At 41.1% G+C, this 144,179-nt stretch overlaps 3 protein-coding genes and 1 long non-coding RNA gene across 8 annotated transcripts in view; 3 read left to right on the forward strand and 1 right to left on the reverse strand.

Moving 5' to 3' along the window:
* The window catches only part of bub1bb (BUB1 mitotic checkpoint serine/threonine kinase Bb), a 12,285-nt gene extending 5,699 nt beyond the window's left edge, over window positions 1–6,586 (forward strand). Inside the window, exons 6-9 of the mRNA XM_061895430.1 lie at window positions 3,045–3,205; window positions 3,316–3,515; window positions 3,595–3,698; window positions 5,185–6,586. Of these exons, the coding sequence (XP_061751414.1) occupies window positions 3,045–3,205; window positions 3,316–3,515; window positions 3,595–3,698; window positions 5,185–5,470 (751 nt within the window). The 3' untranslated portion in view covers window positions 5,471–6,586. The remainder of the gene's footprint in view (window positions 1–3,044; window positions 3,206–3,315; window positions 3,516–3,594; window positions 3,699–5,184) is intronic.
* Window positions 6,587–21,231: 14,645 nt separating this feature from the next.
* LOC133549720 (serine/threonine-protein kinase PAK 6) lies at window positions 21,232–93,928 on the forward strand. 5 transcript variants are annotated; one of them, XM_061895434.1, is made up of 10 exons: window positions 21,232–21,673; window positions 39,449–39,555; window positions 53,810–54,057; window positions 64,846–65,499; window positions 77,330–77,860; window positions 81,146–81,279; window positions 84,195–84,321; window positions 84,398–84,523; window positions 84,602–84,736; window positions 92,701–93,928. In XM_061895434.1, the coding sequence occupies exons 3-10, from the start codon at window positions 53,854–53,856 to the stop codon at window positions 92,866–92,868; spliced, it is 2,079 nt and encodes a 692-aa protein (XP_061751418.1). In that variant the 5' UTR covers window positions 21,232–21,673; window positions 39,449–39,555; window positions 53,810–53,853; the 3' UTR covers window positions 92,869–93,928. The 5 variants fall into 5 exon arrangements, with proteins under 5 accessions (XP_061751418.1, XP_061751417.1, XP_061751419.1 ...); XM_061895433.1 differs by lacking the exon at window positions 39,449–39,555 and having other exon boundaries at window positions 21,233–21,673; XM_061895435.1 differs by lacking the exons at window positions 21,232–21,673; window positions 39,449–39,555 and adding an exon at window positions 40,492–40,586.
* A 46-nt stretch (window positions 93,929–93,974) lies between these two features.
* Window positions 93,975–96,252, reverse strand: LOC133549721 (uncharacterized). Its single transcript, XM_061895438.1, has one exon. The coding sequence runs from the start codon at window positions 96,083–96,085 to the stop codon at window positions 94,538–94,540; it is 1,548 nt and encodes a 515-aa protein (XP_061751422.1). The 5' UTR covers window positions 96,086–96,252; the 3' UTR covers window positions 93,975–94,537.
* Window positions 96,253–117,511: 21,259 nt separating this feature from the next.
* LOC133549722 (uncharacterized) lies at window positions 117,512–123,834 on the forward strand. Its single transcript, XR_009806149.1, has 3 exons — window positions 117,512–117,646; window positions 119,794–119,890; window positions 123,240–123,834. It is a non-coding gene; the product is annotated as an uncharacterized LOC133549722 (long non-coding RNA).
* The last annotated feature ends 20,345 nt before the right edge of the window (window positions 123,835–144,179 follow it).

The raw sequence follows: 144,179 nt of genomic DNA on the forward strand, positions 1-144,179 counted from the left end.
GGCGTGGCGCAGTTGGAGAGTGGACGTGCGCAACCCGAGGGTCCCTGGTTCAATCCCCACCTAGTACCAACCTCGCCACGTCCGTTGTGTCCTTGAGCAAGACACTTCACCCTTGCTCCTGATGGGTGCTGGTTAGCGCCTTGCATGGCAGCTCCCTCCATCAGTGTGTGAATGTGTGTGTGAATGGGTAAATGTGGAAGTAGTGTCAAACAGCTTTGAGTACCTTGAAGGTAGAAAAGCACTATACAAGTACAACCCATTTATCATTTATCAATGCAATAGAATTGATATCTATAATTTATCAACATAAGATTTGTTGTACAGCCGAAAACAAAGCAAGCAAAGGGGCATTTTTCTTTGAGAAAGGCTAAATGTCACAGAATACCCATTGAGAACAGATGCTGCTTGACCACCACGCATATTCAATGAGCAGGAAGTGACATTACTAAAATCCAAGCAATTGACTAGTGATGCACCGAAAATTTGGCCGCTGAAAAAGGACTTTGATCACCGGTGAAAACAGCTCTGCTAAAACCAGATGATGTGATGACGTAAGCAATACGCACATAGAACTGGGCGGTATGGCCTTTTATTAATATCTCGATATTTTTAGGCCATATCACGATACACGATAGATACCTCAATATTTTGCCTTAGCCGTGAATGAACACTTGATGCATGTAATCACAGCAGGATAATGATTCTTTGTGTCTACATTAAAACATTCTTGTTCATACTTCATAAATATATGCTTATTTTAAACTTTGTTGCAGAGAGGGAAACCACAACTAATTAAATTTACCAAAACTGTATTAATTTAACACTGGCACAAACATTCATGTCATTTCCAAAACAGAAAGTGCAAGATTGTCAGAGACATTTTAAAACAAGCTGAGTGCACTTTTGTGTATGATGTCACTAAGATGACATATCAAAACAACACTAAATTAAAGTGCACTTTTTTTACAGAACGCCACTAGAATAGTTTAAAACAAATACAGTGCACTTTAGTGCATGATGCCACACAAAATATTTCAACAAGTGTCAAATAAAAATGAGCTGCATAATAGGAAATCAAATAGTATATGTCCTTCGCTATGTGGTAGGTTCCTGCGGACGTTATCTCCTTCTGTTGTTTACTGTTTGTTTCATACGTCTGGAAATAGTTGCTTTGGCATTTTGTTGGTGTGGCACCCAACGTAGATGTTGACATGCGGACTTTGAAGCAATTTTTATTCTCTAACGGGTGACTTTTCAAATGATGCTACATTAGCAGTGGTGCTACTTTTTGTAGCAACGCTTTTGCCGCATAATTGTTAGACATCATCCCGCTTGAAGCCAAACCACCGCCAGACGATGAACCACGTGCTGTATTTCTTGGGAATGAATTCTTCCTTCATTTGTTACCAGATTCGCACCTTCTCTCTCTCGTATTACCACCTGCACCGCACCGTTAGCATCAATGCTAACGTTACCATGTCGCTACCTCTCTGCTCCGTGGGAGCGTGTGACGTTGCACACGTGACGTATGTAATAAGGTGCCCTTGTTTTAAGTCTCTGTGAGAAGGAGAGACAAGAAAGAGTGGGAAACGCATGCAGTGTAATGCCAGCAGCTAAAAGCAACTGCGTGAGAACGTATACTCTAATATCACAAAATAGTCATTTTCTATATCGCACGGAGACAAACCCGCGATATATTGAGTATATCGCCCAGCCCGACGCACATGATTGTCTGGAGCAAGTAGCATGTTTGTTTTGTGACATACTTTAATATATCCGAGATATGCCCGAGGAAAGCGATCTTTGAAATCTAAGAGGAGTGGCGGCTTTTACGGACGACAGTGTGATGTTAGGCTCTGTGCGGCTCACAGTTTGTTTGGCGTGACAGAAATAGGTCTTTAAACACAAGTACAGTCTACATTAACATCAGAAATAGATGATATATTTGTTGCTGGTCGTTTTTAATAAAGAAAAAGTGACTAAACGGATTGGAGAAATCTCTCGAATTTTTTTTTTGACTAATTACATTGTACACTAACATTTTTTATATATTACATAATCTATCTTACATACAATGTCTTACATAATGTCATTATATAATGTAAGAAATTAACATTAATTAATAAAAACACAGATTCATTTTAAATGTATGTACCGGTATACTTTTTTCCTTCTTAAAGATGATGTATACACCGTTGCAACTTCTGACCCCACTGCCAAAGGTATGATGGCAATCAAGAGGAAACACTGAAGCATCTACTATTGTATTATTTGGGCTACTCGACTGTCTTTTTATCACATAGAGTACATACGTACAGACATTGCCAATTTGTATGCATTTTTTGTTCCCTGTTCCCGGAGCGCATTTTGACCCTTGAATACAATTGTAGGCTTTGCTGCACCCCAGGTACACATTTTAGTTAATTCCTCCGGTTTCCATTTCACACACTGGCTATTCTGTCGTTTCTTCCCCTTGCAAATCCTCTTTTGTAGCATGAAGTGCATCTTCCATAAAAAAATCTAACGTCGCAACGCGTAAAGGCTGTGATTGGCCGGCTTGTAAAACATTATCTCCCGTGTGTCTACAACTCGTTCAGATGCCTTTGTGAACGCCTTCCCCTTTGAATTGGGGTCAACATTTTCAACAAAAATTACTCTTGTTGTATACAGGTGCTGGTTTACATCTGAATCGCAATTCTTATTTATGTTGATTATAAATCCATTCATCAATAAAAAAAATTCTTAATAATTTTCAAACATAAATCTTTTCAGACCACTTCTCTGCTTTCTCGTTTTGCATATATGTCATACATCAGCAGCCAAGAGGAGTTTTTGTAACCCAGAACCTGTTTTGTGAATGTTTTTTTAATAATTATTTTATACCAAATAAAATTGTGACAATGAGTTTGGGAATCGATTCTGAATCAATTGGTCACAAGTAATAATTTACATAATTTTCCACAGCTGGTTACAAGGTTATGTTCACTTTTTGTAGCCACTGTAACCCTTTCCCTGCATCTAATTCCAATGTTCCATTTTTTTAGGATGCTGCAGTCTCGTGTGTCCCGACAGGTGATAAAGAAATTAAGTGAGACTGACAGTGATTATGAGCTCGAACAACCTGGGAGAGTTTCTCTTGCTGAACTCAAAACCAGAGGAAAGAAGGCAGTCGTGCCTAAAAACAGAACTGGACCCGCAATAAAAAGTAAGCAAAATAATGCAAAAATTAATGGCCCCATTTAGACTGTATTGGAATGAAAATTGCAAGCAGTAAAAGGTGATTTAAAATGTTTTTCAATGTTTAAATGTGTGTAGGTGTCTCAAAGGGACTGAGTTTACGTGTCCCAACTGTTGGCGAAAGCAGTAGCCACAGCAGCAATAGTAAGCTGGTGGTCTATGATGAGAACAAGGCGGATGCCGCTCCTTTGGAAACTAAATTTGAGCCTTGGTTGGCTCCCCCTCCTGCTAAGGCAAAAGAAAATGAGAAGGTTGTGGAAAAATGGTGTGATGTGAAGGTATGGTGAATATATATTCTATCAAAATCAATGCCCTGTAATGTCTGCTTATATTTTCTCTTAATTTTCCCATTCTTAGATGCGCCAGAAGTCCAGATTTGGAAACACGATGATGGATCCGCCTCCTACTTTGAAACCCACTTTCCAACCATATGTTGAGGAGTCAGATGAGCTTCCAAAAATGTGAGTAGTTAAACAATAGAATAACTATTGCTTGTATACTGACACATGACTTCTTCCCAGAAGTGAAAATAAAAATAGTGGTGAACCAAGCCACGATGGCAGTTTTGAAACAAGCAGCACGGAAATTATCTAAGTACGCAAGGGGCCTTGATCTTCCTGCCAAAAGCAGATACGAGCAAGACATCAAACTATGCAATGGAATAGATCACTATATTTTATAAAAAAAACAAAATATTTTTTTGAGTAACATCAAAAAATATCTGTTGGGCGCGTTCCCAGACATGTGAAACTATCTTAAGTTAAGTTAAAAAAAAAGTTATAGTACCAAGGATTTTCTCACACACACTAGGTGTGGTGAAATGTGTCCTCTGCATTTGACCCATTCCCTTGTTCACCCTCTGGGAGGTGAGGGGAGCAGTGGGCAGCAGCGGTGGCCGTGCCTGGGAATCATTTTCGGTGAGTTAACCCCCAATTCCAACCCTTGATGCTGAGGGCAAAGCAGGGAGGTAAGACCATGGGTCCCATTTTTTTAGTCTTTGGTACGACTCGGCCGGGGATTGAAATCTTGACCTACCGATCTCAGGGCGGACACCGTAACCACAAGGCCACTGAGCACTTGTGCGTCAGATGTCATTCTACATGAAAAAATAGATGAAAGTTGTAAAAGAATGGAGGTCTACAACTTCTTTGTGTGTGGGTAGGCCAAGGAAATTGGTATCAAAACTCTCCCGGATAAATAATGCTTTGATTTTGCTGGGGTAACTTTGTATTTCATGGTTTAACTTTGCATCAACAGCAATGTTTGTTGTTGCACTGGCCGTTTACGAGTAACATGCTTTTTCCCGTCTTTATCAAAATATAACTAGAGACGTCAACATTGTATATGTGCTGAAAGCTTCATTTATGATTCCTGCCTTTGGTAAAAGCTTAACTTTATTAGGGTTTGCTCACATTTTCTTTCTTTTATTTATATTCGCCGAGTTGGTGCTTTGCGAAACACTCGTAGCAAAAATGTGTTTTACAAAATACAAATAATATCAAGATAATACTTTAAGGGGAACTGCACCGTTGTTTGAATTTTGCCTATCAGATTGCAACCTGACATACCATATTTCCAAGCTGGTAAATGGAGCTTGTTCACATTTTACTGGCTACTTTGACAAGGCATGGCTGGTTTGGACTGTGTATTTAAAACTGCACTGTCAATGTAACTGTCCTATATACATATATGTGGTACAGTATATAGTTTGCAACCTATTTGTAATTTTTAAAAAGAGTGAATAAAATATGGTCTGAAAATTTGCATGATATTTTCAATTGTATGATTGAATATATAACATTTTTCTTTGAGCATCTGTTATTTTGAAATGTGGATCATTATTTAAAAGCAAGTAAAAAAAAAACATATTGAAGTTTTTCTTTGTGACCATTGTGACTAAGCTTTTTCTTTTCTTACTATATGGTGTGCGCGTGACCCCTTGCTCAGGACGCCGTGCAAGATCTACCCGACGGTGAACAACGTTTTATCAGCACGCAAGCCCTGCAGAGAAGACACTCCTCTGAAAAAACTGCTGGAGCACAAACAAAGACAGAAAGAAGCCGAATCGGGCAAAGAGCTGGAAAAGAGCATGTACTGCAAAGAGCTTCTCTTTAGCGGCACCACCGAATTTTCCTTGGAGGAGTTGCGTGCTGAGCTCTACTCCCAGACAAAGAAGAATTCGGAGGCGGGCAGCTGCCCTGACAACCCGCCAAGTGACCCGGCGACAAACTGACAAGGCAAAAGTTTTATTAGGTACACCTTCAAATTCTGATACCGGTATATCAAAAGTCAACATAGTAATTGCTGCTTATCCACTGAAGTTACAAAATACCAAAAAGAAAGCACCGTAATGACTAATATATCTGAAATATTTCACAAGCGACTCACTCGTACTTGATACAAACCAATACAAGCGCTGTATCAGAAATCACAATCAAGCTTAGTTAATTTTTAAAAATATGTTTATTATTTATGGCACCATGGTACTGTGCTCTCTCTTGTAGTTGTTGCCTTTTTCTTTGTTTCTTGCATTGAACAAAGAGAGCATTGTCCACCAAGTTAAATTTTTTGTGTGTTAAACATACTTGGCCAATTAATCTGATTCTTACTCCTGACTTTGTGGCTTGTAGAAGAAGCGTGTTTCTAAAATTGTGCCTGTCTCAAGTAGTTTAATAAATTTACCAAGATTTTAGAAACCTCTCTTGGTATGATGTTGTTTGACAGTTACAATAATAAACATTATAGTTAATCCTCACTGATAGTGTCATTAAATTTTTTAAATATTTTTTTAAACATATACCCTGCGATGAGGTGGCGACTTATCCAGGGTGTAGACCGCCTCCTGCCCGATTGTAGCTGAGATAGGCACCAGCGCCCCCTCCTGCGACCCTAAGGGAATAAGCGGTAGAAAATGGATGGGATGGATACCGGTGTACCTTTTGATGTATCCCATTCACATTTAATATTCACTTGGGTCCTTTTTATGCAGTGCTTCTCATAGTGGGGTGGGTGCCCCTGAATACGGGGACGGGGGTCATGCTTTATCAGTATCATACTTCAAACCCTACTTTTAAAAGCTGTGCACTACAAAACTCTTTGAAGCCATTAATCCTGACCTTGTCATTTAAATAAAAAATAAACAAATTAACCCAAATTGTTCTATTCATTTTTGTTTTGTAGTGTATTAAATAGAGAAGCACTGCTTTAAAGCATAACGTCACTTATACATCACATGTATTTGTTACTATCATGTTACACTAGCTTTTTTCGTAGGAATTAGAAACCTATTAAGTCTCTGTTTTACACACCATTGTCTACTGGAAATGGGAAATAAACTGCAAAAAAGGTGTCCCTAATGTATTGATTTGCTTCAATACCACTTCTACCCTTTAATCCATTAGTGAATTCTTCTTCTGTGCTTTCTTTTCTTTATATGTGTTGTCAAAACAATTCCGGTGTACAAGAAATCAGCTGTGCTCTGACAGCCATCCTCAATAGTGTTAGGGTCTGATATACTAAAGTCTCAAATAACAAGTACTGAATAGTGTGTGCAAGCTAAAACACGTGTGTACTATTAGTGGCCGTATAATTTGGTGATCTACTAAGACTGCTTGCGCAAATGATAAGTGCAGACCACCCTATTTAAATGAAGATTTTGTAATAGTTATTGTCTGTCCCCACAGAGACACTTATTTCTCTACAGTCTCCACACTCATGTTATGCTTCAGCCTGTGGCACTTTGCTGTTGTGAAACATGCAGCATGCAACTACACCATCGGTGGCAGTCTATTACAAGCACTGCTCCAGTGCAATTTATGATGGAACCAACTTTTTAGCATGCTGAAGGTGTATTCTGGGAGACGCTGTCACTATCTTGTGCGCTGGTAAATGAAAATGAATGGAAAATGCATTTTGCCAGAAGTTTTTTTTCATAAGGAAGATTGATTATTTTCAGTGTCTGCTGCCTCCAAATCGGCCCTTGAGTTATTCATCAGCTATAGGATAGAACAGCTGGACAGACCATAATAATTTTATTGCTGAAAGAAATATGTCGATTGTCGACACACGCGTGGATGATTGTTTCCATCATCTTTCTAATTGCACTGATCGCCTCCTTCTGACTGCGGCGTAATCATTGTGCCAGCTAATGTGCTAAATTTAAACGCAACACGGTTTCAGCTTTGATATATCACGTTGCGAGCGCACAATTATTTTAACTTATTCTCCTCCTGGTATCGTTGGTGTTCTACTAATCAGCCGTTTTCGTGACCCCAAGATGCAGGAACTAGGAGAGGGAAGAGAAGGTATGATGAGTTTTATTTCTCAAACAGACAGGAGAAAGCAGTCTTGCATGAAATGTTCCAAACTTGGAGTGTCATCTCCTCAGTGCTCGAGTGAAAACATAAATAGACATGATGATTGGCTGCAGGTGTGGACCAGTTGCCAATCAACAGCAGGTGTGTGAACAAAGTGCTCAGCAGAACAAGGAGGAAGTGGAAAGCAAAATAAGAGCACTGATAAAAAGTAAATACAAAAACAAGAAAAACAACTGAAATTAATTGACAGATCATCACAAAATATTCAGCATCTTTATGACAGGAGACACTTTAAAGGGATTAAGCTCCTTATTTTGCTCATCACAGTCCTTGGCGCAAAGGCTTAATAGATTAGCTTTGCGTGCGGCATTAAGTTTGTAAATCAAAGTGTATTTGTATAGCCCTTAATCTCAAGTGTCTCAAAGGGCTGCACAACCCTCAGTTCAGACCCCACATCAGGGCAAGAAAAACCCCAACCCAATGGTCACAATAATGTGAGAGACCAGTCCATAGTGGGGCCAGCAGGGGAACCTCTTGCATGTAGACATGTCGCGGCAGTGAGACGTCACAGAGTGATACACAAGGAGAGGTCACCCCTGGTCCCGACCTTATGTGATAGTCCAGTCCATTGCGAGGCCAGCAGGGGATCATCTTGAATGGAGACAAGTCAGCAGCGCAGAGACGTCACTAACTGCTGCAAAGAGTAGTGGTCCATCCTGGATCCCGACTTTGAACAGTTAGCGCGTCATCCGTGAAAGGTGATCCATGGTCACGTAATAACCTCTCCACCCAGGAGAGGGGGAAAGAGTAGAAAAGAGAGAAAGCAAATCAACTGGTCCAAAAAATTACAGCCAGAAGCGGCAATTTTTTTCATAACTCTGGCTCCTGCGTGGCACAAACACTGTACGGTTGTTTAGGGCCACAACCACATGATCAGAAAGTCTGACCGGTTCAAGTCAATGTAGAAGCACTTGGTATATATTTTCAACTAGTGACATTTGAATCAAACTCTAGTAATATTAAAGACTATCAAATAATGGTGATACAAAAATGAGCCCCCCCCCCAAAAAAAGGTGAGCACTAAATTTACTAATTAGTCAATACAGGTTTGGACTTAATTCCTTTTTGTGTGTTCTAATTGCTTATTTTAATGAGACTAATGTGAGTCTAATGAAGCGACTTGTATTACATTTAAAGGAATCCCTTTGGCTTAATAAAAATATTGCAGCCATCTGGCTTGATGTTAATCATTGTCCAACAGTGGTTTATCCTGCTGACTAAAGTTGAGCTAATCTACTATTATGAAGCGATCCCCTTTACACACACACATGCAGTTTGCGGTGCAGATGTTGATGTATGGCTTGAGGATAGGTGGTCAGCTCATTAGCAAGTCAAATTCTACGTGTAGGCAGGCTCGCAGACCTGTCAGCCGTCTCCCACCATACAGTTAAGTTAGTGCTGTGTTGCAGAGGCAAGTATGACACGTGGAATACTGCAGAAAAAGTGACTTTAATCACATACTGTAATGGAAATATAACACAGCCAGCCAAGAGCTTCTCAACTGGTGAGTTGCCAAGATGTCTACTTGAAAATGTTTGGCTTTGGGAGCAGAGAGCAGCTGGAATTTGGTGATAAATGTTGAAGTACATGATGCACTGCCATGGTAATAACACACCATGGCCACATTATAATCTATGGCTCGCTTTTTGACAGGACTTATTAAAAGCTCATCCCATGAAAGCAGGCAGGCAGCGACTGCATAGCACTCAAGACAGAAAATCTATAGTGACTTCTTTTACTGTGTGGTGGGAAATAGTGCAAACAGGCCCTCAGAGCACATGCAGCATTTGTCTTGTGCTTTTAAATTGAACGACGGCAGCACTCAGGTCCTGTAGGCAAAGTGCTTTTAACCCACTTTTACCTTGTTTTTACCAAGTTTTCTGCCTTTCACTTTTGGACATGACAAGCGCATGAAGAGAACTTTACCTGGTTAGTTTGCTTAGGAGAGGAAAGAACCCCCGTAAAGGTCTGCAACATAATATTAGTTTTATTTATTGGCTAAGTGTTTTTGAGAGGGTTTGGAGTCTGCTTCTGCCAGGCAAATGCATCAATCAAGAGAATACAAGTCATAGTAAAGATAATGTTTTCTTGGAACACATTGCAAATCCATCAATTTGATCATATACATACACACACACACATATATATATATATATATATATATATATATATATATATATCAATCAATCAATGTTTACTTATATAGCCTTAAATCACTAGTGTCTCAAAGGGCTGCACAAACCACAACACAAACCACTACGACATCCTCGGTAGGCCCACATAAGGGCAAGGAAAACTCACACCCAGTGGGACGTCGGTGACAATGATGACTATGAGAACCTTGGAGAGGAGGAAAGCAATGGATGTCGAGCGGGTCTAACATGATACTGTGAAAGTTCAATCCATAATGGATCCAACACAGTCGCAAGAGTCCAGTCCAAAGCGGATCCAACACAGCAGCGAGAGTCCCGTTCACAGCGGAGCCAGCAGGAAAACATCCCAAGCGGAGGCGGATCAGCAGCGCAGAGATGTCCCCAGCCGATACACAGGCGAGCAGTACATGGCCACCGGATCGGACCGGACCCCCTCCACAAGGGAGAGTGGGACATAGGAGAAAAAGAAAAGAAACGGCAGATCAACTGGTCTAAAAAAGGAGTCTATTTAAAGGCTAGAGTATACAAATGAGTTTTAAGGTGAGACTTAAATGCTTCTACTGAGGTGGCATCTCAAACTTTTACCGGGAGGGCATTCCAGAGTACTGGAGCCTGAAATGAAAACGCTCTATAGCCCGCAGACTTTTTTTGGGCTTTGGGAATCACTAATAAACCGGAGTCCTTTGAACGCAGATTTCTTGCCGGGACATATGGTACAATGCAATCGGCAAGATAGGATGGAGCTAGACCGTGTAGTATTTTATACGTAAGTAGTAAAACCTTAAAGTCACATCTTAAGTGCACACGAAGCCAGTACAGGCGTAATGTGATCAAACTTTCTTGTTCTTGTCAAAAGTCTAGCAGCCGCATTTTGTACCAACTGTAGTCTTTTAATGCTAGACATGGGGAGACCCGAAAATAATACGTTACAGTAGTCGAGGCGAGACGTAACAAACGCATGGATAATGATCTCAGCGTCTTTAGTGGACAGAATGGAGCGAATTTTAGCGATATTACGGAGATGAAAGAAGGCCGTTTTAGTAACGCTTTTAATGTGTGACTGAAAGGAGAGAGTTGGGTCGAAGATAACACCCAGATTCTTTACCGAGTCGCCTTGTTTAATTGTTTGGTTGTCAAATCTTAGATTTGTATTATTAAATTGAGGTCGGTGTCTAGCAGGACCGATAATCAGCATTTCCGTTTTTTTGGCGTTGAGTTGCAAAAAGTTAGCGGACATCCATTGTTTAATTTCATTAAGACACGCCTCCAGCTGACTACAATCCGGCATGTTGGTCAGCTTTAGGGGCATGTAGAGTCGGGTGTCATCAGCATAACAGTGAAAGCTAACACCATATTTGCGTATGATGTCACCTAGCGGCAGCATGTAGATGCTGAAGAGTGCAGGGCCAAGGACCGAACCCTGGGGAACTCCACACGTTACCTTAACGTAGTCCGAGGTCACATTGTTATGGGAGACGCACTGCATCCTATCAGTAAGATAAGAGTTAAACCAAGACAGGGCTAAGTCTGATATACCAATTCGTGTTTTGATACGTTCTAATAAAATATTATGATCGACGGTATCGAAAGCAGCGCTAAGATCGATGAGCAGCAACATAGATGACGAATCAGAATCCATCGTTAGCAATAGATCACTTGTCATTTTTGCGAGGGCTGTCTCCATGAGTGATTTGCCCTGAAACCGGATTGAAAGGTTTCACATAGATTGTTAGACGCTAAGTGTTCATTTAACTGCTCCGCAACAATTTTTTCGAGGATTTTTGAAATAAAGGGAAGGTGAGACACCGGTCGGTAGTTTACCATGAGGTCAGGATCGAGGTTAGGTCTTTTAAGATGAGGATGAATAACCGCTTTTTTGAATATATATATATATTTATATAGATAAATATATATATATACCGTATATTACCAAATAGTACCCCGGGCGTTTATTTCACAAAATCATTTTTGGAGACTGGCGTTTAAAAGAAGCAGGCGGTTATTTGCATAAGGCTTTTATTTATTTTTGCACCTGCCTGCACCAGGCCAATATTTGATTACAATGGTCACTGTCCAGTATTTTTTTTTGTATAAAAAACTTTAAATATAAAAGCTATTGTAAACATGCAAACAAAAAAACAAGACCGTCAAAAGACAAGAGATCAACAAGGCCTCAACATGGCAAGAGTGCAACAATTGTCAAATAGAATACCAATACTGAAAATAAATAAAGTTTTTAAATAAAGCAGCCTACCGGGAAAAATAAAATTATGGTACCAAGTACTCAAGTATAACACCCATCATCAAAACAGAAAAATAATAGTGTCACTTAAATAAAATAAAGGCTACAGTATTCCAATTTTTAAATAAAGCAGCATACAGGAAAAATACAATTATGGTACCAAGTACTCTATAAAACAATCAAAACAATAATACTGCAGCAAACGGAACCCCAAATGCAACTCAAACCCACTCATCATCCTCCTCCTCCTCCTCCCCTTCTTCCTCCTCCCCTTCTTCCTCCTCCTCTTCCTCCCCCTTCTCTCCCTCACCCCCCTCATCCTCCTTTTCCTCTTCAATCACAAGTTCATTGAGGAACTGCTGTGGCGTGGGGCGTGGTTAAGAGGGGAGGATTTGGTTGATTGAAACTTTTATTAGTAGATTGCACACTACAGTACATATTCCGTACAATTGACCCCTAAATGGTAACACCCCAATAAGTTTTTAAACTTGTTTAAATTGGGGTCCACGTTAATCAATTCATGGTACAAATATATACTATCAGCATAATACAGTCATCACATAAGTTAATCATCCCAGCCCTTTGAGACACTAGTGATTTAGGGCTATATAAATAAACATTGATTGATTGATTGATAGTATATATGATCTATGGTGTCTGTTGCCATCTCCTGGTGAATGTTGGCTATATCGTTATGGGGTTGCTTTTTGATTGGCCAACAATTTGCGTGGTGTTGCGCACCTGACGGCAAGTGAGTGAGTCTGTTCGGAAGCCCACAGTAAAGAGACGTAACTTCATCACGTCGCCTGGTTATTGACTCCAACCCAATATATTACAATATATATTGAATTATTTACATTATTTACAATCCGGGGGGTGGGATGAGGAGCTTTGGTTGATATCAGTACTTCAGTCATCAACAATTGCATCAACAGAAATATGGACATTGAAACAGTGTAGGTCTCACTTAGTAGGATATGTACAGCGAACAGGAACATCGTGAGTTCAGATAATATAAGAACAAGTATATACATTAGAAATACATTTGATTAATTACATTAGGTTATTTACAATCCGGGGAGATGGGATGTGAATAGAGGAGGGTATTAAGGTTGAAGTTGCCTGGAGGTACAGTAGATGGCTGTATTGTCCTGTTTAAGAGTGTCACAACAGGAACTGCTGTTGTTGTGTGTTGTTACCGCGCTGGTAGGACGTAAAAGAAAATGCCATACAATAAACCCACATAAGAAATCAAGAACTCGCCCTCGATCATTCTACAGTTATAACGTCATTGGGAAGACACAGGAAAGAGGACGTTAAACCAGGCTGGAGGGGTCGTGGCCTCCAACTCCGCCTGAATTTCGGGACATTTTGGGGAGAAAATTTGTCCCGGGAGGTTTTCTGAAGAGGCGCTGAATTTTGGGAGTCTCCCGGAAAATCCGGGAGGGTTGGCAAGTATGCACAGTCTGTCTGTGTCTGTTTGTCTCTGTGTGTCTTTGGGAAAGTGGGCGTGCTTTAGGCGTAGGCTTGGCTTCAGCTCTCAGCCTGGCACAGTTAATCCCAGCACCCTAATCACTCATCTGCCTGCCATCAACTCATCACCTGCAGCCTACAAATGTTTGGGCTTCACTCGGCGCGATCGCCAGATCGTTTCACCTTGCTACATGTGGTAACGCTTCACGCCAGTTTGTCCTAGAACTCTAGCACCTTTGAAAATCTTGCAAACCTGCTATTTTTTTGTTTTTTGGCTCCTTATCTTACCCCTGTTTTTTCCTCTGCCTTCAGTTCCCTACCTGTTGTGTGTGCCTGCTTCTACCTGTTAGCCGCAGCCTGCTAGCCACAGCCTGCTAGCCACAGCCTGCTAGCCTCAGTGTGCTCTCCTGGACTGCAAAACCAAGGACTACAAGCTCCCTCCTTTCCCTCAGGTTTTATTAATAATAACCCTTGAACTCTAATTCAGCTTGTCTTTTCTGCATTTGGGTCCGCCAGTTTTACTCCCCGTGACAGAACGATCTGTCCATTTCAATGGACACAGCAGATTTTGACCGTGTGAGGGAGGCCCTTACCAATCAAGGACAGCGTTTGGGAAACCATGACCAACTATTACAACTTATTGACCAGATGTCACGCGTTTCCACCCAGCTCACAACTCTCATCAATCAACAAACTCAACCACAACCCAAACCAACTGCACCACCTGCACCCAATGCTGTCCCTGCTGCAGAGCCACACATCGCCCGCCTAATAAGTACTCTGGCAATCCTAGCACCTGTCGTGAATTTTTTAACTCAGATCCAGTTTGCTTTTGAAGCTCAACCCTCTCGTTTTGGCCGTGAGGCAGCCAAAACCACTTACATAGCCAACCTGCTACAGGGACCCCCTTTGAGTTATTTCAATGCTCTTGGTGAGCAAGGGTCCCCTGCAGTCCAGTCCTTTGCTGCACTATCTGCAGAACTGGAGCGGGTCTACGACCACCCCGTACGAGGGCAGCAAGCAGGTCAGCAGTTGTTGCGACTTGGTCAAGGGAAAACCTCAGTAAGAGAATTTGCCTGTGAATTCCGGTCCCTAGCTGTGGAGTCTGGCTGCAATGACCAGGCCCTTCTCACTGCTTTCCAGAATGGCCTTAGTTGGGTCATTGGAAGGGAGATTGCTGTGAGCAGTTGTCCCCAGACGAAGCTATTACAGCAGCTATCAACATCTCTGACCAGATGGCCCAGTGGCAAGCTGACCCCGTTCCTTGCAGGTCATTGGAACCCCCCAGCTTTAGACCTAAGTCGGCCGAGCCCAATTTGCCAATGTGCAAAGCCTCAACCTCCAGTTCCCCTGTTAAGGAGCCCATGCAGGTGGGCCGGGCTCACCTTACACCTGAAGAGCACCTCCGCAGAAGGAGGGTAGGGGCGTGTCTCTATTGTGGTCAACCTGGCCATTTCCTTGCCACCTGTTCTTTGCGGCTGAAAGAGTAGGCTCACCAGTAACAGTGGGGGTTCTGGTGAGCCAAGCTGTCTCCTCCCCTAAGTCCCTATGCCAAATGCAGTTTTCTGCTAGTCTCCGTTGGCATTCTCAGTCCATGTCTCTCCTTGCTCTGGTGGACTCGGGGGCGGATGAGAACTTTTTGGAAGCCGACGTTGCTTCCCAAATGGGCATTACCATCAAGCCACTTTCTTCACCCTTACAAGCCAATTCCCTGACTGGCCGACTCCTTGCCCGTGTCACTCACCGATCCGAACCTGTGCACCTCCTTGTCTTCGGTAATCATCTTGAACAAATCCAATTCCACATAATCTCTTCTTCTCATGCTCCTGTAGTCCTTGGTCAGCCCTGGTTAAGACTTCACAATCCTCACATTGACTGGGCTGCAGCGAAAGTGGTGAGCTGGAGCTCCTACTGTCTCTCCACCTGCCTGCGGTCTACCCGCTCCCCTGCTGAGGACAGTCTCCCCAGTTGTCGCAGAGCCCCCAAACCTGTCCAATGTTCCCTCTGTCTACCATGACTTAGAAGAGGCCTTCAGCAAGCAACACGCACTGTCCCTCCCTCCGCACTGCCCTTATGACTGTGCCATTGACCTGCTTTCAAGAGCTCCCCTGCCTTCCAGTCGGTTATACAATCTGTCACGCCCTCAGAGAGAGGCGATGGAAAAATACATCCATGACTTATTGGCTGCAGGCATTATTCGACCCTCATCTTCCCCACTCGATGCAGGTTTTTTTTCGAGGGTAAGAAAGATGGCCCTCTACGTCCCTGTATAGATTTTCGAGGGTTGAATAATAACACCATTCAAAACAAATACCCACTGCCTTTACTGGCATCTGCCTTTGAACCCCTCCAAGGGGAAACTGTGTTTTCCATGTTAGACCTTCGCAATGCGTACCATTTGATTTGAATCCGAGCTGGTGATGAATGGAAAACAGCCTTTAAGACTCTCCTTGGTCATTTCGAATACTTGGTTATGCCTTTTGGCCTGACTAATGCCCCAGCAATTTTTCAAGCTCTGGTGAACGATGTCCACCGAGACCTGATTAACCGCTCCGTCTTTGTTTATCTGGATGATATCCTGTTTTTTCTCCCACAACCCGGAGGAACATGTGGTTCATGTCAGACAATGTTCTCCAGCGCCTTGTTGAGAACAAGCTCTACAATAAAGCTGAAAAATGTGAGTTCCATGTCAGTCCACAAGGTTTCTCGGTTTCATCATTGAGAGTAGTCAGGTGAAGGCAGACCCTGAAAAGGTACGAGTTGTGGTGGACTGGCCACAACCAACCTCAGTTAAATGTCTCCAGGGGTTTCTTGGCTTTTCAAACTTTTATCGCCGGTTCATCCGGAACTACAGTCAAGTGGTCGCACTCCTCACAAGACTCACATCTCTGTCTGTCCCATTCACTTGGACGGCAGAGGCTGACGTGGCTTTCAAGGAGCTTAAGAGACGTTTTACCACAGCCCCTGTCCTGATTCATCCTGACCCCTCATGCCAGTTCATCCTGGAAGTTGATGCCTCATAGTCTGGAGTGGGGGCTGTACTATCCCAGTGTTCTGCCAAGGACCATAAACTCCATCCATGCGCTTTCTTCTTATATCGGCTAGAACCTGTTGAGCGCAATTATGATGTAGGTAACAGGGAACTGCTGGATGTCAAACTCGCTCTGAAAGAATGGAGACACTGGCTTGAGGGAGCAAAACAAACACCCCTTCATCATCTGGACAGACCATAAAAACCTGACCTACATTCAGTCTGCAAAGCGCCTCAATTCCCGTCAGGCCCGGTGGGCTTTGTTTTTGGTCGATTCCGCTTCACACTGACCTACCGTCCAGGATCCCGCAACATCAAGCCGGATGCCCTGTCATGTCAATTCACTTCGGAGGGTCCCACCAGTCCTGAGCCTATTCTTCCAGTGTCGTGTGTGGTGGCCGCAGTGACTTGGGAGATAGAGTCGGTGGTCCCAAGGGCTCAGCAAGACCAACCAGACCCGGGTAATGATCCTGATAACCGCCTCTTTGTGCCTGATGCTGTACGTTCACAGATTCTTCTGTGGGCACACACTTCCCTATTTGCCTGCCACCCAAGAGTTGGCCGCACCATGACTCTCCTCAAGCGACACTTTTGGTGGCCTACCATGGATGCTGATACCCGTGCCTTCGTGTCTGCCTATACAGTGTGTGCCCGTGGAAAATCCTCCAATCGACCACCTGCCGGCCTACCCCATTCCTTGCCAGTCCCAAGCCGCCCCTGGTCTCAGATTTCCCTGGATTTTGTCACAGGCCTCCCGCCTTCTCAGGGAAATTTGGTTATCCTCACTATAGTGGACAGATTTTCCAAATCAGTGCATTTCGTGGCTCTACCCAAACTTCCCATTTCCCTGGAAACAGCCAAACTCATGATCCAGCATGTGTTCCGTCTTCATGGTATTCCTTCAGATGTGGTCTCTGATAGAGGGCCTCAGTTTACTTCGGAGGTTTGGAAGGCTTTCTGTCGGGCCATTGGAGCCACTGTGAGTCTGACTTCGGGTTATCACCCTCAGTCTAATGGGCAAATGGAACGGGCAAATCAAGACCTACAAGCGGCCCTCCGATGTTTCGTTGCTAAGAATCCCTCCTCTTTGAGCACCCACCTGGTATGGGTTGAGTATGCCCGCAACTCATTACCCTGTGCGGCCACTTGAGTATCACTATTTGAAGTATCCTTAGGTTATCTACCTCCGTTGTTTCCTGCTGAGGAGGATGACAACGCTGTACCTTCAGTCCAGGCTCATATGCGGCGTTGCCGCAAGGTGTGGAAAGATGCTCGTGCTGCCCTCCTCCGCTCTGTGGACCGAAATCGTTTATATGCTGACCGACACCAAAGTCCGGCCCCTGTATACCATCCAGGTCAGCAGGTGTGGCTTTCCTCTAAAGACCTCCCCCTGAAGCTGGACTGCCTTTCACCGCAGTCACCCGGGCAAGCCTGGGGGATCGCCTGGAGGCGTTCCTTTAGGGGGGGGCACTATCACAGTCTGTCTGTCTGTTTGTCTCTGTGTGTCTTTGGGAGAGTGGGCGTGTTTTGGGGATAGGCTTGGCTCCAGCTCTCAGCCTGGCAGAGCTGATCCCAGCACCCTAATCACTCACTCACCTGCCTGCCGTCAACTCATCACCTGCAGCCTACAAATGTTTGGATTTCGCTCTCCGCGATCGCCAGATCGTTTCACCTTGCTACATGTGGTAACGCTTCTCGCCAGTTTCACCTAGAATTCTAGTACCTTTTAAAATTTTGAAAACCTGCTATTTTTGTGTTTTTCGGCTCATCATCTTACCCCTGTTTTTTCCTCTGCCTTCAGTTCCCTACCTGCCGTGTGTGCCTGCCTCAGCCTGCTAGCCTCGGCCTGCTAGCCACAGCCTGCTAGCCTCAGTGTGCTCTCCTGGACTGCAAAGCCAAGGACTACAAGCGCCCTCCTTTCCCTCAGGTTTTATTAATAATAACCCTTGAACTCTAATTCAGCTTGTCTTTTCTGCAATTAGGTCCACCAGTTTTACCCCCTGTGACATCATGCAGAGAAGGAAATAACAATTAAGTCAATTTACCAAAACTGTATTTATTAAAGTTATTATCAGGTGAATTTTCAAATGATGCTACATATTAGCAGTATTGCTACTTTTGGTAGCAACGCCTGTGCCCCACACTTGACAAACTAAAGTTGTCTATTCGACATATTCCCGCTTGAAGCCAAACCACCGCCAGACGATGGACCCCGTGCTGTTTTTCTTGGGAATGAATTCTTCCTTCATTTGTTACCATATTCGCAACTTCTTTCTCTCGTATTACCACTCGACTGGGATGAGAATCAGCACCTCCGAGCCCGCTAGCACCACAGCTAACGTTTGCCACGCTGCTACCTCTCTGCTGGGCGAGGGCGTATACGTATGTGACGTATGACGTGACAGTATGTGACAGGTGTAAGTTTGTGCACTTGCTGTCTGTGAGGAGACACAAGAAGCCACCCCCCCGACCCGAGAGGGACAAGCAGTAAAAAAATGGATGGATATCATCCCAATTCATGTGTGGGATGGATGGATATTATACCAATTGATGTGTAGGTCATTAACAAAAGGTAACAAAATGTAGTTGTATTCGTGTCAACCTATAAATTGTTAGCCATATTTTAAATCTAGCTAACTCAATAGGTTGAACCTTGCTGACCCCACAGTAATCCTTGCTGCTCCAATAAATGAGTGAATTGAAATGCAAAAATATCAGGGCAGCTCTTGCATATGCAGTTTCTAGGCTTTCATATTAATGACATGGAGGTTTAAAGCTACTGTTGTCATTGTAAGCGCCCTCATTCACCCGCAGCTTTAGCCAGGTTATCACCTTTAAAGCTTTCAAATCAATTTATATCACCAGTGCTGATTTATGGAAACATACATTTTAAATTGGGAAAACACTAATCTTTAAATTTACAGTAAAAATATATATAAAATGAAAAATGTTATATATATATATATATATATATATATATATATATATATACACATATATATATATATATATATATATACTGTATATATATATATATTATATATATATATATATATACACACACACATACATATATATATATATATATATATATATATAATATTAATTTTTTCATACAATTAAAGTATTTAATCGTAGGCCCATTGCAAAAGGACTCCAAAGGAGTCCTTTTGCAATGGGCCATGGACCCTAACTGTAGGGAGGCCTAGAGCCTATCCCAACTGCACTCGGGCGGAAGGCGGTGTACACCCTGGACAAATTGCCACCTCATCACAGGGCCAACATAGATAGACATACAATATTCACATTCACATTCAATTTAGTGTGTTGCCAATCAGCCTATCCCTAGATCCATGTTTTTGGAGGAGAGAACCCAAACAGTCCCAGGGGGAACATACAAAGTCCACACAGAAAAACCCTGAGCCCGGGAATCAAACCCAGGACTTTCTTGCTGTCAGGCACGTGCGCTAACCACTTCCTCACCGTGGATTTTAATGCTCTTTGCAGGCAAAACCAAACATTTTTGAAAAGTGACTAACGCACAGGTCTCACTACAAATCATGAAAAAAAGTATTACAATTAAAGAAATCTGCTTATAAAATAACATATTACAAAAAATTGTGCGGTCATATGACCACATTTGTATTCACATTAATCACAATTCTAAATTTGACTAATCATTATTAACCAGAGGTTATTTCTCGTTTGAATGATTTTATCTAACCTAGTAAAACAATATTTGGAGCATGTCCTGTTAAAATAAATTGCGTTATTAAACTGCGTATATACTAGAGTAATGTGATAATCCTTTGTGATTAATCACATAAATTCACTTTTTGACAGTCCTACAAAAAATGTAGTATATACACTGCAAAAACAGCCATACTTCAAATTACTTCAAAAAGAGACACATTTTTGGTAATGGGAAAATCTAAATTAATGGCAATAATTCTTAAAACTACAATAAAATGACTACCTTTTAGCAAACTGTTCTTATTCATTTTTAGATTAACCCAAACATAAATTGAGATAAAATGTACTTAACTTAGGCTAGATTTAAACAAAATGTATGTAGGCAATACAATATTACACGGTTAAGTGTAAGTGAGGCCAGGGGTCATACATCCTTCGCACAGCATGCCTTCCTCATATCCAAACGCCATGTTTTACACATATGCCCCAAATCCTGATCCTGCGTGCGCTGCCAGTAATTTCTGCATGACTTGACCCAAATACATTTTTTTGCCTAGTGCCTCGTCTTATAGCTGCTCTGTAAATTATTCAAGAAATGCTTGTGGTGGAAAAGAGAGGGGAACGTTTTCATTCACGCAATGACCTGGAGATGCATGACTTTTCTTTTGGGTCACATTAAGAAAGTTGCGAGGAAGATGACTGTGCCCCCTCCCTTTTCCTTTTATACCATCTGCCATACCTGACCCCTTCATCCCATGGATAATGCATTTGACGGAACAGCAGCACAGTAGGCAGCACCCTCATGTTCTCATGTCACCCAGATTACGTGTAAAGGAGACAGCGCGGGGAAGGGAGGAGGGGGTTGGCAAACGGATGAAAGGTATCCCAGGTGATGAGGTGTACGGGAGGTCTGCTCTCCTTACAGTCACTGGATACCAGACGTTTAAGAAAACACTCATGCGTTCCATGCGCGCAGACACTTGCATACGCTGCCATTATTTCTTCTAAGGACACTCCAATGAGGCAGTGGGAGGAGGCAGGGAGGAACAGAGAGAAGGAGTGTGTGTCTGAGAGAGCGAGCGAGCTGGAGAAGGAGAGGTAGAGAGGGGGTGGGGATACAAGGACCTGGATGGGGCCGAGATATTGTTTCCTCCTGGATGCTGCTGCCTGGCCCCTTCATGGCTTTTTCTGTCCTTCCTCCAGCGTGTCGACCCCGCACGGACCAGCAGCACTCAGCAGCCATGGTGCCGGGGATAGATCATCCCCAACGAAGAGGCTTTGATATGGCAGAGTGCGCTTGTGCCTGCAGGGAGGAACGCGTCAGGCTTTCCCAGGCAAGCGGCAGCCTGCAGTGAGAGCCAGTCCTCTCATGTCTTCGTGCGTGTGTGCATGAGTGCCGCCAGTGTGTATGTGCCCACTTTCAACCCTTCCTGGAGGAGAGTGGCTCCCCCTGTCACTGGACAGTAAGGTAAGGGGTTTTGTTTTGCATCCAGTGCCTCCCCATGTTCCCTCTCTTGCTATATAACGAAGCTCCATGTCATTGATGAAGACGAGTGTACGCAATTGGTTGGTTGGAAGAGAAGCGGAATAGAGCGGCGGTGAGAATGCAGAGCAGCCAGGGGGTGTTTGACGGTAAAAAGACGGAGATGCAGCTTCACATCCTCCCCCTTTTTTCTGTCGTCTCTTTTGTCAACCTTCATAGGGATCACTCAAGGCAAATACAGAGCGTGTGTGCTCTTTCAAGCTCATGGAAAAATGACTATGTCCTCCACTCTCATGGGAAGATTGAAGAGTACACCTGAGGAATTTATGAGGTCAGGGGTCACAGATGTTCTGTGAAAAGGAGGCTTGGCAATCAGGACACCACACATAATCTGGCTACTTTAATATGCCAGCCTCGTCCTTCAGACGGGATCATTTCATTGTTTAGTGGCTACGCTATGCCTCGACAGTTGTTAGTTTTCTGTGCACTTCCGAGCTGCGCAAGTTTTCATTTGTACTTAATAAGTTACCTTTTCACTTGCAAGTGCTTGCTGTCTCTGCATCTCGGGGTCACCTTGTAAGCAACTATTTATTTGAAATAATCTTTCTTGTAGTTCATCCTTAATATGTTAGCTGACACCAAACTCTTGTAAATAAACCTCATACTGACTTCTACTTGAGGGGATGCACAATGTTTGGCCGAACGATAACCGACACAAACATTCAGAAAAAATTGCAGTTGAAAAACGAATTATACGAAAACCGAGGTCATACTGATGTGTTGTGAGTGAAAGCAATGACTAGAACAGCAAACAAGGGAGGCACTGTTTCAACTATGAACTGTTTGCTTGTGGATTTGACTCTTATAAAACAAAATACACTACATTGCCAAAAGTATTTGGCCACCCATACAAATGATCAGAATCAGGTGTCCTAATCACTTGGTGTATGAAACCACAGGTGTATAAAATTAAGCACTTAGGCATATAGACTGTTTCGACAAACATTTTTGAAAGAATTGGCCGCTCTCAGGAACTCAGTGATTTCCAGCGTGGAACTGTCATAGGATGCCACCTGTGCAACAAATCCAGTCGTGAAATTTTCTCGCTTCTAAATCTTCCAAAATCAAATGTCGGCATTATTATAAGAAAATGGAAGAGTTTGTGAAAAACAGCAACTCACCCACCGAGTGGTAGGCCACGTAAACTGACAGAGAGGGGTCAGCGGATGCTGAAGCGCATAGTGCAAAGACTTTCTGCACAGTCAGTTCCTACTGAGCTTCAAACTTCATGTGCCTCTCCAATTAGCAGAGAGCTTCATGGAATGGATTTCCATGGCTGATCAGCTGCATCTAAGTCATACATCACCAAGACCAATACAAAGAGTTTGATGCAGTGGTGTAAAGCACGTCGCCACCGGACTGTAGAACAGTGGAGACGCCTTGTCTGGAGTGAGGAATCACGCTTTTCCATCTGGCAATCTAATGGACGAGTTTGGGTTTGGAGGTTGCGAGGAGAACGGTACATTTCGCACTGCATTGTGCGGAGTGTGAAATTTGGTGAAGGAAGAATTAGGGTTTGGGGTTGTTTTTCAGGAGTTGGGCTTGGCCGCTTAGGTGCACCGACATCATATTGAACCCTATGGGTTAGGAATTGGTTGGCACTTCAAGTTCATATATCAGTCAAGGCAGGTGGCCAAATACTTTTCAATCCAATCCACTTTATTTATACAGCACATTTAAACAACAATAACGTTTCCAAAGTGCTGCACAGCCATGTTAAAAACAATATTAAAAAAAACAACAATATTATGCTCCACCAATGACTGAATAAAAACAAAAAATAAATAAATATAAAACCAATATAAAAAAACAATATAAAAACAAATATGATTAAAAACTATTTTAAAGGGTAAAATAAATTAAAACAGTAAAATAGAAATCAAAGTGTATAAAAAACACAGAGGACATCAGAGGACAGAGGACCACACAACTCACGTAGTGTTAAAAGCCAAAGAATAAAAGTGGGTCTTAAGACGAGACTTAAAACACGCCACTGTTGAAGCAGTTTGAACATGGAGGGGCAGAGTGTCCCAGAGCTTAGGGCCGACCACAGAGAAGGCCCTGTCTCCCCTGGTCTTAAGTCTGGTCTTGGGCATCACGAGCTGGAACTGGCTCTCGGACCTCAGAGCGCGAGCAGGAATGTAAATTTGGATGAGGTCCGAGATATATTGAGGTGCCAGTCCATGTAAAGATTTAAAAACAAACAGCAATGTTTTAAAATCAATTCTGAAATGAACAGGGAGCCAGTGCAAACTCTGAAGAATTGGGGTTATATGCTGGCGTTTCCTGGCCCCTGTTAAAAGTCGTGCTGCCGCGTTCTGGACTAACTGCAACCGGGAGAGAGCTTTTTGGCTAATGCCAGCATAAAGTGCATTGCAGTAGTCCAGGCGACTTGAAATAAAAGCATGCACGACTTGTTCAAAATGGTTAAAAGATAAAAACGGTTTAACCTTTACTACAGGTCGAAGGTGATAAAAACACGATTTTAAAACGCCATTGACTTTTGGCAATATAGTGTATATGCTGGTTGAAAACATGTTCCACTCTTGAATATCCACTGAAAATCAATGAGGGCAAGCTGTTCTCAAGAAGCGAATGGATTTTAGCTTTAACCAAATTGCTTTTTCATCACAATTGTTCCCCTATTGACAGCCCTGCAACATACTTGCTCGAAACACAACACCTCAAAAGTACCCTGTATGCAATCGTTGATATTGAAAAGCAAAGTGACAAGAGAATCTCCTTTAATTGCACATACCCTCACTCACAGGTGAGTTTCTTCTTCCCTGCAGGCGACATGCAGGCTGACACATACATGGAAGACAACACATACGTGGAGGTGTCACTTGTATCCACACCTGTTATTATAAACGCTTGTGTTATTGTTATATCATGAGTCAGCCCTTGGAAGCAAACGTGCACATTAGCGGCTTCACGTAACCGGCAGTCAGGATTAAAACAGGCAGCCTAAATTAGGACAGCGTGTCGCAAGTCCCCTCGCTGGGTTGGAAAATAGCGCCCGTGACATTGGAAGGTAGAGGAGTGGGTACACATTGATACTGCTGGAGAGCTTGAGCCTGTGTGTCGCCTCTCATGACAAATAGGAATCAAAGCTTTCTTAAGCACATGCAGCCTGCACACAGGCCTGCTGCATCAATAAATTAGACCCAGGAGAGAAGATCTGAACTGGTACCATTTGGTACATTAGCTGACCTTTACTGCATGTGCGAGTCAAAAGGATTTTTCAGGAAATACGTTTGCATTTTACACTCATGTATTTAGCTTGTGTCCACACAAAAACCCGGCGCATGCATCCCCTTTTTCACGGCAAAGATGTAACGTATCTAGAGGGAGAGTAGCGTGGAAAAGTACGATGCTTATACCAACAACGTGCATTTCCACTTTGAATACTTTGGCGACATACAGAGGTGGTCGTTTGGGCTTCCCCAACCTTTGATTTCAACAATGTACAAAGATCGAGGCAAGGACACAAAATTCACCTTTTTCAAATGGATTTAATGTTCATATCAATATTTGTGAGGTCATCTAATAATTATTGTAGGTGATCATTTTGCCACCTTTTGTTTATCCGCAATGTGTTCCTGTGACTCCAACACATGTGCTTGGCCAGTTGGGCGGACAGTAGATTCCGGATGGTTGCGGACTTAGAAGGAATGACCCGACTTTACACAATTTTCAAAGGGAATTTTTTTTCACATTATTATTCTTGTCCTGCTCATGTCTTAGTTTAAGTTTACTAGTAGTCTCCCTATGCTTAAGTGCAGTTTTGTTCCTAGTGTCACTCGACTCTCTTTATTTACATTCTGTTGCTAGGATCCTCATGCACACACCTGTCTGTCATCATGATTAGCGTTTCCGCCTGTTGTAAGGCTAATCATTTCCATTTTTATGCACGCCCTGCCGTGCAGTTAGCACGGTTCCAATCTTCACCCAGTTATGTTTCTGGCTTTGCTTGTTATGTTCTTTGTTAACTTTATACTACATTCCATTTAGTATTTCCCAATTTAGCTATGCTGAATAAACACTTTCCAAACATTTTTCTCAGCGACACAATTCCCTTCATTGTATTTTTGCCTATTTAGATTAAATACTGTACAATGTACAATGACAATAAAGATATATTCTATTCTATTCTATTCTATTCTATTCTATACTTGCCATGCACGCTGATCCTGGGGCCTCTTGCCTTTCCCTTACGCATCTTGAGAACACGATCATCACCACAATGTAACTAACATGTGACAGATTGGAACCCCAAAATGGGTTTCTCGCAAAGGAAGATGGATGGAGGATATTCTTCTTCTTTTCGTGTCTTTGAAACATGTGGTTATATGACAGTTTTTTGTTTCTTTAAACAGTCTTTTGCATTGTCGCCTAACTCTGCGAGATCTTTTATGCTCCACCTTTTTGGTAGCAGAGGACAGACAAGGCAGTGCTGCATTGTGTGGTCCTCTTCTCCGCATTCGCAGGAGGTTGGGCCAGTTTTGTAGCCCCATTTGGCCATAGCAGCTTTTGATTGCCCTGTTTCTGTTCTCAGGCAGTTTAGTGTCTTCCACTGGACCCATGGTGTTTCTGACCCGAGGGGCAGGTCTTCAGAAGGGGGGATTCCCGTGTCAATAGGACATACTTGCCAACCTTGAGACCTTCGATTTCGGGAGGTGGAGGGTGGGGGGGGCATGGTCGGGGGTGGGGCGGGGGGCGTGGTTAAGAGGAGAGTATATTTACAGCCAATTCACTAACTCGAGTATTTCATATATATATATATATATATATATATATATATATGTATATATATATATATATATATATATATATGTATGTATATATATATATATATATATATATATATATATATGTATATGTATATATATATACATATATATATAGAATTCACTGAAAATTAAGTATTTCATACATATATATATATATATATATATATATATATGTATGAAATACTTAACTTTCAGTGAATTCTAGCTATATATATTTATTTTATTATATATATATAGATAAAAGAAATAGTTGAATTTCAGACGGCACCTCTCAAATACACAGTAATAAAAACACAGTTGTTCTACTAACTGTACTGTGCTTGCTGGTTACAAAAAAAACCCAACAACAACACTTACCTTTCACTATTTGAGTAACGTCACTTCCGAGTTTCCAGAAGATGGCGCCAGTATGTGATTTGCCCTGCCGTCTCCCGCTGTCAGCTTTGTTCGTTTTTGTGTTGTTTTCGTCTCTGTCAGCTCACTGCTTGTGTATGACCGCCAACCACTGTTGGATCTTTGCCCTTTTCCGACTGATATGATCAACTTCTATGTTGGTTTTTCGACGTTTTCCCCTGGCCGGATTCCTGCCTTCCTTTCCCGCCTCGTGGCTCCTCTCCACCGCCACCTGCAGGCTGTGTGTCGGACCCCACCTGGATTAGCTGCGCCCTTGGACGTGCTGGCCCCCGCCAGGTTCGGTCTTGTGAACGCAATATCTTTGACAAACAAAACGTTTAACCTGAAGGATTTCTTCACTTCCCGTGGACTTGACTTCCTCTGTGTGACGGAAACATGGCTGAGAGCCGGTGAGTCCGCCCCTCTTAATGAACTTTTGCCTCCAGAGTGTTCCTACTTTAATTCTACGCGGGCGTCCAGTCGAAAAGGAGGAGGATTAGCAGTCGTTTTTAAAAATGACTTTAAATGCCGTCAGATCCGCCTGCAATCCTCCCTTTCAAGCTTCGAACTGTGCATGTTTGAGCTGGAGGGGGCTTGGCCTCCAGTTCCAGGTGAATTTCGGGAGATTTTCGGGAGAAAATTTCTTCCGGAAGGTTTCTGGCAGGGGCGCTGAATTTCGGGAGGGTTGGCAAGTATGCAATAGGAGGAGGGTCTTTCTCTAGTCTTTGTGTCCATAGCTGGAGTCTGGTTTCTTCCCGAGATATTGTTAGGGGCTGGACATTGCTGAGGAAGCTTCTCCTTGACTTCAGATGTTGGGCTGAGGGTTCACGTCCATAGAGGAGGGCGCGTTCATCACTGGTAGCTTTTGTGAACTCGACTCGGCTGGCAACTTCCCGTCTCACATCTGCAGGGCCAATGCCAGCGAGGAGATGTAGGTTATTCTCAGGTTGGTAAGCTTCAAGCAACCATTGATCAAACGGCAAGTGTTGTTCAGCGCTGGGTCAAATTTCTTGGCATTGATTGATCTCTCCCAAACAGGACATGCGTACTCCGCAGAGGAATAGCACAGGGCCAGAGCAGTACATCTTAGTGTGTGTGCTGTGGCTTCCCATTTGGAATTTGTCAGTTTCCGTAAGATGTTGTTTCGGGATCAGACTTTCAATTTGGGGTTTTTGATGTGTTCCTTGAAGGAGAGGTTGCGGTCCAGGGTTACGCCAAGGTAGACAGGGTTGGTACAGTTCTCAAGTGGTGTTCCAGACCATTTGATGTTAAGAGGTTGGTTCGCATCCTGGATCCTGAGATGGAATGAGCAGACTTGGGTCTTCACAGGGTTTGCGTGTAGATGGTTTTGCTCGTAGTAGAGGAGTAGCTCATCTAGTGCTGAGGTGAGGTTTGCTTCTACCTCTTCAAATGTACTCTCTTGAGGTGTTACACAGATGTGTTACACTTTGAAGCCGAGCAGAAAAGATGGAGGATATATTAATAGATGAAGACAGACACCCGCTTACTGTTGTATGGCTCGAACAAGGAGTTTGAGGTGAACGAGGACATCTCTCCTGGGGTGTGGACGCCTGGAACTTGCTAATTTCTAAGATTACGATTACAGAGAACCGACACCTTTTCCGGGAAAGAAACGAGGGGACCACACAGTTGGGTCTTGTTTTGCCCGGTGACTAACCCTAACCCGTTCTTGACTCACACAGAAGTCATCCTCAGCACCCTTTCCACTCGCATCTCCTTCCTTGCCAATTCAGCCCAAGAACGGTATGATAAACACACACATTGCTTCTGTTTATACGTCTTGGAATATCATTCCGCCCAGTCAAGACTCAGCCCCGTCGCAGCCCGATGACGTCACACCACCAGCTCCAGGAGCATGTTCACTAAGGCGCAGGAGAAGTGTGCGTGCACGTGATGCGCTCAATTCAGACACTCCTGCCGTTTCAAATGCCACCAATCATTCTCTACTAAGTGACATGAAGTCAAGCACTGCTGACTGCATGGCCCTTTTCTCTGAAACTAAAACAGCTAGCCATTCTTGCTCAGTGGCTTTCTGGTTAGAGTGTCCGCCCTGAGATTGGTAGATCGTGAGTTCAAAGCCCGGACGAGTCATACCAAAGATAACAAAAATGGGAACCATATCCTGCATATTGTGTCATTTCTCATTTTATTATTTTGTCAAAGTTATAAAGGACAAGCTGTAAAATTGGATTTTCAATCTACCTGTTCATTTCCTGTTAATATCTGCTTATTTTCTGTTTTAACATGTTCTATCTACACTTCTGTTAAAATGTAAAAATCACTTATTCTTCTGTTGTTTGGATACTTTACATTAGTTTTGGATGATACCACAAATTTTGGTATCGATTCGATTTCAAGTAGTTACAGGATCATACATTGGTCATATTTAAAGTCCTCATGTGTCCAGGGACATATTTCCTGAGTTTATAAACATAATATGAATGGAAAAAAAAAAAAAAAAATTCTATGACGATAAAAAAATAGATCCGCTATTGTACTAGGTGTTATTACAGTGGATATCAGGCAAAGATCCACCCATGGCATTTGTTTACATTGAGGAGCGCTAACTTTTGTTAGCGGTGACGCCGGTGAGCTAGTGTATCATCCTACGGTGTGTTGTGAAGCATGTTTAGCTATTCCTCGTCCTGCAGGGACGATACTTGTAATAAACTCACTTTATTCGTCGCTGTGGCGGCGAGGATTAGTGATTTAGAAGTAGTTAAAACACTGCCGAATGCGGATGGATATTTGCTGATAGCTAGCTAACTAGCCATGTCTTAAAGCACATCTTCCTGTGTTATGGCTTCACCTTTATCGTTAGTTTTTAGGCCAAAATGCGTCTACACACCTTGTCTACTTGAAGTACTCAGTGATTGTGCGCTGCCGAACATGCTCCTCTCAGAAATGTCATGACGTGATGGCGCGTCGTCATGCCCAATGGGAACTGGTACTTTTCAAACAGAGTATAGACCGTTTTTGTTCATTAGTACCGCGATACTATACTAGTACCAGTATGCCATACAACCCTGGGTTCCACTATGTAAAAGCGCTTTGAGTCTCTGGAGAAAAAGTGCTATGTAAATGTAATTCACTACAAACTTCACTTCACGCTGAGGTCGTGGGCGAAATACTGACACCGTCTTGAATCTTATTTAGAATCAGAATACCTTTATTGTCATCAGCTTCCTAAAGGGGGTCCAGGGCTGATAGCTGTGCAGCTGGGGATGCACAGCTTCCGCCAAGCCTGCAACTCCATGAAAGTCTGCCTCCTCCTTTGACGGACTCTTTGGAGAAGTACAGCAAGGCACGGATAGACGAGGTGTACCAGAAGGTGCTGATGGATGGATCCCCTTCTTGGGACGATACCGCCAGCAACCATGCTGCTTGCTGCAGGGCGGAACCCATTTTTGTCCATTTTGACGTCAAGCATTATCGGGTCGGATACGGTCTAGTGACAGTATGAAGTCACTCGATGCAATCGTCCTCAAATCCCCCTTTAAATACACGCTTGTTGACTGCACAGAGAAGCGCTGAGGATGACTGAGAAAAGAGGTTAGACCTTGCGCAGACACAGGGTCAAGTCATGTAATGTAAGGAGACAGAAAAATGTGGCTGATTTGTGAAGACACAGACTGCTCCATTCTTTCGAGCCTACTTAATTATTTTCCTTCATATCAGCTCCATCCATTCATCCTCCTCATTGCTCTTTCCTCCTCTAGCTGTCACTACAGCTAAATGTCCAGATTTTTTCTTCTTCACCTCGGTACGCTCTTGTTCCAGGACAAGACGGAAAGGCATCAATGACCCTGGTGTTAAAGTCTTGTTTTATATATATTCATGGTTGATCGTGAAAGTTTTGAGTATCTTTGTCAATCGATCAATAAGGATTGGGTATCGTTTACATTATATCTGATAACGTTGCCAAATCTGGACTGCACTGTAATTCTTAAACAGTTCCTGAAGCAGTAATTAAAATAAAAAGAAAACATTCAAAAATTGCCCGAAAACTCTACAGTACCTTTTTAAACACAATTCTGCCACACGCAAGTTGAACAGAATAATAATTTGAATACTTATGTTGTATAAATGTAAAAAAAATAATAATTAATCCTCCACAATTAAATACAATTGTGTGCATAATATGGACAGTAATTTAGATAAAAAGTCACACACAATTGCTATATTGTTAGACTTGTGCAACAACCTGCTGGTGTTGCAATGAATATGCTCAGAATTCCGCTGTTTGTGAATGCATCGTGCCATGAGTGTGATTTATGTTTAATGAGGAAGTGTTGTGTTCCTGGCGTCAAGAGTGACACAGAAACGTGCACTAGTTTGAATACTGTGTGGGAAGTAAGTACAGCTTTTGGCGAACTAAAGAAGGCAATAAAGTTTAGAAAGAACTGAAGAATATCTACATTGCTTCCATTACTTTTGCTTCATTTTGTGCTTGGTTCTGGGCATTCCTGTTAACTTCCCTGGTCTGGAACCCAGGATGCAGAGCAAAGAAAGGCAGCGTGCGGGTAAAAAAAGTAAATTAAATCTAGTGCAGTGCTGGAAGTACACAGAAGACAAACACTTGTCAAGGTACAAACGTTTGTATACAAAACACAAAAACACTAAAAGAAATAGAAAGCAGTGAAACAAATTAACCAGCAAAAACCTCTGAACGGGGACAGCAGAAGAAGCTTCTTGATTCGCTATTACAGACAAGTGAGTCTCTTAATAACAAACTGGGGACAGGTGCTCAAGCCAGAAGTAAAGTGGCTGGGAAACAAATGCAGACAGGATGTAGAATGAAAATCTAACGCTGGTTTAGAAATAATACAAAATACAGGAAACTCATGTTAATGTCCAAACTGCCATGTGGGATCATAACAATTATGTGGTTTTAGAAGGCAACAAAAATAAAACAACACGAATATAGGCTGTGCTCGATGGCATCTGAAAACCAAAAAGTACGAAATACACAATAATAATATACAATATACTAATTAAATATATATAAATAGTTTATTTATAGTGGAATCGGAACCCCTGAATACAATTTAACGGTGAGGTCCCCAAAGATTCTCACCTCTACTACCGTAGCCATTATCATACCAAGTTCCAGTACCATCCCTATTCATGATTCAATTGAAGTAATAGTAGAGTGGAAAAACAAGTTACTTCTATATTGAAGCTATTATCATATATGTCTGATGTATGACACCGAAAGACTTACAAAGTCTGCAAGTAAATACAAACCCCGTTTCCATATGAGTTGGGAAATTGTGTTAGATGTAAATACAAACGGAACACAATGATTTGCAAATCATTTTCAACCCATATTCAGTTGAATGCACTACAAAGACAAGATATTTGAAGTTCAAACTCATATACTTTATTTTTTTTTTGCAAATAATAATTAACTTAGAATTTCATGGCTGCAACACATGCCAAAGTAGTTGGGAAAGGGCATGTTCACCACTGTGTTACATCACCTTTTCTTTTAACAACACTCAATAAACATTTGGGAACTGAGGAAACTAATTGTTCAAGCTTTGAAAGTGGAATTATTTTCCAATACTTGTTTTATGTAGAACTTCAGTCGTTCAACAGTCCGGGGTCTCCGCTGTCGTATTTTACGCTTCATAATGTGCCACACATTTTCGATGGGAGACAGGTCTGGACTGCAGGCGGGCCAGGAAAGTACCCGCACTCTTTTTTTACGAAGCCACGCTGTTGTAAGACGTGCTGAATGTGGCTTGGCATTGTCTTGCTGAAATAAGCAGGGGTGTCCATGAGAAAGACGGCGCTAAGATGGCAGCATATGTTGTTCCAAAACCTGTGTGTACCTTTCAGCATTAATGGTGCCTTCACAGATATGTAAGTTACCCATGCCTTGGGCACTAATGCACCCAAATACCATCACAGATGCTGGCTTTTTGAACTTTGCGTCGATTACAGTCTGGATGGTTAGCTTCCCCTTTGGTCCGGATGACACGATGTCGAATATTTCCAAAAACAATTTGAAGTGTGGACTTGTCAGACCACAGAACACTTTTCCACTTTGCATCAGTTCATCTTAGATGATCTTGGGCCCAGAGAAGCCGGCGGCGTTTCTGGATGTTGTTGATAAATGGCTTTTGCTTTGCATAGTAGAGCTTTAACTTGCATTTGCAGATGTAGCGATGAACTTTATTTGGTGACAGTGATTTTCTCAAATGTTCCTGAGTCCATGTGGTGATATCCTTTAGAGATTGATGTCGGTTTTTGATACAGTACCGTCTGAGGGATCGAAAGTCACGGTCATCCAATGTTGATTTCCGGCCATGCCGCTTACGTGGAATGATTTTTCCAGATTCTCTGAACCTTTTAATGATATTATGGACTGTAGATGTTGAAATCCTTAATTTCTTGCAATTGCACTTAGAGAAACGTTGTTCTTGAACTGTTTGACTATGTGCTCACGCAGTTGTGGACAAAGGGGTGTACCTCGCCCTATCCTTCCTTGTGAAAGACTGAGCATTTTTTGGGAAGCTGTTTTTATACCCAATAATGGCACCCACTTGTTCCCAATTAGCCTGCACACCTGTAAGTGTTTGATGAGCATTCCTCAACTTTATCAGTATTTATTGCCACCTTTCCCAGCTTCTTTGTCACGTGTTGCTGGCATCACTTTCTAAAGTTAATGATTATTTGCAAAAAAAAAAAAGTTTATCAGTTTGAATATCAAATATGTTGTCTTTGTAGCATATTCAACTGAATATGGGTACAAAATGATTTGCAAATCATTGTATTCCGTTTATATTTACATCTAACACGATTTCCCAACTCATATGGAAACATGGTTTTTATATTGGTAGTGTTTGATAGCAGAACTAAACGTAAAGAAAGGACGAGAGATTACATTAGTCTTGTGGTCTTTTGTGGTTCCTATGCCTAGATATAACTATGAAGACCTGGTTGCGCAAATAAATTAATGTCATGTTAAATCCTAATAATAAATATTGTGATTGTTGGTCCACATTCACCGTATTTTTGTTATTAATTTTCATAGCAGAAACTAAATGCTTAGTTGTTTTCGCTGTTGTGCAGGAGAGCCAAGTGCTTTATTTGACACGAATGACCACATTAAAACGTTTTTGGTGATGTTTGTTAGCATCAAGAAAATATCCTAGTAGTATTAATAAACTCTATCGAATAAAAGTTTCGTAGGCTCAACAGCATTTACTGAATCCTTTTTGCTAGCAAACATTGCTGAACAACAACAACAACAATCAATCAATCAATCAATCAATCAATCAATCAATCAATCAAAGTTTATTTACATAGCCCTTAATCACAAGTGTCTTAAGGGGCTGCACAAGCAACATCCTTGGCTCAGATCCCACAACAGGGACATCTATAGATAAATAATGAGACACAATATGAACTTTACATCATAAAAACAACTGCAGACATGCATTTTAGATGAGACTAATATTTACAGCAGGAAATCAACTGCAAACAGACGTATCCTTTTTGTCATTAGTGTCACAATCACAGCAGCACGGCACTCGTTCTGTCAATCAAATACATTACTTAGCGATGCACGGATAAGTCTAACTTTGTCTTTCTCAAATTCATGCTTAATGTGTGAACCCCTCAGATGTAAAGACATGATGTGCCTTCAATCTTTTCTTCTTTAAATACCGTAAGTATAAAGTGAAGTGAGGTTGTAGCTAGCAGTAACCTATTGGTGAGGAAAAAATGGTTTAAATAATTAAAAACTATTTTTCTTAAGACTGTATGAATTTACTCAATCCCATTCTAATTAATTTTTTTCATAATCGCTTGTAAATTTGCTTCTTCATTTTTGAAAATACGCCCAAATTTGCACAGATTCAGGTCATAAACAGTAGCCTAATTGGGCTCTAAACCATCACCTGAAACCGAGAAGTGCCCGTATGTGCCTCTATATCACTTGGTTGCAACCCAGCTATAGTCAATAGTGTGCAAATATTGTTTTTTTTTGATTGAGTTTGAATTTATTTCGAACATGCAAGCATAATTAGACTTAGACAAACTTTAATGATCCACAAGGGAAATTGTTCAACACAGTAGCTCAGTTACAATGATGGAACAATGCAGGTATAAATAGACTAAATATAGCAATATAATATATAACATATATGTGAATATATACACTATGTACTTAATATGTTACAGTATATTATATATGCAGATATATTATGTCTATAACATATACAGTATACAATATATACCAATTACCATGTACAATATTACAGTATACGTGGCAGCCGCAGCATAAAATAGAGAGTAGATCCAGCAGAAAATAGAATATACATTAAAAACAAAGAGGAGTAGCTGACATAGAAGGTGTCAGGTGATAAACGGATATTATCTATTGCTGTATGGGAAGTGATTATACAGCTGGATGGAGTGTGGAATGAAGGAATTCTTTAATCGCACAGTGCGGGAAGGAAGCTGAGCCTGTTGGAGTATGAGCTCCACTGTCCCTCAATTGTCTGGTGGAGTGGGTGGGCAGGATGGTCCATGATGGCCAACAGTTTGTCCAGTGTCCTCCTGTCCCTCACTGGCACAAACACCTCCAACTGTGTACCAATAGTTTGGCCTGCTTTCTGGATCAGTTTCTCAATCCGCTTTGAGTCCCTTTTGCTGCTGCTGCTCCCCCAACAAACCACTGCGAAGTGCAGGGCACTGGCCACAACAGACTGATAAAAGATCTCCAACAGCTTGCTGCACACATCAAAGGACCTAAGTGTCATCAGGAAAAAAGAGTCTGCTCATGCCCTTCTTGTAAACAGCATTGCAGTTGTCCTTCCAGTCCAGTCTGCTGTTCAAATGGACTCCAAGGTACTTATACTGCCCCACTACTGCCACCTCTCGGCCCTGGATCTTGATGGGCTCCACCGGGGTCATACTCTTCCTGAAGTCGATGACCAGCTCCTTGGTCTTGTCCACATACACATACAACATGATACATCACAATTTCAAGTTTCTCTTTTCAACATGTTCGAAAAGGAGTAGGAGCTTATTTAATCCTACCCCTTTTCTTTTACATAACAGTTGCTAAAACTTTTGTTCACTTCCTGTTCTCACTTTATTCACAATATACTCCATAAGTAATCACAATAAAAATAAATCATTGGGGAAGTAAGTTATATTCCATACGATGAGATAAGTAAGATTATTTTGAGAATGAAAGAATGGTTGGATGAATAAATTCAGAATGTTTATCATGGTTCTTCTTCTTTGTACTTTGTAAACACTTGAAGTTTGAAGAGTTTCTTGAAGTGAATCATATTAGTACATTGTTTGATTGCTTTGCTTAATCCATTCCATAATTTAATTCCACATATTGATATACTGAAGGTCTTAAGTGTTGTACGTGCGTACAAATGTTTGAAATTACATTTTTCTCTAAGAATATTTTTGTCCTCTTTTTTTGAGAAGAATTTTTGTATATTCTTGGGTAGCAGGTTATAGTTTGCTTTGTGTATAATTTTAACTGTTTGCAAATTCACTATGTCGTGGAATTTCAGTATCTTTGATTTAACAAACAAATGATTTTTATGTTCTCTATGTCCATCCATCCCATTTTCTACCACTTGTCCAACATTATGTATTATTCAAACTGATATTTTTTGTAACACTGTTAGTGAAATAAGTATACTTTTATAATTATTTCCCCATATTTCTACACAGTAACTCATATATAGTAACACTAGTGAGCAGTAGAGAATATGAAGTGATTTTTGGTCTAGAACATGTTTTGCTTTATTCATTATTGATGTGTTTCTTGCTACTTTATGTTGTATATTTTTTACATAAGATTTCCAGTTCAATTTATCATCAATCATTATACCTAGAAATTTGGTTTCATTTACTCTTTCAATTTCTATTCCGTCTATTTGTATTTGTCTTTGACTTTCTCTTCTACTGTTACCAAATAGCATTATTTTAGTTTTACTGAGATTCAACGATAGTCTGTTTTTATCAAACCATTTTTTAAATTTGTTCATTTCTTCTGTTATTATTTGTATTATCTTCTGTGTGTTCTCTCCTGAACAAAACACTGTTGTATCATCCGCAAATAATACTAACTTGAAATCTACTGTAACTTTACAAATATCATTTATATAGAAATTGAATTAATTAGGTCCTAGTATTGATCCCTGAGGTACACCACAGGATATATTTATAGTCGTAGAAGTATGTTCGCCTAGCTTCACGTATTGTTTCCTGTTCGTTAGATAACTTCTTATCCAGTTTAAGACTAACTCTCTGATGCCATATCATTGTAGTTTTTTTGAATAAAATATTGTGATTAATTGTGTCAAATGCTTTAGTTAGATCCATAAACAATGCTGCCGCACATTTTTTACTATCTATTTCATTGGTAATTTCTTCTGTAATTTCTACTAAAGCCATTGAAGTTGAAACATATGCTCTGTATCCATATTGGTTCTCTTCGAGTATTCTATTTTTATTTGTGAAACCCTCTAATCTGTTATTGAACAGTTTTTCAATGATTTTAGAAAGTTGTGGGATTAAAGAAACCGGTCTATAATTTGTAAATTGATGTTTGTCTCCAGTCTTATGAATTGGTGCAACTTTAGTTATTTCATTTTGTTTGGAAATATACCTGTTTGAAATGATAGGTTACTAATATACATTAATGGTCATGAAATATTTTATAAAAAACCTTTTTTATCGTTTCCATATCAACTAATAGGTCGATACTAATATTTAATCTATATTTTGATTCTGAAAGAAATAGTGATTGTTGAAGGACTGTAATTGACCCTCTGGCATATTTGTTTACTTGTTACATACATTGTGTAGGATGTTTACATAAGTGAGTTAAAAAAATAAAGCTAACATATATTCACGCTGATGTTCATGTTAGAACATTAGAACCCTCAAATATATTACACTATAAATATAAACTAATAAATGATATTACTTTTATTTATTTTCAGGTAGAAACACACATTATTAAGGTGTGGCAACAAGTATTTTATAGTAGTGGTCGCGACTTCCTTGTTCATTTACAGAATGCGGCAAACTTCCTTTGTTTTTACTTAATCGAACTGCACATCCAAGTGACGTCAAGGCCACATTTGGACCTGTGCGCGTTTACACTGGAGTCTGATAAAGATCACATTTTACTTGCAGTGTAAAGTCAGCTGGAAAAAATCAGATTTCGAAATTATCAGATCTAGGCCACTTTGGCCTGCAGTGTAAACTTGGGTTATACTTGTATAGCGCTTTTCCACCTTTTTTTTTTTTTTTTAAGGAACTCAAAGCGCTTTGACACTATTTCCACAGTTACCCATTCACACACACATTCACACACTGATGGCGGGAGCTGCCATGCAAGGCACTAACGAGGAACCACATGTTTTGCTCAAGGACACAACGGACGTGACTAGGATGGTAGAAGGTGGAGATTGAACCAGGAACCCTCAGGTTGCTGGCACAGCCACTCTCCCAGCCGCGCCACACCATCCTCAGTCATAGTTTGGTGATTGCCCTGTCTTATCACAGGGGGCACAAAACTAGACCCATTAAGGCAGGGGTGTCCAAACTTTTTCCACAAAGGGCCGCACACTGACGAGTCAAAGCATGCACGGGCCATTTTGATATTTTATTTTGTAAAAAATAAAAAATAAAATCTATTACAGACATACATTTACAGACAAATGTGTCTGCTTTGTATTAATATTAGTATTAATATTAACTGCCATATTTGATTATGTATACATTTTTACTGTTGTTTTTTTGTCTGATTTTATTCCAACAACATGCCGCGGGCCAAAAAACTTGTGATGCGGACCGCAAATGGCACCCGGGCCACACTTTGGACACCACTGCATTATGGCATGATTGGAGGAGTTCGGCTTAAAATAACACAAGCGCAATGACCTCAATGCCATTCATTGCTTTTGGTATGAACACGAACAGAGACGGCGATCCAGCAAACCATCTCTCAGATCCATCTCATTGAATAGAAATAAAAAATCGCTCTTGATAAGCCTAAATATGTTGTTCTAACGTGAGCATTTGTTCCAATACCTATGTCAATCTTCCGTATTCTGTGCATCGCATGGTTATTGATTATTTATAACAGTATTTGTGAAGCATTCAAACTGTCTGGGACTTGGACAGTTTGGAAAAATGACACATTGCTGTCACCCAAAGTAAAAAAAAAAAACTCCTATGACCGGGGCTTTTAGAATTTTTCCTTGCCCGGATGTGGATTCAGGTCAGGGGATTTTGTTGTGGTTTGTGAAGCCCTTTGAGGTACTTGTGATTAAGGGCTGTATAAATAAACTTTGATTGATTGATTGTAAGTATGTATGTAATGGTTTATTTTAATATTATCTGCCCCAACAATTTATTACGGCCAGTTGCAGGCTTTCCAAAATCCTTTCCGTACTTCCATCCATCCATCCATTTCCTACCGCTTGTCTCTTTCCAGATCGGGGGGGCGGGGGTGGGAACCCACGCAGTCAAGGAGAGAACATACAAACTCCACACAGAAAGATCCCTAGCCTGGGATTGAACTCAGGACCTTCATATTGTGAGGTACATGCACTAACCCCTGTTCCACCATGCTACCCCCTTTCCGTACTTCAGTTTCCATAAACTATACAGGGAAAGTACTCCATAAATGTCACTTCACATGTCCTTGGGTGTTCTCTATATTGTGTCCTTGTCTTGGAATGGAGCTTTATCACAGGTGCAGATCAATCCTGCTTGAACATGCACGTAAAATCTACGGAAAACTTCACCCGAACACTTTTTTTTTTATCTCCCAGATGTCATGTGAGTCCAAAACTTGAGCGTGACCTGCCTTGGGAAGACACTGCAGGGCCTCTTTTGAAATACTCTTTTGCAAAATGTGGTAACTTTACAGAGTTAGTAGCTGCGTGCCATTCTTCTGCAAGTTTGCTCCTCAGATGCGATCCGCACACCCACCCTCTGCTTTCCCCACATGAGAGACAGTCTCATCACGCTCAAAGGGCAAAACGGTCATCATAATGAAGCTGATAGAAGCGCAATCTTTGCGCTCACACCACTGCACTGCAGTCAGAAAAGAACCTTGACGCTTACCATCATCCCATGACTGGATACGCTTGGTAATTCATTACAGCTGGATTATGTTTCCACTGTACGTGCATTGACAGGCAAATAAAAAAAAAGAAAAGAGGATTACCTCATCACCACCATTTTTTTCCCACTCTCACCTCACTAGTTGACACGAATCACACACAGAATCCTAAAATTAGATCAGTGAAGGACTGCACATACTAGCAGCGTCACCTGCATGCACATTCACCACATTTATACAAGGGAGGCAGAATTTAGGGCAAATAGTATGGGAGGGACAAGGGGGAGGAGGGGGGAATCATTCAGCACAGCTCAGGGCGCTAACGTCAAGCAAATCCAATACCTCTCTTATCTCGCCATCCCCTCCCACTCACTACTGCTCCGCAGGATGTGAACATAAGTGGACAGAAAATATGCCTCCCGTGTTGCATGTTGGAATCATATGGACTGCTCGGCTGCATTTCCTCTGTAGCCTGACGAGGGGACCATCCAGCTGGGGTTGGGGGGTAGGCTTGCAATCGGACATTTATTTCCACTCCGTTGTTTATTTGTGCAGTTATGTGGGCAACACCGCGGGCAGATTTGATCTTGATATTGCTCCCAATTTGCATGCTCCATTTTTTGATCCTCTCCTTAAACGCGTTTCACGCCTGGCATGCGGTCGCAAGGATGGAAATAACCAATGAAGCACGATTCCAGCATGGCCTCATCCTCCCAGGCAGTAGCTGTCGGAATTGTGCCTCAGCACTTTGATATATTTAAGATACAGTAAGCCACTGAGGAAAAGGGTCAAGTCCCAACAGTTTAGGGAGGATATGTGACCAGGAAGCATGATTTTTGCACTGTGCCAGTTGTACCCTGCGCATATCTATAATACTCGAAAATAGATAGCTTATCTTTGTCAAGATGGTCACACGCTTGGTAAGGGGGTCAATATTTGGCCAGTGTGGTGTCGATCAGTGTTGGTCAACCGTTTTGGAGCCAAGGCACATTTTTGTTCATTGAAAAAATGTGGAGGCACACCAAAAGCAGAAAACATTAAAAATGTAAACTCTGGAGTTGATATTGACCGTAAAAAGTCATTGTTGCAATTGTTGGATACGAATTCAAACCATAACCAACCACGCATCACTACAACTCTTGTCTCAAAGTGAGTGTCACGACCTGTCACTTCACGCTATGACTTATTTGGAATTTTTTGGTGTTTTCCTTTGTGTAGTGTCTTGCGCTCCTACTTTGGTGGCTTTTCCTGTTTTGTTGGTATTTTCATGTAGCAGTTTCATGTCTTCCTTTGAGCGCTATTCCCCGCACCTGCTTTGTTTTAGCAATCAAGACTATTTCAGTTGTGCGGACGCTATCCTTCTTTGTGTGGAAATTGTTGATTGTCATGTCATGGACGAACATACTTTGTGGACGCCGTCTGCTCCACGCGCTGTAAGTCTTTGCTGTCATCCAGCATTCTGTTTTTCTTTACTTTGTAGTCAGTTTTAGTTTCGCTTTCCATAGCCATCCCTAAGCTTCAACGCCTTTTTAGGGTCACTCACCTTTTGTTTATTATTGGCTTGGCTTAAGCATTAGATATGACGCTTACAAAGCAATTAGCTACCTACTGCCACCTACTGATATGGAAGAGTGTTACACGGTTACTCTGCTGAGCTCAAGACAGCACCGACACTCAAAAATGGCACTTTATTTGCAGATTATAATTACTGGGTTGCATAAAATATTTTTAACCCAAATAGGTGAAATTATATAATCTCCCACGGCAAACCAGACTCTATCTTGTGGCACACTGGTGTGCCGTGAGATACCGTGCACAGTGGATGAAAAACACTGGTGTAGATTAATTGAATGACTTCAACTGCATAGTCAACAAAGTGTGTTTTTCCACTTGCTTGGACTAACACAGTGGTTACTTCATATTCCCTTGGGACTGTGGTCTAGAATGACAAAGGAAAATATTCTGAGCTTCTAACTGAAGCGATGAAGTACTCTACAAGTTTGTTTTGCTATTTGTATTGGTATCGCCCGGCTGTTGCTGACATTATGGGACTGTAACAGTTTGCATTTCACTCATGAGTAAATATTGATCGATCTGCTTGTAAAAGGATACATGGGTAGTATCTGCAAATGTTGGCTCAGGCAACGTCAACATCTGCATGTTGAACAGCTATGCAAACAGATAGTGCCATACATGCACAAAAGGGAAAGAAGATCCCAATCTTGTGTTTCTGTCATTTCTTTTTCCCGGGCCATTGTTATTCAAAATACAGTCCAGGGTAAAAAAAAAAAAAACAATAAGAGAGATGCTGAATTCCCCTCTTGTTGTGCAGTTTGGAATTGAGTGCTGATATTTTTTAAAGTTTGCAATGCCAGTTTCAACTGCACCTTGCATTCGTGTGATTGGTGGAGAGGGAAGAAGTGGGATATCCTGATTTAAAAAAAACAACTTACAACTGAAAATGTTTTATAGCAAATAACTGAAGTAAACCCAATAACACATTTGTATAAAGCTTATCTTCTAAATGTAATAATTGCCAGTATTGTTGTAAATTAGATGAAATATTAAATATGTGGTATTGAAATCTACATAGTTTTTTTTCAACACAATGAAGTGGCTAATGCACAAAAACTACGTTTGTAAACAAAAACTACTATCAACTCCTATTTAAATCATTTGGGATTTGCTTTTTGAGCCTCCCTATATCCACAGACTTACTCTCTGAGTTTGTAAACACAAAGTACCAAAAACTATTTTTTCAATTAACAAGAACAAGAAAAATATCGCTTTAATAGCTTTGGTATCATTTGTATACGGATACGCTACAAGGTATCGATACTATCAACATCTGTACTTTCTTGTGTCGCCCTGCTCTGTGAGTGTGAGTGTGTGTGTGTGCGTGTGTTTGTGTGTGTGTGTGTGCGTGTGCATGTGCGTGTGTGTACAGCCAGCCAGCTTGGCCATTCATTTTCCTCTTGTCCTCCACTGATAACGTGTATACTGAAAGAAGTTTATTTTATTTTCCGCCATGTTGGTGAGGATTAGTATTTTAGAAGCGAAGTCGCACTGTGGATAGACAACGCGATCGTTGCAGCTTGCTCCCAAATCTAAGCCGGTGTTTTGGCAAGACACGCACACTCCTGGAATTCATGCAACGCTTGTATGTGTGTAACAAGGAATATGAAAATGTAATTGTGTTTCCCTGAGCGTGCATCCTTTTTGAAGGAATCTTTCCCGTGAGTACAAACTTTAGCCATGCAAATACTGGGACACAGCTAAAAAAGGCAAATATCGACCCTCGGCCGATCCAATCAAGCCATCTCTAACTGACAGCATACCCTTTGTACTCTGTTTAATCAATAATCAAAATAATACCTTATAGTGTCATAGTCAGGTGAGCGTTGCTTCGGGGTGACCCCAAGGATGCAGAGCACTGCAGGTGGAATGCAAGTAAAACACAATTTATTACCCAGAAAGGGGCATGGAACCCAAAACAACACACAAAGCATCAGTCTCAAAAGGAAGAGCAAGAGAGAATGATCCAGCACTGAAGTAGGGATCAAGGTGGAACTAAATAGAACTAATTAAACAAGGAACAGGTGTGCTGACAGGACATGGAACAGAAAGTAAAGGTGCTGCAAAACACAAGGACCATACAGGAAACACTGACAAAACAAGAGCACCAGAAAAGAAAGTAATTCTAAACACAGGAAAACCCAAACATAACTAAACTGCCAGTAGCAAGCCTGACAATTGTACAATAATTTCACCCCAAACAAAAACAGGATACATCGCTTAATGCGCCTGATGGTCACATGTGGCATTTTTCAGCCAGGTGGGGGCGCAAAACTTCCAGGGGCAACTTTTTTCCAACATTCCAACATACACTATACACAGGCTGTGGTAATGTTTCACTGTGGGAAGCCCCGGGCAGGGACACAATTCGGATTTCAGAAAGTGGCACAAGTGGCTTGCGTACAGGGGATGCATGTTTTGAAGTGATTTAATTAGGAAACATATTGTTCAAGGATTTATTTTGTGCATAAAATAACAAAATCAACAGAATAAATTTACCTAGGCTTTTTAAGATTGCATTACAATTTATTCACATGTCCTGGCTGGGAATCGAACCATCTCCACAGGAACAAAAAACTGATGCTTAAGCCATTGCAAAGCCTACGAGGGAAATTTGTATTCTTAGTCCCTAGTCGTAGTCCAAAACAGAACTACCTTTGAGTGGCGCACAAGGCTCAGCTTGTTTGGAATATTTACTTATTTGTGATTCATATTGCCGTGTGGAGGTCAACTCACTCTTATCTTGCATCTGACTGCTGATTGGTCTGCTGATGTGTGCTGTGAATTATTGTCACGTTGGCAAGAAGACAGCTCTAAAATGCCAATCAGTGAGCTTGTGGGTTGTTTGGGGGCAAGCTTTAGCCTCAGCGTCCACTTTCCGCCTGGCACTAGTGTTTGACTTGTCTCCATTCTATAGTGTAACATGATTTTGGAAGGTAAAAAGTGCAGGGGACAAAAACAGCTTTTTGAAAATGTTTAGTAGGACATGTCCCCCATCCTCCTCTTAAGTTACATCCATGGGCCTGAGTAATGTCAAATCAGGTATATCAGGGTAGTTTTTCACAAAATACGATACATTTAGGCTTCCGTAATTGTGATTTGTCATCCTGCAACACTGGTGTGTGAAGACGATGGCGAGACAGCGTGCAAGTTGCAGATATACAGGTTTGAAGTAGTGTTGGTGATTTGTTAAGGTGAAGATAAAGTTAAAAATGGTGTTATGCTATGATACAGACAGTAAAATGAAGCGCGTTGCTGTTGTATTGTTCTGACCAAAGCATACAGTCTAACATTTGAAATAGTAATTCATTATATTAGCCTGTAGTACGAGAAAACGTGGAAAGTGTTAGCGAGGGATGGCGACATTGCCTTAAATCTACATTGAAATATATATTCCACCCTCTTGCGTCACAATTAGTATGGATGGTACATAAATGATAATGAGACTCCTAATTTGGCTGCTGAATTATGTGGTGACATATTGTGTCATTTCTAGTTGTATTATTTTATCGAAACTATCAAAACTTTTCTTAATCTACATGTTAGTTTACTGTTAACAGCTTGTTTGTTACTTTCTGAAGTAACATGGTTCTATCTGCACTGCTTTTAAAAAGGTATTATCATTTATTGTTCTGTTGTTCGGATACTTTACATTTCTTTTGGGCCATACTACACATTTGGGTATCAATCCAATTCCAAGTAGTTACAGAGGCAGCATTGAAAATACAAATGCTGATACCGATACGTAACAGAAGATCATGAAATGATACAAGTTTTGATTACAATAATAATTAATACACTTTCAGTGAGTATGAACTGTTTTAGTTATATTGTAAAACTAACAAACGTTGCTTGGAGTGATGAATGAAGAATTATTTTGAGCAGAAAGGCTATGGAGGGTTATACTTCCGGTTCAAGGAATGTAACAGGAGGCACATTTTTAACCTGCAAACTTATCCAAAAAATGGCGCCATTGCACAAACAATAAAACACCCTTTCAATGTTTCAATGTCTCTTGGTCGGTGTTCCATGAACACCATTTGTTGAATACAAAACATTATGGGCTTTTGTGAAGAAAAATCCATAAGTTAGCCGCAAAATCTTATAAGCTTCAAAGTGTGGCAAAAAATTATCAGCTATTAGTCTGGAAAATATGGTATACAGCATTCTTATGCTACGTCGCCACACACATGGATATGCAATTATGTTTTGCTTTTCTTAGTTGTTTAGCTAAATAATTGTGCTTCCAAAAAAAATTGTCTCCTGTTACAGATTTTGTCCGACCTTAGAGTTTCCACAGGTCTCTTTTGGACATTGAGGTCTGACTCGGCTACAGCTCCTGACAGCACAACCTCCTGAGAGCCCTCACACCATAATGTTCCTGTCAGGCAGAAGTGAAGTCCTTCCAGCACCACCTTGTATACATAGGGGTAGCACACCGCCATGCGTTTATGCATCACTTAGCATATTAGCCTCGTGATTGAATTATCCTTGGAGGGTGACACGTCTCTCGGAGCAATGTGATTCCCCTTCACATCCACCCCCTCCTCGTTCTGCTATAATCCGCCCTTTTTTCCACAAGGAGCGCTGAGCTGATTTGACCAGTGCGTCCGTTTTACCCTGCGATGATGCGCAGGCAGAACAGCGTCATAACTTGCGCTGTTGATGCCGATTAAAGCCATGCTGGTCTGAGGGCGGAGGAGAGGCGGTCGGCATGGTGGCTCGCTGAGCCGTGGAAGACGGCAAAACTCATTTCCTCAACACCCACGCATCTCTCTGTGCATGATGGAAGATCGTATCTAGAATCTGGGCAACATTTCTCCGTCCCTATGATGTGAAACACCTATTTTAAAAATGCTGTGAATTAGGGATGTGCCGATTGATCGGCTGATTTCCGTGAAAAATATGTGACAGCTCATTGCCAAATAATGCTTTTTTGCCGATAACGGTGGAACTTTATTATGGGGAACATATTCACCATTAATTCGTTTCTTATTAAAGTAACAAAGACTTAATTTAGAGTTATTTGGACACTAGAAGAACATATAAGGGTTAGGGTTAGGGTTAGGGTTAGGGTTAGGTTTATAGTTGGGATTAGGGTTCGGTTTACTAATAAGCAATAAGGGTTAAGTTTAGGGTTAGGGTTAGTGAACTCTTAGCTATTGGCTTACTTGTTGTACAATAAGGCCATGCAAAATAAGACATTAATAAGTACTTAATAATGACTAATTAAGAGCCAATATGTTACTAATTTGCATGTTACAGAGCAACTGATTAATGGTGAATATGTTCCCCATGCTAAAGTGTTAACCCGATCACAAACACAGATCCCCTCTGGCTGACACTGTATTTATTTAGAGTTCCCTGGCTGGCAAGTGGCTAGAATCTAATTATGTGTGTGCATACACTGTGTGGACCTGCTAATAGTTATCCCCTCTATTACGGCAAAACAACTTGAAAAAAAAGATTTGTAACTGAAGAATCATTATCGCTATAGGACAAGGCTGAAAATGTTGCACACAGAGAAAAAGAATAATCAGCTAATGTAAAAATGGTGTTGCTATTTTTAAACTAACACTCACCATAAATACATCGAAATATTAACAATCAATACTTGCGATTGGTATCAATATTGGTATCAGTATAGAATAAGTCAGCAATAAACCTTAATTGGTACATCCTTGCTGTGAATACTTGGGATTTGTTAGTTATGTATTTTTTATAAATTTACAAAAACGTATAAAATACATATTTCCTGTTGTCACTCCTTGCGACCCCGTAAGGGACAAGCGGTAGAAAACGTATGGATGGATGATGTCATTACGTTATGTTGAGTGTAGACTTTTAGGACAATGTATTCCTTTTTGGAATAAGACATCAAAATTTGGAAAAATAATGCACTGTGAATACTTTGAGTGCTTATCTCCCAAACTGTTACTTACAGTAGTATGGGAATTCATAGGGCCCTATTCTTCACAGTTTGCCTGACACATGAAACGTGAAGAATTGGGGGGCTTCACTATCCACTTTAGCCGCCAGATTGCAGTAGTGTTTTGAATATTTTTAAATGGGTTTTGTAGCAATTCCAACCTTGACCACAGCGTCATTAGCTGTGTAGAGTGCAACGCTTATCATCATTTTTTAGCAGACCGCAATGCAAAATTATTAACCCCCCTCTTCCTCTCACGCGAGATCCAACCAGGAATGCAACCATACAGTGGGGCAAAAACATATTTAGTCAGCCACCGATTGTGCAAGTTCTCCCACTTAAAATGATGACAGAGGTCTGTAATTTTAACCAAAGGTACACTTCAACTGTGAGAGACAGAATGTGAAAAAAAAATCCAGGAATTCACATTATAGGAATTTTAAATAATTTATTTGTAAATTATGGTGGAACATAAGTATTTGGTCAACCATTCAAAGCTCTCACTGATGGAAGGAGGTTTTGGCTCAAAATCTCACGATACATGGCCTTATTCATTCTTTCCTTAACACGGATCAATCGTCCTGTCCCCTTAGCAGAAAAACAGCCCCAAAGCATGATGTTTCCACCCCCATGCTTCACAGTAGGTATGGTGTTCTTGGGATGCAACTCAGTATTCTTCTTCCCCCAAACACGACAATTTGAGTTTATACCAAAAAGTTATATTTTGGTTTCATCTGACCACATGACATTCTCCCAATCCTCTGCTGTATCATCCATGTATCCATTTTGGTATAAACTCAACTAGTCGTGTTTGGAGAAAGAAGAATTCTGGGTTGCATCTCAAGAACACGATACCTACTGTGAAGCATGGGGGTGGAAACATCATGCTTTGGGGCGGATTTTCTGTTAAGGGGACAGGACGATTGATCCATGTTAAGGAAAGAATGAATGGGGCCATGTATCGTGAGATCTTGAGTCAAAACCTCCTTCCATCAGTGACAAAATATAACTTTTTGGTATAAACTCAACTCGTCGTGTTTGGAGGAAGAAGAATACCGAGTTTCATCCCAAGAACACCACACCTACTGTGAAGCATGGGGGTGGAAACATCATGCTTTGGGGCTGTTTTTCTGCTAAGGGGACAGGATGATTGATCCGTGTTAAAGAAAGAATGAATGGGGCCAAAACCTCTTTCCATCAGTGAGAGCCTTGAATGGTTGACCAAATACTTATTTTTCACCATAATTTACAAATAAATTATTTAAAATTCCTACAATCTGAATTCCTGGATTTTTTTTCACATTCTGTCTCTCACAGTTGAAGTGTACCTATGATGAAAATTACAGACCTCTGTCATCATTTTAAGTGGGAGAACTTGCACAATCGGTGGCTGACTAAATACTTTTTTGCCCCACTGTATGAATATATTCTCTTCTGTATTGAATTGTTAAAATTAATAGTAGTGATGATACAGTAAACTCAAGGTTAGGATTAAATGCAATCCCTCGATACGATCATGGTCCCATGTGGCATTAATAATCAGCATGGGATATTAAAGTGTTACAACAGCGTTATGAAGGAAATCCTCACTGGATGTTTGTGTCCATGAGTGTGTGTTTTGTCCGGTTAATGCTCAGAAAGCCTGTGGGCGCATGCCAGCCCAGTGACACGCTCGTCAGGAAAAGGGCACGGAGAATGAATAAGCCTTAATTGACCACGCATCCTTCATTATACATCTGCTAACAAATGCATCCATTCTCCTTGGAAACCTTTTCTCATATCAAAGGGGAGAACCAGTGAGGCCCAACATGGCCAAAGTAGGCATGATTGGTACATAAATAACAGTATTTATGTATCTATTTTGATTTCAGTTACAACTCAACAGAGGGCAGGACTTGACTAAGGCCAAACTGTTAATAAAAATGCAAACATTGCATGTGGATGATGGACAGATTTTTGTATCGGCACCTACAATATGTTCTGATTCTCACCATATTTTGATCTAAAAGTTGAATGGAAATTGGTTTTGCCATATCATTTTCTGAACAGAAGAGATTAGTTCTGCTTAAAAATTCCACAGTTAATTTTTTCCTCAATGAACCGCAGGTCCCCGATGTCGGCAGCACACATGCAGGCCCAGATAATGAGGCTTGGAACTTACTTGGGTTTCCAGATATGGTTGTACAATATAGACATAAATATTATATAAATCATATAACTATAACCAATGACAGAGCTTTTAGTACTATTGTTATATAGTGGTAATGCAATTTGATGACACATTCTAGCTGTGTCCCGCAAATTTGACAGTGACACGCCAACAACCACGTCCTCAATGCAATGTAGCATTCTCGCTCGTGGCTAATGTCTCTCCACACTGCAAAGCTATTTCTAAGTCAGCGATTTGCGCCTTCATTGTGACAAAAATACTACGTTTCTCACAGGTATCATTATCACTGTAGGAGGTGGAATTCTTAAACATGCGACACTACACATCGTAGGAGGATATGCTAAATGTGCGCCGCAAACTGAGAGCTGTTGAATGTAAAACAAATATCGAACAGTAACAATATTCAGTATAGTACCAGTATAAGGTCGATACTACGTTGGCTGGAATAGTCAATGTTTTTTTATCATCAAAAAATCTTTTGTCATTTTTGTTGTTGTTTACAAACTCAGGAAATAAGTTCATCGACACAGGAGGACTGTAAGTGCAAAACTCAACGTATTTAAATTGGAGGCAATAGGGGGAAATAATTTAATCATTTAAGTGATATTTTTACACCGCCATCCTGTGTTTTTGTCTAATTATAATTGTGTTCAAAAATGTAATCAATTAATTATCTTGAACATTTGAAGTATCAGTAACAGCATTGGTGTGACCAATACTAACCCTGTAATGACTTGGTATTGGGTCGACACCCACATATTTAGTATTGCCAAAAACTATTGTAAAGTATCTAAACAACTGAAGAATAAGTGTTTATTATATTCTAACAGAAGTGTAGCTTCTGATTAATGCGAAGGGCTACCAGTTTGATACATACTTAAATAATTTGCCAGAAATAGCCAATTTGCTCAATTTACATTTAATAAATTAATCTGCATGTATGTGTGTGTATATATATATATATATATATATATATATATATATATATATGAAAAAATGGGTGTTTCTGTCTGTCATTCCGTCATACATTTTTTTCCTTTTACGGAAGGTTTTTTCTAGAGGATAAATGATGAAAAAAACACTTAATTGAACGGTTTAAAAGAGGAGAAAACACGGAAAAAAATAAAATTACATTTTGAAACATAGTTTATTTTCAATTTCGACTCTTTAAAATTCAAAATTCAACCAAAAAAAAATGAAAAGAAAAACCAGCTAATGCGAATCTTTTTGAAAAAATTAAAAAATGAATTTATGGAACATCATTAGTAATTTTTCCTGATTAAGATTCATTTTAAAATTTTGATGACATGTTTCAAATGGGTTAAAATCCAATCTGCACTTTGTTATAATCAGAGGTGGGTAGTAACACGCTACATTTACTCCGTTACATTTACTTGAGTAACTTTTGGGATAAATTGTACTTCTACGAGTAGTTTTTATGCAACATACTTTTACTTTTACTTGAGTATATTTATAGAGAAGAAACGCTACTTTTACTCCGTTCCCTTTATCTACATTAAGCTCGCTACTCGTTACTTTTTTTATCGATCTATTAAGGTTTGTTTTGGTTAATGACAGAGCTTCAAAGTAACGCATGCCTGCGTGTCACCAATCACATGCAGTCACTGGTGATGTTGGACCAATCAAACAGAGCCAGGCGGTCACATGACCGTGATACGTAAAACCCGACTTAAACATTTTGACAAACTTATTGGGGTGTTACCATTTAGTGGTCAATTGTACGGAATATGTTCTGTACTGTGCAATCTAATAATAAAAGTTTCAATCAATCAATCAAAAGTGTAAAGGAAAAAAGACACTTTTTATTTCAACCGTACTTCCCGTCAAAAGCCTAAAGACTGATCGCACAGTTCCTGTCTTCACAATAAAAGCGCCGCTCCATTGCGCCTGCATTAACAAAATAAGAGTCTCCGAAAGCCAGCGCAAAAAAGCTAGCAAGCTACGGAGTTTGCCGCCAATGTTTTTCTTGTAAAGTGTATAAAAACGAATATGGAAGCTGGACAGATAAGATGCCAAAAACCAACGACTTTCATGTGGTATTATACAGAAAAGAGGAACTTTTTTTCTCCTCCATTTTAAAACATAGACGTCTGATTCCAATCAATGCAAGTCATCAGAATCAGGTAATACACCAACTTATATTCTTGTCTTCATGAAAGATAGGAATCTATATGTTAAACATGCATGCGTATTCATTAAAACACCTTCAACATGTGAACAAAAACGGCAAAATAAATAAATAAAAATTATATACTGTATATATAAATGTATGTATATAAATGTATGTATATATATATATATATATATATATATATATATGCTATGTGTGTGTATAAATGATTTGTGTGTGTATGTATGATATGTGTGTGTATAAATGATATGTTTGTGTATGTATATGTATAGATGAGGTAGATCACCTCGACTTGGTCATTTACTAAGTAATTGATAACCGTTGCAAAACTTTTTGGGGTGTTACCATTTAGTGGTCAATTGTACGGAATATGTAATGTACTGTACAATCTACTACTACAAGTTTTAATCAATCAATCAATCAATCAATCAATCAATCAATCAATCGATCAATCAATCAATCAAATCAATGAATGCCTACTGAGGCTATGGTGCTGTTAAGTTATTGTGGCTCAATGTGCCATTTTTTTATTTTATTTTAATGTACTATTATTTAATATATATATTGTTTTAGTTGCTTTAGAGATATTCCTGGCTCTGAATTTGCTCATTGCTATTTTTATGTTTTTGTGCATTACTTGTTGCCGTAATCAGGTTACTCATCAGTTACTCAGTACTTGAGTACTTTTTTCACAACATACTTTTTACTTTTACTCAAGTAAATATTTGCGTGACTACTCCTTACTTTTACTTGAGTAATAAATCTCTAAAGTAACAGTACTCTTACTTGAGTACAATTTCTGGCTACTCTACCCACCTCTGGTTATAATATATAACAAATTGGACCACGCTATATTTCTAACAAAGCAAATCATTATTTCTTCTAGATTTTCCAGAACAAAAATTTTAAAAGAAATTCAAAAGACTTTGAAACAAGATTTATGTTTGAAGAAATATTTCACAAATATTCTTTGTCGAAAAAACAGAAGCTAAAATGAAGAATTAAATCAAAATGTATTTATTATTCTTTACAATAAAAATAAAAAAAATACTTGAACATTGATTTAAATTGTCAGGAGAGAAGAGGAAGGAATTTAAAAGGTAAAAATGTATATGTGTTTAAAAATCCTAAAACCATTTTTAAGGTTGTATTTTTTCTCTAAATTTGTCTTTCTGAAAGTTATAAGAAGCAAAGTAAAAAAAGGTATGAATTTATTTAAACAAGTGAAGACCAAGTGTTTAAAATATTTTCTTGGATTTTCAAATTCTATTTGAGTTTTGTCTCTCTTAGAATTAAAAATGTCGAGCAAAGCGAGACCAGCTTGCTAGTAAATAAATACAATTTAAAAAATAGAGGCAGCTCATTGGTAAGTGCTGTTATTTGAGCTATTTTTAGAACAGGCCAGTGGGCGACTCATCTGGTCCTTACGGGCTACCTGGTGACCACTGGTATAATACAACCGAAAATACAGAATGTTACCACATGTTAGTATTCAAATTAAAAACCTTTTTAAACCTGTTTTAAATGGTTCTATTATCAATATATATATATATATATATATATATATATATATATATACCAGCTAAAACACTTTCAGCGTCTACTCATTTCTGTGAGATACAGTATATACTCTATATACATTAGATATGAATGCTTTGAAAAACAAGTATTTACCCTACTGTATCCAGTTTTGCTTTAATTTAGCTTGCAAAGCCTAATTCAACTCCAAATGTGAAACTATGTTAAATTTGATCAAAACGCGGTTAGAAATAAGCATGTGATGTGGTCACATTTTGTCAGTGCCAGTAGTCAATGTGTAACTGGCCCTACCACCATTTAAGATACTAGACAGCAGCAGTTCTCCTCATTTCACAGTTGACAAATGAAAACATGTCTTTACAGGGATTTTCTGACGCAGGGAGGCTGTCTCTCTTGAGGACGTGAGGATGTTTCGCAAGAAGAAAAAGAAGAGGCCTGAGATATCGTCGCCTAAGAACTTTGAGCACCGTGTCCATACCTCCTTCGACACCAAGCGGGGTTGCTTTATAGGCCTGCCCTCACAATGGCAGAGTCTAATTGAGAACCTGCGCAGGCCTCGGCCTGTGGTGGACCCTTCCAGGATTACGGAAGTGGAGCTCAGGCCCAAAAAGGTAGACCACACGCTGCACTTTTGACCTGACCTTGAACTAATCATAATATTCCAACGCCGCCTATGAGAAAAGCAAACATTTTAGTTAAGTGGACATCATGTGCTTGTTGTTGTATCCCTCGGTGCTGCTGAGGCTTCCTGCTGTCTCAGAAAATGATGATAATGTGGAAGTCTGCTCATGTTTTTGCTCTCCTGTCTATAAAGGGAGTTGGGCCTAGGGCCCAGATGTTTACAGTGACAGCAACATGTTGAACCTATAAGTGGCAACAAGGTTTATCACTCCATATATAGAATTAATAATAGTAGATGTCTCACAGGTGCCGAGAAAACGCCATAAGAAATGCTTGTAAAGCAAAGAAAAAAAAAGAGTAGCATGGTAGATTTCCCTTACTATCAGAAGCGTTTACCGTATTATATATCACTTAAAAAAAGTCTGCGATGACGTGGCGACTTGTCCAGAGTGTACGCAACTTTCTGCCCGAATGCAGCTGAGATAGGCTCCAGCGACCCTCCGCGACCCCGAACGGAAAATGGATGGATAGATGGACTTAAAAAAAGTTAATTTTCTCAAAAGTCAACAGTGCGCCTTATAAACCGGTGAGCCTAATGTATGTATTCATTCTGGTTATGCTTACCAACCCCGAAGCAATTTTATTTGGCACATAGTGTAATGATAGGACTGACCACATAAGAGACACATGTGGACTGCCGGTTGGCGTCTGTTCAACAAATGAAGCGAGCAAGTACCCGCAAGCAAGCAACACCAAAACTTTGATGTTTTATTAAGAATATTTAACATTACACGCAGAGCTAAATAATCCGTCAAGATGTTTTAAAACGAGATTGGTAAACTAAAAGCTGCACCGCTTGAGAGATTATTGGAGCATTACGGCTACCATAGTCAGACGTACTGGTCTTCAACATACGGGTATTATTATGGTGTGTGTATAAGGACCCCAAAATGGCACCTATTAGAAGACATATTATCTGACATTTTGTCTCGCAATATTATGCAAAGCCAACTATTCTTACTTATTGGTACCTGCTGATGTTTATTTGGGATCGACGTAAGTCCCGACAATTTGTGCATATCCGCCTTTGTAGCCCGCGCCGTGGTCAAAATGCTACTTATTTTTCTCTATTCTCTTGTTTTAGGGCATTCATCCTCTGCTCTCACCATTTCTAATGTAAAGTAGTGTCAGTACACTCTCTATGGACGCACTATAAACTACCAGGACAACAAAGATGACTGGGAAAAGACGCACTCGTATTGGAGCCACTTAAATAAGACCGCCCACAAACCGGCACATCCTGAAACAAAGAACAGAAAGCGGCTTGAAGTTGGTCAGTAAAACATAAATCTATTCAACATTTGGACCAAAGAACCACCATTACATGTTATGTAAACCACAAAGATGTCTTTTAAATGTAGAAAAAAAAAATCATAATATAACCCCTTTAATGCACCTTATAATCCACCTTTTGTATACAAATAGACCAGAACAGACGCGCTCATCGGCAGTGTGCCTTATAATCTGGTCCGAAAAAATACAGTAGTTGCAAAAAAACAATCAGTTAATATTTTGTTTCATTAGTACTTTTTTATGATGAGAACAATTGAGTTGGTGTTTAGAGATTGGAAATGGGCAATGAACCTTGCCAGGCAAATAGTAACATACAAGAGGAACCTCTTACATGAAAACATTCACTTCCAGAACGTGGTCAACGTCTTACACTGCAAATTATTTGCCACTTTACAATATTTTAAATCTTTTTTTCTAGAAACGTTCCTAGTTTTAAGAGCTATTTACTTATTTTTAGTTATTAACTTTGTCATAATCGGAATTTCAGCATAAATAATCATGCTTTGTTTATTCTAGTTTAAAAATGTTAAAGCTGAGAAAATAACTATTCAAATAAGTTATTTTGCTTTTCCCCGCATAAAAAATTTTGTTTAAAAATTGCAAGTTGAATAATGCTTGTTTTCCGTATAAAATATTTATTTATAGCTTAAAAGTTCTGATAATTTATAGATATACAAATCTTAAATTAGGATGATTTATCAAGTAAAATTAACTGGCTGCATGGAAAATAATTTCACTCGTTTTTAATATTTTTTTCTAAAAATGTAGCATTTTTATCTTATTTTGTCAGCTCTTTTTGGCAGTGTCGAATCAGAAAGTAATAATTGAACCTTTAATGATCAATCAAGTACAAAAAAATATAGGTTAAACAATACTATGATATAAAAACATTATAACAGATTGACTCACAAGCGTTAAAAAAAAAAAAAAAATACCCTTCACATTACATTTGATGATAACCAAAGCTGGAGTCTGATTGCTTTGCGGCGGATGGTTTTGCCTCTATATTTGGAATGTGCAGTACATGCAAACATCTTCTTTTCTTCGCTAAACAACATTCCTTTTTTGTGGAAAGAGTGTCTCAAAAAAGTTAAAAAATGAGATCGACAAGGCCCTACAGAACGTCATACATGCTTATTGGTAAATCTGTATTTTTGGGCCACTTAAGCTTTTTTATCCACTTCCAGCAAATTTTGAATTAACGTAGGTTCCGTAAAAGAAACAAAATGTTTTGTATACTGTATTATTCAGTGCTTCCAGAATGTCACGATTGTGCAAATGCACGCAAATTTAATGAATCCCCGCGAATTATGTGCCCAACTTTGTCCAATGCCTGCAACTTCTCCACACATTGTGGCCAATCAGCGCCCTTTTTACCAATGGAATTTGTCCTTGAGTGACACCCAAATACGCACGTCAACTGTGTAATCAAAACATTGTTTCTTGTGTAGAGGCAATTCATTACCTTTTTATTGCTCAAACTGCAAAATTGTCACCCTCCTGCGTAGCTCAGATCTACTTTTGGTTTCTGTCTGTGGCGCTAAGTCTTCTGGGTAATGTAGTACACAAACATTTGTTTCCTTGTTTAAATGTATTCATAAGTTGTGTAATCATTATTTATCCAGTGTAAGCCAATTAAAAAGAGCTTTTTATTTGCAATGCTGACCCAGCAAAGAGGAAGCATTTGATAACAGAGATGTTGACGTATGATGATAATCTCTTTTCGTTTGTCATTTAACAACATTTACAAAAAAAAATTGCTATAAATTAAATGTACTGAGCATGTTATTATGAATTAAAACAGTACAAAAAATTGACGATGAGCGCTGAGTATGTGCTTATACCGCCACTTAGTGTCTACTTATACGTCTATGTGGAAAAGAAACGAGTAAAACATCAATACATTATTCGTTTTTAAATTGTATTTGTTCACATGGCCATTCAAAATTAATGAAAAAAATAAAATAAAACACAACTTTTTACGCAGATCATTTGTTTACTCCTCAATGGCAAGCAGTGACCCAAATTGCAGACATTTTTGTTAAATACCTTATATTTTTTTGCAATAGAAAGTGTATTTTAATTTGAAGTTGTGCGAAAAAATTAGCATAAAAAAAGGTTGATTGAACATATCAGGAACAATGTATTTTTTTTAATCAACATACGTACAAAAGGTGCTTGTAAAGTTTTTCTATTCTGTTCCTGTATTCAAACAAATGTGCTGGCTGAATGCTAATTTACAATAAAAATCCCATTAACAGCAATAATAAATAGCATTAGAGATTTTACAAGGTGATTTTGAACTTCTTTACCATATGGCAATCAGATCTACAGCTAAGATTGAACACCTAAACATATGATACATAACTAGAAAAGCACTCAGGTCCAGGCCCTACCTCCAAATAATGATAAAAAAGTTTTCCATTCACACAGTGATCAGCCTTCTGCCTAAAAGTTTTCTGTTATCCCATTTCTGAGACTTTGTCAAAGTTTATTCAAAATGGGCCCTCAACCTATTTAGCTATCTCCAGCAGAATTAAAGCCATCGAATGAACACTCTTGTCAGTCTCCGCTATCTTTGTCTGTGCGGGGTCGCTACCATACACACACTTACCTGAACATAAGGTAGCATAGTATAAATGATTTGGATCAGCCCCAAAATGTAATCAATTCTTCTTTATACCATTCATGACATGTCCAGTTTTGTGAACATCTTTCCATAACTTTTTGAGTTATGTTGCAAACTAACTAAGTCACTGTCTAACTTACGGACTAACTGACTGACAAACCCTGGCAATCACATAATAAGCATCTCAATGGTAGTAGTCTATTTTAGACAAAAGGCACAACAGAGTGTTGTAGCCACCGCAGGAGTATTATTAGACTACAAGAAAAATCCTCTTCCGATAAAAAGGGGAGCTTTGTTTTTGATCAGGCAAAGACCCACGACCCACTAAAAGTGCCCTATTTGAGGATCACTGGTCCACAATATGGCTGGTACTTTTCAGGTAAATTACATCTATTTGCACAGGTTATAATTATTTCAAAAGAACGTGATGAGGTGGCGACTTGTCCAGGGTGTACCCCGCCTTCCGCCAGATTGTAGCTGAGATAGGCTCCAGCACCCCTCGCTACCCCAAAAGGGACAAGCGGTAGAAAATGGATGGATGGATGAATAATTATTTTTAAAAGAATGTGATGAGGTGGCGAGTTGTCCAGGTTGTACACTGCATTCCGCCCAATTGTAGCTGAGATGGGCTACAGCACCCCCCGCGACTACGAAAGGAATAAGCAGTAGAAAACAGATGGATGGATAGACTGTATTTAAAAAAAAAAGTTTGATATGCATATACATGGATAATTAGGAATGGGTGCCTTTTAGTAAGGACTGAATTCCTTCTGTACTACTTGGTATTAATTACGTAAAATCAAACTGTGACATATTTTGACGACTTTGTTGCACGTGGCGACACCCTCAGCTGAAATATTCGGCCGACTCAAGCACTCAACCAGCACACAGAGCTGACTCAATCATACTGCTCCTCGGTAATGTTGCAATATTCCCTGCCAACAGAGCAAGTATGCCTGATAGAAAACATTTGAACATACATTAGGGCTCCACTTTTCAAAAAGTGTTAGCCCGATGCTAAATTACATTGAATACGCCATAAAGACGATATTGATTAGCATGAGCAATTTTACATGATGATTTCAACACCACCAAAATTTCTAATGCCTATCCATCCATTCATCCATCCATCCATCCATTTTCTACCGCTTGTCCCTTTTGGGGGTGGCGGGGGGTTGCTGGAGCCTATTTTAGCTGCATTTGGATGAAGGCGGGGTACATCCTAGACAAGTCGCAATCTAATCGCATAATTTGGTAATGAACACTCCAAAAAAGTTGTATGTTACAATCAAACAGCTGGTGTGTAGTATGTACAATACTTACAGTTTAAACACTTTTTAGGGCACAACACAAAACTAGGATGAGCTTCATGGCATAGACTACTCACTGACCAGGCAACACACCATAGCCTATACAAAACTGCCATCTAGCGTCTTGGAATTGCAACTGCATGCAAAGTCTCATATAACAACTGGACATCACAGTTATCATTTCCAGCTCACTGTTCAATGTTAAATAAAAATATACAATTTTGTTATCAAAAAAATTATTATTATATTGGATATTATACTATTATAAACATTAACTTATATATGAACACACACAGAAGTACCAACAATTGGTACCGTTGAGTATTGATATTGACTCCCAAATGGTACATTGGTTCAAATGTGAAAGGCTCCCATCTCCATTGTTAAGAATACTTCTCCCAAACACTATTGTTAGCCATATGATAAATAAATACATGCGTAGATACTAAGGGCCTGATCGACTAAGATCCAAATACTAGGCGCTAAAAAATGTGTGCAAACTATTAAATAGCATGTAGTATTAGTTGACGTTTTGCGTGTGATCTGCTAAAACTGCGTGTATGATTGATAACAAGTGCAAAAGTGGCGCAGACAACCCTATTTAAATGAGAATGTTATGTGTGCTACCTGCACTTTGTGGCGATATTCATGTTATCGGGCTCTCCAACCTGTGTGAAATGCGGAACAAACAGCACACATCTATAATCTTTAACACATTTTCTCCAATATAGACTTGCGATCTTGGCAACAGAAACTTAAAAAAAAAATGCTGTGACAGCGGGCTCTGCAGCGCATTCATGCGTCTGGACTGATCCAAATGCAAGAAAGTTCATATTGCGAGACAATTTTTCATATCTGCGATATGTTATGGGGCTGCACGGTGGCTAGTGGTTAGCATGCAAGCCTAGTCTGCAATCTCTCCTCATGCTTGCGTGGGTTCTCTCTGGGTACTCTGGATTCCTCCCACATTTCAAATACATGCATGTTGGGTTACTTGAGTAGTTTAAATTGTCCATCGGTACGAAAGTGAGAGTGAATGGTTGTTTGTTTATATGTGTCCTGCGATTGGCTGGCGACCAGTCTAGGGTGCATTGAAGTCAGCTGGGATAGGCTATTGCTTACCCGTGACTCTAAAGAGAAGAAGCGGTATAGCAAATGGATGGCTGGGTGGAGATATATCAATATTTCCTGGATAAAAAAAAAACAACATCATTAAACAAATCCCCGGCAGATACCCAAATGCAGCCGTTGAATTTCTTTTTTTAAATCAGCCCCTTAAGTAATTCAGCAGCTATAAAATTATGCAATGATATTGCTGAATAAACAATATGGCTAATATTTTTAGTTTAGGACACTCCAAATGTAGACACACACACACACGTAGAACATAGGATTCTCCCTCAGCGCAACGTACACCGCTATCCAGCTCTTTTCTCACAGCCATTTTTGTAATAGTTGTGCCAGTTTGCACGTAACTTTCAAACAAAACAACAACAAAAAAAAACCCTGCCCAGACCACATTGCGCGTGCTAAATTATTATATTTGCATCTTCTCCTCTAAGTATTATGGGCCTTCTGATAATAGAATATATTCTGCAGATTCATTAAGACAGACACGCTAAATCGATTGCGCTCCTTATTTTACTCATTCAAGAGATGCAATCCTGTGCGCAGGAGTTTAATAGATCAGCTTAGCATGTGCTATCAAGATTGCGTGTGTTTTAGTACACAAAAACCTTTAGTAGATCGAGCCCCTAATTTCTATTGTTTATGATTCTATTCTATTCTACCGATATGCTAGAAGACTTGGTCACTGGAGGACAGCCCCTACAGCAGGGGTCACCAACCTTTTTGAAACCAAGAGCTACTTCTTGGGTACTGATTAATGCGAAGGGCTACCAGTTTGATGCACACTTAAATAAATTGCCATAAATAGCCAATTTGCTCAATTTACCTTTAATAAATCTCTCTCTCTCTCTCTCTCTCTCTCTCTCGCTCTCTCTCTCTCTATATATATACGTATATATATATATATATATAGATATATATATATATATATCTATATATATATATATATAAAATGGGTATTTCTGTCTGGCATCCTGCCGTACATTTTTTTTCCTTTTACGGAAGGTTTTTTGTAGAGAATAAATTATTTAAAAAAAAAACACTTAATTGAAAGGTTTAAAAGAGGGGCAAACAGGAAAAAAAAAATAAAATTAAATTTTGAAACATAGTTTATCTTCAATTTCGACTGTTTGAAATTCAAAACTCAACCGAAAAAAATGAAGAGAAAAACTAGCTAATTCGATTCTTTTTGAATAATTAAAAAAATAATTTATGGGACATCATTAGTAATTTTTCCTGATTAAGATTAATTTTAGAATTTTGATGACATGTTTTAAATAGGTTAAAATCCAATCTGCACTTTGTTAAAATATATAACAAACTGGACCAAGCTATATTTCTAACAAAGACAAATCATTATTTCTTCTAGATTTTCCAGAACAAAAATTTTAAAACAAATTCAAAAGACTTTGAAATAAGATTTAAATTTGATTCTACAGATTTTCTAGATTTGCCAGAATATTTTTTTGATTTTTAATCGTAATAGGTTTGAAAAATATTTCACAGATATTCGTCGAAAAAACAGAAGCTAAAATGAAGAATTAAATTAAAATGTATTTATTATTCTTTACAAAAAAAAATAAAAATAAATGAAAATACTTGAACATTGATTTAAATTGTCAGGAAAGAAGAGGAAGGAATTTAAAAGGTAAAAAGGTACAGTATATGTGTTTAAAAATCTTAAAATAATTTTTAAGATTGTATTTTTTCTCTGAAATTGTCTTTCTGAAAGTTATAAGAAGCAAAGTAAAAAAATAAATGAAAGGCCAAGTCTTTAAAATATTTTCTTGGATTTTCAAATTCAATTTGAGTTTTGTCTCTCTTAGAATTAAAAATGTCGAAAAAAGCAAGCCCAGCTTGCTAGTAAATAAATAAAATGTAAAAATAGAGGCAGCTCACTGGTAAGCAGAGGTGGGTAGTAACGCGCTACATTTACTCCGTTACATCTACTTGAGTCACTTTTGGGATAAATTGTACTTCTAAGAGTAGTTTTTATGCAACATACTTTTATTTTTACTTGAGTATATTTATAGAGAAGAAACGCTACTTTTACTCCGCTCCATTCATGTACATTCAGCTCACTACTCGCTACTTTTTTTTTTTATCGATCTATTAATGTTTGTTTTGATTATTCAAAGTAAGATCCACGCATGCCTGCGTTTCACCAATCACATGTAGTCACTGGTGACGTTGCACCAATCAAACAGAGCCAGACGGTCACATGACCGTCACACGTCGAATCCGACTTAAAAAAGATGAAAAACTTATTCGGGTGTTACCATTTAGTGGTCAATTGTTCAAAATATGTACTGTACTGTGCAATCTACTAATAAAAGTTTCAATCAATCAATCAAAAGTGTAAAGGAAAAAAGACACTTTTTATTTCAACCGTACTTCCCGTCAAAAGCCTAAAGGCTGATCGCACAGTTCCGGTCTTCACAATAAAAGTGCCGCTCCATCGCGCCTGCGCCAACAAAATAAGAGTCTCCGAAAGCCAGCGCAAACAAGCGAACAAGCTACAGAGTTTGCCGCCAATGTATTTATTGTAAAGTGTATAAAAACGAATATAGAATCTGGACAAATAAGATGCCAAATACCAACGACTTTCATGTGGTATTAGACAGAAAAGAGGAAGTTTTTTTCTCCTCCATTTGAAAACGTGGACGTTTTCAGCACTACTGTCTGATTCCAATCAATGCAAGTCATCAGAATCAGGTAATACACCAACTTATATTCTTGTCTTCATGAAAGATAGGGATCTATGCGTTAAACATGAATATATATTCATTAAAACAACTTTAACATGTAAACAAAAACGGCAAAATAAACAAATATAAATTACATACTGTATATCCATCCATCCATTTTCTACCACTTATTCCCTTTTGGGGTCGCAAGGGGCGCTGGCGCCTATCTCAGCTACAATCAGGCGTAAGGCGGGGTACACCCTGGACAAGTCGCCACCTCATCGCAGGGCCAACACAGATAGACAGACAACATTCACACTCACATTCAAACACTAGGGCCAATTTAGTGTTGCCAATCAACCTATCTCTATATATATATAGCCATCCATCCATCCATCCATCCATTTCCTACCGCTTATTCCCTTTTGAGGTCGCAGTGGGCGCTGGCACCTATCTCAGCTACAATCGGGCGGAAGGCGGGGTACACCCTGGATATATTAATATATATGATATGTGTGTGTATATATATGATATGTGTGTGTATATGTATGATATGTGTGTGTATATGTATATATGAGGTAGATCACCTCGACTTGGTCATTTATTAAATAATTGATTAATGTTGAAAAACTTATTGGGGTGTTACCATTTAGTAGTCAATTGTACGGAATATGTACTGTACTGTGCAATCTACTAATACAAGTTTCAGTCAATCAATCAATGAATGCCTACTGAGCCTACGGTGCTGTTAAGTTATTGTGGCTCAATTTGCCTCTTTTTTATTTTATTGTATTATTCTTTAATATATATTATTGTTTTAGTTGCTTAAGAGATATTCCTGGCTCTGAATTTGCTCATTGCTATTTTTATGTTTTTGTGCATTATTTGTTGCCATAATGAGGTCACTCATCAGTTACTCAGTACTTGAGTAGTTTTGTCACAACATACTTTTTACTTTTACTCAAGTAAATATTTGAGTGTCTACTCCTTACTTTTATTTGAGTAAGAAATCTCTAAAGTAACAGTACTCTTACTTGAGTACAGTTTTTGGCTACTCTACCCACCTCTGCTGGTAAGTGCTGCTATTTGAGCTATTTTTAGAACAGGCCAGCGGGCTACTCATCTGGTCCTTACGGGTTACCTGGTGCCCGCGGGCACCGCGTTGGTGACCCCTGCCCTACAGTCTGCTGCAATCTTATTACAAACATGATCGGGATCTCACCTTTCTTGGAGGCGCTAGGTGAGATCTTATCTTTTGTTACCCCTCCCTTGTGATATGCGTGCTGTCTGAGCCATAAAAAAGGCTGTTAGCTGGCAGGAACTGAACATGACTTTGCCCTTAAAGTGACTAATGAGACACCCTGCACGCCCTGTTAGTGTTGCACTGGCAAAACAGCTTGCGGTTGTCTCGTTTCCTGTTAAAGCAAGCTCGAATCCTTTGCCTCAACATGCCTGCTGTGCAGCGCATAGCGTCAAAGTTTTCTTAAGGTTTGTTTTAAATATGCTCACTATTTGCATTGTCACAATTGCCACAGGGGGATTTGGTTTGATACTTGACAACGATGTCCTTTACACAATTGTGAGTCTAAATTTAACTCGGTGTTGAACAATGCTTATGTAACCCTTAGCTCATAATTCTTTTTCGGTACTCTAATGCCTCTTCTCTTTCAGACCATTGTGCGAGGGAGCATGATCGGTCATGGAGACTACATCGCAGCCATGATCAACGACATGAGCCGCCTGTCTGTGACCAGCTCTAATTCTCTGCGGAAGAGCAGTCCCTCAGCCAGGAAAAGGGCCAAGTCTTTGGGAAGGCTGGGAGAGGTGAGCGAGGGTGACGCCTACCAGTACGAAGGCCTGATTCAGGACGAGGAGGATGACGAGGATGCGGCTCAGGATCAGTGGCGGGACAAAGCGCGGAACATCCACAGTGAGACCAACACCCCTTATTTGGGCATGAAGAAGAGCATCACATTGCAGCCTAATGGGATTATACCAAAAACATCATCCACCTATGAAGTCAGTGATGGCCCGCTGGAGGGACCTTCTCAAACAGGCCAGAACATTACAGGGCCGAGTCGAGGCTCTTATATAGGCGCTGACGTGGGCAGCCCTCAGGAGAGAGTGATATGGAAGAGAGATTTCCAGCTGCCCAGGGGGATGCCACCGAATCAAATACCTGTGGCCTGTTTCTATAGCCCAGCTATGACTATGCAGCAGCACCAAGATCAGGGCGCAGTCCCCACAGAGCTACGGCCCAGTGTACCGATGTACATGCACCCTCAGAACAGCCCGGGGAGGCCTTTCTCCTCCTACGACCTGAAAGTAAGCCTGATAGTGCACCATGAGTTATACATGATTTATAGACCTCAACTCAATAGAACCTCTAGTGTGAACACCATAATTAATGGAACATAAGGGTTTTTGCGAACAAACCCAGCGTAAACCACTGTTGTCAGTTTATTGTAGACCTATCCATGTTGTATTGCGGTGTCTACAACTTGTTTAATTCAATTTTATTTGATGTTTATCAGTAGGGGATTGCAAGCCAATATTAATATCGAATATCAGTCCAATATCAGCAAAATAACAAAAATTGGGTTATGTCAATTTGCATCTCAAATCTTCGATATAAGCTCTGTTACATACAGTTTACTCATGCAAAGCTGGAAAGCCAGTTAACATCTAAATATGTTCTAATACGCACACAAGGTTATTTTTTTCTTGTTTTTTTCATAAAATAATTTACAAAAGGTAAACATGGTAGACTATAGCTTGGTTGCATTTGACGTCACATCTGTTTGTTTGTTTTTTGTGGTCTAATTCACACAATGGTCAAGCAGCAAGAGTGTAGCATTAAAACAAGTGAGAGTGAGTGTAAAGTTTAATCAAAAAATGCTGTATTGCTGTTCTGTTCTTAGGTGTTCCAATCGTTCAAATACAGATATAGAGTGTGTTGAAGGAAATAGCTCATAAAAATACAACTTAATACATTCGACCATGCTTGTGTCTACAGCGATCACTTTGTAAAATGTTTTTTTGAACATTTTATTTGTTTGACAAACTCTCTGTGATGCAATTGGGTTTATTCTCTACCATATTAGTTGTGTTTGATAGTAGAACTAAATGTAAGAAAAGACAAAATATTACATTAGTTTGTGTTCTTTTGTGGTTAGTATGTCTAACTGTAACTAAAAAGATTTGGTTGTGCAAATAAATTAATGTCATGTTAAGTCCTTGTAATAAATATTTTATTTTTGGTGCAATCCACCATATTTTCTTTCTTGATTTTCATAACAGAAACTAAAAGCTTAGTTGTTCTTGTGCAGGAAAGCCAAGCACTTTATTCCACACTTTGGACCACATTATAGCGTCTTTGAGGATATTTGTTAGCAATAAATATCTCGTAGACTCAACAGCATTTACTCAATCTTGATATCACTAGCAAACATTGCTGAACAACAGGGACATCTATTGCTAAATAATGAGACAAAATATGAACTACACATAATAAAAACAACTGCAGACATGAATTGTAGATGAGACTAATATCTGTATCAGGAAATCAACTGCAAACAAACTTACTGTCACGATCACAGCAGCACAGCCCTCGTTATGTCAATTAAGTACAATACTTGGCGATACATGAACAAGTCAACCTTTTTCTTTTACGGATTGATGTTAAAGTTGAGAACCCCTCAGATGTAAAGACATGATGTTACTCCAATTTTTATTCTCTAAATACCGTAAGTGTGTAAAGAAGTGAGGTAGTAGCAAGCAGTAACCTCTTGGTTTTTTAAGAGTATAAAAATCCACTCCATCCCATTCTAAAAAAATGTATTGTGATTGCCCTTATATATGCCTTTAAAGGCCTATTGAAACGAGATTTTCTTATTTAAACGGGGATAGCAGGTCCATTCTATGTGTCATACTTGATCATTTCCTGATATTGCCATATTTTTGCTGAAAGGATTTAGTAGAGAACATCCACGATAAAGTTTGCAACTTTCGGTGCTAAGACAATAGCCCTGCCTCTACCGGAAGTCACAGACGATGACGTCACCTGTTTGATGGCTCCTCACATATTCACATTTATTTTAATGGGAGCCTCCAACAAAAACAGCTATTCGTACCGAGAAAACGACAATTTCCCCATTAATTTGAGCAAAGATGAAAGATTCGTGTTTAAGGATATTGATAGCGACGGACTAGAAAAAAGAAAAAAAAACGTGATTGCATTGAGACGGATTCATATGTTTTTAGAGACATTTACCAGGATAACTCTGGGAAATCCCTTATCTTTCTGTTGTGTTGCTAGTGTATTAGTGAGTTTAACAGTACCTGATTGTCGGAAGTGTACGTCCACGGCCGGGTGTTGACGCGCAGTGTCTCAGGGAAGTCGACGGCAACTTTATGGGCGGCACAAGCTCAGCTATTATCCGGTAAGAAGCGACTTTTTAACCACAATTTTCTCACCGAAACCTGCTGGTTGACTTTCGGTTGGGATCCATGTCCGCTCTGATCCATAGTAAAGTTTCACCTCCGTGAATTTTAAACAAGGAATCACCGTGTGTTTGTGTGGCTAAAGGCTAAAGCTTCCCAACTCCATCTTTCTACTGTGACTTCTCCAATATTAATTGAACAAATTGCAAAAGATTCAGCAACATAGATCTCCAAAATACTGTGTAATTATGCTGTTAAAGCAGACAACTTTTAGCTGTGTGTGTACGCAGTGCTCATATTCCTAACAGCCTGTGATGTCAAGCGTACACGTCATCATTACGCAACGTTTTCAAGAAAAAACTCCCGGGAAATTTAAAATTGCAATTTAGTAAACTAAAAAGGCCTTATTGGCATGTGTTGCAATGTTAATATTTCATCATTGATATATAAACTATCAGACTGCGTGGTGGGTAGTAGTAGGTTTCAGTAGGCCTTTAAAGCTTTCAAAATAGCCTAAATCTGCACAGAATCAGGTAAATAAACAGTATCCTTATAGGACTTACACCATCACCTGAAACCTGGAAGTGCCGGATGTCCCTCCAGTTCACATGATTGCAACCCACCTAAAGGATACTAGGAGCTAGCAAATCCACAATAGCAAAGCACACAATAGCAAACAACATTGCAGTCTAAAACACAACCTTTGACAATAGCAACAAGTATATAACAATTATAGTTGCATATTACTTACAGCTACACTGGGCTTGATCTACTAAAGGCTCAAAAAGACGTGCAAACTTGATAGACCACACAAAGCTGATCAACTAAAATTAGACTTTGCTGTCTCCATGACTATTTAGAATATATGCTGATAATCAAAAGGCCCATAATACTGGGAGGAGAAGATGCAAATTTATTATACAGCACACGCAATGCGATTTATCAACACTTCTCACCATTTTTCGACAACTATTTTGCTTTGTATTTTGCACAGGGGTCCCCAAAGTTTTTGACTCGGGGGGCCGCATTGGGGTAAAGAAGTGTGGCATATATATATATATATATATATATATATATATATATATATATATATATATATATATATATATATATATATATATATATATATATATATATATATATATATATATATATATATATATATATATCTCCTCTCTGAGCTGCCACCTTACCGTGGTAGAAGAGTTTGCGTGTCCCAATGATCCTAGGAGCTATGTTGTCTGGGGGCTTTAAGCCCCCCTGGTAGGGTCTCCCAAGGCAAACTGGTCCTAGGTGAAGGACCAGACAAAGAGCAGCTCAAAAACCTCTATGAAAAGTAAAAACAAAGGACCCAGATTTCCCTCGCCCGGACGCGGGTCACCGGGGTCCCCCTCTGGAGCCAGGCCCGGAGGTGGGGCACGATGGCGAGCGCCTGGTGGCCGGGCCTGTTCCCATGGGGCCCGGCCGGGCACAGCCCGAAGAGGCAACGTGGGTCACCCCTCCAATGGGCTCACCACCCATAGCAGGGGCCATAGAGGTCGGGTGCATTGGGAGCTGGGCGGCAGCCGAAGGCAGGGCACTTGGCGGTCCGATCCTCGGCTACATAAGCTCGCTCTTGGGACGTGGAACGTCACCTCACTGGGGGGAAAGGAGCATGAGCTAGTGCGCGAAGTAGAGAAATTCCGGCTGAATGTAGTCGGACTCACTTCGACGCACAGCAAGGGCTCTGGAACCACTTCTCTTGAAAGGGGATGGACTCTCTTTCACTCTGGCGTGGCCGGCAGTGAGAGGCGACGGGCTGGGGTGGCAATTCTGGTTGCCCCCCGGCTTAAAGCCTGCACGTTGGAGTTCAACCCAGTGGACGAAAGGGTAGCCTCCCTCCGCCTTCGGGTGGGGGGAAGGGTCCTGACTGTTGTTTGCGCTTACGCACCAAACAACAGTTCAGAGTACCCACCCTTTTTGGGTACACTCGAGGGAGTACTGGAAAGTGCTCCCCCGGGTGATTCCCTTGTTCTGCTGGGGGACTTCAACGCTCATGTTGGTAACGACAGTGAAACCTGGAGAGGCGTGATTGGGAAGAATGGTCGCCCGGATCTGAACCCGAGTGGTGTTTTGTTATTGGACTTCTGTGCTCGTCACAGTTTGTCCATAACAAACACCATGTTCAAACATAAGGGTGTCCATATGTGCACTTGGCACCAGGACACCCTAGGCCGCAGTTCCATGATCGACTTTGTAGTTGTGTCATCGGATTTGCGGCCTCATGTTTTGGACACTCGGGTAAAGAGAGGGGCGGAGCTTTCTACCGATCACCACCTGGTGGTGAGTTGGCTGCGATGGTGGGGGAGGATGCCGGACATACCTGGCAGGCCCAAACGCATTGTGAGGGTTTGCTGGGAACGTCTGGCAGAGTCTCCTGTCAGACAAAGTTTCAATTCCCACCTCCGGAAGAACTTTGAACATGTCACGAGGGAGGTGCTGGACATTGAGTCCGAGTGGACCATGTTCCGCACCTCTATTGTCGAGGCGGCTGATCGGAGCTGTGGCCGCAAGGTAGTTGGTGCTTGTCGTGGCGGTAATCCTAGAACCCGCTGGTGGACACCAGCGGTGAGGGATGCCGTCAAGCTGAAGAAGGAGTCCTACCGGGTTCTTTTGGCTCATAGGACTCCAGAGGCAGTGGACAGGTACCGACAGGCCAAGCGGTGTGCAGCTTCGGCGGTCACAGAGGCAAAAACTCGGACATGGGAAGAGTTTGGGGAAGCCATGGAAAATGACTTCCGGATGGCTTCGAAGCGATTCTGGACCACCATCCGCCGCCTCAGGAAGGGGAAGCAGTGCACTGTCAACACCGTGTATGGTGCGGATGGTGTTCTGCTGACCTCAACTGCGGATGTTGTGGATAGGTGGAAGGAATACTTTGAAGACCTCCTCAATCCCACCAACACGTCTTCCTATAAGGAAGCAGTGCCTGGGGAATCTGTGCTGGACTCTCCTATTTCTGGGGCTGAGGTTGCTGAGGTAGTTAAAAAGCTCCTCGGTGGCAAGGCCCCAGGGGTGGATGAGATCCGCCCGGAGTTCCTTAAGGCTCTGGATGCTGTGGGGCTGTCTTGGTTGGCAAGACTCTGCAGCATCGCGTGGACATCGGGGGCAGTAGCTCTGGATTGGCAGACCGGGGTGGTGGTTCCTCTCTTTAAGAAGGGGGACCGGAGGGTGTGTTCCAACTATCGTGGGATCACACTCCTCAGCCTTCCCGGTAAGGTTTATTCAGGTGTACTGGAGAGGAGACTACGCCGGATAGTCGAACCTCGGATTCAGGAGGAACAGTGTAGTTTTCATCCTGGTCGTGGAACTGTGGACCAGCTCTATACTCTCGGCAGGGTTCTTGAGGGTGCATGGGAGTTTGCCCAACCAGTCTACATGTGCTTTGTGGACTTGGAGAAGGCATTCGACCGTGTCCCTCGGGAAGTCCTGTGGGGAGTGCTCAGAGAGTATGGGGTATCGGACTGTCTTATTATGGCAGTTCGATCCCTGTACGATCAGTGTCAGAGCTTGGTCCGCATTGCTGGCAGTAAGTCGGACACGTTTCAGGTGAGGGTTGGACTCCGCCAAGGTTGCCCTTTGTCACCGATTCTGTTCATAACTTTCATGGACAGAATTTCTAGGCGCAGTCAAGGCATTGAGGGGTTCCGGTTTGGTGGCCACGGGATTAGGTCTCTGCTTTTTGCAGACGATGTGGTCCTGTTGGCTTCATCTGGCCGGGATCTTCAGCTCTCACTGGATCGGTTCGCAGCCGAGTGTGAAGCGGCCGGAATGAGAATCAGCACCTCCAAATCCGAGTCCATGGTTCTCTCCCGGAAAAGGGTGGAGTGCCATCTCTGGGTTGGGGAGGAGACCCTGCCCCAAGTGGAGGAGTTCAAGTACCTAGGAGTCTTGTTCACGAGTGGGGGAAGAGTGGATCGTGAGATCGACAGGCGGATCGGTGCGGCGTCTTCAGTAATGCGGACGTTGTACCGATCTGTTGTGGTGAAGAAGGAGCTGAGCCGGAAGGCAAAGCTTTCAATTTACCGATCGATCTACGTTCCCATCCTCACCTATGGTCATGAGCTTTGGGTCATGACCGAAAGGATAAGATCACGGGTACAAGCGGCCGAAATGAGTTTCCTCCGCCGTGTGGTGGGGCTCTCCCTTAGAGATAGGGTGAGAAGCTCTGTCATCCGGGAGGAACTCAAAGTAAATCCGCTGCTCCTCCACATCGAGAGGAGCCAGATGAGGTGGTTCGGGCATCTGGTCAGGATGCCACCCGAACGCCTCCCGAGGGAGGTGTTTAGGGCACGTCCAACCGGTAGGAGGCCACGGGGAAAACCCAGGACACGTTGGGAAGACTATGTCTCCCGGCTGGCCTGGGAACCCCTCGGGATCCCCCGGGAAGAGCTAGACGAAGTGGCTGGGGAGAGGGAAGTCTGGGCTTCCCTGCTTAGGCTGCTGCCCCCGCAACCCGACCTCGGATAAGCGGAAGAAGATGGATGGATGGATGGATGGAATATATATATATATCCGCCTGTCGATCTCACGATCCACTCTTCCCCCACTCGTGAACAAGACTCCTAGGTACTTGAACTCCATGAATTGATTAACGTGGACCCCGACTTAAACAAGTTGAAAAACTTATTCGGGTGTTACCATTTAGTAGTCAATTGTACGGAATATGTACTGTACTGTGCAATCTACTAATAAAAGTATCAATTAATCAATCAATCAATCCTCCACTTGGGGCAGGGTCTCCTCCCCAACCCGGAGATGGCACTCCACCAGAGATTGACAGGCGGATCGGTGCGGCGTCTTCAGTAATGCGAACGTTGTATCGATCCGTTGTGGGGAAGAAGGAGCTAAGCCGGAAGGCAAAGCTCTCAATTTACCGGTCGATCTACGTTCCCATCCTCACCTATGGTCATGACCGAAAGGATAAGATCACGGGTACAAGCGGCCGAATTGAGTTTCCTCCGCCGGGTGGCAGGGCTCTCCCTTAGAGATAGGGTGAGAAGCTCTGCCATCCGGGAGGAACTCAAAGTAAAGCCGCTGCTTCTCCACATCGAGAGGAGCCAGATGACGTGGCTCGGGCATCTGGTCAAGATGCCACCCAAACGCCTCCCTAGGGAGGTGTTTAGGGCACGTCCAGTCGGCAGGAGGCCACGGGGAAGACCCAGGACACGTTGGGAAGACTATGTCTCCCGGCTGGCCTGGGAACGCCTCGGGATCCCCCGGGAAGAGCTAGACGAAGTGGCTGGTGAGAGGGAAGTCTGGGTTTCCCTGCTTAGGCTGCTGCCCCCCGCGACCCGACCTCGGATAAGCGGAAGATGATGGATGGATGGATGGATGGAATATATATATATATATATATATATATATATATATATATATATATATATATATATATATGAGTGTGTATATATATACACACTCATATATATATATATATTTATATATATATATGAGTGTGTATATATATATACACACACACACACATATATATATATATGAGTGTGTATATATCTATACACACTCATATATATATATATATATATATATATGTGTGTGTGTGTGTATATATATATATATACACACACACACACACACATATATATATATATATATATATATATATATATGAGTGTGTATATATATATACACACATATATATATATATATATATATATATATATATGAGTGTGTATATATATATACACACATATATATATATATATATATATATACATATATATATATGTGTGTGTGTGTGTGTGTGTGTATATATACACACACATATGTATATATACAGTATATATACATGTTTGTGTGTATATATACACACACATATGTATATATACAGTATATATATATGTGTATACATGTATATGGTAATTGTAATTGTAGATGCGGACAGAATCACTGCGTTCAGAGCATCTTTCTTGTCCGGACACTCTTCCTCTGCAACAACGGTCAAATACTTCTTTACAAACTCCCCATCAGTGAACGCCTTTCGACAGCTTGCAATTAGTTTAGCTACCTTGAAGGTGGCCAAAATTAATGCCAGATTTGCCTGTGTTTTACGCAGAATTGTACTCTGCTGTGCAGCAAATTCACAATTTAGCATTGTCAGCTTTTCTCTTCTCACTTTGCCCAGTAAAGCTCACATACTGCCCTCCGTGGCCAGTTTCATAGTGTCGCCGAATGTTCAGTTCTTTAAACATCGGCACTGTCTTTTTGCAGATTAGTCAAACTGCAAAAATTCTAAATCCAACACTCTGAAATTATTTTATGTTTCCCCTACGATTTCACCAAGACCACGCACCTGACGTCACGTTATCGATGGTAAAATGCATTTTTAGACAATATTATTTGCCTTAGCTGCTAGGGGACCACAAGAGTAACATGCGGTACAAAATGGATTAATGGATGGTTTAGGTAGGACAGATGAAAAAATAGTAATTAAAACAAAATATATATATTTTTTACTTGGGACTTCCATGGGCCAGATTTTGGACGCTGGCGGGCTGTAACCGGGCCGTAGTTTGGGGACCACTGATTTGGCATGTCTGAAAAGTATGTGCAAACTGATACAGAAACGCACATGACTGTGAGAGAGGAGGAGCTCCCGCTGCAAAAACAGACGACGGACCGAGAATCCTGTCCTATGAGTGTGTCAACATATGTGGACTGTCAGAAATGATAAATATTAAACATATCTAAAACTAAAATCCATCCATCCATCTATTTTCTACCGCTTGTCCCTTTTCGGAGTTGCGAAGGTGCTGCAGCCTATCTCAGCTGCATTCGGCTGGTACACCCTGGACAAGTCGCCAGCTCATCACAGTAAAACTAAAATTTATAATTTTATAGTTGCACGCTGGTTGACTTAAGGGACTGATTAAAATGTAAGTGTCATAGTGCCTATAGGTGTTTTATTTTAATTTTTTGTTATTTAATTTAGTAAATGTATTACTACATGATATTTTTTATAAAAAAAGGTCTTTCATCATGCATTTTCTTGCATTTGAGTCATTCCAGTTGCACCACTGTTAGTCTGCTAAAAATGTATCTGTTGTCTGAGTTGTGATTCAGAAAATCTGTTACAGATAATAAATGTGTGCTGGTGGTACAGCACATCGCACACAGATAGGAGAATGATAACATGAATGTGTAGTAAATGAAAGTCTCCGTGGTGAAAGCCGCGTAGAGTCACAAAAACCTCTTTCAAATTAGGCGGTCTGCACCAGTTACGGATAGCACATGCAATGTTAGTAGATCGCGTGCAACACGCCAACTAATAGTACACACTATTTTATACATTGCAAACGCTGTTTAGCACCTGGTATTTGGAGCTTGGTAAATCCGGCCTAAAGTCACCAATGCACAAGCGTACTGGAACACATCCACTAACAAACGTGTATCCATCATTCAATTTGCTGTCTCATGAGCTTAACTTGATGAATTATTGTGACCTTTTAAGTATTAATAAATAAACATAACTACTCTACTTCAATTTAAAGTCATCATAAGTCCATTTGAGTTAAATAGGTTAGGTTAAGTATTCATACCAAGCATTGTTTTCAGTTTGAGAAATTTCACTTGATCAAACCTTTTCCAACATTTCACACTACAAAATAATACAATTATATACCAAGATTCATGTAAATATTGTATCGGGGTTAAAATAATTAAAAATTCAATGCTCAAGACTCCAATATTTTTATCGTATCAGAAGTGAAAACGTTGGGCTTGCTCTATTTATCATGATAACTAGGGCATTTTTGTGATGGGATTTCATAGAGGCAACAGAAAAAGCAAAACAAGCGTATGAAGTTAATCCTTTAGATGATCCGTGACATCGTCCGTCTCTGATGCCAGTGTGCCACAAACACCCGCTGCTGCTGTCTGCCTGACATGGCCAAGGAGTCACAGGAACACGTTTTAACAGCAATAGGTGGCAAAATGACCACCTTGATTAAGCAATTCATGTCCTCACAAATTTTTATTCGAATATGAAGTATTGCCGGAAAAATTTATTTTGTGTCCTTGCCTCGACCTTCTTGACTTTGTGGGAATCAAATGTTGGCAGAGCTGGAACGACCACCTCTGAATGCCTGTTCAAATGTACGTACGTCAGCCGTGAAGTTGGTGTGAGGTAGCATACATTTTCGCATCAACCATAGTCTTGATACATCTCCTCTTTGCCGTGAAAAAAGTCGTACGCCAGGTTTTTGTGCGTAAGCAAGCTTGTGACATGAGGGCCCATATACTGTACATGACAATAAAAAATAGTTTTTGAAAATACAGTTTAAAATAAACCAAGAAAGGGTGGGGGGACCTACTATATGCTGCTGAGGTTTTGCAAGATTTGCTTTAAGACTTGCGAGAATCTGTTGGAGTCTTGAGAGACATGCCGAAGTCTTGTAACATTTGTTCAGGGCTCAGTAGATCTGCTAAACTCTAATTAACTCTAATTGGTACCCTCCTGTTGAAGTGTCACAAAAAACTCCACAAAAAGCAAAGGAATGTGGTGGTAAAGTTCTGATTTGATGTCATGTTTTGTTTGTTCTGGATTTTTTTAATGAAAATGCACACATTTTCTCCACATTTGACTTCAAATCAAATCAAATCAAATCAACTTTATTTATAAAGCACATTTAAAATTTGCCACAGGGGTAGCCAAAGTGCTGTACAATGGGCAAGTTAAAAGATAATACGAGGAGCGAGCAAACAACACAACAGAAACAGAACATGATAAAAACTAAATAAATAAAACATAAACCATAAAAACAGGTTCACAGCAGGTGTATAATGGGGCGCCATTGCAGGATGGATATCTCTCAGTGTTAAAAGCCAAGGGATAAAAGTATGTTTTTAAGAGGGATTTAAAAACAGGAAGAGAGGAGGCTTGTCTAACACTCAGAGCTAGGTCGTTCCAGAGCTTGGGAGCAGCAGCGGCGAAAGCTCTGTCACCTCTAAGCTTCAGCCTTGTGTCAGGGACCGTCAGTAGCAGCTGATCGGCTGATCTTAGGGATCGAGTGGGGCAGTAAAGCTGAAGGAGGTCGGAGACATATGTTGGCGCGAGGTTTTTTAGACATTTAAAAGCAAATAGAAGGAGTTTAAAATTGATTCGATAACGCACAGGGAGCCAGTGAAGGGACGCTAATATAGGGGTGATGTGCTCACGTCTGCGGGTCTGTGTTAGCAGACGAGCAGCAGAGTTTTGCACGAGCTGCAGCTGGGCAAGGGAGGCCTGGCTAATGCCTACATACATGGCATTGCAGTAGTCTAAACGATTTGAGATAAAGGCGTGAATTAATTTCTCGAGATCATGAGTAATTCAATGAGTAATTTCACAGCAGGCTTTATTTAGATGCTCCATTGCATATATGCGTTATTGAAAAGTTACCCATGAATCATTTTCAGTTTAGGTTGTAGAGCATCTTTATTAATTGTATATTGATTTGCATTACTGTGGGATTAATTTCAGTTGAATGGAAATGCAGTTTAGCATTAAAGTTGAGTCAATAGTGAGGGAGTGTTTGCTTTGCAAAATCTTAATAAGGGTATGTCAACATGGTTGATATGAGGTAAAGTCAATGCAGAGGTTTTGGTTTTATTGTTCATATTCTGGTGCTGAATATCACTCACTGTATGTTTGATCTTCTTATTTCTAATTGTGCAGACGGATTCAGCAGTGAGATACCACTCCGGCTTCTTGCCAGCTGGAACCAGCAGTCCGCTTCAGAGCGGCGTCCGACCTCAGTGGACTGTGCGTTCCTCCGCCAGCTACACTTTAGGACTGTCCCCCAATATAGGACTGAGGCCCAATGGACCAGAGCCTTACCTGCGACATTCTGGGTGCCCTAATCCTCCTTACCCACGGCAGGACAGCCCATCCCAACCTCGGCCCTCCCCTACAGGCTCCCTAGCCACCAGTCCCCCAGGCACATGCTCACCTGCCTTCAGGCCCCCACACCCTTCACCCAGGCCGCCGCCAGACCCTCCGAAGGTGACGCATGAACAGTTCAAGGCAGCCCTGCAGATGGTGGTGGATAAGGGCGATCCGCGATCTTACCTGGAGAACTTTGTGAAGATCGGGGAGGGTTCCACAGGGGTGGTGTGCATCGCCACAGAGAAGCACAGTGGCCGGCAAGTGGCTGTGAAGATGATGGACCTGCGGCGACAGCAGAGGAGAGAGCTGCTTTTTAACGAGGTACATCTCTAAAACAGCGAACATGTTGTCTGGATTGGCTGGGGAAATTAACCAACCAAAAACAGCCTTTGAAATGTTGAACTATTACAACAGTAAGTGCAGCTTTGGAGATACTTTGCACTTCATTAAACACACGATATTGAGCCCCATCAGCCATTTAATGCTTTCATATATTTTGCGGGCTGCCTCAGTTATGGGCCATGTAATAGCCCAAAGTTACAGCCCTTTACGGTGCCCTTGCACAGCTGCTTTACTGGCACTTGATAGCTAAAAATATGCAAAGATGAGATGCCAGTCAAAATGAAGCCATTATTTGCTAAGTAACTCAACAAATGTATTTCACTATGTGGTTAAAAATATGCATGCTTTAGTATCACAAATTAATGCCAATTAGGCTGTTTAAAAGAAAATATGATAATAATCAACCATAAAAAAACGATTCATTTGATTAGAAAAATCATGAATTTACATTTTGCTGCGTCAATTAATCATTTGAGTGTATCCAATACAAATGGATAGAATCTGGACCGCATGGATTAAATATGCGGGCATAGTTTCCGCACGGCCACTGCAATGGTGCTATCTGTGTGGCTGTGAACAGTGGATAGTTTTTTAAAATATTCTATTTTTATCAATTCAAACAAGTTGAAATTTCTTTTTCAGTGTTGATAATTTGCATTTATTAGAAAATAGAATAAAGGTTATGGCAAGCAATTTTCTTTGTCTATTTATTTATTTCAACTGTTTGCCCTAAAATAAGCGTCAAGGCTATATGTGTGTTTCATCTATTACTCAATTATTTCAATAAACTAATTGATAGCTTACCCGATTACTGAAATAATCAATAGCTGCAGCCCTAAACATGTATGATGAAATGGTATAACCTAACTATATAAAGTGGATCCATCCATCCATCCATTTTCTACCGCTTATTCCCTTTCGGGGTCGCGGGGGGCGCCGGCGCCTATCTCAGCTACAATCGGGCGGAAGGCGGGGTACACCCTGGGCAAGTCGCCACCTCATCGCAGGGCCAACACAGATAGACAGACAACATTCACACTCACATTCACACACTAAAGTAGATCATTCTACAAATAACTATGTTGAACATTACAGTACATATTGTATCCATATAATGATATACATATATAATGTATTATTATTGTTATTATTATATCACATTCACACAGCATGGCTCAGACGATAGAGTCTTGTTCTTGAGTGAGGTAAGAGTGGATCGTGAGATCGACAGGCGGATCGGTGCGGCGTCTTCAGTAATGCGGACGCTGTATCGATCTGTTGTGGTGAAGAAGGAGCTGAGCCGGAAGGGAAAGCTCTCAATTTACCGGTCGAACTGCGTTCCCATCCTGGCCTATGGTCATGAGTAGGGGTAGGAAACCTTTGGCTCTCGAGCATACATGTGGCTCTTTTGATGACTGCATCTGGCTCTCCGATAAATCTTAGCTGAAATTGCTTAACACGATAAGTAATTAATAGTTAATCACAGTCAGGGGCGCCGGAAAGTGTGTGCGGGGGGGTAAAGGAGACGGATTCTAGGGGCCAATGATGGAGGGGGGGCCCAGAGAGGCCCCTAATGATGATGAAATTATAATACAGAAAAAATAATGACACTAACTTGGGGGCCCTGTAAAGATTCTTTTCATGGGGCCCAAAATCCCTAGCACCACCCCTGATCACAGTGTTAAAAATAACATTCAAATTATAAAACATTCTCGTGCATTTTAATCCAACCATTTGTTTTCTATTGCACCTGTTCAAGATGTCCCATAATGATAAGAACTATTTATTATTGGTTAGCTTTAGAATAACAATGTTATTAAAAAGAATAAGAGACTTATTATACTCTAAAAATGTCTTAAAAATGCACGCATTTAGTTGTATTCAGTGTTAAAAAATATTAAATGGGTCTCACGGAAATACATTTTCAAATACTTGGCTTTCATGGCAATCTCAGCCAAAAAGGTTCCCGCCCCCTGGTCATGAGCTTTGGGAAGTCTGGGCTTCTCTGCTTAGGCTGCTGCCCCGCGACCCGACCTCGGCTAAGCGGAAGAAGATGGATGGTTGGATGGATAGTTGTGAAGTGAAGTGAATTATATTTATATAGCGCTTTTTCTCTAGTGACTCAAAGCGCTTTACATAGTGAAACCCAATATCTAATTTTTACATTTAAACCAGTGTGGGTGGCATTGGAAGCAGGTGGGTAAAGTGTCTTGCCCAATGACACAACGGCAGTGACTAGGATGGCGGAAGCAGGGATCGAACCTACAACCCTCAAGTTGCTGGCACGGCCGCTCTACCAACAGAGCTATACCGCCCCACATCAACATCAACTTTGCCATAGCGTTCATTCTTGTTTGAACAAATGCACATCATTAACTTTAAAACTGCACTTTAAACGTGTGCATTTATAAAAAAAAAAAAACAAGTAGATAGAATTTGCCAATTGCCCTGATCATGCCACTCACACACCGCCGCTCTCAGAAGCCGCACGAAAACAATGTTTGCATGTTAAAGTCCGAGTACTCCATGCTGTCCAGACTTTTCAAACATTTTGTCATTCAAACAACAGAATATAAATCAGTGCTTTTTTTCCCCTCTTGAATTTAATTAATCGGTGCAGCTTTAACATATACAAGAAATACTGTACTGTATATGTTATATACTTATATATTCTTATCAATTATATGAATTGGTTACTCCCTTAGAGATAGGGTGAGAAGCTCTGCCATCCGGGAGTAGCTCAACGTAAAGCCGCTGCTCCTCCACATCGAGAGGAGCCAGATGAGGTGGTTCGGGCATCTAGTCAGCATGCCACCCGAACGCCTCCTTAGGGAGGTGTTTAGGGCGCGTCCAGCTGGTAGGAGGCCACGGGGAAGACCCAGGACACGTTGGGAAGACTATGTCTCCCGGCTGGCCTGGGAACGCCTCGGGATCCCCCGGGAAGAGCTAGACGAAGTGGATGGAGAGAGGGAAGTCTGGGCTTCCCTGCTTAGGCTGCTGCCCCCCGCGACCCGACCTCGGATAAGCGGAAGATGATGGATGGATGGATGGATGGATGGATGAATTTCTACATTAAATATCTCAATAATAATTGACAATGAAATTCACATTACTCCTATATACACAATACATTTGTTCTCATCATATTGCATCTTGTGTTTGCAGCCATTGCAGCTGTGCTAACGTTACAAACACAATTGAGTTAAAAATTCAATACCAAGTCAGAATTGTCTAATGTATAATAATATCCGTTTTGTTTTGCAGGTGGTGATCATGCGGGACTACCAGCACAGAAATGTAGTGGAGATGTACAAATCTGCCCTAGTGGAAGAAGAACTGTGGGTTATCATGGAGTATCTGCAAGGGGGAGCACTAACAAACATTGTGTCTGAAACCAGGTAGGAAATGGCCCAATCTCTTCATGATAGGTTATTTTCTACAGTTGGGTAAATATACATACAACCACAAGAGGGCAGTGCGGTACCGACTAGTGTCTTTTCAGCAATGATCTTGGCCGTTGACAAAGGTGCAGTCTGCAGGGAAACAATTCCCAGAATGTTTGCCATTGTGTGATGGTGTTAAACTAAATGTTTAACATATTTTCCCTATAAGTCACGTGTAAAATGTGTATTGGCCAATCGCATTTTTGTAACAGCACCGTAAGATTTGTAAGATGTAGTGATTTAACAACAACAACAACAACAACAACAAATCAATAATAGATATACAACACCACTGTGCTGAGATTTATTATAACCCCCAGTCATACTTGAAATACGATTAAATACTTTGTCAAAAATATAACGGTTTGTTGGGTGACTCTCTGTCTACAGCACCTCAAAGGAGAGCACCGAGCCGCTGAGATTGGGGCGCCGCCATCGTTGATTATACAGACAAATAAATGAGGGAACTTACTTTTGGCCTCTTCCTGTGGACCATGTGACTTATTCTCATTATTCAAATACATATACATTCAAATAATAACATTAATAATAAAACACAGAGAATTCTTCATGTAAGATCAGAACCAACAGACTCATTCACATTCTATTGATTAACGGCGAGCTGAAAAACCAAGCAAAAAAAAATGTGTTTCGAAAGACAACGTGTCAATGCAACAGCATTATTATTACGATACATTTAAAATAAAGTTGGGATTAGAAGTAACACATATATATGAAAAAGGAAACATTTTTATAGTAATGAATTGTATTTCACGATCAATCACTCATTTAAAGTTTATTTATATAGCCCTTAAACACAAGTGTCTCAAAGGGCTGCACAAGCCACAACGACATCCTCGGCTCAGATCCCACATCAGGGCAAGAAAAAACTCAACCCAATGGGATAGAATGAGAAACCTTGGAGGGAACCGCATATTGTGGGGACGCCCCCTCTGAACGACTAGTGCAATGGAAGTTGAGTGGATTTAGTCAATAGTGTGAGAGTCCAGTCCATAGTGGGGCCAGCAGGGGATCCTCTTGAGTGGACACAAGTCAGCAGCACAGAGACGTCCCCAACTGATGCACAGATGAATAGTCCATCCCCCGGGTCCCGAATTTGAACAGCTAGCGTCTCATTTGCGGTCACCTAATAACCTCTCCACGCAGTAGAGGGTGGCAGAGCAGAAAAGAGATGGCACATCCACTGGTCTAAAATGCTGAAGTCTAATTTTAGGAAGCAGGGCTGGGCAACTAATGTAATTTTTCCAGTTTTAAATGTAGTTTAAGTTATATATAGGGGACGCCGTGGCGCGGTTGGGAGAGTGGCCGTGCCAGCAACCTGAGGGTTCCTGGTTCAATCCCCACCTTCTACCAACCCCGTCACGTCCGTTGTGTCTTTGAGCAAGATACTTCACCCTTGCTCCTGATGGGTCATGGTTAGGGCCTTGCATGGCAGCTACCGCCATCGGTGTGTGAATGTGTGTGTGAATGGGTGAATTTGGAAATAGTGTCAAAGCGCTTTGAGTACCTTGAAGGTAGAAAAGCCCTATACAAGTACAACCCATTTACCATATATATATATATATATATATATACTGTATACAGTGGGGCAAAAAAGTATTTAGTCAGCCACCGATTGTGCATGTTCTCCCACTTAAAATGATGACAGAGGTCTGTAATTTTCTTCATAGGTACACTTCAACTGTGAGAGACAGAATGTGAAAAAAAAATCCATAATTTCACATTGTAGGAATTTTAAAGAATTTATTTGTAAATTATGGTGGAAAATAAGTATTTGGTCAACCATTCAATGCTGTCACTGATGGAAGGAGGTTTTGACTCAAGATCTCACGATACATGGCCCCATTCATTCTTTCCTTAACATGGATCAATCGTCCTGTCCCCTTAACAGAAAATCCGCCCCAAAGCATGATGTTTCCACCCCCATGCTTCACAGTAGGTATCGTGTTCTTGAGATGCAACCCAGAATTCTTCTTTCTCCAAACACGACTAGTTGAGTTTATACCAAAATGGATACATGGGTGATACAGCAGAGGATTGGGAGAATGTCATGTGGTCAGATTAAACCAAAATATAACTTTTTGGTATAAACTCAACTCGTCGTGTTTGGAGGAAGAAGAAAACTGAGTTGCATCCCGAGAACACCATACCTACTGTGAAGTATGGGGGTGGAAACATCATGCTTTGGGGCTGTTTTTCTGCTAAGGGGACAGGACGATTGATCCGTCTTAAGGAAAGAATGAATGGGGCCATGTATCGTGAGATTTTGAGCCAAAACCTTCCATCATTGAGAGCTTTGAATGGTTGACCATCATTTACAAATAAATTCTTTAAAATTCCTACAATGTGAATTCCTGGATTTTTTTTTCACATTCTGTCTCTCAAAGTTAAAGTGTACCTATGATGAAAATTACAGACCTCTGTCATTATTTTAAGTGGGGAAACTTGCACAATTGGTGGCTGACTAAATACTTTTTTGCCCCACGGTGTGTGTATATATATATATATATATATATATATATATATATATATATATATATATATTATACAGGAAATGTGATCATGCATTTATGCATATTTTCAGGTGGAATGGTCCATAAAGAGATGCAGCTCTGTTTTCTATATAAGTGAGACACCATTGAGAAATAATGCAGCATGTCTTGTGGCGTCCCATTAACCAAGTAGATGCATGAAGATGTCATTTCTCTGTGAGGGAGTTGAATGAACCCCTTGCGCTCTGTTATTTTCTTTAATGCATGATGATTCATAAATTTCAACTTTCCAAGCTGTTAATATGTTGATTCTGGTATAAGTGAATGGTAATATATGCATGTGTGTCTTTTGTGCAGGCTCAGTGAAGAGCAGATTGCCACAGTGTGTGAAGCTGTTTTGCAAGCTTTGGCCTATCTCCACTCACAAGGAGTCATCCACAGAGACATCAAGAGTGATTCAATACTACTCACATTAGATGGAAGAGTATGTCATCGCTTTGCTTGGTCATTCTGTTGTTGTTGTTGTTGTTGATACAACATGTTTGCCATTTGTCCCTCAGGTCAAACTTTCCGACTTTGGCTTCTGCGCTCAGATCAGTAAGGACATCCCCAAGAGGAAGTCCTTAGTGGGGACACCTTATTGGATGGCTCCCGAGGTCATTTCCAAATCGCCATATGGCACCGAGGTGAGAAGGCGGGGTAGTTAACATTGCCAACATTAGCAATCTGTGCTATGAATGATTTGTGTGTGTGTTGCACACAAGGTGGATGTTTGGTCCATGGGTGTCATGGTGGTGGAGATGGTGGATGGAGAGCCGCCATACTTCAGTGAAACCCCCGTGGCAGCTATGAAGAGACTGAGAGATGAGCAGGCGCCGACTGTGCGAAACATCAACCAGGTACACAAATATACACCACTTAAGTACCACTCAAGTGAGTACACTCCTCACATTTCAACAACCAGTATCTTCTCAAAAGACAATACTACAGAAAGGGCAATTGCATGTACTTTAGAGTATTCAGTGTACATTTTTGAATAGCAGTGTAGTTTTACTATGATCTGTAAATACCTTGGAATTTACCAAAGCTGCATGTTACTTGATGATGACGTGAAGCTGGTGCATGTTAGATACACACTTTATACACCTCCATTTTAGTCATACCCAACTACTCCATCGCCTTTGTCATCTTGGAGGAGCTTTGGGCTTCTTATTATGTCAGAAAACAGACATGCCACCAATTTCCCAAGGGATGAGGCTCATGCTTTGCTTCAGAATTTTACAGTACATTTTGAAATTCATGTTTCCCCCTCAATGCCGGCAGCACTCGTTTAGTCTCAGACCATGACGCTTATAACTAGGGATGGGCTGATTAATTGGCCGCTGATTGATATCTGTCGATTTTCGTACAAAAGTATGTGATCGACTTTGACGATTAATGCTTTTTTGAATGGCGATCTCAAACGCTGATCCCCTCTGGCTGACACTTTCTTTATTTTTAGTTCCCCCGGCTGACAAGCAGCTAGCAGATAATTATGTGTCTCCCTACATATTGTGGAGTCGCTACCCTGAGCTAATAATAATAATCACTTCCACGGCAAATAACCCGTATTTCCGTGTATCACTTTTAAGTGACTATCACTGGACGACGAGGCTAAACATGTTACACACCAACAGCAAGCTAGCAGCAGACATGCTAACCGCTAAGCTAGCTGTAAACAACACCAAGAAATACATGGTTAGTAAACACTAAAGCAGAAAGTAAGTAGCTATGAATAGGACATTAACAACGGTATTAATAAGAGTCTAAAGAGAAGACAACCTTGGCATGTCAGCATTGTGATAGTCAGTACACAACACCCTCGATCCAGAGGTGGGATGTCCCCACATCTGTGGTTCCCTCCAAGGTTTCTCATTGTCATCCCATTGGGTTGAGTTTTTTCTTGCGCTGATGTGGGATCTGAGCCGAGGGTGTCGTTGTGGCTTGTGCAGCCCTTAGAGACACTCGTGATTTAGGGCTATATAGGTAAACGTTGATTAATTGATTGATTGATTGATAATATGTGCAAGGCTAATGAATAGTGCAAAGGTGCGCCACTGTCACTTTTATAAACCTTTTAAGTCCTTCCTGCACCTGTGTCTGAGAATTGTACTTGTTCAAATAAGTACTTCTATCTCGCTGTGATGTCACAATGTAGCCAGACTGCAAAACCCTGCGAACAGAGACATCCAAAACTGTGTGCAATCTCACGCCAACAAGCATGAAGCTCATTATTTGATGCTTTGACATTGTTTAACATGAGAATCTAACATTGTAACGACATTTTTAAGTCAGAGAAGACGAAATTCATCATCTCTTTTAAATGAGTAGAAGGTCACAGTTTTACCTTTGGTTTAGTTTGTGTACGATTGACTTTGTGTTGCTCCAAAAATTGTATGTACAGACCCCGTTTCCATATGAGTTGGGAAATTGAGTTTGATGTAAACATAGACGGAATAAAATGATTTGCAAATCCTTTTCAACCCATATTCAATTGAATGCACTACAAAGACAATATATTTGATGTTCAAACTCATAAACTTTCTTTTTTTGTGCAAATAATAACTAACTTAGAATTTCATGGCTGCAACACATGCCAAAGTAGTTGGGAAAGGGCATGTTCACCACTGTGTTACATCACCTTTTCTTTTAACAACACTCAATAAACGTTTGGGAACTGAGGAAACTAATTGTTGAAGCTTTGAAAGTGGAATTATTTACCATTCTTGTTTTATGTAGAGCTTCAGTCGTTCAACAGTCCGGGGTCTCCGCTGTCGTATTTTACGCTTCATAATGCGCCACACATTTTCGATGGGAGACAGGTCTGGACTGCAGTCGGGCCAGGAAAGTACCCTCACTCTTTTTTTACAGAGCCACACTGTTGTATAATGTGCTGAATGTGGCTTGGCATTGTCTTGCTGACATAAGCAGAGGCGCCCATGAAAAAGACGGCGGTTAGATAGCAGCATATGTTGTTCCAAAACCTGTATGTACCTTTCAGCATTAATGGTGCCTTCACAGATGTGTAAGTTACCCATGGCTTGGGCACTAATGCACCCCCATTCCATCACAGATGCTAGCTTTTGAACTTTGCGTCGATAACAGTCTGGATGGTTTGCCTTTGGTCCTGATGACACAATGTTGAATATTTCCAAAAAAGTTTGAAATGTGGACTCGTCAGACCACAGAACACTTTTCCACTTTGCATCAGTCCATCTTAGATGATCTCGGGCTCAGACAAGCCGGCGGCGTTTCTGGATGTTGTTGATTCGCTTTACATAGTAGAGCTTTAACTTGCACTTACAGATGTAGCGACGAAATGTATTTACTGACAGTAGTTTTCTGAAGTGCTCCTGAGCCCATGTGATGGTATCCTTTAGAGATTGATGTCGGTTTTGGATATAGTGACGTCTGAGGGATCAAAGGTCATGGTCTTTCAATGTTGGTTTCCGGCCATGCCGCTTTTGTGGAGTGATTTCCCCTGATTGTCTGAACCTTTTGATGATATTATGGACCGTAGATGTTGAAATCCTCAAATTTCTTGCAACTGCACTTTGAGGAAACGTTGTTCTTAAACTGTTTGACTATTTGCTCACGCAGTTGTGGACAAAAGGGTGTACCTCGCACCATCCCTTCTTGTGAAAGGCTGAGCATTTTTTGGGAAGCTGTTTTTATACCCAATCATGGCACCCACCTGTTCCCAATTAGCCTGCACACCTGTGGGATGTTCCAAATAAGTGTTTGATGAGCATTCCTCAACTTTATCAGTATCTATTGCCACCTTTCCCAACTTCTTCGTCACGTGTTGCTGGCATCAAATTCTAAAGTTATTGATTATTTGCAAAAAAAAATGTTGATAAGTTTCAACATCAAATATGTTGTCTTTGTAGCATATTCAACTGAATATGGGTTGAAAATGATTAGCAAATCATTGTATTCCGTTTATATTTACATCTAACACAATTTTTGTAAGAGAATAAGGTACTAGTTTAAATATTTTGATATTGTTACATTGTTAATATCCATCCATCCATCCATTTTCTACCGCTTTTTCCTTTTGGGGTCACCTATCTCAGCTGCATTTGGGCGGAAGGCAGGGTACACCCTGGACAAGCTCATCACAGGGCCAACATAGATAGACAACATTCACACTAGGGACCATTTAGTGTTCCCAATCAACCTATCCCCAGGTGCATGTCTTTGGAGGTGGGAGGAAGCCGGAGTACCCGGAGGGAACCCACGCAGTCACGGGGAGAACATGCAGACTTCACACAGAAAGATCCCGACCCCGGGATTGAACTCTGGACTACTCAGGACTTTCGTATTGTGAGGCACATGCACCGACCCCTATACCACCGTGCTGCCCCACTGTTAATATCACGCACCATATCTAAATAAAAACATGTACAGTTAATACATGTGATCAATGGAATTGGTATCGACCAATCTCACACATGGATGATCGGAATCAGTATCGACAGCATAAAACACAGATGGGAACAACCTTAGTTGTAACCACAATGCTTGACTGTTGACATGCAAGACACAATTATCTCTTTACTGACTTGTGTTGCTAGCTGTTTGGAGAGTAATGGTTGTGTGGTTTATAAATATGTTCGAGCAGTACACCAGGTGCCTCAGGCATTAACCTTGCTTATGCATGAGCAAAGAAGAGATGTATCGAAAATGAAATGTGCGCTGCCTCACGCCAACTTCATGCTTTACGTACGCACATTTGGCGACACACAGAGATGGTTGTCAGGGCTTCGCCAACATTTGATTTCAACACTATAAAAAGAAAAAAAAATTAAGTCAAGGGCACAAAGTTCACTTTTTCGCGATTCTATGTAATTCTTCATATTCATATTAATGTTTGAGAGGACATCTTTTAGTTGATCTCGGTGATCCTTTCGCCACTTATTGCTGTCACAATGTGTTCCTGTGAATCCAGCACAGCTTGGCCAGTCAGACGGACATCAGCCACTGGGGGTTGCGGCACATTAATGACACAAGACTTAGGAGGAATAGTCCGACTTTGTGTCACATACAGCTGTCACTAGTGTCTCTCCTGTCTTGTAGTAATAAATCGAGTAATCAAACAAGAGTCAAACTCTTTGGTATATTTTGTGATAGGCAATCACGTTTCAAATCCAAACATTGCAAATCCAATATTACATATTTTCACTTGCAAACTTCAATCTGGCTGTGAGCACGCAATACTGTAAGAACACATGTTGTTGTAAATTACATAAATTATATTTATATCGGGGGTAATCGGAATCCAACTTTTACGTAATCAATGCAGCAACTATCTTTTCAAACAAGGTGCAGAACTACATTACTCTCTCCGATCCACTCGCCTGTTTTGGCCATGCATAAACATCGTTTTCGTCACCTTCTTTCTAATGTTCAATTTTATTTTAGCCTGTGTGTTTTGATCATCAGCTTATATTTTCCATATTAATGAAGACAAGAGACGCAAAATGGATTGCACGCCTTATTCAGCTCACCTAACAGACACAATCCACTTTGCACACCTTTAGTAGATCAGCTTTGCGTGTGCTATCAGGTTTGTTTGTACACGCAAATCTTTAGTAAATTGGTAACCTGAGTCTAGCCAGATCCTTGTAGTTCGCTGAGCTCCACACAAGGATCTGGAACTTCTCAATAGGAGATCTATTTCAGAAGGCAGGACCTTGTAAAAAAATAATTGTGTTTGATTGGATCTCTTGAATGACGTGCTACTTCAACCACTTACACCGAAATCAACCCGTGACGCTGATGAGAGCGACGCTGGGAAATCGAAACCCGGTAGGAAGAAGAGCCAAAACATCCCTGCCTCCAATAAATGCCTTCAAAATCGTTCTCTGTTCATCTTTTAAATAAATAATATTCGATAGATTCGACAAAACAGTTGCAATAGTAGAATCAATGTCAGCACAGGATGCAACAAGTGCTGCATGCCGCCATTGTTGTTTGAATCAAACAGTCGCTTCGGCGCTATGTCACATCTATGAAATCCCGCCCGGCGATCCTAATTGGTTCATTATTTTTTGCTATCTTCAAGGAGTATGCAATGCGTTCGAGCCCACATCCTTGTGTGGAGCTCAGCGAACTACAAGGGTCCGGCGAGAGTCAGGTTAGTAAATCAGACCCTTGGTGTGGAACAAAGCTTCTTCGCTGACAAAATCCTTGAACCGAAGGGACCGCAAGCAAAAGGATGACTACTAAAATTCAAACTCAAAGTGGACGTCTGCGAGATTGCTAGTTTGGACACATTCAAAGCATTTCTGATGACACAAAGTTATCTTATAGACATGTTGACAAAGCTCTGTAAACAAGGTATGAGAATCGTAAAAAATAAACTTGTCAGAAATGGCGCTCAAGGTCGAAGCTCTTTGTATAGGCTGCGTCCCTGTGTACAGGATGTAAACAGAATGTGACGTGTAGGTGCACCGCTTCTTCAAAATGGCCTTGCCCTTGAGTACAGGATGTGACGTCATCAAAATGGCAGCCCCCAATGGCTTCAAGCAGCATGCAAAATGAATGAATGAATGAATGAAGCAAGCGTTCACACGCCGAGGCATAGTTTGTACAGAGAGGCATATTTGACGTGATGTAAACGTTCAAAAAGCGAAAATGACGCAAATAGAGGCGTTCGTAAATCAAAATTGCACGTTTTCCTCAAAGTCCTCTTTTTTTTTCTCCCATAATTTGGGCTTTTCAACTATTTCCGTTTAAAAAACTTGTAAGAGACTGATTTTTTCGCTGCAGATTCTTAAAAACACTAGACCAGGGGTCACCAATGCGGTACCCGCGGCACCAGGTTGCCCGTTAGGACCAGAAGAGTTGCCCGCTGCCCTGTTCTAAAAATAGCTCAAATTGCAGCACTAACCAGTGAGCTGACTCTATTTTTTAAATTGTATTAATTTACTAGCAAGCATGTCTCGCTTTGCTTGACATTTTTAATTCTAAGAGAGAACAAACTCAAATAGAATTTGAAAATCCAAGAAAATATTTTAAAGACTTGGTCTTCTCTTGTTTAAATAAATTAATTTATTTTTGTACTTTGCTTCTTATAACTTTCAGAGGGACAATTTTGGAGAAAAAATACAACCTTGAAAAGGATTTTAGGATTTTTAAACAAATATACCTTTTTACCTTTTAAATTCCTTCCTCTTCTTTCCTGACAATTTAAATCAATGTTCAATTTTTTTTTTTTATTGTAAAGAATAATAAATACATTTTAATTTAATTCTTCATTTTAGCTTCTGTTTTTTGGACAAATAATATTTGTGAAATATTTCTTCAAACTTATTATGATTAAAATTACATTTTTTTTGGGGCAAATCTAGAAAATCTTTAAATACAATTTTAAATCTTATTTCAAAGTCTTTTGAATTTCTTTTAAAATTCTTGTTTTGGAAAATTTGACGAAATAATGATTTGTCCTTATTAAAAATATAGCTTCGTCCAATTTGTTATATATTCTAACAAAATGCAGATTGGATTTTAATCTATTTAAAACATGTCATCAAAATTCTAAAATTAATCTTAATCAGGAAAAATTACTAATGATGTTCCATAAATTCTTTTTTGAATTTTTTCAAAAAGATTCGAATTAACTAGTTTTTTTTCTTCTTTTTTTCATTTGAATTTTCAATTTTAAATAGTCGGAATTGAAGATAAACTATGTTTCAAAATTACATTTTCTTTATTTTCCTGTTTTCTCCTCTTTTAAACCGTTCAATTAAGTGTTTTTTTCATCATCTATTCTCTACAAAAAACCTTCCGTAAAAGGAAAAAAAAAGTATGACGGAATGACGGACAGAAAAACCCATTTTATATATTTTATATATATATATTTTATATATTTTATTTTATATATTTTATATATATATATAGGGACGGCGTGGCGCGGTGGGGAGAGTGGCCGTGCGCAACTCGAGCGTCCCTGGTTCAATTCCCACCTAGTACCAACCGCATCACGTCCGTTGTGTCCTGAGCAAGACACTTCACCCTTGCTCCTGATGGGTGCTGGTTGGCGCCTTGCATGGCAGCTCCCTCCATCAGTGTGTGAATGTGTGTGTGAATGGGTAAATGTGGAAGTAGTGTCAAAGCGCTTTGAGTACCTTGAAGGTAGAAAAGCGATATACAAGTACAACCCATTTATTTATTTATTATTTATGTGTATATATATATATATATATATATATACATATATATATATATATATATATATATATATATATATATTTATATATATATATATATATATATATATATATATATATATATATATATATATATATATATTTATTTATTTATTACAGGTAAATTGAGCGAATTGGCTATTTCTGGCACTTTATTTAAGTGTGTATCAAACTGGTAGCCCTTCGCATTAATCAGTACCCAAGAAGTAGCTCTTGGTTTCAAAAAGGTTGGTGACCCCTGCGCCAGAGTGCTGTCATGGAGATAATCTTGGACAAACTTTTTTTCAGAGGTTCCCTAAAAACAGCAGAGCGCTCCTCTAAAATGACAAAATAAATAGACCAAAATCAAATCTCTACTATAGAGGACACTAGTTCTCCAGAATATACAAAATAAGACTGATCGTGAAGTCCGGCCCCCCGGTCCTTAGCTTTCTAGAAGTTAATAACCTAAAACATTTTTGCTTGAAAATCCCTGCTGTACACTGACTACTCTAATATGTGGCTACATTCCCTGAGCAAGAGTACATGAGACAACCCAGCTGACGGATTGTTCACTTCTTCAAAAAACTACCATGCTAGTCTGTTTACATGTACTCCACCCTGTGATCCAGGTGTCCCCGGTTCTTAAGGACTTCCTGGACCGTATGCTGACTCGGGACCCTCTTCAGCGGGCCAGTGCCACTGACCTGCTGGAGCACCCTTTTCTTCTGCAGAGCGCCTCACCTCAGTGCCTGGTCCCCTTGGTGGAGCAGTATCGCAAGCGCATGTCCCGCTGCTGACCCGCGGTTCATCTCTTCGTGTACATCCTCGTCACTGCGCCCTGAGCTCCACGGAGGGCGATGGCCAGGACGGCGAGTTTATGTTGCAAGACACCGCATGGTTTTTTGGGCATGAGAGAAGCACTTTAAGAGTGAGTGAAAAGGCAGCATGCAATTGCTCACCTCTCTACTCAGTCACAACACTGATTGGCTTCCTGTGACATTCTGTGGGTGTCAACCCACACACAAGATGGTGCATATCAAGTCAATATTCCACGTAAATACATGTCATGTGCTACTCTGAAGAAATCACCTTTATATTTTTATAGCGGGCATTATTTGTGGTGCAAGTGGACGGATGTTATGCCTCTGCACAGTCACAGCGTTGTGGTCCCTCAGCAAACAATGATCTTGTGCATGGCCAAATGGAGGCGCACACCTGGTCTGAAGTGAATGCTTGAATATGTACCAAACTGGGATGTGAAAGAGCATCCTCTGTCATTAACATAACAAGTGGTTAGATGAAAGCCATGCTGCTATTATGGGCTCACTGGAAAACCTCCTCTTTATTCCCAACAGTTGTTTTGTGGGTTGTTTGTATGCTGTGAATTTACAAAATGCATTCATTTGATAATTAAGGGCCGATGTCTAAGCAGATAGATGAATAATGTAAATACAACGCTGAATAATTAGGTCCAAATTGTATTAGTTGGTCTACCTTCTTTACAGAAATACGTGTAGATAGGTGTGTATGTGCATGTGTTTGCGAGAACATGGTCGTCTGTGTGATGGCACATAGCTGTTTGATTCCGAAACAAGCCCCTTTGTATCGAAGCTGACTTTTTACCAAAAAAAAAAAAAAAAGGAATACCCATGTGTTGCTCCTGAAGATTTTTTCTAGATAAAGCACACAGGCCTGGCATGTGATGCTGTGAGACGTCCACCTGCTGAGAAACACTTTGCACATGCACTCGTCTCTGGCTCGTGTATTTTTATTCGTGTGTGTGGATATCATTGATGAGAAAGAGAAATTACACTGGATTTTTATTTTGTACAAAGCAAATAAATGATGCATATTGAATGAGAGTGAATCCTCACCTTCTGACACGTCCAGCATGACAACGTGGTGGAAAGGGCTGGTGTTTATTCAGCGTGAATCATACACTGTCACCGAACACAATCGGGCGAAAAAAATCCATAGTTTCTAAATGCAGAAGCAATATCAAACACTAGTCTTTTTTTTTTTTACAATATAAATATGTTTTTTTTTTTTCAAAGCGCTGTATACATTTTTTCAAATATAAACTCAATAGCCAACGTATTAGGCACACCCACTACATTTCATTAGAGTAATACAAGAGCTGAGAAAAACATTTTGATCAGAAAAAAAAAACCTAAACATTTTAGTTGTACCTCTTTAAATGTTATGGTAGTATGCAGCAACCACATTTAAAACATATTTTGTCATATAGTGTCAAAGTGATTCAGTTCTTCATGGAGATCTCATAATTTGCAGGTGTACCTAATGTTTTGACCGCTAAATAATAAACAATGCATAAACACTTTAAATACAAAAAAAAGAAAGAAAAAAAGAAGACATTACCGCTTAAAGAATGAAACCAAACTGCATTATTTCTATTTACTGTAAAAATAATGAATTTGGTTGTTGAACGCCTCCTGCCTGTCCTCCCTAATCGAGGGCGGACTGAGACGAGGAGCTCTCAAACTCACATTTGACCCCGCTGATGCTGTCGACACTTGGCTGGCTGTTGACCTGCTGGTGAGCGTGGGAAAGAGGGAAGGTTTCGGAGCGGGACATCCGCCCTCTGCCATTGGAGGAGCCAGCTGAACAGTCCATCACCATCCTCATGAACTCAGGCGCCGTGAATCGACGGAGTAGTCTAGTCCCGAGGCCCACGAACCCTGGGCCACGTGCGGGCATCTTGGTCTCCGTCTCCTGTCGGCCAAACAGCATTTTGTTGTGCCTGCCGCTCGGGGCGAAGCTTCCTCTCTTCTGCAGCTCTTTTCGTCTTGATGGAGTTGTATCATTCAACTCTTCCATCTTGGACTTCTCCTCGAGGGCTCTTGCCGATGGACTCTTGATGCCTAAAGGAGCTGTTGGAACTGAGGCAATTTTGTCAGTATCGTTTAGCAGGACCCGGGAGTTGTCCAGAAGACATCGGTCATCCTGTAGCGAGGCTCTCTTGAACTTGCTGGCGGACAGACTCATGTCGTGTACATCTCCCTGGTAGGACTGCTTCCTGCTGTTCAAAATCTCCAAGTTAAAGGATTTTGCCTTCCCACAGGGAGGAAACCTCTGTCCTGCTTTCTCTTGGAGTCCAATGTCCTCCTTGATTTCTTTCTGGCAAGGGTCAGAATTGAGTGTTTTTGCCTCTTTTGGATCCCTAAGCTGGCAATTTTGGAGTTGTTTGGCAGTAAAGAAAACAGTCTGATCAGCTTCGATCTGGCTTTTCTGAGGAGGCCAATTGTGGCAATGGTTCTCTTCGTGGAGCTGGTTCCTGGGACACATGAATCGGTTCCACAGCCCGTTGCCATTATTTCTCTGAAATACCCCCGGTAGGTGGTCTTCTTTGTTGTGTTGTTTGGAGAACCTCTCCAGGACGTGCCGGGGCAGTCTGTTAGGTAGCTCTCCCTCCCCAATATTTGCTTGGTCAGCAGTTAGATCATCGGTGCCTACACTGCGTCTGCACTGAAAGTTCAGTATCTGGACACACTGGTTATGTCCGAAGAAGTTGGCTACCTCGATGGCTGTGTGTCCAGCGTTATTCATCCTGTCCAGTCTGAGTCCGAGTCTTTTGAAAGCCCGGACAAAGAACTCTAGCACTTGGCTTTGCCCAGAAAATGCAGCATACATCAAAGCGCTGTTACCCCACACATCGGAGACGTCTGGATCGGCGTTGAACTGCACTAGAATCTTCACCACGTCCAGGTGACCCAGCTCGCAGGCATGGCTCAGAGCCGTGCGCCCGTCTTCATCCTGGCAATTGACGTCAGCCCCTTTCTCGAGAAGGAGCCGGGCAAACTTGGCTCTGGTTCCAGCTTCTTGCAGACAAATGGCATAGATAAGCGGGGTACGGCTGTTTTCAGTCTTTGAGTTGATGATACGTCCATCCAAGGCATCCAAGATGAAACGCGCCAGGTGAACTTTGCCACCGTGCATAGCGTCCAGGAAAGTCTTGGTGCCGGAGCCCTGGCGTAAATCTTTTGGTCGCATCATTCTTCAAAAACTACTTTAGCCGGAGCTGAGACGGAAAGACGACCAACCAAGGTTTTCAAAGGTCCCCGCTTGGACTGTGCGAGTGCTCCCTCACTTTAGACTAAGACTCGGAAAAGAGCTGGCTGTGTTTTATACCTCCCTCTCCACACATGCCCTCTCCATGTTGCCAGGGAAACACACGTCTGAGGACCATTATGCAGTGGCAACATCCATTCAGCCCCAGCACTCTCAGCTTGGAGAGAAATATTTGCTATTTGAAAAGAATAATAACTATAAAAAAAAAACAGGGATTTTCACAAGGTTTAGAAAAATATGTATGTGCTTTTTTTTTAAAAACAAATTAATAGAACTACCAATCTGTGTCTGTGGATAGAATGGCCCAATATAGAAAAAAAAATCTAAGATAAATTAGAATGTGGAAACTACACTTTTTTCTGCAGAATCCTGGATTCACTTTCAAGGTTTTTTCCTGACAAAAACATTTTTTCGTGGGTGGTGATTTTTTTATAGTGAGCCCTACAAACTCCATCGTGTTTTGAATTGATAAATAGATTTATAGTATTTACGCTAAACTGTTAAATGTTGCACAGGCACATCTTTTTTGTTCAACTGCTCAAAAAGGGTTTAAATTTGAAACATATCTCTCTGATCTCGAGGATTGGGTATTTTTTTGAGAACTATCAATTGAAACAAAAATAACTCATGCTTTGAAAAATATGCACTGAATGACTCAACTGACTTCCATGCAGAGTGTGAGTTAAAGGCCTACTGAAATGAGATTTTCTTGTTTAAACGGGGATAGCAGGTCCATTCTATGTGTCATACTTGATCATTTCGTGATATTGCCATATTTTTGCTGAAAGGATTTAGTAGAGAACATCCACGATAAAGTTTGCAGCTTTCGGTGCTAAGAGAAAAGCCCTGCCTCTACCGGAAGTCGCAGACGATGACGTCACGTTTGATGGCTCCTCACATATTCACATTGTTTTTAATGGGAGCCTCCAACAAAAAGTACTATTCCGACCGAGAAAATGACAATTTCCCAAATAATTTGAGCGAGGATGAAAGATTCGTGTTTGAGGATATTGATAGCGACGGACTAGAAAAAAAGAAAAAAAAAGTTTAAAAAAAACCAAAACGCGATTTGGACGGATTCAGATGTTTTTAGACACATTTACTAGGTTAATTCTGGGAAATCCCTTATATTTCTATTGTGTTGCTAGTGTTTTAGTGAGTTAAAGGCCTACTGAAACCCACTACTACCCACCACGCAGTCTGATAGTTTATATATCAATGATGAAATATTAACATTGCAACACATGCCAATGAGGCCTTTTTAGTTTACTAAATTGCAATTTTAAATTTCCTGGGAGTTTCGTCTTGAAAACGTCGTGTAATGATGACGTGTACGCAAGACGTCACGGGTTTTTAGGAAGTATGAGCGCTACGCACACACACAGCTAAATGTCGTCAGCTTTAAAGGCATAATTATACAGTATTTTGGACATCTGTGTTGCTGAATCTTTTGTAATTTGTTCAATTAATATTGGAGAAGTCAAAGTAGAAAGATGGAGTTGGGAAGCTTTAGCCTTTAGCCACACAAACACAGGGTGATTCCTTGTTTAAAATTCACGGAGGTGAAACTTTCCTATGGATCACAGCGGATCCCGACCACTTGTCAACCAGCAGGTTTTGGGTGAGAAAATTGTGGTTAAAAAATCGCTTCTTACCGGAGATCAGCTGAGCTTGTGCCTCCCGTACAGCTGCTGTCGACTTCCCCGAGACACTGCGCGTCAACACGCGGCCGTGGACATACACTTCCGACTATCAGGTACTGTTAAACTCACTAAAACACTAGCAACACAATAGAAAGATAAGGGATTTCCCAGAATTATCCGAGTAAATGTCTCTAAAAACATATGAATCCATCTCAATGCAACGCGATTGCAATCGTGTTTTTTTTTCTAGTCCGTCGCTATCAATATCCTCAAACACGAATATTTCATCCTCGCTCAAATTAATGGGGAAATTGTCGTTTTCTCGGTCCGAATTGCACTTTTTGTTGGAGGCTCCCATTAAAAATAATGTGAATATGTGAGGAGCCCTCAACGAGTGACGTCATCGTCTGCGACTTCCGGTAGAGGCAGGGCTTTTCTCCAGTTGCAAACTTTACCGTGGATGTTCTCTACTAAATCCTTTCAGCAAAAATATGGCAATATTGCGAAATGATCAAGTATGACACATAGAATAGACCTGCTATCCCCGTTTGAATAAGAAAATCTTATTTCAGTAGGCCTTTAAATAGTACCTGATAGTCGGAAGGGTGTCTCCACAGGTGTCTTGACGCGCGGTGTCTCAGGGGAGTCAACGGCAGCTATGGACGGCACAAGCTCAGCTTTTCTCCGGTAAGAACTGACTTTTTAACCACAATTTTCTCACCTAAACCTGCTGGTTGACATTCCGTCTTGATTCATGTTCTCTTGACCGCGCTCTGATCCATAGTAAATTTTCACTTCCAGGAATTTTAAACAAGGAATCACCGTGTGTTTGTGTGGCTAAAGGCTAAAGCTTCCCAACTCCATCTTTCTACTGTGACTTCTCCAATATTAATTGAACAAATTGCAAAAGATTCAGCAACACAGATGTCCAAAATACTGTGTAATTATGCCGTTTAAGCAGACAACATTTAGCTGTGTGTGTGCGCAGCGCTCATACTTCTTAAAAACCCGTGACGTCCTGCGTACACGTCATCATTACACGAGGTTTCCAGGACGAAACTCCCGGGAAATCTAAAATTGTAATTTAGTAAACTAAAAAGGCCGTATTGGTATGTGTTGCAATGTTAATATTTCATCATTGATGTATAAACTATCAGACTGCGTGGTGGGTAGTAGTGGGTTTCAGTAGGCCTTTAAGTTTCCGCTGCGTTTGTTTATGTGCCCTGTTTTTGTCAGGTGACCACTACCGAAAATAGTATGTCTTTCGGGCCAAAGTTAGCTACACTCCATGCAAGACTAAACAGGAAAATCACTAGAAAAGGTATACAGTGGTACCTCAACTTAAGATTGTGTTTTTTTTTTTTAAGCTTTAAATCGCAAGCAACCATTTGAGCGACAAGCATCCCCGCATTTAGTTTGCATAGAAAATGTCACTCGCCAGCATTAGCTTACAGTTAGAGAGTGACACAACTTAGTTTTCCAGCCATTGAAGGACAATCCTGGGAAAAAGAAGTGATATTCATTAAATTAAAAGATTAAATCATTAATGTGTTTTTTAAATTAATGCGCCAACTATGCTTAAAATATCAAAATAGGTAAATAATACATGTTATTATAAATGTAACTGATACTACATTACATGTATGCATTACATCCTGTGTATAAAACCTAAATGGAGGTGTTTGGATGTTTTTTAAAGGGGAACTTTTTCACCAGACCTATGTAAGCGTCAATATATACCTTGATGTTGCAGAAAAAAGATCATATGTTTTTTAACCGATTTCCGAACTCTAAAAGAGTGAATTTGGCGATTTAAAAGCCTTTCAATTGATACCCTGTCGAGCGATGACCTTTCACCCGTGATGTCAAAACATGAAGCAATCAGCCATTTTCTCAATCTTATTACACGCACCAAGTCAAATCAGCTGTTATTTTCAGTTTTTTCGACTGTTTTCCCGTACCTTGGCGACATCCTGCCTCGTCGGTGTGTTGTCGGAGGGTGTAACAACACGATCAGGGATGGATTCAAGTTTCAAACAGTGGCCATATGATGCGAAAGTCCCTCGTTTGTTCCGCACACTTTACCGACGACAGCTATGCTACGAAAGAGATGGCGAGATTGTGTGGATATCCTGCGACACTAAGAGCAGATGCATTTCCAATGATAAAGTCAACGAAATCTGTAATATTGGAAAATAGACCGCCACTGAATCTGTCGGAGCGCGGGCTATTCAGGGACAACGGCAGTCTCTTCCCGCAGACTAGCGAGGTAAACCCCCTGGATATGGTGGCTAAGACGTGATTAATGCCACATCTTTTTCTGTCTCATTGTGTCCACCAAACACAGGATAATGGACGGGTGGATATAACGACGGTTAAAATCAGGCACTTTGAAGCCGTTTTTCGGGATATTGCGTGATGGGTAAAATTTTGAGAAAAACTTCGAAATATAAAATAAGCCACTGGTAACTGAATGTTATTTGTTATCAACCCTTCAGAAATTTTGATAATGTTCCCCTTTAAGGGTTTTGTGGAATTGCCACACTCCCATAAGCTCCATTGTAAGCTGACTTTTGATCGCATTTATTTGATATTTAGAATGCAAAAAAACAAAAAACATCCATCATAATGTATTTCATAATGATTGTGAATAATAAGCAAAATTCAAAATAAAGTGCAGTTTCCCCTTAAGTTGAGGTATTACTGTAGCTATGGCCTGTGGTCAGAATCAACTATCAATTGAACAGAGTATGGCTCCACTGCATTTTTTGCATGTATGGTATTACAGAGAGCAAACTGACTGACCTCACTAAGACATTTTTGCACCAACAAAAGAACACCAAAATAAAAGCCGGACCCACCTACTGTAATTTTTGGACACATTTTTAATTTTTATTATTTATTTATCTATTTATTGTGTCCAGTCTAGCTTGTCAGGCAAAACATAGATTTGATGTAGATGCCCATATCGGCTGTTCAGATTTGCTTTACAAAAGGGAAGTGTAGCCGGGCCGGAGCAGGAAGGGCTACAAAGAGAAAAAAAGGAAGACAGAGGGGGAAATTGTGGGTACAAGAGGGGGATAAGACAGAGAGACAAAAACAACAACAGCAAACACAACAATGACGCAGCAACAACAACAATAACAATAGAGCAACATCAGCAAATAGGGTATGTACAAATATGATGGTAAAAGTGATAGCAAAGAAGCAGTTAGAGAAATAAATAATAATACAGAAATGACAATGAGCATATTTACACTACAAATGGAGCAATACAAATACAAATAGAAATAGCGCTATTGATAATGAACAATATAACTAATTTACCTGTATTATCAACAATACAGTTGTTCAAATGCAACAGTACATATACGTAATGATAACTATAATGTAGATACAAAAGAATGCAGAAAAATGGAAGGGAAGAAAGAAAAGCAACCTATATTAACCTTGCAGATTGTTATAGTAACACTAGGTTAAGCTTTGTCAGTGTGCCATGTGTTACCCAGTTTACCCGAGGGTTGCAACGTTAATTTATGTTTGATGAAAAGTGATTATGTGCATGAGTGTATGTATGTATATGTACTTGTATATGTACAGTATGTGTATATGTATGTTTGTACAGTGAATGTATATGTTAAGTATGTGTAAATGTACGTTTGTACAGTGACTGTGCGTGTGTATGTACGAAATTTGAGTACCTAGGTATGTACTGTATTTGTGTATGTATGTGGGAGCATAAGTACCTACTGTATGTATGTATGTATGTATGTATGTATGTATTTATGTATGAATATAACGGTGTGTATGTGAGTATATGTGTATTTGTTTGTACAATATATTTGACTCCAAGTGTATGTGGGAACCAGAGTGCGGCCCCAGTCACCCAGAGAGCCCAACCCACAAACAGAAGGTGTGGCGCCCAGGGAACTGGGAACCACCGGCCCCACAAAGCCAAGCCGGCCAAAGACAGGAACCCCAGAGCCCGGCCCACCGTGCCCCCCGGAAGAGCCAGCAGCAGGCCGTAGACAGACGCGCCCGGCAGAGGACAAGACAGGGGAGAAACAGGGGACAGCCAGCCCTCAAGCCAATGAGAGACCACACCCCACACGGGCAGGAAGGTGGGACACCCCGCCTGGGGGGTTGCAAAGACTCCCCACAACCGGACGGGAAGACCGCCCCCACTCCACCAGCAACCAGGCCCCCACGAGCCCATCCCTAAACCCCCAGAGAGCACGGCGCGGCCCGCCCCAAGTCGGCCGCCGCATGACCACCCAGCACGGGACCACGGAAACCACCCACAAGGACCCCAAGTATGGAAATAGAACACCCAGCAACCGCCATGTCGAATTAACCCACCACCGAGGGAGGGTAAAAAAGAAAAAAGAAAAAAATTAAATATGTTAAAATAAAAATATTAAATACATAATAAATATAAATAAATATATAATAATATTAATAATAGTAATACAAATATTACTAATAATATATCAAGTCTCCTGAACCCCAACCCCCCCATGCATGTGTACAAGGCCCCCAGTGTGTCTACTGTTTAGTTGAAATTAAAAGGTCAGCCGTAACAGCCGACCTCCAGTCCCTATTGATGTGTGTACTGCAGCGTGAGTGAGATATGTATGCTTGTGGGAACTAATAATGTGATTAAAATTAGGGGACATCAAGGTCATGGTGAGTCCCAACCAATACGAGCCCCACAAATTTTTATTTTGTAGTGCCCAGGAGCAGGTGAGCGTCTCGACAACTAATCAGAGGCAGGTGAAAATTATCAGCACCCATGGTAACCAAGAAACACAAACCCGGGTGCTGAAAAACAGAACTAAGGGAATCCTAAACAAAGAAAACATGACCCGGGCATGAATCATTACATGAAGTTCACCACCCCCTAAAAATCCATAAAACATTAGCCGCAGCATTGTATACATTGCCAAGTTCAAAAGGTGGGCAAAGACTTATTGACCGGATGACATATATTCAACAAATACAAAATAATATCCTGATGGTTTTTGCTAAAACTATGGTGAACATCATCATCATTACACAAAGTACTATTTTTTTTTGCACAGGTAATAATTTGCAAGCTGGAGATGACACTTCAGAAGCTGTGATAAAAATTCTTGAAGCTGAATAGTAATGTGTTTCGAATCATGTTTTTAAATACCAACATCCTTAAAGGGCAACGACAACAGTTAAGTCGGGAACCGAAACGACGTACCATAACAGCGCCAGTGTCACGATCTGACATGGTAGTTTGGACTTTGTGCTTTATCTTCCTCTTTGGTACCAATTCCTGTCCTTGTGCTCTTGTTTTAGTAATAATTTATGTTTGGTCTCTGTGATTTGCAACACCTTTACTTTGTGTTACTTGCAGTTGTGTGCCGTCAGGGCAAGCAAGGTAGTCTCTGCTGGCCTATTATAACCAGAAATCATGATCATAATTAAAGATAAAATTATTATTTAATTTACTTTCCTAAATATCTAAATTATTAATATTATTTTCATGTCATATTATGCACGTTCCAGTGCTGTTGTTTTTATTTTTAGTTTGTTTCCAACCAGAATTCAGCTTGCTTATGTTGCCATACTGTACCAAATCTGCCTTCAGAATCAACAATGCTGGCGTGCACTTTAAGCGATTAGGGACATACAGGTGATAGACAGTTGCGATAGCCAATCAGATCACGAGTTGTTGTCAGTATGGCCTTCTAGATGGTTATCATTGAAGTCGGATATCACTGAAGGCCTAGGTGGGAAACGCACGGCCCGCCACTGGTTACTTGTCCTTTCAGCCCACCTGTTTTAAATGATAAATGATAAATGGGTTGTACTTGTATAGCGCTTTTCTACCTTCAAGGTACTCAACGCGCTTTGACACTACTTCCACATTTACCCATTCACACACACATTCACACACTGATGGATGGAGCTGCCATGCAAGGCGCTAACCAGCACCCATCAGGAGCAAGGGTGAAGTGTCTTGCTCAGGACACAACGGACGTGACGAGGTTGGTACTAGGTGGGAATTGAACCAGGGACGCTCGGGTTGCGCACGGCCACTCTCCTCACTGCGCCACGCCGTCCCTACATTCCCTACGTTTTACATTGTTACTTAGTTCTATTTAGTTCCACCTTGTCACCTCCTTCAGTGCTGATTGATTATCTTGTGTTTAAGTGTTCAGCTTATTTCTTAGATCTTGCCAGGCTTTATGAACTTTTTTATCTGCCAGGTACCTAATTAAACAACTTTCTGCCTACACATTGTTTGCCTTATCTGCATCCTGGGATCATCGCACCGGGTTCCATGCAGCATCGTCAAAGTTGGAGTCGGTGAACAGTATTATCAGTTTAAATGAGTGCCAACTGAGTCACCTGCAACATGTGTTTGGCGCTGATATTGTGCAAGTGACGTCCAAGTGACTTTCACATGAAGTCAGGACCTGGGGTGACCACTCCTTATGCATCAGTCGGTGATGTCTCTGCGCCCCGATGTGTCTACATGCCCTGCTGGCCCCTCTATGGACTGGACTCTCACATTATTAATTGTATCTAATTGGGATCCATTGCACCGGTCACCCATGGGTCGAGGGGTCCCCACATCTGTGGTCCCTTCCAAGGTTTCTCGTTGTTCCCAATGGGTTGAGTTTTTTCTTACCCTGATGTGGGATCTGAGCAGATGATGTTGTCGTGGTTTGTGCAGCCATTTGAGACATTTGTGATTAAGGGCTATATAAGTAAACTTTGATTGATTGATAAGTAATGTAGCGTCCCGACAGAGGCATTTTTAAATTTTATTACAGACGTTAACATGCCATTAGCAGCTCAAAAGGTATGAGAGCGCTTGACCACTAGCGCCGCACCACTGCACCTCCTCATTAAGCACCAATCAGGGTCAACGAACAAGCGAGGTGCATTCAAGAACCCCGTAATTATGAGTATCAACATCACTACACAATAGAGATGCGCGGTTTGCGGTCTCATCCGCGGAGTCCGCGGATAAACCGCAGGTCGGGCGGGTGACGTGACGAAAAAATTGATTTTAAGTAGATTCGGGCGGGTGGCGGTTGAACCATCCGGAAATATTTGATATACATGGTTCTGGAATCGGTATCCTTCGCCATTCAAAAAGCCATTTAAGACCCGTGTCACAAAGCGAAGAAGTCAATAGGAGACGCTAATATTCTTTAGAATGACTACCGGCAGTCACCCAGATAATAAATATTAGGGCGTGCTATGAAGTCATTGACTTTGTTGCCCTCTACAGCATGTACGATCTGCTTGTCAGTCCAGCAAATGTGTGTGGCTTCTGCAGCAACACGCACATGACTGCAAGGCATACTGGGTGACACAGAGTACACTAATGGTTGTGATATAAACAATTTTAACACTCTTAGTAATATGCGCCACGCTGTGAAGCCACACCAAACAAGATTGACAAACACATTTCGGGAGGACATCCTCCTAGTAACACAACATAAACGCAACACAACAAATACCCAGAATCCTTTGTATCCATGACACACCTGACTATTTTATACACCCCCCCACCACGTGCGTCGGTAAGGTGGGTGGGGTCGGGGGCGCGGGGGTTTAAAATATATTCAGGGTGTGTCGCGGATACAAAGGATTCTGGGTATTTGTTGTGTTGCATTTATGTTGTGTTACTGTGAGGATGTTCTCCCGAAATGTGTTTGTCAATCTTGTTTGGTGTGGCTTCACAGTGTGGCGCATATTAGTAAGTGTTGAAGTTGTTTACATCACAACCATCAGTGTACTCTGTGTCACCTAGTATGCCTTTCAATCTTGTACGTGTGATTGCGGAAGCTGCACACAACATGTTGCCAGACTAACAATTGGTCTGTAAATGTTGTTGAAGGTGTCAAAGGCAATGGCTTCACAGCACGCCCATATCTTTGTCATCAGGATGAACGCCAATTAGATAATCGCGAGAACTTTAGCGGCTCCAATTGTCTTCTTTACTCTGTAAAACGGGTATAGACAGCTCTGTAAGTGGTAAAGGTTGCCAACCTCTGATGTATTTCAGCGGGCGGGTGGCGGGCGGATGCGTTTCTGATAAAATGTTGGTGCGGGTGGACGGCGGGTGGATGACGACTTTGGTGACGCGGTTGCGGATGATATAATTGCCTATTCGCGCATCTCTACTACACCAGCAAGTTATTATTTTTTTTTTCTTCACATTTTGGACCTGCAGCATAATGTATTAAGAGTTGTATGGATTTCCTATTAAAATGGTGTTTATTCAAATCCAGAAAACAACATACACAGGAAAAATTTAGATGTATTAATGTGTTGACACTTTAACTCCAGCACATTCCATTGTAACAGTCAACATGGAAATGATCGCAGATATTCGCACGGCTGTGACACGCCATGGCCACGCCCCCTTACAAATATGTAAATCATCCGGAAATTAGTTATGTGCCTGAGACCTGCACATTCTGCCCAAACAGAAATTAGTAGGAGTCAGAAAAAGGTGCTTAATTTTCGTATTTTGTGCGAACAAAAAGAGTTGAGTGAAATAAAGTGTGTGAGCCATTGAATTCTGTGGGCTACAAGAACCGCACAAAGGCTGAAATAAAAAAGAAATGGTCTGACGTCAGGAAGGCAGTGAAGAAAAAGATGGATGTGCGTTGCCAAAACAGGCAAGCGGACAGAAAATAAAGTAGCTCACCCCTTTTGAAAAGATAGTCACTGCAATGATATATAAAAACTTTAGAAAAGGTGGGTCACTCTGATTACCCCCAATATAAATATAATACATGTAACTCACTATACAAAAAATGTTCATACAGTAGCCTGCTCACAGCCTGATTGGAGTTTTGTGTGAAAATTATTTAATATTTGGTTTGGAATCTTCTAAATTTAAATATGTCAGCGCTATCAAAAAAGATACAAAATATTTTGAATCTTCTTTGATTATTCAATTTTGTGTCTTTGTGACTTTGTGTTGCATGTGACACAAAGTCGGGCCTTTCCTTCACTGTCTCCGGTGCCTTTAATGTGCCGCAACCACCGGAGGCTGCTGGCCAAGCTGTGCTGGAGTAACAGGAACACATTGTGACAGCAATACGTGACAAAATCATCGCCTGGACAAATAAATGGTCTCCTTACAAATATTAATATTAATATGAAGCACTAAAGGCATTGGCAAAAAAGGGATTTTTCTTTCCTTGCCTCGATCTTTTAAAGTTGTTGAAATCAAATGTATTCATTGCCCAAAGGACTACCTCTCTGTTCACAGCGCAAGGCAAAGCACATTCCCACGCTCAGTTTACTCTTGATACATCTGAACTTTACCGTGAAAAAGGGCATAAGCCAGATTTTTGTGCACACACACACACACTTGATACATGAGGCCCTTGATCCACTAGGTTTGCATTCATTAGAACACGTGCAAAATTTATAGCACACTAAAAACCTGATGTATTAAACTGGTGTGCAGAGGATTGCGTCTCTTCAGTGAGCAGTGAGATTTATCAAGACTAAAACTGTACCGTGGAAGCTGTTTTGCATCTATATTTAGTATGTCTCGAAAGGACATGCAAATTGGCAGTTGCGCCATACTTGCAAACCCTACTGATTTTCCCTGGAGTCTCCCCAATTTTAGTGCCCCTCCCGAAAATCTCCCGGGGCAAACATTCTCCCGATTTCCACCCGGACAACAATATTGGGGGTGTGCCTTAGCGTCTTCTCTCACCTGAAAAAGAGACTATTATATATGTCTCCGATATCCATAGCTATTTCTCAGCGTGTGTTTATTCCAGCCGGCAAATTAATACACTGACACACAACATCCGGATTCCCATCATGCATTGCTTCAAAACTGCAGCAAGTAGTAATGTCCAAAAACATAACAGAGATGAAGCAGAACAACGAAGAAGAGACGTGGCGACGAAGAGTAAGAAGAAGTACACTTGCAAGTTCCAAAATGATTGGAAAAAAATAATTTCAGTTCATCCAGGACAGCTCAAAGGGGAAGGGGTATGCTGCCTGCAAATTTTGTAGATCAGACTTCTCCATTGAACACTGTTGCCGAACAGATATACTCATTCATGAACGGATATATATATATATACATATATACACACACACATATATATATATATATATATATATATATATATATATATATATATGTATATATATATGTATATATATATATGTATATATATATATATATATACACACATATATATATATATATATATATATATATATATATATATATATATATATATATATATATATATATATATAGCTCCATATATATCTATATATATATATATATATATAGCTCCAGTCAGGAAGTACCCCACAGCACTGGAGATCTCTCAGTACCGGTGCCACCTCAAGACCTCAGGCGGGATCCACCCCATACCTCTTCAGAGAACCAAACCCACCCTGCGAGAGAACGAATTAAGTGGCCCAAGATCAGTGACACCAAAGAATGGAACCAACTAGACGAAGACCTTGACAAAGTGCTTGAAGCCGCTCTAGCAGGAACAGCTGAACAGAAAGTCAATACACTCACAACAATAACGTACAATCTGGCAAGGGAGCGTTTTGGGATGGAGGACAAGAAGGTTTACACCAAATTGGCGCATCAGCCAAGCAGAAGAGAAAGAGAAATCCATCGCCTAAGGAAGGAAATCAAAACTCTAAACAAACAGTTCAAAAGAGCCACTGTCGAGGAAAAGGAAGGCATCAAGGATCTGACAAGGCAACTTCGGGAACGTCTTTGCAGACTCCGTAGAGTAGAAAACATTCGGAAGAGGAGGAAGGAGAGGAAGAACAGAAGAGCACAGTTCACCAAAAACCCTTTCAGATTCACCAGGAAACTACTGAGTGAAGAAAACTCCGGAATGCTAACCAGCTCTAGGGAAGATGTGGAGGCGTTCCTAAGGGAAACCCATAATGACACCTGCAAAAACCAGGCCCTGGGTGCCAACCATAACATCGGCAGCTCGGAAAAACCAAGAAAGGAGCTCAACATTGGTGAACCATCCTGGAAGGAAATCCAAGATGTGGTGAAAAAGGCCAGAACAGGATCTGCCCCTGGCCCCATTGGTATACCCTATAAGGTATACAAAAAATGCCCGATGCTCCTTCGGAGGCTGTGGATGCTGTTCCGGAGAATCTGGAAAAAGGGCACCATTCCATCATGCTGGAAGAAGGCAGAAGGCTGTTTTGTGCCAAAGGAAGAGAACTCCTCAACCATAAATCAATTCTGTACAATATCACTTCTAAATGTAGAAGGCAAAATCTTCTTTTCTGTACTGGCAAAAAGGATGACCTTATACGTGACTGAGAACGGATATGTTGACACCTCTATCCAAAAAGGTGGAATACCAGGCTTCTCTGGATGCCTGGAACACACCGGAGTTCTCAGTCAGATGATCCGGGAGGCCAAAGCAAGCAAAAGCAACCTGACTGTTGTCTGGCTCGATCTGGCTAACGCCTACGGATCAATCCCTCACGCCCTCATTCACACTGCACTAGACCATTACCACATCCCTCTGCACATCAAGGGAATGATAACCAGCTACTTTGGGGGCATCCAGATACGTTTCAAGACAGCCAATTTCACAACTCAGTGGCAAAACCTGGAAAAGGGAATCGTAACTGGATGCACAATATCCCCCATCCTCTTTATCATGGGTATGAACCTCCTCATAACAGAGGACCAGCAATGGAATCAGGCATTCAACAACCCCCAATAAGAGGTTACATGGACGATCTCACCGTGACGACCACAACCCATGTGGAGGCGAGACGGGTGCTAACAGTTCTGGACCACATGGCAACATGGTCCAGAATGAAGTTTAAGCCCAAAAAATCAAGGAGCATGGTGATCCGGAAAGGTAAATTGACGAACAGGTTCAAGCTGCAAGTGCAAGGAGAAGTGATTCCATTGATTGAGGAGAACCCTATAAAGTGCCTCGGAAAGTGGTTTGACAGCTCACTTACTGACAGGAACAACATCACTAGTACAGAGAAGCAGACAGAGGAGTGGCTGAGGAAGATTGGAAAATCAGGACTCCCTGGTAAATTTAAAATATGGCTCTACCAACATGGACTGTTACCAAGACTCATGTGGCTGTTGACAGTGTATGACATCCCTATGACACGCGTAGAAGGAGTGGAAAGAAAGATCAACAAGAACCTCAGAAAATGGCTGGGAATCCCTCCAAGCTTCACATCAGTAGGCCTCTACATAAGATCAGGACAGCTCCAGCTTCCCTTGTCATCCGTGGTGGAGGAATTGAAGGTAGCAAAGTGCAGAGTCTTAATGACATACAGAGACACCCAGGACGAACAAGTCAGACACGCAGGCGTCACTACAAGATCAGGACGCAAGTGGGCAGCTGACACAACTGTTGCACAAGTTGAGAGCATATTGAGGCTACGTGACATCATAGGGATGCCATGCACAGGGAGACAGGGTCTTCGAACTTCTCATGTCCAACAATGGAGTAAGGCAGAACCCAGGGAAAGAAGAGCTATGGTCCAGGAGGAAGTACGAAACCTGGAAGAGGAAGGTCGGATATCAAGAGCAGTGGAACTAGCGTCCCAGGGAGCTTGGACCAAATGGGACCTCCCTAAGAGAAAGATCACATGGGCAGATCTGTGGAAGCTGGAACCATTCCGCATCTCTTTCTTGCTGAGATCAGTGTATGACACACTCCCGACTCCAACAAACTTGCACAGATGGGGCACGAGAGGGGATCCACTATGCAAGCTTTGCGGGCAGAAGGGTACCATGGCACACATTCTGTCAGGGTGTAAAACAGCACTCACCCAAGGGAGATACAGATGGCGTCATGACAAGGTGTTCATGACACTGGCTAACACCCTGGAGCAGCAGAGATGCAAGAAACAGCAACCCCAAGGGAAAACAAAATCCATCCAGTTTGTGAGGGAGAGAGAAAAGCCACCAACCACAGCAACAGCAAGGAAGAGCCTACTGCAAATGGCACGGTCTTGGGATATGAAGGTAGACCTGGGAGGAAGGCTGCAGTTCCCCCAGGTTGTACAAACAATCCTGAGACCGAATGTGGTGCTGTGGTCTGAAGAGGCAAAGAAGATAATTCTCATTGAACTCACAGTCCCATGGGAAGAAGGTTGCGACCAAGCCTTTGAAAGGAAAAGTGCTAAATACCAGGACCTTTTAAATGACTGCAGGGGAAAAGGATGGCAGGCATGGCTGTTCCCAGTCGAGGTCGGCTGCAGAGGATTCCTTGCCCAGTCGGTATGGAGAATGCTCACAGCTTTGGGAATAACAGGGAAGGAGAGAAAGACAGCAGCTCGCAGGATGGGGGAGGCAGCGGAGAGAGCCTCTTGCTGGTTATGGAGCAGGAGAGATGAGATGAGCTGGAAGCCAGGAGGAGGAGATAGGCTGTGACTTGGCCACCACTGCCGGAGCCACCAGCGGTAGGGTGTTACGGTTCAGGGTCGAAACACCCAATGACCGCTGGACACCGTCTGAAGATATCAAGTTCACCTGGCCAAGGCTCCATTCACCTAAGGTGAATGAAGAAGAAAGCATCTCCGGATGTAATGCAATCTTATATATATATATATATATATATATATATATATATATATATATATATATATATATATCCCAGCTCCATTCGGGCTGAAGGCGGAGTACACCCTGGACAAGTCACCACCTCATCACAGGGCCAACACAGATAGGGAGACAACATTCACACTCACGTTCACACACTAGGGCCAATTTAGTGTTGCCAATCAACCTATCCCCAGGTGCATGTCTTTGGAGATGGGAGGAAGCCAGAGTACTCGGAGGGTACCCACGCAGTCACAACTCCACACAGAAAGGACCTTCATATTGTGAGGCAGACGCATGTACCCCTCTACCACCGTGCTGCCCCGCCCCTCTTACTCCTCAGCCTATTCAACAAACCAACGGTGCTCATAGCTATTATTCCCAAAAGTGACAATAATGTTGTCTAGGATGCTAAGGGCCTCCGCGCTGTTAAAATCTGAACAACAGAGGCCCAATAACAAAGTGCTATCTTCTAAAACAATAACTACTATCAAAGCACATAAATGATTAAAAAGACAGACCGATTATCTGATCAGGGAAATGTAATTCACATTCCTTTGAAGAATACAACTCTCGCTAATCTCAAACACATAGTACTCAATGTCAGATAGTAATGAAACATGTTTAATTAATAGTATTTCCTCTTACAATGAAAATGATTAATAGTATTTCCTCTTACAATCTCGCAGAGGTGTGGACTCGAGTCACATGACTTGGACTCGAGTCAGACGCCAGTCATGAATTTGATGACTTTAGACTCGACTTGACGAAATGTAAAAAAACTTGCAACTCGACTTAGACTTTAACATCAATGACTTGTGACTTCACTTGGACTTGTGCCTTTTGACTTGACATGACTTGCTACTTACCCCAAAACCCAAATATTAAGAAGTTATTCAGGAGCGCTCCGTATCTTTCATTTTGTACGTGTCTGTCGGTCAGCCTGTGTGCTCTCATTACAATAGCCAATCAAATTAGATTTACGTTGTTTTTATCCCACAGCATTCAACCAATCAAATTGCAGGACAACCACCGAACAAGAGTTGTCAAACAACAAGCCAGTGAAAAACAAGTATACCAAAGTTGGTTTTGTTCGGGTATAAAAAATGTTTTATCATTATTTTTTTATACTTCGCCTAGAATTAGAAAGCATCATAATCAGTGGCGGCAGGTGAATTTGGTTTTAGGTGGGGCTGAAAGTGGGCTTCACGGTGGAAGAGGGGTTAGTGCGTCTGCCTCACAATACGAAGGTCTGAGGCCCGAGTAGTCAGGGTTCAATCCCGGGCTCGGGATCTTTCTGTGTGGAGTTTGCATGTCCTCCCCGTGAATGTTTGGGTTCCCTCCGAGTACTCCGGCTTCCTCCCACTTCCAAAGACATGCACCTGGGGATAGGTTGATTGGCAACACTAAATTGGCCCTAGTGTGTGAATGTGAGTGTGAATGTTTTCTGTCTATCTGTGTTGGCCCTGCGATGAGGTGGAGACTTGTCCAGGGTGTACACCGCCTTCCGCCCGATTCCGCGACCCCAAAGGGAACAAGCGGTAGAAAATGAATGGATGGCGGGGCTGAAAGTGTGTAAACAAAACCCCTGTAGGGGCGTCATCCTCCCCCAGAAGATGTATTTGTGATTTTCACATACAAATATCAAAGATCTTTGCTCCTTCTCAACTCTGTGGTGATATTCTTTTCACAAAATACAACCAGTAGTACAATAATGTTAAATCTTACTTGTGAAAAGTAATCCTCCGATTCCTATTTTCAAAAATCCGCTCATTTGAGCAGGAAAACATTGAACAGCCGGGGGGACAGCTTTATAGTCCGTGATGACCTGCATTCAAGATTATTTTTCAAGAATATTTTATTGTCAATTCTTTAACATGCACAAGACACATAAAAACTGAAAATTACATTTCTGACATAGTCCCACTAAGAGCTGACATACGTTACAGGGAGACAAGATGGGACCGCCTACGGATCAGCCATTTTTTACGGCGCTCCTTAAAAAAGGTGGGAAAACGGTGATATTGGGAAAGGAGGGAAGAGTAAAAAAATATATCAGTCAAAGGCTGGACCCCCGGGAGGGGGTCCATACTGAGTCCAAGGGAAAAAACCTAATTTGCCATAGCACACAAACATATTACATATAATCACAAAAACTAGCAACACAGGGTGGGGGATGGGGGGTTGGGGCCCTGGAGGCCGGGCTGCTGCTATAAAGCGCTGTTCAGCCGTCCATGAGCCCGAAAAGGAATTAAGCGGTGGTGAAGGCGTTGGGCGGGGGTGGGTAGTGTGTTTGTATATACTGTATGCCCATAGTCTTTGGGTGAAGTGAAGTAGTGTTCATGAGCCCAGGGTCGTTCTGCATGCAATGCACGCAAAATTCGACTTACGGGTGTCGTTTAGGAGGGAGAGAGGTCAAAAGCGTCCATCTTTGAGATTCCTCGGGGGATGATTACAGAACAGCCTGTTCTTGTCCTCAAGGTCATTCGGGGGAGTCAAATTGTAGATAAGGATTTTTGTTTTTTTCTCGAGCAGGCATAACAATGGCTTGCCTGTTCTATTTGTTCATGCTGGTTGCTCTCATATCCAATCTTTCCTTTTCAAGAATCTCCATAATGTGATCCATCTTGCGATTCAGTTCAGAAATCGCCCCAGACTGTGTTCCCACAGCCCGATGCAATCCGTCCATTGCTACGAGCAGCCTTTGGGCTTTTTGAGTAGCTGACATCATCTTACGAATTTTACGATACACCAGAGCAATGGCCAGCCCAATCAGCATGTGCCCCGCAATCATGGTTCCAAATAGATAGATGTCTTCCACGTCTTCAATGGAAAGGACTGAGAGGCACATGATCCTCCATTCGTCCCAGGAATCTCTCACGTACCCCGCAGCAATGGTTCCATCAGGGCAGCCAGACTCCCCAGAACCTCTTTTCCTCGTCGAAAAGATTTTGTCAATAGAGTCGTGAGTTCAGCTAATCAATTCCATGACTGATGTTTAGATTTGGAGAACAGCGCAAATAAAGAGGTTTCAAAAATGTTTAGACCAGACAAGAAAAAAGAGAGAAACCAAGGAAAAGATGGGAGGAGAAAAAAATGTGAACAACCCTCACCAGAGGCAAGACAGAAAGCCCTGTATGCCCTGCCACATTCCTCTAGTGCAGGAGTCGGCAACCCGAGGCTCTGGAGCCGCATGTGGTTCTTTGATCACTCTGATGTGGCTCAGCTTGTCACGGCCAGGTCCAATGCGCCCTCATCCTTGCACTCCGCTTGTCAAACCTTGGGACACACCCACGGCCCCGGACATCCAGGGACGTGCCGTGCGCGTCTCCATCCTGCAGCAGCCGCCAGTTGCTGCAGGATGGAGACGCCGACAAAGACATGTTGGTGTCCAAGTTAAAGCGCCTGACAGCAGACTTTGAAGAGGTTTCACGCCGGAAGGCCGTTCTTGCTCAGAATCACAAATGGTGTGTGTGGAGAGACGCAGCCGACGGGCCGAAAGCGGGCGGACATTGGTGTTCTGGACCAGGAATTAGCATCACAGATAGATGATCTGAGGACCCGAGGTGGGGGTGTGGTGCAATTTTAAACGCTTGTTTAATATTGCTGAACACCATCTCCAATGTGCTTCCACCCCTGGTTGCAAAATTCACATATTGATGGAAATGAGGGAAAACAGTTTTCATGTTAGCTTGGTTAAAATCTCCTGCCATGATGAAATCTCCCTCCTGATGTGTAGATTGCAGTTCATTGATGGAGCAGTACAAAGCATTCAAAGCTTCTTTGGTGTTAGCACTGTGTTGTGCTACAGTTGTGGGCCTCATCCGTAACAACAATGACACGGACTACAGGGAGGAGGTGAAACATCTGGTTGACTGGTGCAGAACCAACAACCTGGTCCTGAACGTCGACAAGACCAAGGAGATCATCGTTGACTTCAGGAAGCACAGTCCAGCCACACTACACTCTTTATCAACGGCACAGCGGTGGAGATGGTAAGCAGCGCCAAGTTCCTGGGGGTGCAGATGACTGACAATATAACCTGGTCCATACACACCGTAGCGCTTGTAAAAAGAGCTCAGCAGCGCATGCACTTTTTGCGTCGGATGAAAAGAGCACATCTCCCTTCCCCCATTCTCACCACATTCTACAGAGGCACTATAGAGAGCCTACTGACCAACAGCATATCTGTCTGGACTGGAGCCTGCAATGCCTCAGACTGGAAGTCTCTCCAGAGAGTGATGAGGAAGGCGGAAAAGATTATCAGGACTCCTCTTCCTCCTATCCAGGAGATCGCAAAAAGCCGCTGCCTGACCAGGGCTCAGAAAATCTGCAAAGCTTCCCCCCACCCCCACCAAGGACTGTTTTCACTGCTGGACTTTAGGAAGAGGTTCCGCAGCCTCCGAAGCAGAACCTCCAGGTTCTGTAACAGCTTCTTCCCTCAGGCTGTAAGACTCTTGAACACATCATAACTATCCCCTCAATTCCTCCCAAAAGGGATTAACTCCCTGGAATAAAAAGACAATATAACATACAGCCATAAACCTAAATGCATATGCAATATATTTATCTGTACAGTAATCTATTTATTCATATCTGCACGTTATTGCTTTTTTTTGTCCTGCACTACCATGAGCTAATGCAACAAAATTTTGTTCCTATTTGTACTGTAAAGTTAAATTTTGAATAACAATAAAAAGGAAGTATAAGTCTAAGATTGTGAAGCCCTTTGGGGCACTGGCGATTAAGGGCTGTTCAAATCAATGTTGGTGGATTGATTGATTGAATGCCTAAATTAATATTTTGTTCAGTTTGAATATGAAAAAAATCCATTAAATAAAAGGTATAATTTATAGTTTAAATGTTATATTTTAGATTTTGTAAGTGCCTGTTCAGGAACTGTTCAAAAATCCCCTACTGTACGGTAAAGGCAGCCAGTTTGAGTTATTGCATTGCAAAGTGTTAAGCGGAAACTTTGTAGAAACCAGTCCATTCACTAAAAATTAAATATGGGTCCGAGCACAAATGAATGAAACACAGTTGATTGGGCGCCATGAGACTTGCTAATTGCACATATGTATGCAATAAAGCGGAGGTGTCAAGGTAAATACCTAATCTCTCATTCATGGCCTATCTGAAGCAGGCAGCAGCCACTTTGAATTCTTGATTAGAAATTAAAGCCTGTGTCAAGTTCAGGTGTTATGTGCAGCTCATCGTGCCCTAATGAGTCGCCAGGGGACACCGCACACTCAGGGCTGCAAACTCAACAAATCTCTCAAGGTTCTTCATGGAAAGAAAACTTGCTAATGGAAACAAAACACCACAAGGCACTCTCTTGCTCGGCTACTGACACCCGGGACCAAATTAGACTAAAAGCACCAGGTTGGTTCAGTTTACTGTATAGCGTACATGAGGGACCCGAATCATTCCGACTAGAAATCTCTTACAAACGAGTTAACATGCCTTCTACCTCCAGATACTTGTTGTGCTTAATTGAAAAACCTGCATGTCAGGTTTAAGGTGTCCTCTCCATTTCCTGAACCTAATTATGCGATAAACAAGATCAGGTGCTAATGTCTCCTTCCTAGAATTCCCTCCAAACATGACATTGTTGTTTCCCCTTGGTTGTGTAACATGTTTGCAACGGTGACTCTTTCAGTTCTCTTTATTTACCGAAATAGCTGTTTTTGTTGTCATGTTAACATATTCTACATCAAAAGTTGTTCTCATTGAGGGTCATATCATTTATGCTTTATGTCAGAGGGCCACTTTTTACCAGCAAAATAAATGTATAATTGCCTCAAGATTATTGCCTCATGTTATCAAACAATTGTGTATGCATGTGATTATTATTATTGATAGCTTGCTTTAAATTGATAAGTCAAGGTTACAAGCAGATGTACTTATTCTTGAGACCCAAATATATGTCACAAACTCACATGGTTGCAGTAATTGTGACCAATAAGACAAGTATTTTAACTATAATAACACAGGATGTGCAGTAATGCACACAAAATGCAAAATAAATCCTCAAGCCCTGGCGAGAGGGCGAGGCAGGCATTTAAAACAGCCTGATTAGCAATCACGTACAGGTGTCCAGACTACCAATCAGCAACAGGTGAGGGGTAAAAGGCTCAGGGAAACAGACAGGAAAAGGAACTAAAATAGGAGGAACTAAAATAAGAGTGCCGGACAGGAAACAAATGACGTGACAGGTAGTCACAATAAATACATATACAGGTATGTACTGTATGTTCTGTTGCATGATCAGATAATATTTATAATAAAATGTAGTGCATTTTTCTCTCAAAAGTAAAATAAACACATTAGGCAAGAAAACAAGAAGTGCTTAATTTTATTGTTATTATTATTTCCGGACTTTTACATAAAATTATGTGGTGGGCCACATCTGGCCCTTGCGTTGTGTGTTTTAAAACAGTGTGTTTTGTCATTTACAAATTGAGGGAATATGTTCTTGTACAAAGAAGGGTTTTGGTTGGGATGAGTACAGAATCCAGTAATTTTATTAGAACCGATTTACAAACCTCAAAACCAGTGAAGTTGGCACATTGTGTAAATCATAAATAAAAACAGAATACAATAATTTGCAAAGCCTTTTCAACCTATATTCAATTGAATGGACTGCAAAGACAAGATACTTAACATTGGAACTGGTAAACTTTGGTATTTTTTGCAAATATTAGCTTATTTCGGAATTTGATGCCTGCAACATGTTTCAAAATAGCTGGCACATGTGGCAAAAAAGATTAAGAAAGTTGAGTAATGCTCATCAAGCACTTAATTGGAACATTCCACAGGTGAACAGGCTAATTGGGAACAGGTGAGTGCCATGATTGGGTATAAAAACAGTTTCTACGAAATGCCCTGTCAATCACAAACAAGGATGGGACGAGGGTCACTACTTTGTGAACAAATGTGTGAGCAAATTGTCGAATAGTTTAAGAATAATATTACTCAATGAGCTATTGCAAGGAATAAATGGATTTCACCATCTAAAGTTTGGGTTAAAGTTAAAGTACCAATTATTGTCACACACACACCAGGTGTGGTGAAATTTGTCCTCTGCATTTGACCCATCCCCTTGTTCACCCCCTGGGAGGTGAGGAGAGCAGTGGGCAGCAGCGTTGGCCACGCCCAGGAATCATTTTTGGAGATTCAACCCCCAATTCCAACTTTTAATGCTGAGTGCCCAGCAGGAAGGTAATGGGTCCCAATTTTATAGTCTTTCGGCCGGGTTTTTTTCAGGTTCAAACACTGATTACATCTATTAATCAGACAAGAAGCAAGGAACCAAGCAGAAACAGAGTTCAGTAGGGCTCATGAGGAGAACACGGGCACTGCACACTTAGTCACAGTCACGCCCTATGCTTTAAAGTCCAGCTCCCGAGTCCCTCTTTTTATTCAGAGTTCCATAGTCAACATCAGTGAGGCTGCCTCTAAAAGGAATGGTCACATATATTATGCAAAGCAGGTCTAGGACGCACAGTACGTGATGGAATGTGATTTCGCCTTGTCCCCGCTTCGTCTGCGTGTTATCATCTTATCTTCGTTGAGGTCCTTGAAGTCTCTGTCTCGTCTGCGTGCTGTCATCCCATCCCTGCCGAGGTCCTGCAGTCCTTGGCTTCCAGCGGGCCAAAACCATGATAACATCTGTGGCTGAGGCCAGCCCTCAGACAAGAAGTTTTGTCCTTGCATAGATTAGAAAAAAATCTAACTTGAGCACAATAGCTAATAACTAAAGCAACATACTTTAAGCATTCTAAAGTTAGTGTGATAATATATACATAATTATTCTAACAGGTTTGAACTCATGACCTACCGATCTCAGGGCGGACACTCTAACCACTAGGTCACTCAGTAGGTCTACGGTCTATAATATCATAAAAAGGTTCAGAAATCACTGCATGTAAGCAATAAGGCCGAAAATTAACTTTGAATGCCAGTGACCTTCGAGCCCTCAGACGGTATTGCATCAAAACCCAACATCATTGTGTAAAGGATATCACCACATGGGCTCAGGAACACTTCTGAAAACCACTGTCAGTAACTACGGTTCGTTGCTATATCTGTAAGTGCAAGTTAAAACTCTAGTATGCAAAGAGAAAGCCATTTATCAACAATACCCAGAAATGCCGCCTGTTTCGCTAGGCCCGAGCTCATCTAAGATGGTTGATGCAACGTGGAAAAGTGTTCTGGGGTCTGAGAGTCCACAATTGAAACTGTTTTTGGAAACTGTGGACCAAAGAGGAAAAGAGTTAAACAATTGTGATTTGTGATGGAATGGGGGTGTATTAGTGCCCTGACAAACGTGAGATTGCTAAGTATTAACATTGATGAATTTTTCCTCCTCACCAATACCAACAAAGACTACACCGACTGCTCCGCCATATGCCTTACTGAGACTTGGCTGGACAATACCGTGCCTGACGAAGCCAACCGGCTTCTTTCTCCATCAACCCACAGGTTAGTGAAGTTGTCGAATAAATATTAAGGTGGAGCCATCTGCCTTATGGTCATCTAGCGATGGTGCAACAACACCATCAATCAATCAATCAATGTTTATCTATATAGTCCTAAATTACAAGTGTCTCAAAGGGCTGCAAAAGCCACAACGACATTTGCGGTACAGAGCCCACATAAGGGCAAGGAAAAACTCAGCCCAGTGGGACGTCGAACACCACAATTCTTCAGAGTTTCTGTTCTACCCTACCTGGAATGTATCAGTGTTAAATGCAGACCCTACTGCCTCCCACAAGATTTACATCCGCTAATCTCATCGGCGTGTGCATCCCACCACCAGCAAACGCCAATACAGCCATGCCAGAAATCTCTGCCTATATATTTTCTGTGGAAAATTAAAACCTGGATGCGAATGTCATCGTTCTAGGCGAGATTAACCACACTAGCCTGTGGATCTCCCCAACTAATCCAACAGGTCACCAGCGCGAGTAGGGGCGATAACATGCTGGACCTGTCACGATGGTGGCACATATTGGATGCGCGTTTTGTCCACTCCAAGATGCAAATTAACCAGAAGGGACAGGAATAACAGGTAAGAGCTTGGTTTAATATAAAAAAGTGTAACACTGGTACAAAAACAGACAAAAGAAAACGCGTGCCTACGCACGGGAAACTAAGCTAAAACTTAGCAGGGAAAACAGAGTCCAAAAATGTTGTGCCGAGCGCACGGGAAGGTAAGGAGCTACTTAGCATAGAGACAAGGTTTAGGAAATACCAACGTGAGTGTTGCTTACCGCAAACAAAGGATCAAGATCCAACGGAGGAAAAAGGCAGGTTTAAATAAGGGCAGTAATCCGGGATCACAGGTGCGCGACAAAAACCAGAGCAGGTGAAACAAATCAGAAACTATGGTAACAAAGTAAATAAGGAAGAGCTAAACTAGGGGTCGGAAGAGTCCAAAAACAAACAGAAAACACAAAAAGACTAAAAAAACTAAATAACATATGATCCGGGCAGCGGATCATAACATGACCATTGCTATGTGGCAATAGGTGACGCTTACTGTTCATTCCTGCGGGCTCCGCTGGGTTCATCTGATCATGCGGTGCTCCTTCTCATGCCGAAGTACAGACAGAAGCAGAACTGGTAAATGTTTGTCAACGATGCCATTGAGACTCTGAAAGGCTGCCTAAAGTGTTCTGTTCGGGACACCTTCGTTGCAGTTGCTGGCAGCCTGGACAAGCTGACTGTCACAGTGACATCATATGTTAACTTTTGTGTGGATATGTGCGTGCCCACCAAAAAAATAAAAACGCACGGCAATAACAAAGCCTGGTTCACAAAGGACATTCAATTCTTACAGAAAAAGAAAAACTGCGCCTATCTCTGAGGCAATAAGGACCAATATAAAAGCGCAAAATAAGAACTATGATTAGCTATCAGGAAAGTGCAATCCACATACACACACACAGACTGAAGCAGCAAATGGCTTCCAGCGACTCCAGAGCTATGGAGGAAGTTGAAAGTATTTGAAATTACAAAAAGGCAATGGATATTGACAATGATTTCGCAGATACACTCAATCAATTTTACACCAGATTTGACCAGTCATTTGTCTCCACGATCCCTCCTCAACCCCTCCCACCACAACCCTTTGCCATCCAGGGTGAGGAGGTGAGAGCCTCCTTTGATAAGAACAGACAAAATAATGCCGCCCGTCCTGACGGAATGATAGCTGATGTTCCTAAGTTATGTTATGCGCTGCTCAAATTGCCACTATTTTCACTTACATTTTCAACCTCTCTCTAATTCAGTGTATGGTACTAACATTATTTAAAGACACCATTATCATCCCCATTCCTGATTAAAAAATATATTGTGCCTTAATGACTACAGACCCATTGCACTGACATCTGTGATAATGAAATCATTTGAAAACATCATTTTTAACATACTCAAACAACCTGACCACTTAAAAATTGGACAATTATCAGTTTGCATACAGTGCCAATAGATCTGTTGAAAATGCCGTCAACCTTGCGCATCATATGATACTGCAGCACCTGGAGCACCCCAACACTTACGCCGGCATTTTGTTTATCGATTTCAGTTCTGCATTCAGTACAATCAACCCAGCCATTTTCTTAAATACACGGCTAGAAATTATCATTTAAAACTACCATATGCCACTGGATTTACATGTTTCTCTCCTCAAGGTCACCTCCACCCACATCTCAGTCCCCATTATCAGGTATGCAGATGATACCACTATAATTGGACTCATAACAAACAATAACGAACAACACTATCTTCAGCAAAAAGCTCAAACAGTAAACTGGTGCCAAGACAACAAACTCCAACTCAATACAGCTAAAATGCAGGAAAATATTGTCAACTTCATCCGTAACCCCACATTAAAATCCGCCCAGTACAAAAAAGCAAATCAACGGCTATTTTTTCTTCGCCAGCTCAGGAAATTCAGAGTCAGACCCAACCTCCTCCGACAGTTCTACACCTGAATCATCCAAAGCATACTCACCTTCTCAATAACTGTTTGGTTTGGTCATATGGATTCACATTCACGCAAAAAACAACAGCACTCGTGGATCAATCCAGTTGTATCACAGGTCAACCCTTCCTTTCCATAGACACATTGTATCATCCCTCAAAGAGCCCATAAGATCACTTCCGACCCCACACATCCACTACACCTGCTGTTCACGCGCTACTGATCACTGCCGGGCAAGTCTACAAGATTCACTATCAGTTTTATCCTTTCCGGCGTATGGACACTCAATAAAACTTCGGACTAATTACACTATAAACTATAATGCCTTCCTGTTTTGTGTTGTATGTGTATGTTTATTTGACTGTAACTGCACAGTAGACGTGAGCTGTCAAAGCTGTACCAATTGAGAATTCCACCAATTCTTTGTCTGGCCATTATTAAAGATTCTGATTCATGTAAAATCAAGCAGTGTTATAGTTTGATACCTTTGTTGCACATGACGTCAAGTCCGGATGCAGACTTGGCAAAGGAGGCGGTTATAGTTGTTGATTTGGGCAAAAGCTATAATATTTTATATACACATAAAACCATCCTAATCTGCACACATGCTCCAAACTAAATAAATAAACAAACAAAAAAAAGATTTGATCCGAACGACACACCGTGCATGTGTGGAGGCCTTTATTTTATTTATAAACCACTCCATCCATACTACACAGGAAGATAATTAAATAAACTGTCAACGGGAGTTGTGGTTACTCCCTCTTGGGAAATAACTGCTGATTTGGTGATTTAGTGAAGAAATATTTACGACTAAATGGTAAAAGGACACTATTTTTGCAGCTCACATTACTAAAATATTAGTGGGCACGATGTCACGGCGCATGCGCAATCCCTCATGCCATCTGCAGCAAGCACTGCCAGCAGCTCTGCTAGGAGACTCCCGGGACACGCCCTGCACGCTCTTCCTGCATCGCGGCCACGCGCCTGCACGGCTGCAGGAAATATCAACAATCAGCGCACGTGGTTATGGTGAGGGCAGACAGTATAAAGACCAGGGGACCAGAATATCCAGTGCCGGAATGGAATTCACTCTCCGTAGTAAGCATGACATCTATGGCTTCCCTCCTCGTACCTGCTCTCTGTGCCTTCCCTCTGCCCGTGTCTTATATGTTGTATGTGTTCCCCGCAGTTTTCCCTCCGTATCCTGTGATCAAGCTGTGTGCCTCGTTCCCTTGGACTTCCCTCCGGACTTTGGACTGCTTCCCTCGATCCTCAACCCTCGCTCGGACACGAATCTCGACATTTCTCTCCAGACCCTGACTTCTCGCTATTCATCCAACAGGCACGAACAACACCCTCTGGTAACATTTACATTAGTAAATCTTCACATCGTCTTGCACCATAAACTCTTAGTAGTATACACATTCCAACACATAATCAAGTTCAATAAACCTGATGAACTTATCACTGTCGCTGTGTCATCTCCTTCCCCCGCCGTACGTAACACACGAGGCTGAGCCCAAAGTGGTCCTGCTGCCTCTGCACTAATCAATTATCTACTTGTCACAGACTGTGGCAAGGAGATGCTAAACAGCAGCCTGCTCCCTGCGTCTGCCACAGAGTGGGGGCTTTAATATCAGTCCTCAGAAGGCGAGATTGTAGACAAGAGAGAATTAGCTGCCAGCTGAATGTGCTCTAATGCCACGGTCACTGAGGTTAAAAGCTTCAGAAACAAACAAATGTCAGGATTTAACTTGTCAGCAAGAATAGATCTGATTAATATCACAGCACAGTTGGTTGAATCAGCTCAATGATTGCATGCAGAAATCAGCACCAAATACGCTGTTAAAAATAATAATCTGAAATCTGGTAAATCAATAGAGATAAACAATTAGTGTCAACACATGCACGCCGCCAAGCCCCAAAAGTACTTCAAAAATTCAATGCAACAAAGAAAGAAACCTACATTCCAGCTTTTTGTTCGGGTTAAAAAATGACAAACTAATAGTTATTAGTATTCATGCCAGATAATGTAATATTCCATCTTTTCCATCATAATCTTTTAGTATTTTTCTTGTCCTTTTTTGTAATGTTATTTATATTTTTTGTGTACGCTAAAAGCCAATTATAAACAAGTTGCCTGTCACAAATGGCTCCTAAGTCAAACTTTAGGCAAACTAGATGTAAGCCACAGGATTGCTTCAAAGCAGTTAACTTCTTCTTCCTTTGCCTGAAATTATACAAAATTGTATGTGGGTGGTAAGTAAAACCGTCCCAAACATTGGAAAATCCAAGGGCAGAAAACTTAATTTTTGCCAAACACGTTGAAACTGACCTTTAGGAAAAGTGTGAAGGGTCCGAAAGTAATTGCATTGACTCATTGTGAGTGGGCTTCTTTCGAAGAAAATGCGGTGGTATCATAGAAATAAAAGAAACAACCAACAGATGCTTCGCGTGTGAAACTTACTACATTGGCACATGGCAGCCACCACTAAGGAAAGCTGTGACTAGTTATCAAACAAATTGTTGAAAAATTACTTTTTCGACCCTAATTAATTGTTTAATCCATTTATGGAAGTGGGTTTCGGAACCACTCTAAACTCCAAATGATATCCGCCAGTGTAACACAGTTGGGGGTGAGATGCCGGGGAAATGTGATGCCAGGGGTGAGGGTGTCACGATCATGCAATATCAGCTCTGTGCTCTTTTTATGTCCTTTAAAGTTTCCCTCTTGATTTTACAGTATGTGGTTTTACTAGGACTGTCAAATGATGCATTTTTAATCAGATTAATCACACTCTTGAATTGTGATTAATCATGATTAATCACAGTTTACTGTCATTGGCTTTCATGAATAAGATTTGCTTAAAAATGTTCTATACAGAATGTCACACAGGACGTTTATTAAATGTCTTACTCAACTGCAAGTCATTCAGTATGTGCCCATGCACTAAATTAGTCTGATTTCTGAAATAGTTCGGCTCTAAATAATTATTCTACAGCCCAGGAAAACTCCTTAATCTTATTGTGTTCAGTTTTTGAAAAGCCGGATTAACCCACCTGGATTTTGCAATTGTAAACCAGATCTCTCGAGAGGATGTGTGCGCAAGGGGGAATCCTCGCATGCACATTCTCAAAGTGTGGGATATAACCTGGAGGCAGATACCATTGATTAAAAACGTATGCAAAAATTGTAATGAAGAGTGACTGTTTATTTGCTTCACAAATTAAATTAACAGAACATTTTCAAGTACATCGATGGTCAAAAAAAGAAACACATTTATTGAAGGAGGTACCTAAAGAAATGGAAAATGCCGTCTTCATTCGCACACCTGAAAGAAATACGAATGAGATGGAAGAGAATGAGCCAGGTATATATATATATGTATATATGTATATGTATATATATATATATATATATATATATATATATATATATATATACGCTGTTAAAAATAATAATCTGAAATATGTATACAGTATATATATATATATATATATATATATATATATATATATATATATATATATATATATATATATATACTGTATATATATATATATATATATATATATATATATATATATATATATATATATATATACTGTATATATATTACAAGGCAAATAACAAAGCATACACAAACCTGTTCATGCTGCGTTTGTGCACTCCAAACTGATTAACTATCCATACAACTGGCAAGATAGTTCACAACAACAGCAACCTTCATCCGGATCAGTATCGGCTGTGGCACAAACAGTCTTTTCCTTCGGATTTACAGTAAAACTCCTTCCATCAATCCACAGAGTCTTATGAATTAACACCCAAACTTTCAAAAGTTTTGTTTCCAAGATTCTCCCTCTGAAAATTCCTTTAAAAAAACTCTGCAGACGTTTTTTATTTGTATTGGAGCTGCATCCAGTCAAATTCTTGGTAGCGTCATGTTCATAGCCCAATTTAAGATGATTTCTTGATGCTGTCTGCTATTTAACATCAGCATAGCCATTAGAGACGTAATGCTTGTAATCTGTGTCAAAATTACAGCAGGCATCATGTACCACAGAGCTAGGCTGGTAACTTGTAAGGAGTCACAGAGGCCAGTTTTATAGGTCAATCAGAAAAGCTATATACTGTATTTATCTGCACTAAAATGTACGGGAGGCACACGGCGTATGACCAATAGTGACGATAGAGAAAGTGCATGGACACTCTTACCTCACATTGTAGTGTGAAAATATAATGAACAAAAATATAAACGCAACACTTTTGTTTTTGCTCCAAATTTTCATTAGATTAAATATATACACAAAACACTTATTCCGCTCAACTATTGTTCACAAATCTGTCTAAACCTGTGTTAACAAGCATTTCTGATTCTGATTCTGATTCTTCTTTTCCAAGATAATCAAACACCTCACATGTTGCATATCATGCTGTTTAATCAGCATCTTGGTTATTGCACAGGTGTGTCTTTGGCGCCCCACAACAAAAGGCCAATCAGAAATGTGCAGTTTTGCTTTTTGGGGAATCTGGAGCGTGTCACAAAAGCAGTCAGTATCTAGTGCGACCAATATTTGCCTCACACACTGCAACACATCTCCTTCGCATAGAGTCAATCAATCAATCAATCAATCAATCAATCAATCAATCAATCAATCAATCAATCAATCAATCAATTCATTTATTGTCATTGTCATAAATAAACAGAGCTGATCAGGTTGTTGATTGTGGTCGGAGCCAAGTTGCTGGATAATGGCAGGCACTGGAACACGCTGTTGTGTACGATATATACATGTCCGGTGAGTATGCTGGCCATGCAAGAACTGGGATGTTTTCAGCTTTCAGGAATTGTGTGCAGATCCTTGCCACATGGGGCCGTGCATTTTCATGCAGCCACATGAGGTGATGGTCTCGAGTTAATAAGCACCAAAAATGGGCCTCAAGATCTCGTCACGGTATTTCTGAGCATTCAAAATGCCATCAATACAATGAACTTGTCCTCACACTCCATAACATACGCCTCGATTCACAATGTTGGCATCAGGAAAACACTCTCCCACACAACCCCTCACACTCTTGTCTGCCATCTGCCCTGAACAGTAAAAACCGGAATTCATCCTTGTAGAAAACACCTCTCCAATGTACCAGACGCCATCAAGTGTGAGCATTTGCCCACTTCAATTGGTTACAACAACAAACTGCAGTCAGGTCGAGACCCCGGTTAGGACAACGAGCATACAGATTAGCTTGACTGAGACAGTCTCACAGTTTGTGCATAAATTATTTGGTTATGCAAACCAATTGTTGCAGAAGCTGTCCAGGTGGCTGGTCTCAGACGATCATGGAGGTGCACATGTTGCGAGTGGAGGTCCTGGGCTGGTTCAAGGTTCAAGTTTATTTGTCACATGCAGACTACACTGCAGTGAAATGTGGTTACACCTTGTTTGCTGTTGTGAGGCCGATTGGATATACTGCCAAATTCTCTGAAACGCCTTTCGAGACGGTTTTTGGTCGAGAAATGAACATTCAATTCAAGGGCAGCAGCACTGGTGGACATTCCTTCAGTCAGCATACCAACTGCACGCTCTCTTAAAACTTGCGAAATCTGTGTGATAAAACTGCACATTTCAGAGTCGCCTTTGCACTCATGTGCAATAATCATGCTTTTTCATTGACATCTTGATACGCCACACCTGTGAGGTGGATGGATTATCTTGGCAAAGAAGAAATAATCACTAACACAGATTTAGGAAGATTTGTGAAAACTATTTGAGAGGAATAGGTCTTTTGTATATATAGTAAAAGTTTTAAATCTCTGAGTTAAACGCATAAAAAATGGGAGCAAAAACAATAGTGTTGCATTTATATATTTGTTCAGTGTACAAAAAAACAAACTCTTTGAGAAATCAAACTAATTTAGTGCATGGAAACGTATTGACTGATTTGCTTAAAACTTGGTGACAGTAAGTTTAGTAAGAAATAAGTGCATATTTTGAAAGTGTTTGTAATAGTGATGCAAACAAGGCACAGATGTACACTAAGAGATAATGTAGTAAACAGACACATATACAACTTAACACAGTGCACCCTTTAAATCTGCATTTACTCTTTACTTTAACCAGCTGTTTAATCAAACATGCCTATTCACCTTTTCAGATGACAATGCTGATATTTTTTTTTTTTTTTGAGGCAATGTGACCCCAGCTTGTTGTGATTACTTACAAATGTCCAATGTTCTCCAGTAAGTAATTCACATTCTGCCAGTTCTCGCAACTTGTTGCTCGTGTTTCTGTAGTACAGTTGGTTTATCCCTGTTGTTTAGTGTCTCTCTGAGGTATTGTATGACAGACCAGCTGTAGGGATCTTAATTACATCTTTTTGCCGATTTTGGTCTTCACAGATGTTAAATGGTTTACATCTGGTGGCTGTCCGTTTAGCAAAGGCATTGTTTAACTTTACTTTAAATAAATAAATAATAAATGGGTTGTACTTGTATAGCGCTTTTCTACCTTCAAGGTACTCAAAGCGCTTTGACACTACTTCCACATTTACCCATTCACACACACATTCACACACTGATGGAGGGAGCTGCCATGCGAGGCGCCAACCAGCACACATCAGGAGCAAGGGTGAAGTGTCTTGCTCAGGACACAACGGACGTGACGAGGTTGGTACTAGGTGGGAATTGAACCAGGGACTGTACTTTTGTTGACAACATTGATGCGGGTAAACTCTGCCAGTGTAGTGATCTCTTCTGCTTGTTGTCGATGTGGCATTCATGCTCGGTGCGCTATCCTCGAGTACGAGTTTTGCTTTTAGGTGGTATTTTAAACTTGATGTGCGCCAATGATAACAAAAGTTTGCTGCTGCAATATCAAACAGTTACCTCAGTTTTATATGAAGTTCTGTTTTGAAGTGATATTGGCCACCTGTCATCGGGAACACAGACCGTATAACAATGTGCTCGTGTTTTTGGGGTAAGCTTTATTATTTTTTATTAATCACATGCGTTAACGCGTTAATGTTGACAGCCCTTTTTTTTTTTGCCTATTTTTGTATATTGCAACCTCATATTTTCCCTACAGTGGGATATGTACAGTCTATCCTTCTACTACATGCTTCAAACCCCGCTTCGAAAAGCTGTGCATTACAAAATGTGCTCAATGTATGTGTGCCATAAATCCATATTTTATTTTAGTGTTAAGTCAGTCATAAAATGTTTACAATTTAAATGAGGATTTTTTTTTTAAATGGCAAACTGAAGCATTTTTTATTTTTGCTGTAACAGACTAAAAAACAATGGTTTTCGTCCTGGTCGTGGTATTGCAGACCAGCTCTATACTCTCGGCAGTGTTCTTGTAGGTGTATGGGAGTTTGCCCAACCAGTCTACATGTGCTTTGTTGTCTTGGAGAAGGCATTCGACGGTGTCCCTCGGGAAGTCCTGTGGTGAGTGCTCAGACAGTATGCTTTATCAGTCCTCTCCCTGTATAACCGGTATTAGAGCTTGGTCCGTACTGCCGGCAGTAAGTCGGATCAGTTTCCAGTGAGGGTTGGACTTCGGCAGGCCTGCCCTTTGTCACAGATTTTGTCCAGAATTTTTAGGACAGAATTTCTAGGCGCAGTCAGGGCGTTGAGGGATTCCGGTTTGATGGCTGCAGGATAAGGTCTCTGATTTTTGCCAATGATGTGGTCCTGCTGGTTTCATATGGCAAGGATCTTCAGCTCTCACTAAACCGTATTTCATCTGAGTGTAAAGCAACTAGGATGAATATCAGCACATCCCCACCTGTGATCCTTGCCCAGAAAAGGGTGGGGTGCCATTTTCGGGTTGGGGAGTTGATCTTGAGCTCCTCCGAGTGGAGGAGTTCAAATACCTCGAGGTCTTTTTCATGAGTTAGGGAAGAGTGGATCGTGACCTCGGAAGGTGGATCGGTGTGACTTTGATACCGTTAACATATTTAGGAGGTCGGAAATTGTTTTTTATGCTTTAATTAAGAACATGTTTGATTTATAATTAATGACTGATTTAACAGGTATAAACGAGGGATGACTGTCAATACAGAACCAGAATGACCAATAATGCTACTGATACTGAAAACAATACTTTTTACTTGACATGTTTACCAAGACAGTTAAATAAGTTAAGTTAAGTTAAAGTTAAAGTACTAATGATTGTCACACACACACTAGGTGTGGTGAAATATGTCCTCTGCATTTGACCCATCCCCTTGATTACCCCCTGGGAAGTGAGGGAAGCAGTGGGCAGCAGCGGTGCCGCGCCTGGGAATCATTTATGGTGATTTAACCCCCAACTCCAACCCTTGATGCTGAGTGCCAAGCAGGGAGGCAATGGGTCCCATTTTTATAGTCTTTGGTATGACTCGGCCGGGGTTTGAACTCACAACCTACCGATCTCAGGGCGGACACACTAACCATCAAGCCAGTGGTCCCCAACCACCGGGCCCAGTACCGGGCCAAGGCTCGATCGGTACCGGGCCGCAGAAGAATTTTTTATTCATTTTAAATAAAAAAAATCAAAAAATATATATATATTTAATTTTTTGTAATTAAATCAACATAAAAAACACAATATACACTTAGAATTAGTGCACCAACCACAATAACCTCCCTTTTTCATTACAAAAACGTCCCTTTTTCATGACAAAGAAAAGAAAAAGAAAAAAAAAAGAAAATAGGATCCACCCCCAAACCCCCCGAGCCACGGAACAAATTATTAAGCATTGACCGGTCCCCGGATACAAAAAGGTTGGGGACATTTGCACTAGGCCACTGAGTAGGTCCTAATTTTGTGATGTTGCTTTCAAAATGATCACAAAAAGGCGGTCTGCAACACTTTTGCACTTGTTATCAATTGTTTATGCAGTCTTGGATCACCTGCAACACGCAAACTAATAGTACACAGAATTTTATAATTCGCACATTATTTAGCACGTGCTATTTAGATGTTAGTAGATCAGGCCTTTTGTGTTGTGAATCTATCTCCTTAAAATGGCGGCTTGAAGTGTTTCATAACAATTAATGACATTATTTTATTGGCCACACAAACCTTCACGGAAAAACTCATTGTAGAGTAGAAAATAGACAACGTAACCTTTTCCTGGTTTTTCTGTTTAACAAGAGGCTATCAGCCGGAAAGCTTTTTTTGCCTGGCTGTGCCTTGGTGTTGTTCCCCATGCACCACCTGTGTACCTTCCTCTTTAATCTGCCTGGCCTGATGGAAATTTCTTTCCTGCAATGATGCGAAGGAGATGGAAGGTCCGGGTAGCTTCCTCTCAATCTCCCAGTTGACAGGGCCTATTTGTGGCCTAGCAGGCCCACTCACCCCTGACAGCTCAATAAATTGTAAAAATGGGTAGCAAATATATTTGTTTTATAGCCACACTGAGCAGACATGGAGGGAAAGTCTGCTGCACAGTCACATCCAGAAAATAAAGCACTCAAGTGAAAAGTTGAACAAAACAAACATTTATTCACTACAAATTGGACTTTTGCCAAGCAGAAATGCCCAACACAGAAATGATTAGATGACTATTACTTGTTTTTGTACCACAGCTTATTATAAAAATAATCCTCATGCAAAATGCAAATATGTACCATTACAGGCTATCAATATAATTGGGATAACATAAGAAAAAACTGATTGAGACCTCTTAAAAATGATGAAAAACAGTAGATACTGACAGTATGGTCGTGTGGATGGATCCAAACATTGTTAGTATTGCTAACAAGGATGGTATCGATACAAGCTTGATCTGGTCTATCTTTTTTTTTTTTCCGATTTGAATAAAACCCAATAGTAGCTTATTTTATTCTTGTATTATAAATGTATTTTTTGTTTGATTTGTCACTTTTATTTTGCCTTATCTCTAACAAGTGGATGTAAAAAAGGGTAGATATGGAAAATATGTCTTATTTTGACAGGGACGGCGTGGTGAAGTTGGGGGAGTAGCTGTGCCAGCAAATTGAGGGTTCCTGGTAAAATCCCCACCTTCTACCATCCTAGTCACGTCCGTTGTGTCCTTGAGCAAGACACTTCACCCTTGCTCCTGATGGGTCCTGGTTTGCGCCTTGCATGGCAGCTCCCGCCATCAGGGTGTGAATGTGTGTGTGAATGGGTGATTGTGGAAATAGTGTCAAAGCGCTTTGAGTTCCTTAACAAAAGGTAGAAAAATGCTCTACAAGTATAACCCATTCACCATTTTTCTTATATTTTATACATCAAATTGCTCAAAAATTAGTTGGTTGATATTTTTGGGGATTTTCCTAAATTTTCCCCATGTAGTTTATTGTGATTATAATCATGATCAACAAAAGAAAAGCAACATCACAAAATTATTCAATAATCTTGCCAAAAATGTCAAGTAAAAAGTATCGATTTGTCACGCCTGTAAGTTTATGTTTTGGTTTTTGTCAGGTTATGTTTAGTTTTTTGGACATTTTAGTTCCGTCTTGGCACTTCCTGGTTTGTTTTCGTCTCCATGCCAACTCATTAGTTTTCACCTGTCATGTCACATCCTTGTTCTCAGCCTCACACCTGTTTTCACTAATGATCACGGCTACTTAAGTCACTCTTTTTCTTGTCTTCATTCTGGGATCTTCACACTCGCACGCACCCTACCCATGCTGCACTTTCTTCACGCCCTCGTTTATCTGCTTCATGCCTTGCTACGCTGTTCATTTTGTCCAAAAACAATCCATGTCCAAGCCAAGTTGTGACACGATTTGGAGAATTACATATATCCAGTCACAATTTTTTTTTTCCCATATCAGTAACAATAGTTTTTTATTATACAGAGCATCCATACAATTGTCAGGACTTGTACTATCGGATAGTTTGTTTTTCCAATGCAAAGGAAAATTGGCACTAGCCAGGCGAGAATGTGAGTACATATTTATTTAACTAACAAATTACAAACAAAGGAAGCAAACAAAAGGCGTGCACAATGGCGGAGAACAAACTTGACTAGAAAACAAGAGACTAGCTCAAAGGCTATAAACTATAAACATGAAACAAACACTTGCAATGTGGCATGAATAACAAAAAAATTATGTGGCATGGAAAGGATGAATGAACAGCATGATATGGCATGAAGGGGGTTGAGAAATACGAAGTTGCCAGACTGATCACTTGGCAACTCAAGGGTTAAATAATACCAGTGATAATTACAAACAGGTGTAAGAACTGAGGACAGGGGCGTGATATGAGGGCAAGGTGAAAATCAATTATTTGCTATGGTAACAAAGAAAACAGGGAAGTGCAGGAACAGGAACAGAGTGTCCAAAAAATAAAACCAAACATGACAAAAACAAAACATGATTTCATGGGTGTCAAGGACAGATCCCAGATGTCCAAAAAAGAAACCATGATCAAGCGTCATGGAAGGGCGGGAGGAGGATATGGCGGTGGGTCGCCAGACCACGTGTCCCCGTATCCATGGGGGCAGAGTTAGGTGGCGGTGACGCGTAGAGGTCCGCTGTATCTGACGAGGTGGGCGGCCCGGGAAGGGCCATATTCGTGGCCGACGAGAAGGTCGGTGGCCGACGAGAAGATCGGTGGCCGACGAGAAGGTCGGTGGCCGACGAGAAGGTTGGAGGCCGACGAGAAGGTCGGCGCCCTTGGCGTGGCGGACGACCACGTAGTTGCCACATTCGTGGCCGACGAGGAGGTCGGTGCCCTTGGCGTGGCGGGCGACCACGTAGTAGCCATTTCCGTGGCCAACAAGTAGGTGGACGCACCGTCATCGTGGCAGGCGGCGAAACTTGACATGGTGCTGCTACTGGTGGCACTGGAGCTTGGCGTTTAGCATGCACTGGTACCTGTTGTGGTGCAGGCACTGGAGCTTGTCGTGGTGCAGGCACTGGAGCTTGTCTTGTTGCAAGCACTGGTACCTGTGTTGGTGCAGGCACTGGGGCCCGGCGTGATGCAGGCACTGGTACCTCTTGTGGTGCAGGGACTGGAGTTTGGAGTGGACTTGGTGCTAGCCGTGGACCTGGTGTTAGTCGTGGACTTGGTGCTAGACGTGGACTTGGTGCTAACCGTGGACTTGGACTTGGTGCTAGCTTTGGACTTGGTCTTGGTACTAGCTTTGGAGCAGTGACAGGTGCTAGCCGTGGTGCAGCTAGCCGTGGTGCAGGTGGAGGTGGCCTAGCTGGGGGTTGCAGCTTGGCAGGCTGAAAGACCGGTGGCGGCGGGTGTGCTGGCAGCTGTGGCTTGCTAGGCCGAAGAACTGGTAGTGGCGGCCGTGCTGGTGGCTGTGGCTTAGCATGATGCTGGGCAACACAATCTGAACAGACCCCAGCCCTAGCCCCCCCCCCCCCCCCCCCCCCCTCAAGGGGCGGATACCAGACACGCTCCCTGCGGTCTGGAACTGTTTTTTGGGGTGGGCGGAGCGAGGTAAGGAGGGGGGCAGAATCTTTCCCTTTAATTTGTCCAAAAAGTATTTTTTCTTCAGACCTGGATTGAGACGGTGAAGATTTTTTTGGGGGGAGGCGGGGCATGAAACTTAGATGACTGTGATTGATTTGATCTGATTTTCAAAATAATGTCTTGATAATGTTTAATCAGGGTTATTGGGCTAGAATCTTCTGCTGGAGGTGGGTGATCAAGAGAAAACGTTTTGAAAAAAAATTCCAGGTCTGTGGTGTCGTCTGCTGACGGTGGTATGGCGTTGTCATGGAGAAGCCGGGCAGCCCGCGGCTCACTTCCACCTGAAGGGGGAGGAGCTTGCGGAGACGACGCATCTAGTCCGCTCGAGGAAGTCCTCCCTGACATCCTTCGTTGGGAGCGGTGCTTCCGGGACCGCGGCAACATGGCGCTGTCCTCGGACCAAATGGAACCCGATGGCACCAGTCTTCCATCTGGCCCCCACATCAGTCCTCTTTGCTCCATGGAGGAATAACGCTGAGTTTCTTCCTCCACCGCACGCAGGACCGCCCAGGAAGTCTCGTACAACTCTCCTGCAAAGAAACTTCTCTGCTGGCAACTTCTGTCAGGACTGGGACTATGACTGGGATTGTTTCTTTCGACGCAAAGGAAAATTGGAACGAGCCAAGCGAGAATATGAGTACATATTTATTTAACTAACAAATTACAAACAAAGGAAGCAAACAAAAGGCGCGTACAATGGCAGAGTACAAACTTGACTACAAAATAAAAGACTAGCACAAAGGCTATAAACTATAAACATGAAACAAACACTTGCACTGTGGCAAGAATAACAAAAACTTATGTGGCATGGACAGAATGAATTATTTTAGTTTTACTGAGATTCAATGATAGTCTGTTTTTGTCAAACCATTTTTCTAATTTGTTAATTTCTTCTGTTATTCTTTGTATTATACTCTGTGTGTTCTCTCCTGAACAAAACACTGTTGTATCATCCGCAAATAATACTAACTTTAAATCTCTTGTTACTTTACAAATGTCATTTATATAGGGATTGAATAATTTAGGTCCTAGTATTGATCCCTGAGGTACACCACAGGATATATTTAGCATTGTAGAAGTGTGTTCGCCTAGCTTCACGTATTGTTTCCTGTTCGTTAGATAACTTCTTATCCAGTTTAAGACTAACCCTCTGATGCCATATCATTCTAGTTTTTTTATTAAAATATTGTGATTAATTGTGTCAAATGCTTTAGTTAGATCCATAAACACTGCTGCCGCACATTTTTTTTAACCATCTATTGCATTAGTAATTTCTTCTGTAATTTCAATTAAAGCCATTGAAGTTGAAACATTAGCTCTGTATCCATATTGGTTCTCTATGAGTATTCTATTTTTATTTATGAAACTCTCTAATCTGTTTTTCAATGATTTTAGAAAATTGTGGAAGTAAAGAAACAGGTCTATAATTTGTAAATAGATGTTTGTCTCCAGTCTTATAAATTGGTGCAACTTTATTTATTTTAATTTTGTTTGGAAATATACCTGTTTGAAATGATAGGTTACTAATATACATTAATAGTCCTGAGATCTCTTCAATAACTATGATTGTGAACACTTACATGCAAACTGCTTTCTTTCATTTCATACTTCTTCTAGTCAGAATGATAAAATAAGAAAAGATGCAAACAGAAGAGAAAGATCACATCAGTCAAAACTCACCCGAGGACACAAACCTCCGCTACGCTCCCAGCAGGAAGTTCACATCTTTTTAAAATAAACGAACGGCCCTGAGGCCCACATTTATCTATTCTCTCCCACACATCACCATATTCAGCCTCCATGCACACACTCACATCCTCCGGAGCTTCTCTTGGGGCAGAGTAAATGCAGCTCTGTGAGAGCAGGGCCGGCCCGTGGCATAGGCCGTATAGGCAAATGCAAAGGGTGCCGTCCATCAGGGGGCGCCACGCCAGTGCCAAAAATGTTGGAGAAAAAAAAGTAAAACAAGTTGGTACTATTATTTCTAAATACAAAAAATAATCCCACATTAATCAAAATGCAAAGTAAAGCCTATTTAATAGAAATGTTATTAGTTATAACATTACGATGTCAAAACGGCCAAAACTGTCAGGTGCCCAGGGAAGAAAAAAGAGAAAGGAAGAGTAGGAGAAATGAGAAAAAGACAGAGGTAGGTAACGTTAGCCTACATACATGAAATGATTTGTCTGTTACAGAATGTGATAGTAACCTGGCTTTTTAGCATTAAGCTAATAATACATGATTCGGCAATTGCTAATCAATAAATAGCTAGTTCTGTTTTAGCGTCGGGTTAATATTGTGGAGGGGGATAAATTGTTATGGAAAATAATAATGTAATGTTAGGTAATTACAGTACTCCCACCTTACATTCCTCAGGGACATTTGTATTAGATGCAATATTAAAAAGCACAACTAGAGAACTCTGTAGGATCCCCTTTTTGTGTAATATAATTGTTAAAGTCATACTGGTTTGATATCTTGTTTTGTGCAGTGCCTTATTTATATTGTATTTTTAATTTATTTTATGCAACTTGTTGACACGCTTTATTTTGTGTTTATGTATGTCCAATATTGTATTTCATATATTAATTTTTTATTTTTTGTATTCATTCATTTATTCATATTTTTTTAATCTTGTTAACTATTCTGATTGTTAATTTGCTTTCTTCAAGTAAAAAAAAAAGGTCAAAGACAAAGCTATTCGGTTTCTTGTGAGTATATACACTTCACTGCCGATGTGGGGGGGCGCCACCTAAAATCTTGCCTAGGGCGCCAGATTGGTTCGGGCCGAGCCTGTGTGAGAGCATACGTTTCATTGTAAGACTTAACTGGCGAGAGATGACTCATTCTGCTCAAGTGCATAACTTAATGCATGTTGTCATGACTTGGTAGATGAGCCATCTCACACCCACCCGTCATCTGCCGCGTCACAGAGAAAACAGTGTCCATGAATGAAAAGTTTAACATTACTGCACAGTAGAATTGTTTGTAGATCACCACAATATATCCCAGTGGGCACCACCAGTTGCGCAAAACTGTGTGACATGGACCACAACGTTACCAATAATATACCAACAGCACGTACCTATTAGGCCAGTCTCTTCCTATTAAATGGTAAATAGTAAATGGTTGTACTTGTATAGCGCTTTTTTGCCCCTTTTTAAGGAGCCCAAAACTCCTTAAAAAGCTGCTCAGTACAAACCAGGACAGGGACATAGTACACACTACTGCAATAAAGTCGTAATTATGTCCATTTTCTCTTTTGATTATCTACGTCCTTTTCTGGTGTCATAACAAACATTTTTGCAGAAAAATCAAAGAAAAATCCTAACATTTCGATAGACAATCCTTTAGATCAGGGTGTCCAAACACCTGCGAGGGTCCCATACATTAAAAAATGCGAGGGCCATTTTGATGCATTTTATGCATTAAAAATGCTAAAATCAAGCCAATGTATGCCAAGCTAACTGAACAAAGCATTTGCATGTTAACTTTGTGTTATGGATGGAAAATTATTGTAATGTTTTGTCATTTATCACATGGATAATGAACTTGTTTTATTAGAATATGTTGAGAAACAGTAAAAAAAACAAGCTACTTGTTAAAAAAAATCCTTTAAAAATGTTCTTTAGCAAAAGGTTTAAAATGAAATGTTGGTTTTGCAAAATGACAGTAGTAACTTGAGTTATTGTGTGGCTTTTATTTTTGCAGGAACTTGTTCTTGCTTTTCAGCACTTACTGTTACAATGTGGTGTTTGTCTGGACCTCAGGATGTAGGGATGGCAGGCGAAGTGCATCTCAGAGGCCCTTTTATTATGTAAACAAAGAACAACAACGGAAATGTGCAGCAAGGAATGCACAAAGGGCAAACAGGCGTAAGAATCTTAAAGCACAAAACAAAAGGCAAAGCAAAGCAAATGATCTAATCCAATCCAGTCTCTCCTATTTATATAGCACTATTACCAACAACACTGTCTCCAGAACGCTGCACATAGAAAAACAACAACAAAAGTAATCAAATTACAAGGATTTAAAATTAAGCAAGTAAACAATAAACAAACAAATAATAATATCCATCCATCCATCCATCATCTTCCGCTTATCCGAGGTCGGGTCGCGGGGGCAGCAGCCTAAGCAGGGAAGCCCAGACTTCCCTATCTCCAGCCACTTCGTCTAGCTCTTCCCGGGGGATCCCGAGGCGTTCCCAGGCCAGCCGGGAGACATAGTCTTTCCAACGTGTCCTGGGTCTTCCCCGTGGCCTCCTACCAGCTGGACGTGCCCTAAACACATCCCTAGGGAGGCGTTCGGGTGGCATCCTGACCAGATGCCCGAACCACCTCATCTGGCTCCTCTCGATGTGGAGGAGCAGCGGCTTTACGTTGAGCTCCTCCCGGATGGCAGAGCTTCTCACCCTATCTCTAAGGGAGAGCCCCGCCACCCGGCGGAGGAAACTCATTTCGGCCGCTTGTACCCGTGATCTTATCCTTTCGGTCATGACCCAAAGCTCATGACCATAGGTGAGGATGGGAACGTAGATCGACCGGTAAATTGAGAGCTTTGCCTTCCGGCTCAGCTCCTTCTTCACCACAACGGATCGATACAACGTCCGCATTACTGAAGACGCCGCACCGATCCGCCTGTCGATCTCACGATCCACTCTTCCCCCACTCGTGAACAAGACTCCTAGGTACTTGAACTCCTAGGTACTTGAACTCCTCCACTTGGGGCAGGGTCTCCTCCCCAACCCGGAGATGGCACTCCAGTAGAATAAATAGAATAAAATCCATTTTTTCTTCTTTTTCAGTTTTACATCAGTTGGAATCCACATTGCAGTCCAGAGGTCAGAAATGGCATAAGAGACAACCAGGAACAGGTGAAGGAGCCTGCATTCAGACCAGACGGGTGGCAAATGAAAGTGGAACATTACACATAGGCGCTGGTGAGGGAACACTACAAAGTACAGGAAACTAATAATAACTGTCATGTGAGACCATAACACGTTACAGAACAAGGAGAAAAAGACGGCACAGAATGCATCAATGTACTTTTAGCTCTATTTATTTGATTTACAAACGTATGAAGTGTAAAACTAATCCAAAATGTGTATGATGTGCGACAATGTGTAGCGATAATCTGATGACTACTACCGGAAGTGTTGAGCGATGAGCGAAAGTCCAAGGGGGCAAAACAAGCTCGGAGGTTCGTGGGCAGGCGCTAGGTCAAGGGCATGGGTGAGGCGTCAGAGTCTGTGTCCCGATGGGAGGTCGAGATCCAAGAGGCAGCCAGGGAACCAGAGGGAATAGTGGGAGACGAGACACATAGCTCGTGATGCGGGAACAGAGGGATGCTGCTGAGAGACTACAAAGGAGGGAGAGAAACACAGAGAGGGAGAGAGTGTCCATAGAGCTAGAGATATTCAGCTTACTGTAACAAGTCGTTACGTTCTGGACCGCAACGCTGGTTTGAACTGGCTTAAGAAGCCCCGGAAGCTCATCAGCGACAGGTGTGTCGAGTGTTGATTGAAACACGTGCAGGAGCGCTTGGAGGTGCGCCCAGCGCAGCGCACAGATAAATGCGCACTGATGTGCCTCCGGGACGCGACACACGTATGACCTTCAAATATGGCTCCATTATGTCATTTTCCAAACGTAAAAAAATGTTTTTTTTTCCCTTGTTGTTGTTATTCTTAAAACACAGCAATTTCCAAATCACACCGGGACCTGTATTGTGCATCCAAAAATGACTACAGTTAACATCATTGTTGTTTATTGATGCAATATTTGAAAAATATTTGGTGGTCATTTAAGTACTTTGCAATGTAGTCCACATTTCAATGTTCTTTAATTTGTCTCTTCCTTATCTTTTTATTCCAGTTGCATTTCTCAGCAAATAAAACCCGCTTGCCAAAAAAACACTTAAAAAATTCTGGATACGTGACAGCCCGTTATACATCTCGTTCACTTTTTCCTTACTATATTAAGATTTTGACATTTATTGCCTTTCATGCAAACACAGCTGTCACATGTCACCTTCCCTCATAAGAATGAACATCCTTAAACCTAACTTAAACTAAAATAATGTTTTCTGTTAACAGTAGAAGGGAAAGTCAAACAAAAAATACCAAATAAGACGGAATAGAAATTGAAAGAGTAAATGAAACCACATTTTTCGGTATAATGATTGATGATAAAATGAACTGGAAATCTCATGTAAAAAATATACAACATAAAGTAGCAAGAAACACGATGAATAAAGCGAAACATGTTCTAGACCCGTGTTTTCCAACCACTGTGCTGCGGCACAATGGCGTGCCCTGAGATACAGACTGGTGTGCTGTGGGAGATTATTAACAAACCCCAATTTCATATTAGCTGGGAAATTGTGTTTGACTTAAATATAAACGGAATACAATTATTTGCTAATCATTTTCAACCCATATTCAGTTGAATATGCTACAAAAACAACATATTTGATACTCAAACTGATAAACATTTTTTTGTTGTTGCAAAAAATCCTTAATTTTAGAATTTGATGCCAGCAACATGTGACAAAGAAGTTGGGAAAGGTGGAGATATATACTGATAAAGTTGAGGAATGCTCATTAAACAGTTATTTGGAACATCTCACAGGTGTGCAGGCTAATTGGGAACAGGGGGGTGCCATCCCAAAAAATGCTCAGTCCTTCACAAGAAAGGATGGGGCGAGGTACACCCCTTTGTCGACAATTGCGTGAGCAAATAGTCAAACGGTTTAAGAACAACGTTTCTCAAAGTACAATTGCAAGAAATTTAGGGATTTCAACATCTTTGGTCCATAATATCATCAAAAGGTTCAGAAAATCTGGAGAAATAACTCCATGTAAGCGGCATGGCCGGAAACCAACATCGAATGACCGTGACCTTCGATCCCTCAGATGGTAATGTATCAAAAACCGACATCAATCTCTAAAGAATATCACTACATGGGCTCAGGAACACTTCAGAAAAACACTGTCACTAAATACAGTTCATCGCTACATCTGTAAGTGCAAGTAAAAGCTTTACTATGTTAGGCGAAAGCCATTTATTAACAATATTCAGAAATGCCGCCGGCTTCTCTGGGCCCGAGATCATCTAAAATGGACTGATGCAAAGTGGAAAAGTGTTCTGTGGTCTGACGAGTCCACATTTCAAATTGATTTTGGAAATATTCAACATTGTGTCATCCGGACCAAAGGGCAAGCGAACCATCCAAATTGTTATCGACGCAAAGTTCAAAAGCCAGCATCTGTGATGGTATGGGGGTGCATTAGTGCGTAAGGCATGGGTAACTTACACATCTGGGAAGGCACCATTAATGCTGAAAGGTACATACAGGTTTTGGAACAACATATGCTGCCATCTAAGCGCCGTTTTTTTCATGGACGCCCCTACTTATTTCAGCAAGACAATGCCAAGCCACATTCAGCTCGTGTTACAACAGCGTGGCTTTGTAAAAAAAGAGTGCGGTTACTTTCCTGGCTGGCCTGCAGTCCAGACCTGTCTCCCATCGAAAATGTGTGGCGCATTATGAAGCGTAAAATACTACAGCGGAGACCCCGGACTGTTGAACGACTGAAGCTCTACATTAAACAAGAATGGGAAAGAATTCCACTTTCAATGCTTCAACAATTAGTTTACTCAGTTCCCAAACGTTTATTGAGTGTTGTTAAAAGAAAAAGTGCTGTAACACAGTGGTGAACATGCCCTTTCCCAACTACTTTGGCACGTGTTGCAGCCATGAAATTCTAAGTTAATTATTATTTGCAAAAAAAAATAACGTTTACGAGTTTTAACATCAAATATCTTGTCTTTGTAGTGCATTCAATTGAATATTGGTTGAAAAGGATTTGCAAATCATTTTATGCCGTTTATATTTACATCTAACACATGTTCCCAACTCATATGGAAACAGAGTTTGTAATTTCACTTATTTCGGTTAAAAATATTTTATGCAAACCAGTAATTATAATCTGCAAATAAAGTGCCGCTGTTGCGTGTCGGTGCCGTCTAGAGCTCGGCAGAGTAAAAATGTAATACTCTTGCATATCAGCAGGTGGCAGCAGGTAGCTAACTGCTTTGTAAGTATCGTATGTAATTCTTAAACCAAAAATAAACAAAAGGCCAGTGCCCCTAAAAAGACATTGAAGCTTTGTGATGGCTCTGGAAAACGAAACTAAAACTGAACTGGCTACAAAGTAAAGAAAAACAGAATGATGGACGACAGAAAAGACTTACAGCGTGTGGAGCAGACGGCTTCCACAAAGTACATCCGTACATGACTTGACTGCAATCAACAATTTCCACACAAAAAAGGAATGTTCTGCACAATTGAAATAGTCTTGATTGCTAAAACAAAGCAGGTGCGGTAAATAGCGCTCAAAGGAAGACATGAAACTGCTACAGGGAAATACCAACAAAACAGGAAAAGCCACAAAAATAAGAGCACAAGACCATACACAAAGGAAAACACAAAAAAACTCCAAATAAATTATAGCGTGAAGTGACAGGTCGTGACACTCACTTTGAGACAAGAGTTATAGTGATGCATGGTTGGTTATGGTTTGAATTCATATCCAAGAATTGCAACAATTACTTTTTACTGTCAATATCAGCTACTGAGTTTGAATTTTTAATGTTTTCTGCTGGTGGTGTGCCTCCGCATTTTTCAATGAACAAAAATGTGCCTTGGCTCCAAAAAGGTTGAAAAACACTGTTCTAGACCAAAAATAACTCCATATTCTCTACTGCTCGCTAGTGTTACCATATCTGAGTTATTGTGCAGAAATAGGGGGAAATAACTACAAAAGTACACTTCCTTCATTAACGGTGTTACAAAAAAGATCAGTTAGAATAATACATCATGTTGGATATAGAAGAAATACAAACACCTTTTTTCATTGAATCGAAAATAGTGAAATTCCATGACATAGCAAATTTGCAAACAGCTAAAATTGTACACAAGGAAGGCAAACTTTAATCTGCTACCAAAGAATATAAAACAATTCTTCTCAAAAAAAGAGGAGAAATATAATCTTAGAGAAAAATGTAATATAAAATGTGTATGCACGTACAACACTTAAAACCTTCAGTGTATCAGTATGTGGAATTAAATTATGGAATGGATTAAGCAAATAAATCAAACAATATACTAATATGATCCACTTCAAGAAACTCTTCAAACTTATAGTGTTTACAAAGTACAAAGAAGAAGAACCATGATAAACATTCGGAATTTATTTCATCCATCCATTTTTTTTTTTTTTTATGTAATCGTACCAAGCCGTCCTTGACTTCCTCGCTCATTCCACGA

The sequence above is a fragment of the Nerophis ophidion genome, linkage group LG03, assembly GCF_033978795.1.
Source record: "Nerophis ophidion isolate RoL-2023_Sa linkage group LG03, RoL_Noph_v1.0, whole genome shotgun sequence".
Lineage (NCBI taxonomy): Eukaryota > Metazoa > Chordata > Actinopteri > Syngnathiformes > Syngnathidae > Nerophis > Nerophis ophidion.

What these genes read in the sequence shown, in the direction of transcription:
- LOC133549720 (XM_061895434.1), top strand. Translation starts at nt 53,854, where the DNA reads ATGTTTCGCAAGAAGAAAAAGAAGAGGCCTGAGATATCGTCGCCTAAG. An exon ending in TACTCACATTAGATGGAAGA is followed by an intron (nt 84,322 to 84,397) that starts GTATGTCATCGC and finishes TTTGTCCCTCAG; the next exon opens with GTCAAACTTTCCGACTTTGG. An exon ending in AATCGCCATATGGCACCGAG is followed by an intron (nt 84,524 to 84,601) that starts GTGAGAAGGCGG and finishes GTTGCACACAAG; the next exon opens with GTGGATGTTTGGTCCATGGG.
- LOC133549721 (XM_061895438.1), bottom strand. Translation starts at nt 96,085, where the DNA reads ATGATGCGACCAAAAGATTTACGCCAGGGCTCCGGCACCAAGACTTTC.